General features: G+C 42.3%; 2 protein-coding genes across 28 annotated transcripts; both read left to right on the top strand.

The window, feature by feature from the left end:
* The first annotated feature begins 5,972 nt into the window (after positions 1-5,972).
* LOC116395220 (neuronal cell adhesion molecule-like) lies at positions 5,973-46,437 on the top strand. 24 transcript variants are annotated; one of them, XM_031868934.1, is made up of 32 exons: positions 5,973-7,006; positions 22,888-23,060; positions 24,318-24,329; positions 24,873-24,978; positions 25,726-25,919; positions 26,259-26,381; positions 26,695-26,865; positions 27,468-27,524; positions 28,672-28,783; positions 28,909-29,093; positions 29,285-29,419; positions 30,033-30,176; positions 30,286-30,397; positions 30,477-30,643; positions 30,850-30,997; positions 31,163-31,287; positions 31,608-31,634; positions 32,411-32,512; positions 33,266-33,463; positions 33,745-33,815; positions 34,041-34,266; positions 34,362-34,477; positions 34,561-34,765; positions 35,784-35,906; positions 36,291-36,467; positions 37,556-37,591; positions 38,052-38,111; positions 38,425-38,544; positions 39,732-39,893; positions 40,588-40,719; positions 41,473-41,551; positions 44,314-46,437. In XM_031868934.1, exons 2-32 carry the CDS (start codon positions 22,979-22,981, stop codon positions 44,558-44,560), a joined length of 3,954 nt encoding a protein of 1,317 aa, XP_031724794.1. In that variant the 5' UTR covers positions 5,973-7,006; positions 22,888-22,978; the 3' UTR covers positions 44,561-46,437. The 24 variants fall into 24 exon arrangements, with proteins under 24 accessions (XP_031724794.1, XP_031724784.1, XP_031724921.1 ...); XM_031868924.1 differs by having other exon boundaries at positions 36,288-36,467; XM_031869061.1 differs by lacking the exon at positions 44,314-46,437 and adding an exon at positions 41,638-43,245 and having other exon boundaries at positions 36,288-36,467.
* A 7,171-nt stretch (positions 46,438-53,608) lies between these two features.
* On the top strand, positions 53,609-112,830 carry cntn1a (contactin 1a). 4 transcript variants are annotated; one of them, XM_031856768.1, is made up of 24 exons: positions 53,609-53,809; positions 83,349-83,483; positions 85,358-85,396; positions 92,283-92,406; positions 93,224-93,402; positions 93,775-93,870; positions 94,954-95,160; positions 97,278-97,377; positions 97,895-98,076; positions 98,378-98,502; positions 99,003-99,120; positions 99,423-99,570; positions 100,478-100,605; positions 101,313-101,485; positions 102,180-102,303; positions 104,825-104,986; positions 105,306-105,455; positions 106,041-106,111; positions 107,132-107,366; positions 108,412-108,515; positions 108,751-108,934; positions 109,043-109,155; positions 109,268-109,424; positions 110,451-112,830. In XM_031856768.1, exons 2-24 carry the CDS (start codon positions 83,429-83,431, stop codon positions 110,525-110,527), a joined length of 3,051 nt encoding a protein of 1,016 aa, XP_031712628.1. In that variant the 5' UTR covers positions 53,609-53,809; positions 83,349-83,428; the 3' UTR covers positions 110,528-112,830. The 4 variants fall into 4 exon arrangements, with proteins under 4 accessions (XP_031712628.1, XP_031712608.1, XP_031712637.1 ...); XM_031856748.1 differs by having other exon boundaries at positions 53,610-53,809; positions 92,280-92,406; XM_031856759.1 differs by lacking the exon at positions 53,609-53,809 and adding an exon at positions 71,762-75,111 and having other exon boundaries at positions 92,280-92,406.
* Positions 112,831-115,961: the final 3,131 nt, after the last annotated feature.

Genomic DNA, 115,961 nt, shown 5'->3' with positions numbered 1-115,961 from the left:
AACACACACACACACACACACACACACACACACACACACACACACACATAAAGACAGGGTGCAGCTCTAGTTAGGAGGGCTTGGTCTAGACCGCAGCATGAACTTTGTTCTGTTAAAAGTTGCCATTGAAATATGCAGTTGCCATTGAAATATTGTTATTCTATTGGTGTTGTGACAAAGAGCAGGGAGGGCTCCGGTCCTATCTCAGTGTGAGTCTGAAGGAGCAATGGGCCGGCGGGGTTCGCCCAGTGTCTCTGCTCAACAGAGTCAGTGTGCAGAAATAATGCCCATTAGACTTGGTCAATCACGCCCCTCGCTCAATGAAATATGGCCCTTTCTCTCATTTCATCCCATAATGCATACACCTCACCGCTATCCATCATCTCTCCCAAAGATGTCTGCCACTATGAAGGCTTTTATTTATGATACATTTTTCAAAATGAATGCCTTCTCATGCGGTGATGCTGGATGCTGCAAAAGTTTAACGTGAAGAGTTATGTGCACATAGAAAACGACTGAAGCCGTTCATTAGCGAATTAAGGTGGAATTCCAGGGCAGAGGTTTCTGGTCTCTCGACCACCAATGAAGCCCTGACGCTCTGCAGGCTGATGGTTTCATCATGGTAAGTGGGAGGAAATTATATACTCGCAGTAGCATGCAACAATAACCATGTTGTGAAGCCGTTGAACTTGTCCCACTGCCGCTGACAGAATTCATATAATAAAATGGCTATTCCCAAACCTGCAAGGAACACCACACATAGTACTCGGAGCTTTTACTTAAAGGTGGGCAACTAAACGCAATGTGTGTAACCTTGAGCTCAAACAAATGTGTGAAATGTATTTTCTTCCTCACTAAACATTTGCAAAATGCAACACATCCATGTTTACTTGCTTGCTTCTTCTTCTTCTTTTTCTTCTTCTTCTTCCCTACCTTGACTGGTGCATTGGTGCATAATTTGGCGTCTATATCGTAGTAGGGCAATGGTGTTGTCTTTTCCTGGTTTCAAAGGCTGCATTACAATAAAGAGATGTACATTTTCAGTACTTAACATTACTGATGATTATTCATCAACATTCTCATTGTATGAAAATTGTGTTAAAGCACCAATATGCAATTGCAATATGGATGTAAAGGTATTTGGTCAAAAATAAGATATCCACCATATTGCCCAACCCTAGCTAGTAAAATGTATTGGTGACTTGTTCAACAGTAACATTTCCTCTTAATTGTTGCTGCTGACACTGCATCAACGTGTTAGCAGTATTTTACTGTTGTAGCTGGTGGAGGGTAATATATATATTTTTTAATATACTCTCAGGCCTAGTCCAGTGGTTCCCTAGCTAGGGGTTGGGCCCCTCCAAAGGGTCACAAGACAAATGTGAAGGATCTTGAGACGATTCATAAAAAAGACTAAGAATCACTGGTTTAATTTTTTAACAATTTGTTGTATTTAATAAGGTCATCATATGTTTTTCTATGTAAAATATTAATCTCAAAAGTAACAAGTCTGCCAAAAAAAATGTAGTGGAGTATAAAGTTATTTCCCTTCTGAAATGTTCTCCATAAAGTACAGTTCATAAGTAATTGTACTTAGTTCCTTTCCACCAATGCATCATTGTTCAGTTTGACGGACAATGTGCTTTGAGGCAGATAATGTTACATTTTCTGTGCTTTTGTAAAGAGAGGAGCATTATTTAGGGCCGGGCCCAGAGAATAGTGACTCTTTCAAAGGGATAGCTCCCACCATTGTTGCCCTCTGCAACCACAGCTAACGGATGTCAAAAGACCTTTTTCACATCTATTCTTTTACAGCAGGTCGCTATAATTCCGGTGAGGAGTCGGCAATAAATAAGCTTCCCCTCACGGAGTCAACTAGATTAGATTGCATGGGGGACATCTGTTGAGTGTAGGTGAGCACTTTCTCTGGCTTCTCACTGTCTGGGAAAGGAAGTCCTCGGGATGTGCCTTGAGGCTTTTTCATTTTATTCATGTCTCTTTGCTGGCTTTACTCCGCCCTCCATTGAACATCCAGAAAGCTGCATTGACTCGAGCACAATCAGTGCAGCTGACAGTTATTCTAGTGTACACTGGGTGCCATTTGATTTAACATGCAATTACAGTGTCAGTGTTGCTTTTATGTTCTGCCAAATTCATATTGCAGCAGGATGTTCTGCTCTGTCATCTCCACATCCTGCCGACGGTCGTGTCTGATACGAAACAAATAACTTGTAGAATATTTAATGAGTCTGTACAAATGTGTTTTAAAAAAGAAAAACCCACCCGGTAACTTTGTGGGTTCTGCTCGCTGTTCATGTGATACCAGGAAATGTTTAACCTCTATTGTAGAGAGACAAAAGGTTGTTTTAATCCCCCTGTGAGAGGGGAGGGAGGGTCAGGGGAGGGACGTGGGAGGAGGGGAGGAGGGTGTGTGGGTGTGTTGGAGGGGGTGGGGGGTGATTTTGTGAGGGAATCGGCTCGTCTCTCTTTACTGTCACTCGGTCCCAGCAGACACATCGAGGAATACGCAGCCTCTGGGATTATGTCAACTGAACTATGCTCTCACACAGCGGATGCTCACTCTGAGGGGACTTGTTCTTATTGACTCGTACAGAGATAAAGGTGATGTATTGTCTCTTTTGTTTAATGGGTGGTTTATGACCAATAGTCACCCGTTGTGTGGAAAGTGCAGCTTTTGTGATGCTCTGGACGGTCTGCAGGTGATCCAAGTCAAATGAAGATTTGTTGTTAAAGTTCAGAAGATGTTTGGCTTCTCTTGAACTAATGAAACTTCTTTGATTCTACTGCTGGAACCTTTAATCGATCTCATCAACAATTTAGATAATCAAGAAATCGTTTTTCATTTATTAAGGAAAAATATTAAATATTTAATGGTGTAAGCCTCTAAAATGTGAGGATTTGCTGCTCTTCTTTCTTTTAATATTGTAAATTAAAGATTTTGTTTTTTTTGACTTTTGACATTTGATGATGTTGGCTTTCGCGTTCGGAACTCGTGACGGCTGTTTTTCAATGTTTTTCACTGTTGATCATGGACTTAACAATATATTGATTAGTGCTGAAACAATTAGTTGATTAACAGAACATTTTGTCAGCAACTAATTTGATAATTGATTAATCAGTAGTGATTTTAGTCATTTTTTCAAACACTTTCAAACATTCCTATAAACTATTTCAGCAATTTAAGCTTCTGAATTGTGAAGATTTGCTGTTTTTATTTTTCTCATGTGATAGTACACTGAATATCTTTGGGTTGTAGACGGTTCGACAAAACAAAACATTCAGTTTGGGCCCAAGGAAAGTGTTGCAGACATTTTCCACTATTTTTTCAATTCACAAAACAATGAATCGATAAGGAATATGATCAGTTACAGCTCTAGATGATTCCCAAAATGTCTAATAAAACAGCAAATCCATTTGTTTTTGTCTGCTAACTGAAGCCTGCAGCGTGACAGTTGAGGATGTGAGGATATTTCTTACAGTGTGCTACATTTTCAGGGAGATGTCCTCTGACAATCAGCTGGGTTTTTTAACAGTTTCATAGATAGTTTGCACTTTTCCAGCACTCACAAAACAACACATCTTCATAGCGCTGTTTATTCTGCTGAATCTCATCTTGTCTTCAGTGTAATGGCATAAAAGCAGGTCCCACGCTTCTGTGAGCCGTGTCCCGTGATGTAAATTCATCATAGAGGAAGAGAGACGGTGTTCCGGCTGCAATTATTTCTCCCCTCTTTGACGCTAATGATGCTTCATCGGGAGAGCGGTATCTTCTGCAGCCATACTCTGCCTCTCATTAGGCAAGAGTCTAAAATTAAACGCACAGGCCGCTACGCTGGTGCTGCTGAGCCGCCTTCCATTTTCTGAGGAGACACACACACAGACACACACACACACACACACACATCAAAACAACACAGCCTGCAGGAGACTACCAGCAGACTCTCATTAGAGAAATGTGTGACACCTCACTACCTTTACCCATTGTCTCAACAGGAGGACATCTCACTTTACTGGACAGCGTGATGCGACTAATGGAAACGTAAACTATCTCTTCAGAAGGTTAAATGGAGGACAAAAAAAGTTTCCCAAGTCTGTAAAGCAGCATTGCAGTTAAGTGACTGCTGTGCTGAATGAAATGAACAGCATTCAATCAACTGTGGCTTAGCATAGTCACATTACTGAATACTAAATATCTTATATTTCAGAATTTAAATTCATATAGATGTATTTCGTAAAAGATACTCTAATAATTTCCCCAGGATGAATCATTTATGATGCAGCTCTACTATTTTGTAGCTAAGGAGAAGCCTTTATTGGCCACTTGGAGGCAGCACAACCAGCTGTAACCACAACACCGATGTACTATCACTTTTTAAAGTTGACATGGCTAATGTGTTAACGAATGGTTTCTTATTCACACCAGCTATGGAGCAACATTATCATTCATTTGGAGTCGTGTTTCTGGCCGATAATGAATGTTGGTTCTTTTGATATTCATTTGATATTATCTCTTCAGGCACTAAACGTTATGTTCTGTGTGACATGTGTTGGTGGGCAGGTAATGTACAGTGGAGTGTTTTTGAATGCTGTGAGCAGTGAGAGTGAACCAGTGGGCTATAAAACCAAAACAGGCAGTTGATGGACACTAAAAACCCTCAATAGAGCTCAGAGGAACTGTAGAGTCAGGTGATGCTTTTGGGTCCCACATTCATTTGATCAGGTGTTAACATAAAGATATTCATTAGTTTCTGTTACGTCTAATCGTTTCTCCTTGTAAAATGCTGGTACACCATCTATATTCAGCTGTCTGTTTCGTTTGTCGGCACCACACGAGAGCGCTCCCCAAGGCTTTGAGGCCGCCGCGTGTCTCCTGCTGTGTGGTGTTTTGTAGTCCCGCTCAACTGTCGGCATCCGATCTCAGGCGATTTTCAGTCTTGTTTCTCTCTTCTTATCACCATGGCAGCCGAGCTGGACTGAGCTCAGCTCACCTCTGTGGTGTCGGAGAGCTGAGGTGGCGTGGCGGGATGGCTGGCTCGATGTCATGGGGGGGGGGGCGCTTTTGATGGGATCAGCCCTCCTTCAGTTCATTCAAACAGGATGTGGAAAGGTCATTTTGCTGTTGTGTTTTATTCATAGGTCTCTCAGCTGTAATCAGATGTTTCACTGCCATCTATGCACAGCGAGGCAGACATGATCCTGTAAAAGAGCTGAACAACATGATAGCTGGACTGTAGCTCTGTGCACAGGTATGGTGTCAGCAACAATGTGATGCTGTGAATGAATAGTATGTATGTCAGTGGTTTATAAATCTGGGTCAGGAGCCTTTCAAATCCAGGGCTGTGGGAAGTCCAGATTTTCTGTTGTAATATTCTATAAGAAGTAATATTTTATAGAGTCGAGCTCTAAGGCTTTCTGAATCCTTGTATTGCACAAAAGTTTGAAGTGAATTATGTACGTTTTAGGAGAATAGCATTAAGAAACGCATCAAACGTTTCTAGACATGTTTCCAGTGTGCACATGCCGCAGAATCGATTCCTGGGTGGTGAGACAAAACGGGGATCTTCAGAGAAAACAACCGAAGAACCCACATCTGTTATTTGTGTGAAACAGAATTAATGTAAACCTGTATTTCGCAATAGTATCTGGGTAGCAGTGCAGAAAGCAGTGTTCGTTAACCGGGTGGAAACGGCAGCGTCTCTCAATGGGGCTTCCACACTCTTATGTGGCGCAGCAGACTGAAGTCGATAAGCCTTTGCTAGAAGTAAATTGGATCGGCTTCTTCAATCATTTCCCCATCGATTCCGATATGTGTGTCTGTGTTCACTGTGACAGTGTTTGAGAAGAGGAGAGGATCAGGCATGAAATAAAGGAGGGGAGGACATAATAACAAGGTAGGGGAGAGAGTAGATATAATGTAAGGAGATTATTAGAGAGGAGGAGGAGGAGGGGAGACAGGACAGGTTAAGAGAGGACATGGGAGCCTTTTTTGGGCCGTGACCTCATGTTACGAGATAATCGGAAAGGAGAAGACAAAGGAAAAGGACATAATGGATCAGAACAGACTGTTCTGATCCTACCAAATTCAGAGAAGAGCAAGGAGTTGTCATGTGAAACACACTTTTGTACTTTCTACTACTAAAATTAAGATCATCCATATATCATTTAACATCACTTTCTGCTTTGGGGGTTTTGATCTAAAGGCTGAAAAAACTCTGGGATGAAGGAATTTAAGGAAAGGAGATTATTTGCTTCTCACATCTGCATATTATCCGTCTCCACATGGGATCCTGAACGTAAAGTACCAATACTAAAAGAAGGGAGGAGATGAGTAACAAAGGCACGAGACAAGAGGAGAGACGAAGGGAGGAGATGTGTCCTCTTCCAGCTCTCGGCAACAGGCTTTTGTGTCTATCAGTTTGGATTAGACACATAGAAAATCCATGTTCACACTTTGGTTTGCACAGCTTGGATGTTTGCTGTCTTTTCACCATCAAAACTAGTCACAGTTGGAAGTGATTTAAGTACATTTCCAAAGAGTCAACACACTCAAGGATGATTACGCTTAAAAAAGAAGTCGCTCCTTTCACAAGACCAAGCGTTTGACGGGGAGGAGAGATTTCAAGTAGGAACACCCCGGTGTGTAATCTGTGACAGAGCAGGAGACTTCCAATATGATAAGGATTTTAGCAGATTGTAATAAAACCAAACATGGATGAGTAGGCCCATTGTGAAGTCAAATTGATCGACTGGTTGTTAGAGAATATGCGTACTGTTGCCGTGCCGTGCTTATTAAGAAAGATTGTATTTTCTTGTGTGGTTGGTTTAAAGCCCTGGGTTGAGAAATCTTGAGTTATGAGCACTCAATTTTTTTATTCTCTCCCATTTTTGTTTAACCAGATTGAAGAAAACCACAGAAGAAGAAGAAGACGAAGCAGCAGACGACTAGCCAGGGAGGAGGAGGAGAGAGGGGATTTGAGTTTCTGTGGTAAGTTGGAAACATTTCCGTCAGGCTTTGAATCCATTTTTTTCCCCTCAAGACATATCTTCACCAACATCATCATTTTCCAAAACTGTGTGAACTTCCTGCCTCGCGGAATCAAACGTTCTTGTTCTTGTCAAAGGCATTTCCCCTCTCGTAGGATGTGAACACACACAAATGTCAGTCTGTTTGCCATGCCTGGCAAGTGTCCCCAGTCCAAATATCTCCATCTATGCTGCTGCCAGAGTGTGAATGTATTAATACGAACGCTCTCTGTGGAGCTCCTCCGTCCCTGAACGACTTCCACCGCTACGTCTCTTTCTCTCTCGCTCTCTGTTGTGATGCCTGCTCTCTTGCTCTAGCTGTACAGCAAAGGTCACCGCTTGCTGGACTGTCAAAGTGTCTTTTTGTGTCGACCTCCATTTTGGCAGCCAGGTTTGGCAGGGAATATATTAAAAAAAAACGGATTTCAAGTGTCAAACTGTCTGTTTGTTGCATATGGTTGTCAAGGTAACACACCCTCTCATCCTCACCCACTGCTGTGACGGTGGGCGTCAATACGTAGAAAATCACAAAATAGCACTTAGAGCCTTTATTATAAGCCAAGTGGCTCTCTCTTATTGACACATAATGCGTCGTAATGGAGCACGCAGATGTGTAAAAGTTCCCTAATGGCAGTTGCACATTTAAGAGCTAAAGTAGCTCCCTTAAGCAGAAGGTCTCAGTGTGCATTAGAGCCCAGAGAATTGACCCACAGCTCACACAGGTTACTTTAAATGACCCTCAGTAACCTTTGGCTCATCCCCTCATTCGGTAGTACTCAAAGAGTATCTGTGATTCAGCGGGGAGTTGATCTGATGCTCTGTGAGCGGAGGTGACACGGTGTGATGTGTGTCCACCGCCCAGCGGAGTGTGACGGTAGGATCCCACCTCGGCCTCGCAGCACGCCGAGCCGGGAGGGGAGGCTGCACGCACAGCCCGGCGGAGAGCTAAGGGACTCTGACGGCTCGGAGCTCATCTACCTCTGCTGTCGGTGCTGCTACGCTTGTTTTATTTCTGCCGATAGGTATGGGCTCTCGCTCTCTCTCAGTTTATCCATTCATGTGCCTATTTTAATCTTTCGCTTTGCCTCTGTCAGTCTGTTTGTCTCTGAATCGCTCATTCTTTCCGTTCCTCTCTCGTCATCCCGCTGTGGCAGTCGAGGGCTTGTTGTTGTGAATGTGTGCTGCCGGCCAGAGAGGCTGAGTCCACATTTTTTTCAATGGCCGAGTCATAGAGGGCCACACTTAGGAGCGGCAGACCGAATTTGCGGTTTGAAACACAGTGAGGCGTGAAGCGACCATTGTGAGCAGCGGCATTCAGGTCCCAGGCCCTTCAATAGAAGGCCGCAGAGGTTTCTGTTTACCTCCATAGTGCTGTCTTTCACTGGTTTTTTCTCACGTGGCCGACAGGGAGTGTGGTATTATTGTTTGTGTGTTTTATTGCCAAGTGGGGGGAAGGTGGGGAAAAAGATTGGGGATCGGCCAATCAGAGCTTTGCCTTCATAGAAATAGCTATGATATTGTTAACTCTACATGCGTGTGACTTTTGATTGATTGCATAACCCGGTCTTTTCATATACAGTGCAGTCAGAATGCATTTGTGGATTGATGCATTTTCTCTTTGACTCTGCTCCAGCACATTGGATTAGAAATGAGAACGTGACTGCGAGGTTAGAGTGCTGACTCCAGCATTTGACATGAAGAGAAGGACGCTTGGCCCTTTTTAAAAGCCTCAATTTTAGTGCTGCAGGACGACAATCTTCAACACACAGAAATGGCAACCGAGGAGTTATACTCTTGATCGTCTATCTGACCTCAGGCCAGCTCATCGTGTGTTTCACTTGCTCAAGACCAGACTGAAGGCGAGCAAGAAGTGCAGATGGCTGCAGTACAGGCCTGGCAGAGCAACGGCAGGGGAGATGCCAATCCTCTGATGCCTATGGGTTGTAGAATCCAGTCATTTTCTGCAAAGGATTTGCAACCAAATATTAAATATGATGAGATACTTAAAAGAAAAGAAATCTAGTGTATTGCTTAGAGTTACCATGAACCGCAAAAACATTTGCTGCATCTCATTTCATTTCTTTGCCCCCAAAACACTTAAGAAATTCCCCCTTTAATTTGTCCAATTATAAACCTTAGAATTGGCACTTTAACCTCAGAGTTATTGTTTCTTTTGAAAAGCAATGCACCGCAGCAGTTCTGAGATCAGACGAGCTGCAGATGAGTAAAGGGATCCAAACACCCACAGAGGGCCCCTGGGCAGCTCCCAGTATGCGCAGTTTCAGATGAACGCGTCGAGATATGTCTTAGGTACCAGCCTGACAATTCTCTGACGGTTCTCTGTGTCAACACTCCTGTCGGCGCATGCTACGTGCAAAAGCTACTGTGTGAGAAACGGGTTGTGTGGATGTTTATTGTGTGGATGTCTGTGTGTGTATTTCAGTGTCTCGGCAGGCCGCATGAGAATCAGGGATACACAGCTTAAGTGTCAGAAAGAAGGACATGAATAAACAGATAGATGAATAGATGGATACAAAGACAGTGAGGGAGAGAAAACGGCTGGGTGATGTGAAAGAGGTTTGTGAGGCCCCTCCTCAGGGGCTTCTGCATTTTTCAGGCTTGTAGAGGAAGCCGGCTTCATGCACAACTGACTCACAAACTGTTCAGCAGACAGCCCGGAGAGTCTGAGGAGACACCGTTCTATATCCGGCTCTGCAGCTCCGTCTTTCTTTTTCTTTTCCCAACTCCTCTCACCTGCCAACCTTCCTCCAGGCCCTGTTCTACCTCCGCTGCCCTCTCTGTGCAGTTATCTGGTCCAGTCCTTTCTTGCACTGCTGAATTCATCTATACTTACTCCTCTATAGTCTATATTCTATATAGAAAAAAACGGCTCAATTTGAAGAATTTCAAGTCGACCGAGGGGTCACCAACAGACAATCCAACTCTTTGACTTTCAGTGGGCAGCCCTACTATATTCATTTGTCAAGTTAATGACAAGTTAATTAATCTAGTGTTAATTAATAATCCTGAAGCCAGCAGCTGATTAGCTTAGCTTAGCATAAGGACATAAGCAGCCAGCCTGGCTCTTTCCAAAGTTGTGGTTCATCAGTGAGTTATATGCTGGAACTATTTTTCGGACAGAGCCAGGCTAGCTGTTTCCCCCGGCTTCCAGTCTTTATGCTAAGCTAATCATCTCCTGGCTCTAGCTCCATATTTAGTGTACAGACATGAGAGTGGTATCAATCTTCTCATCTAACTCTCGGCAAAAAATAGGCAATAAGTATAGTTTCACATTTAATGACATATTTAACAGAGTGATCCAAGAAACTGGATTTCTCACTCGAGCTAAAGAAAAAAAGATGTTCAGACAGAATACTTGACTGGCCAGAGAGGATGGATTTTTTTTGAAGTGAGAAAGTAGAGCATGTAGTCTGCTCTCTTGTAGTGATTTTATTCTTTATATTGACAGAGTGATGGTTCCTAACCATCTTAAAGCAAGCAATCTTTTTTGGGGCACACAATAATTGCCCATACCAAATGTTCTATCTCAAAGTACAGGGTTGTAAAGAAACTCAGCATGATTGAAGATGTTTTTGTTCCATCTTTTTTTAACTTATTATGCCTCTGAATCCTTCACACAGTGGACGTATTCTGAGTATCGACGTGGCTTCAGGACGGAGAATATTGTCCTCGCACCATCATAAGCTGGTGGGGTCTCTCGGTTTGAGGGGCCTCTAAGAAACCAAATGATTTATGTGGCTGTTAGGCGCGGGTCCTGGTCCAAGGCCAAGTCTATCTGCTCATCAATATAAACAGCCTGCACCGGCGGGTGTTGTGGTGGAATACAAATGGATGAATTTAGATGTAACCCCTCGCTCACCTGCATCTCCACCAATTCTAATGAGAAATCTCTCTCTTTACCTACTGAGAGAGAGAGAGAGAGAGAGAGTAAAGGAATGAGATGAATATGAGAGCACATTACAATAATATAACAAGCTATATGCTGTAGTCTTTTATCTCTGGATTTTTACCACTTAGTCAATTACATCAAACCTCTATCTACCAATATCTAATTGCAATTATTTTGACATATATTGGTATTGTGATACATTTTGCAATCTTAATGATAATAATGATCATTTTTACATTCATACATCATTACTTTTTACATTTTACAATTTTACAGACATCAGTATTGTCATCTTCATTGAAACATTGTGGGATTTCTGGTTTGGCTTCCTTTTGTTAGAATGTAACACTGAATACTCTGCTCTTAAATGATTGTAGCAAAGTGTACGCCTGCATTTGAGTCCTACTGTTTAATGCTATATTTAGGTGACCATAAAATGCATCCATTCATTCGTCACGTGCAGACAGCGGAGGGCGAGGTGGTTCCAGCAGAGCCACTGTACCATTATCGGTTATGGCAGTAATTCATTCCTCTGTCATGTGTGACCCTGAGGGCACAAACGCACTGAAACACCCTCTGGTCTCCCTCCCTGGAGGCAAGTCACACACACCTTGTCCAGCGGTGCTGCTCAACCTCCCAGTGCCGACCTTTTTATATACACGCACCGAGCGATAGGCAGTCAGAAAAAACCTCCACTACCGCCTCCACCAGCCATTATCAAACCCTCAGCAGGTACTTCTCCTGCATTAGGGACCAGTCTCATCCCGTCGAACTCAGACACAGGACAGAGGCTGTTAGCGGAAGCCGGGCGGACTGTTGGTGTTAAATGGGAGCAATGTTTCCTCCGGAATCACCATTTGACAAATGAGGGCTGATGGAGCAGTTCTTGCCGGGGCCATTATTTCTGATGGGGCCAGACGATCTGTAAGGATGGAGCACTGTTTGTCTGAGCTGCGACACCCTCTGGGCCGAACACTAAACCCACTCAAAAACGCACTCAAACTCTGCACATGATGGATGTAAAAGGGAAAATCTCTCAAGCTATAACACCAGGAAACGTTTGAGTCTCTGGTGAGTTTTCACATCTCGTCTTCGCATTACTTAAAAGGGGAGTTTTGCAGCACATAAAGGGACTTCCTTTATGAGAAGGCTAAGTCCTTCGTTAGTATCATTACTACTCATTAGCCAAGATTTCAGTCATCCCGACCCATGAGACGGATAGAAACATGTTCACACTAAGCCTTGTTGAGGCGCCATCAGTCAGTCACCACCGGGGCTTTTCCGTAGTATTCTTTTATCTTCAAAATTCTCTCTTTAATTACACACAAAAAAAACTGTGCTTCAAATTAAAATGGGGTCATCCAATTACATGCTAGCAAAAAAAATACTTCCATTCACTGAAGGGAGATGTTATCTCTTCCCCTGTTATTTAACTTTTGGTAACATATCACACGTTTCTCAGCCTCAGAACTGGATTAGATCAAATTCCATCAAAAGTCTGGATGGGGGAAGTTTTAAAATTCAAATTCTCGTCAGTTCGAATATAGTGTGAGGAGTTTACTCAGGGCTGTCTTTGATGAATTGTTCACCTCCCCTGAGTTGTTTGTTGAGTTTAGCATATGAAAACCTGACTCGTGAAATAAGTGGCAATAGCTCAAGCCAGTGTAATCAAAGCTCATTCAGACTTGGCTGAAAGAGAGTGTTTGGATCAGTGCAGCTGGCACACACACTGTTCTCACATTAAGCAGCATTTCTGCATGTGTTATTTCGGTGTCTCCAGTGGATTATATTCTGCTTGATTCAGTTTTCATACACCAACAGGTTGGATGAATGCTGTGTGCTTAGTGTCACTGCTTCTGTCTGAATAGAGGGACTACAAAAGAAATGGAAGTCTGTCCAATATATTCAACCAAAAGTGTTACTTCAACTCGATTCATCAATTGATTATGATGATGCATCTAGATTCATTGTTTAAAGCAACAATTATAAAACATTACTGCTTCCACATGCATCAATTAGTCGATCTGAATACTAATCGCTTACAATTTGGCTAATCAGTTAATCATTTTGAGGTATTTATTCAGCTCTCAAATTGAAAGATTTCTTACTTTTACCTGCCAAGCTTTTTATCACAACCAGAACAAGACTACAATTAAATAATATTCATCAGAAATAAAACATTTTATAGAATTATGACTTTTTGTATACTAATACAAACTAAGCAATGATGAGCAAAGATGGGTGAACGGACATGTGAATTAATGTCACACTTTCCATGATGCCCATGTCTATGATGCATTATAAACATACTTATAATTCATGAATATTAGAATTTAAATTCTTGGAATACATGATAACTTTTCAATAATAATGCTTTGTAATCACTGTTATGATGCATTATAATGTGACTATAAGTGGCCATTGTTTGCTTCATAGAACGTTTTACCAAATGAATTACTCTTTCTGCATGCGTCTGCAAAATCACACTTTTTTTATCTCGATGAGTGAAACAGTGTCTCCGCTGACCCAAACTATCTCCTCTTTAGAAGTCTCTCTGCTTCACCTGTTGCTCTTATATGCAGTATCCTACCTTTCAGTAATGGTCTGTCTCATCTAATCAAAACAAGTAATGAAACAATGAACAAAGTAATCATTAGTTGCAGTTATGTTTCAAAGCTTTATACTATTATTGAGTAAAAAAACACAACTCACAGATCCTTTGATAAGTCTGTATGAGTAGCAGTGTTGTCAGAACATTTTGCAAGGGTTAACTCCTGATTGTGTCTTTCATTAAAAGAAATGCCGTGATTTGATTTTCTCACATTTTGAAAGGACTATTGTTTGTGTCCTCTATGTCTGGAATTGGATGGTGAGTCCTTTTTGAGAGCAGCGGAGGGGAAATGATTTGTATTCACCTGCCGTATCTGAAAGGAGCTGAGGAGGGGCTGAGCGAGGGGGCAACTACATAGTGCCTCCTTTGTGATAATGGATTGCTCTGACATTCACACACATTGTGGTGTGGTGCGTCTATCAGTCAATACTAACTAACTCGTGGGATGAATGGCAAATGTTAAACAGATGCCATTAAAGAACTGTCTCGCGGTGACACCGCAGGTGACGGGGTTATGTGTTTCTGTCCCGTCTGAATACGCTGCACTAACACATACAACATGTGTGTCTTGTCATCATCCAGTCCTGCAAATTAATCCTTTTTTCTTTCTTTTTTTTTTCCGTAACTGCACTCTCTTTTATTGGCCCGGCTGGGCAAATGGATTCTTCCGTCAGCTGCACAAAGGAGACAAAGTGGAACCGGGGACGGGCGGTAATGAGCAACTCCTCTTACAGTGTTGCATATGGACCGGCCTCGGTGTGGGGAAGCCTTTTGGAGACAATGGAGGGGTTTGAGAGGTCCCAAACCTTCTGAAGCCCCTCTTTGATTGAGTTTCCTGGCACTGGGCTTCAGTGTTGGGGCTGATTGTGGAATGGGAGCTGTAGGTTTAGGGAGGGGGTGAGGACCCTCCTCTGCGCTGACCTTTCACAGACACAGGTGGGGTGGAGTGGAAGGGGCTTGAGGAGGGGAGCGACAGGAGAGGCCTATTGTGGTGCTCTGTGAATGTAGAGGTGGCCCTCGATAACACTAGACCTCGCTGCCTCTGTCCACCTGCTGAGGATTTTCTCACCAATACTTCTTATACTACTTATATCACTGGCAAAGTACATGTTCTGGTAACAGATTGTCCCAGCACACTGTCAGTCTTCACGCTTTGTTATCTGATGGTTGTAAGTAGATTTTTCTAGTTCTACTGTGAAATTTCCTCTTTTGTTTTAGCCATGCAAGTGATTTATCTCTATTGCAATGTCGGTGTGTGGACATTGGTTGGTCGGTCCACCACTTTGATCCAGACCCAAATACTTCAACAACTATTTGATGGATTTCCAATGTCGTGTGTGCAGGCATTCATGGTCCCCAGAGGATGAATCCCACTGACTTTGGTGATCCCCTGACTTTTCCACTAGCGCCAACAAGTTAGCATTTTTGGCTCAGTGATTTATCTTGACAATTGATAAATGCTATGAAAGTTCGTACAGATATCCACGATGCCCAAAAACTTTGGCACTAAAAAGGCACACATATTATACGCATTATACCTGCTAAACATGAGCATGTTAGCGTTGTCACTGTGAGCATGTTAGCAAACTGATTTAGCTCTGAAAGGACAGCTTCATAGTGCTACTAGCAAGACTCTAGACCCATGTTTCAGCATCATTTAGAGGTCTATATCGTTTTAAAGACTGCATGAAAGGTTTTTCCTTCATCTCCTGTACTTGAAATGCCTCCGAGTCCTTTTCACACGGTGGAGGAATTCCAGCATGCTGTTCAGTCTGATTATAAGTACCGACATGGCCTCAGGGCAGAGAAGATTGTACTCAATAACACTAGACTTTGCTGACTCTGTCCACCTGCTACTTTCTCACTGGCAAATTGCATGTTCTGGTAACACGCAGTGGTAAAGGATCGTTCCAGCCCACTGTCAGTGTTCGTGCTTTGTTATCTGATGTTGTTGGCTGATGCTTTGCTAGACTGAATGGTACCATACAAAGCGTACACTGCTCTAAATGACTCGTCCCTGCCTGCCTGCCGGTACTGTATCAGCACAATCCAAACGCCACCAGAACAGTGTTTATTATACAGTAGCGTTTTTCCAGAAAGGCCTGGCTGCATTAACTGTTGACTCTGATCAATCACACATAGACACTGTTTCTTTGTGTTAGCCCGCAGGAGTTCATTTGCTGCAAAACATCACGGCTGCCAGATTTTGTGTGTCTGAGATGAACATTTCCTCCACCGCCTGTCTCGCACACTCTTTCTGTTGCGCTCCTAAGCTTTAAGTAAACTCCACATATTGGCCCCATCGTGAGAGACCCTTCACGTGTGGAGTAAGCCATCCGGTGCGGACACGGTGGCAAACTGAGATTCTAATCATCCCTCTTTTGTTGAGCTCAGAGGAGGTTGAGACGTTTTTTTTGAGCCAGAGCAGATGCCAAGCGTACAGTTTCTCTCCAAGGTTACTTATGAGATGACAAATGGGTCTGGACCTCTTTGTTCCTTTTTTTCTCCCCTATATGTCTGTGTTTGATGAGAGGGTTGACAACTTCTTGTCAGCATGGAGATCTGAGAACAGGAGGGGATCTCCATGGATACAGAGTGCACTTTTGGAGTGCACTTTTGAGTGTCTCTGCTGAAAGCTGTAGAGTGTCACTATATTTAGCTTTAAAATACTTTCCTGCATTTGCTGAACTGTTGAGTCGTATGGATTAAATTGTAAAACTATAACAACAATTTGTCTCTCATTCCACGTATGCATGGGTGTTTTGGTCTGCCGTTGCAAAGGATTTGCTTGTCTTGCAACAGAAGATTGATTTTACGTTGATTACTTTCTGAAAGCTGTTATTTTTCTGTATCTAAAGTGTGTTTTGTGACGTTGTATGCCGAGGATTCTGAGATCCCTTTTGGCTATTCAGGAAGCCAGGCGGCATGCATTCCACCCACTCTCCTGCGTTTGCTCATGATAATGAACCTCTGCTCAGCATATGAATGGCTTCACCCATAACGCACTCATGTGGCAGGCCTAGCGTACTCGAGCTCCATCTTGAATTGTCTGACCCCCTCTCTCTACACTGACCCAAAGACTCTGTGAACACACACACAAACAAGAAGGATGCAAATGGTTGTAAGCAAGAATGAATTCACATCCACAAAATACATGAGCAGGACTGCTTGGCAATATTGAAACTTTTAAGGAGTAATTACAGCATCGGGATCAGCTATCAAAGAAAGGTCAAGTTCAGATCCACAGTTGCTCATTCAGCCTTGTGCTTCTGATCTCGTTTTAATGAACGCTTTTTAAAAGTGACTCCACTCACTTGATACTCCAGTAATGAGCTATTGTAGAAGTCAGGTGTCAGACAAGCATATACAAATGCACCTTAGGGACTTAACGTTTGCAACCTTGCTGCCTTATTAGCTAATAATTTATAGCTTTTGCCACATTGTGATTGTGAGGCAGTGGAAAGACCTCCAATTTGCCACCAACAATTATCCTCAGGAGAAAGAGAGGGCCTCGTACGCCCATTTAGTCACCAGAAGGCTCTCAGAGGGAGTGCTGGTATAATGTGAGGACGTGACTCACCGACTATATGTCATATTTAGCTGGTCTGCAGTGATAAGATGAAAGCAAAAACGCCCTTTGGTACCATTCAGGTTGAACAGGCAGGGATTTCCTCCTTCACACAGCCGTCCCGTCTAGCGGCGCTGCTTCCATCTGCATGCTAAAGAGGAGCTCCCTCTCAGAAGTGCCGGCGCCGGCAGTGATTAGCATTTGGGCAGAGAGGACAGAGAGCAAATCCCAGAGTGTTTTTGGCGTGTACATGCAGGAAGCTCAGTGAATGCCAATGTGCGGTGCTCTGTGAAAGGAGGAGGACCAAACAAATTGCCGGAAATGTTGCATTAGTAGCAGATGTCCGTTAGCATTAGGTGGTGTGGTGGATTGATAGCTGGGGGAGAAGTATTTAAAACACGGCAACATATCTTTACAGGACTGCTCCAGTGATTTAATATTTGCCGTTCCATCAAGTTTATTGAGAATGATCCAAATGTATGCAGCAAAAGCCAAAAAGAATTCTGACTTTTACTTCCTGGTATGGCTCCAGCTTAAAAAATGTCCTATAATGCGGCCTGATTTTTTTTTTTTAAATAAACTCTCCCTGCCTGTTGAATGCCTGCATTTTTAACTCCACATCTGTTTGCCTGTTTGCACCACGTGCTTTCTGTTAAAACCGTGTAGCCTTCAAACCCAAACCAAGGTTTAAGTTTATGATCTTTAATGTGTAAAATGTAACGCATCATGTGTGAAGGTTTTTATTAGGAAATGTACAAATAATGTGGATCAGATGTCCATGTATCAAAACCAGTTTTAGCTTGCAGTATTCATCCATCAAGAGAGAAAGGAGAAGGGCGCATATTCACCGTGTAGCAGATCTTCTCTTCATTGTCTGGCATTGTACGGTGTAGATGAAAGGGCCACGGCGTGTCCTTGAGCTGCCGGGTCTCCCTGAACAACAGGACCCCAATTCATATGTTAACCACACCAATTATTTGCATACGGTCCCCCAATTATAAAAGCTAATGAGAAGATTATGGGAAACACGCGCTGAAGCCGGCCCGCGGAATTTAGCATTGTGAATCCTGTAGCTGCAGATACAAGGCCTGCGAGAGGTATTAGTCAAAGCCACTGAACATTCATGGCTGTAATTCATATCAGTGCTTATGCCTAATGTCAACTACATTAGCTTTGAATCCGCAGTAGAGCAATTAAAGACAGTAAAACATGTAATACTCCTTTCAGCTTTTCTTTAAAAATGACATATCCCAATCTAATATGATTGTGACTTTCCAAACATAACCAAATGAAGGACTTTCTCACATCATCTTCTACATCAAGGCCTTTCAAGCGACCTCCAACTCCCCCATAGATGTTTAATGGCGCGCAGCCCTGGGCGTGAATACCATGCAGCGACATCCTGAGCTGCAGCGGGAGCGCCCGGCAGCCTCGGAAAAATAAACTCTTCCAACCGTATCCGTTTTCTCATCACCACCTTCCTGAATGCGAGCCATTCTCATCATTATACCCCCGCATTCAGCCGTCTGTAGGGCATCCCCGCTGCTCCATTAAGGCCATACCGAGGCTCACAAACCCCCCATTTTCATGAGCCATCAATACCACTGATTATAGGAGTTAATTAGGGTGCTTGGCACGAGAGAAGGGCTTTTTCTTTCATCATGGATGTTAAAACTGTACACAGTACTGATTCAACGGAAGTGATTCTGTCAGCGTTACAGTGTTTCATTACTGTTGTTTGGCACAGACAATGGCAGTATCCTCACTAGTGGTTAGCATAAAGCATATGGAGTAGTATTATCTGTTGCTGTAAGAGAAATTCAATTGGGCTTCTTCCCCTGCTGGCTGCTATTCATTTACACGTGGTGTGCTTCAGTTCTCAGAGCTCGTGCCCCTGTCAGCTCCATCTGTGTGCGCAGGCATGTCCTGACCCTCACGTTCTGCAGCCAGCGTGCATGCATAGGTTGCTTATGTGTGTATGTGTGCGTGTGCGTTGCTGCAATGTGCTACGCCTCTGAAATGTGCACAAAACCAATTCGTTTTGGGAGGGTGAAGTAGCTGGCCATGGAAAAAATGACAATGGATTAATTGAAGAGGCTGGAAGAATGAGTGACCAGACAGCTCAATGCAGCTTTTACACAAGCACAAGAGTGTTTTCTCCACGGACAAAATGAACGGAGAGAAAACCGAGTCCTGATTGAAGGGGGTCTTGTGTAGTTACAGACAGTAATTAACATTGGAGAATTTCATTGTGCCGATTTCTATCGAAGAAACACAATATGGGTTATGTAGTGGCATCTAAAGGTCCTTAAAGCTGGTTTTGTATTCATTAGTTCATTTAATACAAATCTAATTTACCTCACATCACAGCTTACCATTTTGTAAACCATGCTGTTTGTGTTTCAGGTTGTTTTTCCAAGCAATCCAGGCAGCCATTGACTTGCAACACCAGACGGCAGACAGACCCGGTTAGCAACTAGCTGGTGAACATAGTGGCGCATTTAGCAGCTCAGGAGCCAGATCATTCTCTCAGTAGTTAGTGGAGACCAAACACAGAGCTTAGAGAAGGCTGAATAGTGCACATTCATCAGGTGGCCACAAAACGACTTCAAATGCATAATGATGTTGCTCTGAATCTGCTTTGCGTGTAAATAAGCAACTGTTTGCTAACTTGTTTGTCATATACACTTAAAAGGTGATTTACCCAAATGGCTAAAACATAAGTTAAAGAAGTTAGGAGTTTAAACTTGTCAATACACTGTTTTGGTCCTTTTTAGTACTCTTCAAGTACTCTTGGAGTTGTCACCATGAGGTAGTGCCTTTAGTAACTATTGTTTTTTTTATACAGTAGCTCTGTTTATCAGCCTCTTGCCCTCATCTATTTTGAAAAATTGCTTAAATTCCTCGCTGAAAGTGCACCAACCTGCCACGTTTCTTTTCGAAGAGACCATTTCCTGTTCGATTTCATCAGCAGTCTGACCGCTTTTGGCACAGCACTCCAAACACTACCATGTTTTTATCCCGGCCTCAGCAGTCTGTGCCGAAGTGAGCCTTATTGACTTTGGCTTTTCCAGTTCCGTCAGCACAAGATGCATAGGAAGTTCAACAATTGTGATGGATATTTTCTGATTGCGTGTCCACTCGAAGAATTGTATATTCATATGAGAAGTGGGCTGTGAACTGTAGTTTCCTCTTCGAGGTGCAGGGCTTAAGCTCAGAATACACTCATTATGCAAGCTTCTGCCTCATGTCACATCGGTAAAGTGAAAGTTTTAGAATTAAGAACTTGAATACTCCACTGCTTGATTTAAATAGGGTGAAGTCTGGCTGTTTTAATTCATCTGTATGCTCTCTGTTCAGGCAGGATGTCAGTCGTTTCTGGTGGTTAGTTTCACGTCTTAAGAGCCCCACTTGAGTTTCCACTGTCGTCCTGCTGTGAGAGGGATGTAAGGGGTTGGTCCCATATCACTGCAGCTCACAGGGATAATTATAGCACACTTACACACAAATGAACACAGGCACACACATAGTATGCACACAGAGACACACACATGCTGACCGGCTTGAGCTGAGCTGCTACACCTCATTAAATTGGGAAATGAATCCTGGATGAAGCCCTGGCTCCTTTCCAGATAACAATCACTAGGCATTCGAGGATTCACCATAAGATGTATAATTAACACATTTATACTCTTGCTGTCGCATGCTGCCCCTCCACTTTTTTTTTTTACTTCACCTGTGACTGTGCACTGCCAAGTTCAGGCTTTTTTTTTTTAAATGTCTTGTTTACAAATGATAGAGATCTTAAACACCTTCTTACATCAACAAAATGTATTTGGCAAATTATAACAATGCAATTCTTAACTAATCGTCATGGGTGGAGTTTACATAAATGGCATCTGATTGTAAATTCCGAACACATTGCAAATTGAAAATAAACATTGATGACAAAGGTGTGTTGCAGGTTTTCTGCTCAGTGCTGTTGCAAACACCTCTCCTTCCCTGCAGCCTATTAGCTTGATGAGATTCCCCCCTCGCTTCCTCCCTGGATCTGTTAATGTCAAACAGCAGTGGGATTGGCTACCCCAGGCGTATAATACATGCCTTCCCTGGAGAGGTGTAGTGGAACCCGGGGGCAGCCGACGTTAACCTTGGTCTCTTCCCATGCCACCAGACGCCGGTGCCGAATCATGACTGTAGGGCAGCACTAACAAATACATCAGATCCCCAAGGAGAACCAGGCCAAGGTCTGACTGCCTAGCCTCTGGTCCCAGACACAGCTCCCACCACCTCATCTGCAGCCCTGACCCGCCCCAAACCCAAAGGCAGGAGAGCAGCACACCGGCAGCTCCACTCTTAATGGGCTCGATTTGATTCTTTCCTACAGTAACCGGCATTAGTATCCTAAATTTGATAATGTGCTTTTGTGATAACGCTGCAAATTACTCTGCCTGAGCTCCAAATTGAGCTGTGACATTTGAATATTGTGCCAGCGGATGCCTGGGGTAAGACAGACAGGAGAGCAAGATAAAAACAGATCAGACTAGTTTTTAAAAGATAGAAAAACGACTCCTCATGAGTTCCGTTTCACCTTTTTTTACTGATCATTTGCAAGCTGCTCACAGGAAAACAATGACTTATACTGCTCAGTTCTTTGTGACAGTGCTGAATTATGCAGACGAATATGAATTAAATTGAGCAAAGTCATTATGACCGAGGAGTTATGATTATTCTCTGAAGCATGGGGGCACGCTGGCTTTCATGACCCTGGCAGTGATTATCTCAACGTTAGCGTTTTGCTTTCATCCCAGCTTTGTCTCACATAAATAATTGCTGCTGGTTGGATGGAGGTGTGATTTGGCAACACTGAGCTGCCTGGCAACAAGAGAAAGATTTCAAACCTGTTCAATACTGTACAAACATGTTTGTTTCCAGTCTATTCACAGTCCATCCAGACTGATGTTGTGATGGAGGCATAATTAAGTTATGTTGTGTAGCAAAGGAAAAGAAAATGCTCACTCCATTAACAGTTAATCAATAGCCAATTAGCCTTTCACCATTTGGAAAACCTGTAAACAAGTCGCCTTGCTTGAACCTGAACACTCTGTTGAACTTGTAACATCTGTCCTCATTGGAGGGTGTCCGCTTAGATGTCAGAGATTGAAGATCCGCCCAATCACACACGATGTTTCCCACGTCGACAGTCTCTGTGAAAGGGTGATGGTTCGCTGCCTGAAATCTGACCTCATTGCGGATCAGTTTGCTGCAGGCTCAATCCGTCACTCAGTCAATCAAACTGATAAAGCTGAGAGTGAAATGGAAAGTAAAGTCCCCTTGTTTTGTCAAACGGCATGTCATCCGCCGGCTGATGTGATCGATGTGGCAGAGAGGCCTAATGGCACCGCTGGCCACGGCGGGGATTAGCCGAGCAAAGTGAGACCATGTGAGCCGCGTCGGTCTGCATTGGAGTACACCAGATCAAAAAGATAGCTTCCAGCAAACTGCACTGCATTGCAACTAACATTGATCTGTGGCCAGAGCTGTATGTGTCTATCTCTCTCATTCTCATTCTCTCTCTCTCTCTTTCTCTCACCATGAGCACAAAACGGAACAAACTCAGTATTATGATGGATATAAGCAGTAACTGGATGTGCTATTCAACCCAGTGATGTTCCTGCCTCTACCCTCTTATCTCTGACGCTCTCTCTCTCTTTCTGTCTTTCTTTCTTTCCTTCTTTCTTTCTCTCCCTGTAGTTGTTGATGAGCACGTGTCCTCAGACAGTGTGACTGAGCAGAAAGGCGGGGCGTCGCTGTATTTGGGGGCAGACCTTCGTGTCACACACCGATGATGGAGAGGAGGATGGACGCAGCACTGCTGGTGCTGTTCCTGGTACACCTCGCCACAACGCTGGAGGTCCCACTAGACCGTAAGGCAACACATCACACACCACAGAATGCATTTATATCCACGAGAGTGTCAACGGACTAATGTCTGCGCAAAAGTACAATTTAATGGTCGCTTCTTCTCAAATGTGAGGATTTGCTGCTTTTCTTTATCAAATGTGAGGAAAATCTGAATGTGTTTTGGATTTAGACTGTTATTTGGACAAAACAAGCAATTTTGATATATACTGTAACTGCGGGCTACTTTCTCAATCTTCTGACCGGCTAGCTGTTTCCCCCTGTTTCCAGTCATTGTTCTAAGCTAAGCTAACTAGCTGTTTTCAGTATAATATTTACCATACAAACAGGAGGGTGGCTGTAAGCTTCTCATGTAACTCTTGGCAATGAAGTGAATACGACTTTTCCCCAAAATGTTTCACTATTCCTTAGTTGGAAGACAAAATAATCAGATTGATTGATTTGGAAAATAATTGTCACCGTCAATCCGTATTTTATCAAATTGAGAATTTGGTTGGTGAAAATTCCCTGATGGTTCATCTTGTGTTACACTGTTTGATATCATCACACCGAGGAATGTATTTAACGGTTATAAAATAATAATCTCAAAAACTAGTGAAAAATGCCCAATGTGAAATTATAATAAAAAACCAAAATCTAACCTAAAAAGCTGAATACAAAGACATTCAGTCTGCTATCGTATATACGACAAAAAAAGCATCAAATCCTCAAATTTGAAAAGCAGGAACTGGTGCCTGTTTGGCATTCTTGCTTGAATATTGAATGAAATAAATATGTTATTATCTAAACAGCTGCAGATTAATGTTCTGAGGATTGATTAATTGAATGCAGCTGTTTCAGCTCTAATCACATTTACTCTACCCATCTATCGATATATGGTCTACATATCTACCTATTTCTCAGGTCCAATTCCTGTTTTAATGTTTATATTTTTGGTGGAAATTTTGTCTTGGTTTTGTAAAGCAATTATTGTTCCTCCTTAAGACTGATGTGGAATAGCGACAAGTATTCCAGCCTGACTTCCTGCACCACAGTTTGATGTCACGGTGGCACTCTACTGTTGTAGGTCTGCTACATATCGTTTGGTTGGAGCTGTTGACCACTGGAGGCTGGTCGTTTCACAACTGGGAGCTGGCCTTGTTTAAACTATGTTTGAAGCTGAAATAATGCAGGGAGATCTTTTTCCTCCACTAATGTCCGGTTCTCTTTACTGTCACAATGTTTCTTTCTTGTTTGCTGATTCTTGGGGGAAAACACTAAAGTTCTGGAAGGATGTAAGTCTCAAACTGGTGTGCATTCACTGCAGAGGTTGTGCTAGTGTTTTTGTTGTGCATTAAAGGCTATGTTTGATCTTTTTTATTTAAATTTTATTTTTGTATTATATTTTGAGTGTGTTTTGGAGTGGACTTAAACATATTGCATGCATTGATCTCTTTGTTTCTCTGTTTGCTGTGTGTTTCTGCAGTGGTAGAGCGTTTTTTTCCGAAGAGCATTATTGCAAAGAGCATGAGTATCATTTGTGTCGTCATCGTCCATTAGTTATTTCCCCAGCACTGACGGGAACACATTAAGCATCGGATCATTACAATAAAGGGAAAGGTACCTGAGTGTGCCGCATGGCCCTTTTTCTGCTGTTGCCAATGTTACGAGAGCTTTTCGTGTCTTGTCTGCAAACAGCCGTCTGGTTTGATTCAGTGTGGTGAGTCTGCATGTGATTGGTAATGGCTGCTTTGTGTGGTCAATACAGCTACAGAAAAAGGCTTAGTTATGCAGTAAAGGTCATGATTAAATATCACACTCTTTCTGATCGCCTTCAGTGCCGCAGCCACCGACCATAACTCATCAGTCCCCCAAGGATTACATCATCGACCCACGAGAGAACATTGTAATCCACTGCGAGGCGAAGGGCAAGCCACACCCCAGGTAGAAATCTGTGAAGTCTCCAGAATTTCAGTCTAAATGTGAGGAGTAAAGTTCTGGTTTATTCAAGCTACGATAAATAAAGAATGAATTTTATCCATGCACCGGCTACCCCTGCCAATTGATGATTGTAGCTAATGCTTTTGAATCTTTCGCTCCAAGTTATGGCATCCTCTTTGCTTCATCTATCTCAGTGTGAACGCCTCATACATTTGCTGGCACCAACACTGCATGCAAACGCACTGTACTTCAATACTTGTCAAGGACCCTCATTTACAGAATCTATTCATTAGACCTGAACCTTCACTTTACTTGAACATAACCTTAACCCTGAAAAGTCTTATGTAACTCTCAACCCAGCAAGTGCAAAAGAGATTGAATCTTTTGAAAGGCTGCTTTAAAGCCCCATGAAAACTTGAATTGAAATCATAAGAATTTCTCTTTAAGCATTAAATCAATGCTAGAATTTATAGTCAAAAAGCTAAACGGCTTTATCAGGACTTGAGAATTGATTGGCTTTGATTTAAATGTTGCAAACCTCTGATTGGTGCACAGAAATACAGTATGTGACATCATTTTAAAGCTATTTCTCCATCCTAACCAGTAAACATGTGTCTAACCTTTTCTCAGTATCATTTAAAACATTTATTACTATACAGTGTTGTGCCTGTACACTTCACCAGACTATCACAACACAGTTTCTCACCTGTGGACACTATTATAACACTGGTCTGTTTTTTTCCCCCTCAGTTTCTCCTGGACCAGAAATGGGACCCACTTTGACATCGACGAAGACCCCAACGTGACCATGAAGCCCCACACTGGGACCCTGGTGGTGGACATCAGCAGAGCGAAGGCCGAGCATTACGAGTGCGTGTACCAGTGCACAGCACGGAACAAACACGGAACTGCTGTTTCCAACAACATAGTCGTACAACAGTCCAGTAAGTGTGGTGCAGCCTATCATTTCATTTTTCTTTCTCCTCCATTATATTAATGTCATGCATATGTCACATCTTTCTCTCATCATTCCATTTTCTTTTCTTTTTCTAACAATTAAGTTGCCTTTTCCATCTTAAGAGCACTCCTGGAAGGTAAAGGTTGCATGTAGGATGTAAGATAGAGCGAATATCCCTTTTTTATTTCCCCTTCTGCGTATTGTTATTCAGTTAGGCATCATCCCTCTCGTTCTACCTCGTCACATCTGTCGTCATGTCAGCGACAATGTCAAATTACAAGACTCCTCATCCACTGATGTGTGTATCCTTCTCCCACCGATGCAGGGTCCCCCTTGTGGTCGAAGGAGACAATCAAGCCATTCGTCATTCAGGAGGGCGTGTCCTTGGTGCTGCCGTGTCGACCCCCTGCTGGCCTGCCTCCTCCCATCATATTCTGGATGGACGATAGTGAGCGCTTGAGTCGTGGAAAATAACGTTTTAGTTGCAAACATGAGCACATTATAGCACACTGTTGCTGACTTGGTTTTTCCCATGAGCCCAGGTCGGTCTGCAAGTCTTAGATATGTGTCCTTGATGTGTCTGCTCTCAAAGAACCCCCATCAGTGTTATTTTCTATAGATTTATGCCTCTTTTCAAAAACAGTTACTTGGGATAATCCACAGAACACGCTGCTATTTCTTTAGTAGAACGATGTTCCGATGAAAACTTGTATTGTGAATTGCTGTATGCTTCAAATTATTAAATTTGCGGTACATTTCAGACTTCCAGAGGCTGCCGCAGAGCAGGAGGGTGTCCCAGTCCCTAAACGGAGACCTTTACTTCTCCAGTGTACTCCGAGAGGATTCCAGGAACGACTACATCTGCTACGCCCGCTTCCCGTACACACAAACCATCCAGCAGAAGCAACCCATCACCGTCACGGTCCTCAATCGTAAGTCTGACTGTGTGTAATGTGTAGTGTGTAGTGTGTGTGTGTGTGTGTGTGTGTGTGTGTGTGTGTGAGTGTGAGTGAGAGAGACCAAGTTAAAGGAAGTCAAATGTGGGTGTAATTAGTGAGCATCACTGAGACTCCGAGAGTGTACGTTTGTGTGTAACGTGCCCGCGTGAGAGGCAGTTAATTCACAGTAGTATGTGCTAGCGTGACTGCGTAGGAGGGAGACAGCCTTCCCTATCTCTGATCCCATCCTCAGAGACGCCAGCGGTCGTCATCCCACTGAAAAGACATATTGTCAGAGCTCTCATGGCTCCCAGCGCTATCTGCCAGGCAGGCATGCATTTTATTACTTCTGTGAGATGTTCTGTATATGCACTCTCCACCAACAACAAAGACCGCTCTCATTCAGGGAAACATTTTGCAGTTGACATTTCTTCATCCCACAAGATTTTTATGATTATCATTTATCATCTCCCAACTTTTGAGTCATTTTACAGATTTCTTTTAATCCTGAACACTCATGTTGATTTGTTATTTTTTCTCCATGTGCCTGATGATTTCAACTTGTTGCGTGTTTGATTCTTTTTGTTGTGTTACAGTGGATGCAATCAATGACACAATGGCAGCTTTTTACAATGACACTGATTTATTTAGTGGTGAGTTTTGGCACCCTCTAGTGTTTACCCCCCCTTCAACGTAGAGCTCCAAACTCTAGTTTTTACCCACTAACACTAACCCTTCTCCCGGACAACCCAAAGCTTTTCACACTCTCACTGATTTATTTGGTAGTGAGATCTGGCACCCCCTAGTGTTTACCCCCAAACATATAGCTCTAAACTAAAGCTGTTGCCCACTAACCCCTAAATCCAAGAAGGTAATTCTCCATCCCTCTGTCACTCCTGCTCTATCCAATCAAAACCCTTTTGATAACTATTCACTTCCTCCTGTGAATTGCTTAAACCAGCACTGCATGATGATTCTAATGTCAACTGAGCTGATTGTGTAACTTGGACATGTAACACCATCTGTGCAGACTTGATGAATCTGATTAATGATAAATAGTGAATTAGCACTTAATACAACTCCTGTAAATATAGATTTGTTAAAATGCTCCTCTTTCTTTGCCTTTCCTGTCAAACAGCCGGCTGCAATCTTTATTTTCAAAATCACTCTTTACCGGCTGCCCTGCCTAATGTTAAAGCGCAGCTAGTTGTTAATCTCTCTCTGTCACCAATCGTTTTCACATCACTTCTTTTCTAATTGCTCCAAATATCTTCTGCTTTGTCTCTTTGTGTAAACTTTAACACACCTTTTCTAACCCGAAACATGCAAGCAGCTCCTCATCGAATTGCTCACGTGCCAGGGTGTTAATAGATCATCATCACCATCATCATAAACATTAAGTCTGACTTTTGTATTATTGGTGTAGCAGATTACTTCTTAACACATTCAGTAGCAGAAAGCAGCTCTTATTGTCTCTAATTCTCAATTCCGTATCAGATTCATTTGAGTCTTTATTTTAACCCCAGAGGGGGATTCATTGGCTATAAACACCCACAGACAACACAACATGACAATAAAATTTACATCAAACCATAAAATATGAGAATATGGTGTGTAATGAAGTGGCTCAGTGCCCGTGCATTGCAGACCCATTGTAGGAGAGAGGTTACATTACACCGCAGAGAAGAAAGGATTGTGAATGTGAAGGGTCTGTTTAAGGCCTGGATCTTCCCTCTGCTATGGACAAATGCAGAAGAGCTGCTAATGGTTCTCTTTGTGCATATGTATGTGTAACTATAGAAGACCCAGCAGATGAGAGGAAGCCAACCTTCCTCATCCCATCTGGCCCCTCCAGCTCCAAGATGGTGTTGAGAGGACAGGTGCTGGAGATGGAGTGTATTGCCGAAGGACTGTAAGTGAAAGAATCCGCCATTACTTCAGCCCTGAAAGCCTCAAGTGCCCACCTGCTCAAGTGCCATCCTCACTTTTTTTTTTTCTCTTTGTCTCTTCCCTCTCTCTCTTTCTATTTGAATCCAGGCCCACCCCTGACATATCTTGGACCAAAGTGAGCGGCGACCTCCCGGCCAAGCGCACATCTTTCCTGCACTACCAGAAGACCCTCCAGATTGTGGACGCGTCTGAGTCAGACGCAGGAGATTACCGCTGCACCTCCAGGAACCCGCTGGGCTCGGTGCACCACACCATCCACGTCACGGTCAAAGGTGTGTCTGTGATGAAGTGCGCGGTGTCTCATCAGGCCATTCGTTCACCATGTGTGGCGACACAGACAATCCCTCTTTCTGTCTCTTCATTCTCCCTCCATCTCATAATGGATTTATGCACAGATGCCAACAGGGCAGCATGTTCAGTGATTAATTCTCCAGCCTTCTGCTGCGCTCTGTTCTATTTTCAGCTGCTCCATATTGGATCAGCGGCGCCCCCAGGAACCTTGTCCTAGCTCCGGGAGAGAGCAGTGTGCTGACCTGCAGGGCCAGTGGCACGCCCAAGCCCTCCGTCTCCTGGTCTATGAACGGCGTCCCCATAGAGAGTGAGTGCAACCTGTTCCCTAGTCTGAAACTCACTCTTTATGGCCTCATTCATTTTAGAGCAGCTGTGAATTTTTATATTTGAGACATGATTTTGGTTCTGATTTGTAAATATCTCGGTATTGTGTAGCATTTTCTTCCATATGTTGTTGATGTTTTATATTTACGTTACCCGAGTTTGAGTAACAGGAAGTTATTGAACCAGCAGAGAGACTTCAGGAAGTCACTACACCTAGCCAAGACATATATAAACCATAACTTGTTGATTATAGGGTTTGCTTTTTTGTACCGGTTCAACAAGTGAGATATTACTTTTTAATTTGGGAGCTTTAGAGGTTCTGTAGGCAGTTTTTGTTACTTTTGGACAGAACCATGCTAGCTTTCCGCCGTGTTTTTAGTCTTTATGCTAAGCTGAGCTAACCAGCTGCTGGCTGTAGCTTCTCCTTTAATTTGACAATAAGGCATTTTTTCCAAAGTGCAGCAATAACATAACTTTAAAAAAATAAAGGTAAATGATGATGTAAATGAGGAAATATCTTCTCAATAAGATTAATCGGGAATTAAAGAGCCAGAGTTACATCTGTTACATCTGTAACCTCTGTTATCCACAAACAGATTCCCCGAAGGATCTCAGCAGAAAGGTGGAGGACGACACCATCATCTTCACTGATGTGCAGACTGGATCCAGCGCCGTCTACCAGTGTAATGTCTCCAATGACTTCGGTTACCTGCTGTCCAACGCATTCGTCAATGTGCTCTGTAAGTTCATTTCACAAGATCCATTTGTATTAGAAGGCTGTTCCCCATTTACATTGATTTCCGTAGTGTAATAAATAACTTTGCAATAATTGCTGCTGCCTCACTGCAGCGGAGCCGCCCAGAGTGCTGACACAAGCCAACAAAGTTTACCAGATCATCAAAAATCACCAGGCCTTGATAGACTGCGCTTCCTTCGGGTCACCCATCCCTAAAATTACATGGTGAGTTAATGACCTTTTAACTGAGGAGAGCGTTTTGTGTTGCTTCACAAAGCTCACAGTGGCTGCCTCTCTGTCTCAGGTTCAAAGACAGTCGGTCCAGTACCCTCGATGGAGACCCTTACATCCTGCATGACAATGGGACTTTGGAGATCCACGTCGCTCAAGCTCACAATAGTGGCAAATACACATGTGTGGCCAGAAACATCCTCGGTATCTACGAGAACCACATCTATCTGGAGGTCAAAGGTGAGAGCGTTTCTTCACTTAAGATCCAAATATGATCATCACAACTAGCTCATAACTCACACGATGCTATTGCAGTGGGATATTTATGATTAAGCATGTACAATTTGGGTATTTAAAGTTCATATATGTCAAACATTTCTGGTTACGGTGTCCAACTATTAGAAGATCCACAAGAAAAGTCAAATGAATAAAACCTCTCCCATCAGAGCCCACCCGAATCCTGAAGCAGCCGGAGTACAAAGTGGTCCAGATGGGCAGGTCTGTGGTGTTTGAGTGTAAGGTGAAACACGACCCCTCGCTCATCCCCACCATGACCTGGCTCAAAGACGACGGAGAGCTGCCCGATGACGAGAGGTCAGAGCTGCCTGCACAACTCTCACTTCTTAGACCTGTGTTTGCTGTTCGTCTACATTAGTTATGAATTAATTAGTTATTAAATGAATCCTACCTTTTTAAAAAACAAGATTTGATTCAATCAGATGGATCGCTAAACTGTCTGTTTAAATGCTTTTTTCACAGATTAATCGTAGACTCTGACAGCCTCACCATCATTGATGTGACAGAGAGCGATGCGGGGGTGTACACCTGCATCATGAACACCACTCTGGACCATGACTCAGCCAGCGCTGAGCTCACTGTTGTCGGTATGTTCAGCTTTGCCGGAGCTCAATTTCACTGAGTCGGAAAACAAACTCACAAATTATTAAAGTGTAAACTTCTCTCCACCTCAGCTCTTCCCAGAGAAGTGAATCTGTCCAATAACTGACAAGACAGATTGCCTTTCAGCCCGTCAAGGTTAATTGCCTGAGAGTTTACTGAGGGTCAGGACGGCTTTAGTCAGCTATCGTGTCAGCAGCGTGAATATTTGATTGTTGTCTTCTCAGCGAGCCAGATAATCTTTTGTTTTCTTATGGCTGACTGACCACTAAACTCCCTATTTCACTCCTGTCCTCCTACCTGGCAGAGGCCACGACACCAGCTGTTGTCTACGGTAAACCCGCGGCACACAAGAGCACCCAGATGTGCTCAGCTGACATGGGCTGGTGTTGTTTGTTGGATGTTATTGTTAAGTGAAGCATGTTTTAAGAAGATTTATTTTGGACAATCACAGTGCATTTTTTGTATTTTTTGTATTTTATTTTGATTTATTTTTATCGTCATTTTTGTATTTTTATTTATTTCTAAATGAATTGTATGTTTTTTCCATTTTCACAAAAATGCATAAAGTTTGAATGCATCAAACACTAAACATTTCGGCAAAAGGGAGGAAATTTCCACTCATACCCAAGATCATTTGTAAAGCAGACATCTCCCCAAAGCACCGGTTGGATTCTTTTCAAATGCTCCATTTCCTCATGATTCATTTATTCCAAGCATGCGTTTCACTCTATCATTACAATTCCAAAACATGAGCATCAATTTCACCTCTCTGGTGAGCCCGAGACTCTATTTCATGCAGAGTGATTATGGAAGATGCTCAGTTGAGCGTCAGTCGGTTCATTTGCATGGTGCGGCGTCTGCATGTGCATCACGGCGCACATAACACGGTCTAATGTAACATGTAAAGAAACACAGGAGTAACTGAAAGGTATGCTTGGTTAAACCAACATACACAGAATTTGTTATGATACCAGTATCAGAGAAACACATTCATGTAACCAGATACCCTCTTTTATTTTTGCTTCATCTTCTCGTGGCATGAACCCTCCATATTCTGTAACTGTAACTGTGTGTTGATGTTTCTGCCTGTGCTGTTTCTCCCCTCAGAGCGACCCGACCCCCCAACTGACCTGGAGCTGACAGACCACAAAAAGAGGAGTGTTCAGCTCACTTGGATCCCTGGGGATGAACATAACAGTCCTATTCAGAGTATGTCTTATGTGTGTTTGTATCAGGGTGTATTTATCGGCGTCTGTTTGGGATTTTTATGCGAAGGCGTAACTTTTTTAAAGGGACAATTCACTTATTTCACATATGAATAGAGATATTTTCATTATCTTCTAAAGGAAAGCCTGTATTAAAAACGTGTCGATTGAGAGAAGTTGGCATTTAGGATGCAAGGAGGGTCTAATTCAACATGCTTTTAAGTTGCATTATGGGAATTGTAGTATCGGGCATTTTTGGAGCTTGATCCATACAGGGACTAAAAGATATCTTGGCCTCTGCTGCATCAATTTTGACTTTAAAAAGATAATTGTCTCTGATGAGTCTCCCAACATTATTAAGATGCAAAACTAAATCACTGAATTCACCTTTTGATTAATTACATTTTTGACATTTACCATATGTGAACAAAATCACAATGATTTATGAAAATCCATAATTACAATCAACCGATAAGATAGTCAGTGAAAAAAGGGAAAAATCAACCAAATGTGTCTTTTGGAAAACACAACCGACCCTACAGGACTGAAAGGGGTTCGTAACGGAGTGCAGGTTCTTCAGTGACAGCTGAGGTCAGCTTGAAATAATTGGTTACAATGGTGAAGTTTTAACAGCATGCTTTGAGTTACAGCATCCAAAAATTACTTGAGGGCATTTATTTCAGTTATGCAAATATACCGTCAAGCAGGGTATCAAGTGCCCAGTCATGTACAATACTTTTTAAAAAATTTTCCACAGAATTTCTGATCCAGTATGAAGACTCCCTGCACCACCGAGGGCACTGGCATAATCTTACCGAGGTCCCCGGCACCAGGACGACAGCTCACCTCAAACTGTCACCATACATCCACTACACCTTCAGAGTTTTGGCCCTCAACGCTGTGGACTTCAGCCGCCCCAGCTTCCCGTCCAGAATGGTTAAGACAGAATCTGCAGGTACAGACTCCTCCGCCTTTTGCTTGGGGTGTGTTTCTGAGGCCTTGTGTGTTTTCACTCTGTAAATTCATTGTGTCACGCTTAAATATTAGATAAATAATCTACCAATCTTCTAAATACTACTAAATACTGGATACTAAATAATATTCTAAACGATCTTTCTCTAAAATCACAACTGTTTTGTGAGTAAACGGGTAACAAAAGCATATTCGTCAGATTTTGAGCTGAGCCTCAGATTTTCCTTTAAATACCTTTTCATATTGTCTTTATTGTTATTTTAGCTCCAGACGAGAACCCAACAGGTGTACAGGGATTTGGAACAGAACATGATAATCTTGTAATCTCATGGAAGGTAATAAAGTTGTATGAAGCCATCTGTTTTAATCCTGAAGCATTTACTGTTGTCCAGGGAGTACCATGAGAAAAGTGTCCTTGTACTGTGAAGCATGATTTTGTTATTGCCTGCTCTTATGAGATTCCTATCATCTGCCAAAAAACATATACATTATGGCGTACAGTCATTGTTTCTCCTGAAAAAAATTAAGTAATGAAAAATCAGCAACTTTCTCCTGTGCAGCCGCTGTCAGGCCTCCAGTCTAACGGTCCAGGGCTTCACTATAAAGTAATGTGGAGGCAGAAGGTGGTGGACAGCGATTGGACCACAGTGACTGTGGCTAACAACTCCAAGTTTGTTGTGTCTGGAACGCCCACATTTGTTCCTTATGAGCTGAAAGTTCAGGCAGTGAACGACCACGGAGCTGGACCTGAGCCTGCTATTGCCCACGGCTACTCAGGAGAGGACTGTGAGTTGGATCGACTTCAAAATTAATTATGTGCAAGAGTCTGGAGGGGATACATTGGGCTGTGTAACCTAAAACATTTACTCGGTATTGTACAGTGCCAGTAGCAGCTCCAGAGAATGTGCAGGCGGTGTTGCTAAACAGCACTCTGGCAGAGGTGCACTGGGATCCTGTTCCCTCTAAATTAATACGAGGACATCTCAAAGGATACAAGGTACAGTGTAACATGTACACCAATCCCGCCTTCCATAACACACACACACACCTCTTATTGTATACTAACTGTGTAACTCGTAGGTGTACTACTGGAGAGAGCACAGCCTCCACAAACACAACCCCCATCTAATGGAGAACCAGATCCTGACCTTCAGTGGGAACCACACCCACAGAATGCTGCCTGGCCTGCACCCCTTCAGTCGCTACTCATTCAATGTCAGGGTTTATAACGGCAAGGGAGAGGGTCCCCCCAGCCCCACCCTGCGGTTTGATACACCTGAAGGAGGTAAGACAAGGAATACTCTGTTTCTTTGTTTCTTTGTATTTTATCACAACTGAGACCTACTGTCCTATGGTGCACCTATTTAACTATATATATACGTATATATATACATACTGTATATATAATACCAAATATCACTTAATCTATGTTAAATCCAATCATACGTCCTTCCTGTAAAACGAAATATGACGTGTGCTTACATAAGAGAGTACCAAACAATTTCAACAGATTAATTGACATCACCCATCAATCAATTTGCAGCTTTTAGCAACGATGGAGGCGTGTGTGTGTGTGTGTGTCTGGTCTCTGTTGCTCTCTATAGTGCTGCATTTTAAGCCAGCCTACGCTTTAGCGGTCCAATCAAATGCAAGGGATTTGATTTAAATCTCTTTTGTAACTACCGATCAAATGTTCCGTTTCACTGGAGAATGTGTCACCGTGCAGAAGCTGAGGACACTCGAACTTCTGTTTCACTGGGTTTTTAATACAACAACGTCAAATAATACAAATTTGAGTATTATGTTTATTAAATCTTAATGTAATTGTCATAATTTCTGTCTGAAATTATTCACTAGGTAATTGATTTTTCAAACATTAAATGCACATCTTCTGCTTCTCCCTCATTGAAAAACAATCCAGAATCCATTAATAAGCTAATATTTTCTAGTTTAACAAATTGCCTTCTACTTCACTGAAAACTCCAATCTCAGTGCATTACCGCTGGAAGTTTCGAGCATCAAACGTGTGCAAGTTGCATATTGAACCACGATTGGCTTTCAAACTAGTTGGGATGTCACAAAGTCATGCTTCATCTTCTACACGTTTAAGACTGTGAGTTGAGCACAGAGAAACTTTCCTCCTTTAGCAGATGAACGTAAAATGTTAAACATCCAAACAAATTAAAAAACATTTTTAAGTGAAAGGGGGACTTTAAAATTCCTTTAAAATATAATTTTGAGCCCTGTTTAGCTTTACATGGATGAATTTGTGTAAGTTTTCATGATAAATGTGTTTTCTGTAGTGCCGGGTGCTCCTACTTCCCTGGTAGTCACCAATCCCAACCTGGACTCTCTGACCCTTGAATGGAGTCCTCCTCATGACCGTAATGGACGCATCACTGGCTACACCCTCAAATATCAGCCAGGTGAGGCTTTTTTTCTATCGGACTTCTATATCTTTGCCTAGTTCCTTCATGTAGTTTGTATGTCTTCCTTTGTCATGTCTTGTAGTGTCATCCTGTTCAGAGATTATAAGAAAAATTTAGAGTAGTACTAAGAGCATTTCAAGCAAGTTATTTTGCCTAAATTACAACACAAATTAACAAATCAACTTTTGTCACTCCCGTCTTCTATTCCTGAACCCTACACCTCTGTACCCCAAACATTTTCATTTCCACCTTTCTCATCACTGACACTGCGACCCCATCTCCGACCTCCCCCATCTCATACCTCTATTCAACTTATCTCACTGCTTCCCAACCTCCATCCCCGTCCCAATTATTCTTCTCACCCATCCTCCATCCCAGTAGTCAATAACTCCAATGAGCTGGGCCCAGTGGAGGAGCTGGCCCTGCCCGCCAATGAGACCTCAGTCACTTTGCTCAACCTCAAGTACAGCACGCGCTACAAGTTTTATTTGAATGCGAAAACAGTCAGGGGAGCAGGCCTGGCCATTTCTCAGGAAGCTGTCACCATCGTGGATGAAGGTAAGTCAGCAAATGCAGACTGTTGAAAGTAAATGACCTTAATTGTATTCATGTTTCTTCAACTGGAAAGCTGACTGACATGAATTATTATATCTATAACTCAGGTGAGATAATCCAAACATGCTATTGATTTACAGATCATATTTACAAAGTATGAAGTCCATGCCAAAAGAAAATGCATTACAGAACTCGTCAGTACACCATATTTCATGAGTGAGGAAACCAGAATCCAACCTCAAACATTTGAAGAATGAAGCATGGTGTTCTGGATAGGAGTCGTGTGACATGTTTAAAGTTTGGATGGAGTCCCATTGAAGCTCACACTGGTTGCACCTCGCTGTGTGTGTCTTCTCAAATTAAAGAAATTGTTGGTTTGCATTGAAAAACATTCCTCCAGACAGTGAAATGCTCTTTATTGTGAATCAGGGCGTTTTGTTTTTGTGTGTTTTCTGTAAAGTCAATTTGATTAGTTGACACTTGACGGCATCAACAGCACATTTTATTGTGATTTTTTTAAATACGAGAATTGTAAACATTCCTTCGCCTCAAATCTAAAAATGCGCTGGTTTTATAAGTAAATACAGTATGTTGTAGTTTAGACTGCTGGGCTGACAAAACAAGCAATTTGAAGGTGCCAACTGCAGAATTATGATCTGCATTTTCTTACTATTTTCTGACATTTTACAGACTGAACAATTAATTAACTGACAATTTTGTCAGTTTTGCTCAAGACATTAATTGTTGAGTCAGAACATTGTCGTGTGTTTTGTGAATGTCACACCCTTGTCATTCTGCCATGTATGATGCGCACTCTTCCAGAGCATCGTCTTTTATTTTTAGCATTTTACATTCAGTAGCATGACATACACAAGCTCTTCATCCACGTCGAGTGGAACATGAGTGTGATCCAGTTGCATTGTTACATGAGGTGACCCATGCCGCTGTAAACTTCGTCTGTTATATTTCTCTGCATGAGCAACATGAATGTTGTTACTGTTTCATGCAGTGACACAGATGGCGGGGGGGGGGGGGTTCCTCCCATAGTGACCCGTGTCCTGTTCTTTCTCTGTCCTGTTTCTCTCTACAAGCTCTAATATCACAGCATGACGTAGATGTGGGCGCAGGTACCGCTCGTATCTAGACTCGTGCATGTTTTTACAGTTACAGCCATAGCTTCAAATCCCCCCGCAAGCATGCACTCATTGAGCAATTTCCCCTCGTCTCTATCAATTTCTGCAGCGCACCACAATGCTCCACCTGAGCTCAAAGCTGAGTAAAGTTCAAAGCCACATCGATAAAGATGCTATTTGACGCGTGCCTTTTTTAACGCCATGTGATAAAACTACATGAGTCTCTGCTGTTTTTTTTTCTTTTTTCTTTTACTTGTGCCTTTGGCGACTTTGGTCCTCTTACTCACTTCTTCCACGCTGGCTTCTAGTGATGCTTCCCCGCTGCATGACAAGCGTTTGCTTGGCATGCCAATGAACTGTGTGCATTGTGTATGATGACTTCAGTGTCTGTGGTGTCTCTGTGTGTGTCTCGTGTGTGTGGTGCGGTCTTCACCCCTCTCCATGTTGTTTACAGGAAACACGCAAACCCCTCATCCCATTGCACGGTCTCCTCCACGCCGTCCGCCCCACGAGGGTACAGATACTGCTGTGATCTTAGTACACTACTGTACATGTCCGATTTGTTACATGATCAGCTTTGTGTATTCCTTTGTTTGCTGGCATAGTGTCCCCATTTTAAATTGCTATCGTGTCAGGCTATGAGGTAAGATAAGATAATCCTTTGTTAGTCCCACAGGGGGGGGCATTTGCTGGTTCTAGATTTGGTGATGCTAAGAGCTTTTATTGGGACTTAATTTATTAAATCAAAGCAAATAATTGCCAGTTATTGGACTGTCTTTTGACCAACAGACCGAGCTTGATGGTTGTCTCTTCTTTTGTGTGCTCAGCGCGGCCTGTGAATCCTTTCGGGAACGTTAGCTCCTTGTCTGGAGAGGACGGGACCCTGATCAGTTGGGAGTACTGGGGCCCCGAGCAAAACTTTTATGTAGAATACATAGTGAAAAACAGTAAGCAAAGCAACACACCTTTATTTCAGTTCCACACATAGGTGGCAAGAGACTCCTACTTCATTATTGGCATGTGCAGGTGAATAGAAATATTGGCAGTCACGTTGACGCTGGCTCCTGCCAACGTGGACCCAGATGTGATAAACAAGGCTGTCTGTGATTGGATTTCTAATTAACCAGGCCTGTTATTGATTGGGGTTGCATGCAGCTCCCGTTAACAATCTCGTTGGAACTTATGCAGACAAACATCATAAAAGGCAGAACAAGCATTCTTGTTGTGCCAACCAATTTTGACTGAAGCGCTCTCCATTGTTTTTATCCACCTGCAGTGAGGACGAAAAACTGTGTTGTTTGTAGTATGGCTCTCTCACACCTACTGTTTCAATGGATTCAATTAGGGAATATCATAATCATAGATTCCCAGTAATTTAGAAAAATGTTGTCATCAAAAACAATATCTTGTGCTCATCAGTCGTGTCATATTTAGCTCATCACCACATGTATAGTTCATTGTGGCCCCGAGAGTTCGACACACTGCAACTTAAGAAACGCGTGCAAATGGACTCAAGAAAAGCTAAACGAAGAAAAGATCTCCACCAATTTGACAACACGTGCACAGCAACAGACTCACATCTCCAGCCGCGAGCCATGCGGCTGCCATGGCTAAAAATGCTGCAAAGTGAGATAAAAACATACAGAAAGCACAACCTAATACAGTAAACGATCACAAACCACTGCAAATCCAGCAGATTGTGACACAAGTGAGTAACAAAACAAGTTTCCAGTTGTGTTTAGCACTTTTTGTCATCCCCTAGAAACGTCTGCTTTGTAACTCATTTTAGTTGCATCCTGTGCAACTTGCAGCATTTCTGTATATGGTCATGTTTCCTCTTTGTTGCAGCATGCTGCACGTGTTAGTGAAGTTGGGAAATGTGTTTTCTTAAATTACAGTGTGTTTTTACTTTCAGGGCAATAATTAATTCATAGACTTAATTGGTTTTAGAACTCCATAATCCCATGAATATTAACAGTTTAAATCTAATATAGACAGAATTATTTGCAGCGTAATCCTATGTAAGTAGATGTTTGTTCAAGTAATTAGATCCCGTGATCCCGTGATGTCATGATCCCATTTGAAGTGTTTGCTCCCTCAAACGTACCTCTCTTCGTGAACGTCCCTCCTGCAGGTGAAGGTGAAGAGGAGTGGAAGAAAGAGCTTGTGAACGGCACTCAGAATGTTATGCTGAAGGGCTTAAAGGGGGGCCTTTCCTATAGGGTGCGTTTGGTGGCCAAAGGTCACCACGACCAGCCGCTCCACCTGTCTGAGGAGCTTTTGGTCTCGGTCCCAGGTGAGGCAGTTCCTCGGCGGTCGCCTCCACCATGGTCTGGCCCGGCCTGGCCTTGCTCTGTGTTCCGTGTGTGAACCGTGTGGTAGTTGGTGCCGTTGTGTAGTCATAATCCAGTCAAGCATGGGTTTAACAGATGTGTTGTGGTGGCTCTGTATGCCAGGCATGTACTGTAGCGATAGAGAGACAGTGTGTAGCAGCGTGCATGATTGTGTGGTTTCATTTCAGTTGAATTAAAGTCAGTCCTGTAGATTTGGTAATCCTCATATAGAAGTTTGATATCTGTTTAGTGATATATATCCCACCTAATATCACCAACAGTAATCCTCCGTACGTACAGTGTGTGTGTGTTATCTGTGTGTATCTGTGACTGTCTGTGTGTGTGCACCTGTCAGAGACGGATTGATTTCCTACGCTGTGTACTAATGTGGTTTCGATAATGTGTCTAAGTCACCATTAGCTTAATCTAGGAGATTTCTAACTTCTCCAACATGAAAGTCGTCCTTTTCTGTGACAATAAGCAATCATGATCCACACTCATGAACGGATTTCTCTAACAAATAGATACCAAGTGAATGGCTTGTTACACATTTGTTTTAGCACATGACTGTGGATGAATATTTCTATTTTACCGTCCCAATGGGAAAAGATCATCCAGTCATAAATGTTATGTCTCTTCCTCTCCTCCTCTGGCCAGCTGTGGCGAGCCGACAGGTAGACATCGCCACTCAGGGATGGTTCATTGGCCTCATGTGTGCCATCGCTCTGCTCATCCTGATCCTCCTCATTATCTGCTTCATCCAGAGGAATAAGGGAGGAAAGTACCCTGGTGAGCAGTCGCACAAACACCACCACTTACACACTCGTATATAAACCCACACTATAATGCTTTGTTCGCGACCATTCCATTATGTTTAATACGATTTTATGATTAGATTTTATGTTTTCTGGCATATTGGTGTGTTTTTATAGCTATCTGTGGCAGTGTGTGGCTGCCACAATGACAAGAAGATATTTGCCCAGTTGTTTTTATGAAGATACATTTTCTCAGATCATAATTAATTAAAGATCCACAAACATCTTGCTGCAATTTTATTTTACACTGTAACATATTTAATGGTATTTTGACATTTCATTCTCATTATGTAATTTCTTGCTACGACACAAAATCAATATACGTTTTCACTAAAACAACATGCTGACTTGTCTCATTAAATCAGGAAACCTTTCTCATTGAAACATGTGGAAGTCTCTTGAACATGCCAATGTATTAACGTTCATTTTTTTAGAAGATACGTTTTTGAATAACAGAAGGAACGTTTTCTGACAAAGTCATACGTTATTATTACGACAAATGTTTCTTGTTTTAACTGGTTCATTTGATATGTAGTAATGACAAGAAACATATCTTGTTCTACCGAGAAAAGGGTCTGGTTATAACGAAAACGGAGCTAATATTTTGCAATACTCTCTGCCGTAGCTTTTTGCCACATTGCGTCTGAATAATGAGGAATCATCAACATTGTTTCTTACTTTACCTTGTAAGCCGGTTTGTCTAAATTGCTTCCTCTTCTCTCACCAGTCAAAGAGAAGGAGGACGCACACACAGACCCAGAGTTCCAGCCAATGAAAGACGATGACTGTACTTTTGGGGAATACAGGTGAGAGAAAAGTGCTCCGGCCTCTGGAGCCCCCAGAGCCCCATTGTTACCCATCAACCCCTGCCCCGTCCCTGCTTTCTATCCAGATCTGCTCTCTCTGGCCGGGCTGAAGCTCTGCACTCCCTCCCTCCCTCCTCTCAACCTTTACAGCTGACCAATAACTGACCCAGGATCAACATTAAGAGAAATACAAAACAAAAAGAAGAAGTGAACCTCTTCTGAACCTCTACCACCGTGAAGCACAAGATTTTTTTTTTTTTCTTTTCTGGGTTCTGGGAGGTCCTGGGTGCCACTTGTGTCGGACTCTATTGATATGACATTGTGGTGTCATTTGAGAAGCAGGATTCTTCAGGTTCAAGGGATTTGGGGTTTAGGTGTTTTAAATCTTTAAAGAAAACTGTCAGGAAAACAAAAATATAAGCTAGAATCATTTGCAACACATCGTAAACTGACCCAAAGCATCAATTCCCATTCCAACTAATAAGCTATTCATTAACATCCTGTGTACAGTATATATAGTATTAACACTTTGCCTAGTGTATTGCTACTTACATACACAACCCTGATAGGATTGAAAATCACTGAAATCATCATTCCTTCTAACTTACAGCGGTTATCCAGATGTGCTTGTTAGCATCCTCAGTCTAGGCTGCTTCTCCAATCGCACGCAGAATAAAGAACAACAAAGCACTTTACTTCTGTATACATAGCATTATTGAATTGTTTTTTATAAGTCAATTTATAAAATGGTCTTGCTTTTATATTTTGTATTAATTTTTGTATTATGTAAACATAAATCTGTTATATGGATTTTATGCTGTGATGAATACATATCGATATATATATATATAATATGTGACATGCATGGTGTGAAGATCTGATATATGAAAATTAGCTCTAGGCAATAATGTGTTGAATGGAATCATGTTCATATATAGATAAACGGTACAAAGATGAATATGGATCTTATATGGAATTATCAGCATGTTTGAGGGAAGCAATCCTCACTGAGTGTACACGAGCTGGTTAATGCTGTTTATATGAAGCCAGTAGCCATTCTTTAATAGTGATGCATCCTTAAAGGATGAGGCTGTGATATTCTACATTTTTATTATTGTCAACAAATTCTTTTAATAGACCAAAATCAGTCTGTCTCACAAGACTTTTTTATTTTTATGGTCACATATATAAGTTATAAGATGCATTTTAAAAGCCAAACTATTTCCTAAAACTGCTGGGAACTTTAGTTTTTTAAAGTTTAAGAAATAAACAGAGAATTTATTGGGGACTGTTTTCAGCCGCAGAATTAAAAATATACAGATGCTCATTGTAATGACGCAATATGTCGCTCAGTGTGGATCACTGGCGTTGTGTTTTGTTTTTGGACAATAATGCAGCACTATGGCCCAGAAGTAGAATCTATGTGAGACTTATAGAATGAGTTCATTGATGGTTTTGGTCTTCTCACAGGATTTGTTGACATCACCACACTTATCCTTTAAAACTCATGCAGAGAGACCCATTTACACGGCTGGGGAATCTCTCAAATGGACATCAACTCGAAGGACAAAGTAGACAATAAATCACAAGGCAAAGTGTACAAATATTATAGTGCCTTTGTGAGAGTATACTTTCTATCCATGCTGTTTCATTAAGCTCAGCTGGAAGTATGACAATAAAGGCAGAACTTCACTCAACTGAGCTGTTTTTGTTTGACTGCAGGAGAGCGTACTGTAAGTTCAGACTATACGTGTACACGGCGTATGTGCCTGTTAAAGTGCATTGTGAGGAGTGACTGTTGTGTTGTGTGGGATCTCAGCTGGATCTCCTCATCTGATGGCAGGGGTGTAGGTCTCAGGAAAGGTAAGGGTGACGATGGTGTGTCGGTAGGTTGAGGGTCAACATGTAAATCTAGCACGTGAGGAGGGTCAGTGGACAGCACTGTGGAGAAAAGCGCTCGCTGTGTAAGCATCCCAGGCTCTTTCACGGCTGTCATCAAGTTTAATATTTGGTCATAAAGCCTTCATCATGTCTTGTAAGTCATTCATTGCTTACCTGGTGCAAGTTCTCTCCCTGAAAAATGCTTTTGCCGACAGATTAATCTCTATTCTAAATTTAAAAACATTTCAGCATTATGATGGCTTTTGTGATCTTATCTCATTGATGTTCAACTCATGTATGTGGAATGTATCTGATATCCAAAGAAATCTTTCTTTGCAGATTTTTCGTGCATTGTGCCAACTTGTGATTATTATCATGCTTGCTTTGGGGGATGTTTGGCTGAAAACCTTGCTTTTCCAAGTTTTATTCACATCATTGCCTTGGATTTTCTGTTATTCATCACAACCTCTGCCTCGGGGGGAGGGGGGGAAATGCTTTTGTCAAACAATACATTTACCACTTCATATTTGGTTTCAGGGGGAATTTGAACAGGGTATGGCTGCTTGAGCTTTATTCCCCTGTTGCCTGATGGAAACCAACTAATCATCCATTGCTACTGTTTTTTTAGACATGGAGGAAGCTAAATCCAAACTTGCTTCTCATGCAGTGGTTCACTGTTGCATATTCATGAGTTTACACTTTTAAAAAGTGAAGAGCTAAAGAAACGAACCAATACGTTGGTTTTACCATAACCAAAAAGTACAGTAGGTTTTGGTAAAATTAGCTGTTCAGTGCTCCATCTAAAAAAAAGTCACTAATCTCCTTGTTGCATCTGTCACATCATCTCACCTGTAACACCTGCATGTTATTTTCTCCTTCAGTGACAATGAGGACCATAAACCATTAAAAGGGAGCCGCACGCCGTCTAATGGGACAGTTAAGAGAGACAACAGTGACGACAGTTTAGTTGACTACGGGGAAGGAGGAGACGGACAGTTCAACGAGGATGGCTCGTTTATCGGCCAGTATAGTGGAAAGAGTGCCATCAGGGAGACTGCTGAGGGCCACGAGAGCTCGGAGGCCCCCTCCCCGATTAATGCCATGAACTCCTTGAACTCATTTGTGTAAGCCAATCAGTCGTCACAGACCGGTATGAGGGGCTGCACGGACTCCTCAATCCCCACATCTCTCTTTAGAGGGCTGTCCCAACACTGCATGGCTTTATGATCACATCTCCATCCCCAGTGTCGTACATGAAATGCACATAACTCGTCTAAGACATTTATGTTTTCACTTGGAAGTCTTTATGGAGAGGCTTTGGAGACCTGTGGCTCATTATACCTTACGCAGCATTCAGGAATGAAGTAGCTCAACCACACATTTGATTTGAACAGTGCACGCATGAAACACCTGATATGACCCAAATCCATATTTGAATTTACACTTTGATAGTAACAAGTGAAGCATTCTCACCGGAAACCTCTTATGGATTATGCAGTGCTCGTCTCAACTATATTGGATTTTGTTATTGGTTATTATATCATCTACTATGTTCAAATAGTAATCAGTGTCTAAAGACTATTACTCCATGTTTTGTTTTTTCAACACAGAAGCTTGGACTGGAATCTGTATTTAATTATGTAATTCATTCATGCAATTCCATCACTGCACAAGGCAGATGTACAGTGTGTGTGTATGTATATCTAAATATATGTATATATATATACATAAAGTGAACTATCTGTAAACTGAATATTGGGAACAGTGCACAAAGCATGCTTGAGATCTCTGCATTGATACATCCTCATCTGTCTGTTGAATGATCCAACTGCCCCTATGAAGGAAGAAGCTGAAATGCTGCATGGCGTGTCATGTGACCTTCTGCCCCGCATGTAACCTCTTATTGAGCTTGATCTGAAGGCCAATGGGAAATGCTGAGGGTGCGACGGCTTGCGTCAATCCCTGCAATGCTTTCAGCAGGTATAGTGCCTTTTCTTCAAAGCATCAATTCCATTCTGGAGTCTCTTCCCGGAGTTCAGTGACTGGAACAGAGACAGTAGTAGGACTGCGGAAGTCACATCCAAGAAAGGATCAGATAAGCTTGAGAAGAGGAGTCTGTGGAAGGACGAATAATTCATATACTCTTATCTTTTTTTGTAAAGACGTCCCAATGCCTTGAGACACAGGACTGGCTTTGATTCCTCCAAGAAGCTAAGCACAACCTAAATTGGATCAGACTAAAACATCATTAAAACCACATCTGGTGCATTTTTCAAAGTCTGCAGTCATTATGTACAGAACCTGATTGTATTTCTGCAGTGTATGAATGTACGGACATCTGTGTGTGAATACTACACATTATTCAATTCCTTTTAGGCAAAGATCGTTCACTTGAACTAACTACACTTGAGGGCCTTTGGACGGAATCAAGATTTCTTTTCTCTTAACTTGCATCAAGTTTTTTGTTTTTTTTAATGACGTGTAGAATATCTGTTGAATTTGTAAATACCTTAATTGATTGTACAGGGACAAGCAGCCTAATAGGCAATATTGTGCATGATATGGTTTAACTTGTTGATAGGACTGTATTAAATATAGAGTACTTGTAGAAAATATATATTCTTTTTTTTTTGCTGTGCACAGTGTAAATTGTATTGTAACTAACTGGACAGAAAATTGCATATAAATCTGGATTTTGATCGTTTTCTGATTTGCTTGTCAGCGAGTTATACGACTTTGGTATTGTACAACATGTAGTATTTAGCAACAATATTAATTGATGCACAAAACTCTATTATTCTGATTTGTATTGGTTCTACGCAGTCCCAGTTTACTGCCAAACCGATGCTCTTTTCTGACAGTATTGCAAATGGTTTTGTATTTAAGAAACAGATTTTTACTAACAGATACTTTCTTTGTCTCTATTTAAGTTTCTCCTTTTAGTGCAAGTATGAAATTCAAGCTACTGGAAATATAATGAATGAATAAATAATTATCTGCTTTAATTTCAGTTTTCAGACTGTTTACTCAATGTCATTGCCCTCTCTCGAAGTGATGAGTGATGTTCTGAATCACGGAGATTTCAATGAGTCATGAACATAAGCAGAAAAACACATTTTTGCTGTTACTTTTTATAAAATAATGGAGAGTTTTACTTCTTTGTGCCTCAAACATTTATTGAACTGAAACAATTAGAGAAGTTTCGAGGGGAAACTTGGCTTCAGTGGATCTGCTAAAATATCTAAAAGGTGACAAGGAGCCCCAACTAGACACTGCCTTTTTTAATTGGGAATCACTGATTTATGGTGCGTTGTATTTTAGTTTAATATATACATTTTACATAGAATATATTGCGTACCAAGTAATTACACCTGTCAAATGAATAGAGGGCAGGGAGACCTCTTAATTGCAGTGGAATAAAAATATATAGAAGCATAAAATGGAACTTTTCCAGTATTGTGCCTCACAATTGTGCGTTCAGTACTTAAGTAAATCACTCTAAATACCTTTCCACCACTGTCAGTGTGGTTGTGATTGAACTCCTTCCTTTCCTCACCCACCTCATCAACAAATCCCTCGTTTCAGGATGCTTTCCCACAGCTTTCAAGACTGCCAGAGTCATCCCCCTTCTGAAAAAAACATCACTTGACCCCTCTGATGTCAAGAACTTCAGACCGGTTTCTCTTCTACCCTTTCTTTCCAAAACACTTGAACGCGCTGTCTTTACTCAACTGTCTTCCTATCTCCACCAAAACAACCTCTTGGACCCCCACCAGTCTGGGTTCAAAGTCGGTCACTCGACTGAGACAGCCCTCCTTGCGGCGACGGAGTCGCTTCACGCAGCGAGAGGTCAGGTCGATCCTACCAGGTGACGTGGAGGGGGGCCGTGTCGGAACCACGCATGCTAACTACACAAGGCTCAGTCCTGGGCCCCCTTCTCTTCTCGCTCTACACAACATCTCTGGGTTCTGTTATTCGCTCGCATGACTTCTCTTACCATTGTTATGCCGATGACACCCAGCTGGTCTTGTCATTTCCCCCCCGGGGACACTCAAGTGGAGGCACGCATCGTTGCATGCTTGGCTGACATCTCGAAGTGGATGATGACACACCACCTCAAGCTCAACCTGGACAAAACCGAGCTACTGTTCCTCCCGGAGAAGGGTTGCCCACACAGAGACCTGTCCATCACCATTGACGATACCGTGGTGACGCCAACTCGGACTGCGAGGAACCTGGGTGTGACCCTGGACGACCAATTGTCGTTCTCAGCAAACATTGCATCGGTTACACACTCCTGCAGATTCATGCTCTACAACATCAGGAGGATTCGCTCCTTCCTCACTGATGAGACGGCGCAGGTGCTCATCCAGGCTCTTGTCATCTCCCGCCTGGACTACTGCAACTCACTACTTGCCGGAGCCCCGGCGTCGGCCATCAGACCTCTGGAGCTTGTCCAGAAAGCTGCAGCTCGCCTGGTGTTCAATCGCCCCAAGTTCTCCCACACAACTTGCCTTCTCCGTTCTCTACAATGGCTACCTGTAAGAGCTCGCATCCAGTTTAAGACTCTGGTGCTAGCCTACAGGGCAGTGAAAGGAACAGCTCCTTCCTATCTCCAGGCCATGGTCAAGCCCTACACCCCCGCCCGACCACTCCGCTCTGCTGCCTCGGGGCGCTTGGTTGCCCCGTCGCTCAGAGGTCCCTGCGGTCGATCGACCGGGTTGCGGCTGTTTTCTGTCCTGGCCCCACAGTGGTGGAATGAACTCCCCACTGACGTCAGGACAGCAGAGTCGCTGCCCATCTTTCGGCGCAGGCTGAAAACTCACCTCTTCAAAAAGGCCTACCCTGAGCCTTCCACTTAGCATTTACTTAGCATCTATTGTATTCATACTAGCTTATTGCACTTATTGTTTTCTTATTAGTTTGTGGCACTTATTGCATTTGTTTGTTTCTGCACTGTACGTTGGCTCTGGTTTATGCTTAGATGCTTGTTTGAGGAAAGGAGATGCACTAATGACTTCTGGTGACTAGTAGTTCTCTCGAAAACCGATGTTGAATACACTTATTCTAAGTCGCTTTGGATAAAAGCGTCTGCTAAATGACTGTAATGTAATGTAATGTTGTGTCAGTGTGTTGGCATTGGACCAATACCATCTCCTGCTTCACGTGCCTGGAATATATTTAGAGCGAGATGGATTTCAGCCCTCCAGAACTGCATTGCAGGAGTAGTAAGACCAACATACAAATGCACACACAACCATGTACACCGCACACTTAAACCTACATCCTCAAATACGCACCCCACAGTAACACTCCGCTGTGCAGTGAGCAGGGGCTGAGGGCTAGGATGCCAACACACCTGCCTCAGTCTCCTTAATGTGAAGCAGCTATAGAGAGGCCTTATGGAACACGACAGTTGGGCTCCAATCTTTTTGGCTACCACTTGTGGCACTTCCACTTCCATTACAGTCATATTGTCAGGGTAATAGCGAGAGACCAGCTCGCCATCTGGTGCATTATAACACAGCAATGGTGTCAGGAAGCGGGAAAGTCTTGGTATAGTGTCTTGGAAATAGTTTCTCTCCCTCTGGCAAGGACTTTTTTAGCCTTCTGTTCCTTCAGGTACTCTAATTCATTTTCCCAGGTAAAGCTGTTTGGGGATATTTTCGCAGCATTGTTTGCAGATAATAACAGCAGTGACAGAAAATGAATTGCTGCAACGCATATTAATGAACTCGGCTTGATGATGTTTTTTCTTTTTTTTTTTCCAAAATGAAAGCCAAAGATAGTTTTGTGAAGGATGAGTGCATCAGTGTGAGCGACAGCTGGTCGGAAGAATGTCCATAATATCTCACCCGAAATGACTCTCTCTCTCTCAGCAGCAATGAGCTCAAAGACCTGATGACCTTCAGCTACCAGGTGACGATTCATCAATCTGTAATTGTTTGACAGATCTTTCCTCTTGACTTTACTGCCCCCTAGTGATGTGAGGCAATCACACCGACGACTGAAACAAGCAACAGGCTTTTTAATAAACAGTGAATATAGGAAATGTCATGCAAGGCACATGATTTAAACTGTCAATACAATTGTTTGAAAACATTTTTTCTGGTAATCAATTTCCGGGGAACAACAGTGAAAGAAATCTTAATTGTATTCAAATCACAATATACTGAATTACCTCATACATTTAAGCCGACAGCCTATGAATTTGTTTGGCCCTCTCTTGACGTCCCTACTCCTCAATTACAAAGGCTTCCGGTAAGAGGCTTAGCTATTTACTTTCATGGCAACAGAATCACATTATTTGTCAGTCGATTGGTGATGATTGAGACCAAACAAGCAGCTGCCCCATTACCCCCTCTGCACTCCACCCACCCCTCCTTCCTGCCGCTCCACACCACCCCTCCCTCCGTCCTCTCATTCCTCATCCAATCCTCGGTGGATTCATTCAGGGTCGGCCGTGCGTCTGCCGTACCGTCCATTACCCATTCCTCCTCTGTGTCCAGCTCCTTGATTTACTGCTGGGCGGAAAGCCTGGTTTGACTTGATCTATAGCTGGTTTTATGTCTACCTCCAGTCTGCTTTCAATGGGGGAGTAAGATCATTACATGGTCTCTCAGTGATGTTCTGTTTCCAAACAACTTGCGAGCTTTAAAACGCATAATTTACATCTCAGACGCTCAAGTGAAGGACATGATCTTTCAGCTTCTACAAGCTTCCCAACAAGACACCATGTAGAATAAAGGACATCAAAGGCAGGTATTAGAAAAAAACATTTAGTTTCTGATATTTCTTAAGTGTGCGCTGAGCTTCGGGTCGTCTGTTTCTTAGATGTGAGTGGCAGAGCCTTTGTGCCTTTATGGAGATTTGCCCTATCCTGAATGCTCTGAGAGCTGGGGAGGATAATTGTTTATGATTGCTCTGTGACATTTCCATATGGCTGACAAATGGTTTGCCAACACACACACACACACACACACACACACACACACACACACACACACACTCACTCATGCACACACATCTGTCAAGACCAAGCTGCTTGGAGGCCGAATGGTAAGTTTGGTTTGCCTGAAATTGAAAACCCCAATTGTTGGAGGAAAATCACCCCTTCCAAGTGTGAGGGTATCTTTTCTTCCCCAGTGTTTCTATCAACTCAAGGAGGATGTTTTCCCTGGGGGGGAGGGGAGTGAGCTGATTTGGTGGCAGATATCATTGCCGTCCTGTTGGATGGATGCTACATGAAGTGAGAGTGCTTTGTTCTATTGATCTGATACTCTAAATCACCCCCCCCATACTTTTTTTTATCATGACAGCACCAGGATTATAGCTCATTCCCTGCCCTGATTCCTATCCCCCATGCACCCCCCTCCATGTCCCATGTGTATTTGGACCGAGTGGGTGGGGGTTACCTTTGCATGAGCCCCCTGTGGAGATCATCGGGGCTAAATCATATTTACCCTCACACCTCCCTCCTCTTCCTCCTCCTCTGCCAGGCAGATAGATGACAGCCACCCATTCTTTCCTCCAGACAGCAGGGTGTTTGCTGTTCCTGTTATCCACCCCAGAGACCGGCATTGTAACAATGTTGTTCACCAGCAGGATCTGTCTCTATTTGCATTGCCATGTTGTAAGAGGAACAAAAGTGTTTGTCTGAGGCTTGAATACACCTAGATCTTGGTTAACCCGCACACAAAATAACATCCTTTTGGGCCCAGTATTATGCTACTCTATTTGGATTTCATGAATTTCCTCGGTGTTACTGAATCCCTCTGGCTTGGCTATTTTCTGTGGAGCGACATGTTTTTCTAATACATCCCCCTCGGCTCAAGATAATGCCTTTTTTTCTTGTGGATTAACAGCAGTTCCCATCTCAAAGGAAACAATACGTTTTTTTGCCGAAATTCTGAATAATAACAACAGCCTTAGGGAACAAACAGCAACATTCAAAAAGAGATGGAGCCATAACCATCACATAAAGTCAGTTTGTGGTCACATTAAGAAGATATTCTTTATGTTCCCCCAAATTCATCCAAGAGGGCTAAGACCCTCAATTAATTCTACCCTGCTCTTTCTCAAAGATTCCTGCATTATTTATGGGCCGCCACCACAGCAGATTATTATTTGCTGTGTGGTGTTTACATCCAAGATTTAAATCTAATCCCAAGGGATTGAGACGGTCTCATGTTTGGACCGACACGCGGGCAAGGCTTTGCAATTAGCAGAGGTGCCCTTTCGATATCTGCCAGATGAAAAACATGGCAACGGTTAACATGCAGGCTGCCGTGTCACTCGTTTCTCATCTACCCCTGGTTGTGTCTAGTCATGCAAATGCATTTAACTGCTCATGTTGTGAGATTTCTTTCTCTGAAACTTGAACTGCTGCTACAAACAATGGAATGGAATTAACCAAGTGGTAAATACACTTGGAAAGGTTTTTAGAAGCATTTTGACACAAACCTCAGCGTCAATTTTTTGGACTCCTTTTTTTAAAGAGGTTAAACAAAACATTGTGTGATCTTTGACATCGCTTAAACTTATTTTTTTTTTGCGAGAATCAAAGACAAGAATTATAACTTAAGTGTAGCAGAGGTTGATGGGCAAAAACAGTTCATTATTACAAGAAGTGAAAGGAAGTAAGATGGCAAACAGGTCTAAAAACCACTATGGACAAAAGTGAATGCTTGGTGGGGGCTGACTGCTGATGGGAAGCAGGTGTGTAGGCAGGAGATCGTTCAGGTGATAAAACACACTGAGGACCACTTGTGGCCAGGTGAGGAATGACAGGCAGTGACTGGAGAGGATAGCAAAGCCTGACAACTGGAAGAAATAAGAAATGGAGTCAGAAGCAGATCAAGTAGATGAAACATCACAGTTTTGTGACATAACAGATGGTGCATCCGCCATTCATTCAACGGATAGCATGATTAAAATATCAATATATGTGCGCACAGGTTTTTTTTCTTTCAATTTAGGAATATAATTATTTATTTGTAGGCACAATTAACATAACTGCAATTCTGTTCATTTGGAAACGAAACAAAACCAACTCTGCCATGTTTTGGTGAAGCTTTTTTCCCCCTTTTATGACTGCACATTTAATGTACGATTGAGTTCCAGCAGCTCTTATCATCAACTGCCATTAGGAGCCGTTTCCAGCAACAAAGCTCTGATAAAGTCCCTTAATGCGCCCTGCCCAAACGGGAGACAAAGTTAAAGTTAGCAAATGGAAAGTGAACCCAGTAAAGCCTCTATCAAAAGACGTAGATATGTTCTCAGCAGTCGGAGGAGACTAAAAGAGCTGAAAAGGAGACGGATATCCTTCCGATGGCCTGAAAGACGACTTCAAATGACTGTTACCTGCTGGTGTCTATATTTCAAGGTGGGCAGCTGTTCGCTAACATTTACTGAAGATGTGTAACGTTAATATGTTTTATTGTTTATTGTTCTGAAGTTAACATGCTGGGCGACTGTGGCTAAGGGGATAGCAGGGCCGCCTTTCAATCAGAGTCGGTGGTTCAATCCCCGGCTCCGGCTCTGCTAGTTGCATGTCGATGTGTCCTTGAGCAAGACACTTAACCCCAAAATTGCTCCCGTAGTTGTGCCTACGGTGTAGAAATGTAGAAATAGACTCTGCTAGTAAGTCGCTTTGGATAAAAGTGTCTGCTAAATGAATGTAATGTAACATTACCCCAAGGGTTATGGCAAACTCTCGAGGCAGCCTTTAGTTAAATTAGTAACAAGCATATGCCGAAACATCACATTAATAACAATAACTAAGATATTGTAGATGGCATGTATGTTTCCCCATTAATTACATGTCAGTTAACTATGAATCCACTGGGGCCGTTCAATGAAAAGACCCCTCAAACCATCAGTCCATTGACAAGACCATTAATCAACTCTTTTAAATATTTTCACTGTGGGGATATTGGGAGTTACTGCTAATCAAATCTGATATTATGTTACACGACGAGCACTTAAACGTTCCACTATAAGAGGAATGCATTTCATTTATCACACACTGAGGTAAACTTGTGTCATTAAATGTATAAAGATATTAAAGGTTTTATATAACGCACTTCTTTCAATGTCCCTCAGGTCGTCCTCGTGCTGGGGAACCCCTTTGAAGGAGCTCAGGAGGAACCGGACACCACTGTGGGAGCCACCAGCTCCGTGGTGCTGCGTGGAAAACAAGCAAGTCTAGCGCCCCCCTAAGTTGACAGTCATAACCCTTCATCCAATCCACGGGGACAGGACCGCCAGTTTATTCCCCCTCTCTTGAGCGCCCAGCGATGCGGTGCTGAGAAGGTGCGAGCGTCGTGAAGGACACACGGACGGACGGACCTGGCGCGTTTAAACCCGCTACGGAAGGTAAGGACACGAGCACCGGGCAAGATATCAAGTGAAAACGGATTGTTTTACAGTACGATCAGGAAACCGGGCGCTGCGTTTTGACAGCTGGGAAATCAGTGTTGTTTACAACAGACTGAGTGTAGGATGCGCGGATGGGATGGAGCTTAAATGCAGCCCCTCCGCAATGCAGAATCCTACGACATGGGTACGAGGAAACTGTATTTTGTTGTTTTTGTGTGTGTCGTATTGACAGATGCAGAGACATCCTGCGTGTGTGCAATATCTGACATATCGTGGCATGGTGGGGAGTGATGCTGTAACATGATCTGCTGCATATCTTGCCATGCACTTTCTTCCCCCCACCCAAAAAAATGAGTCGATGCACAGAGCAGATGTAAGGACGTGTTTCAACACACAGCAAATGTGCTTTAAAGCAATTAATCAGAGTATTATTATTCTGCAGAGCACGCCAGAGGCCATAGCCTATAACAGCGCCGCACATACCGATGATTCAAACTACCGCCTGCCTTTAACAGCCACAAGATTTCGAAGCACCCGACGGCTGTAAACACTTTCATCTGGGGTGGAACTAAAACGCGTGTTCTGGTGTTTAGTGCGCGATCGATTGAGGCGTGTGATTCGGCTCTGTCATCTTTACTGTAGTGCTCAGTAATGGCCCATCGCAGGGTTATTCTTTCAGGATGTCAGGTGCTGGAGAAGGTGTCATGGGCGCGTCCTGACTCACCAGACTAAAGGGCTTCAGTGGAGAGAAACCGTCCATGCTACATGTTGCTAAAGTAATGTTGAGGGACCTCAGGAGATTACTAAGGGGGTCTTCATTAGTAGTTATTCTTTTTGTTATGACAGTTTGTTTATTGATGACAAAAATGATGATGGTAGCCTCATATAAATCATGCAACAAAAATCATGCACTTGTGAACAAAAATCCCAGATGTGAGTTTTGAAATATTACATTGGTTTTCTGCATCTAAGTGTGTGTGTGGGGGGGGGGGGGGGAGGTCATTGATCAGACTGTGATCTCAGTTAATAGCTGCACTGACGCCGGTCACCGTGAATAAGCTACATTGTCAAGTCTCTGCAACTCAAGCTTGTTGCATAATGGGTTGATTTGGATGCAAGCGCAGTTATGGTTTTCATGATGCCGTTGACTAATAGACTTGATTTGGCACAGCTCCCTGCAGCAGATAGCAGAGTATGATTTAAGCAGCCACAGCTTTCCACTGTGGTCCAATGAGCTTTCAAAGCCTGTGATTAATGATGTAATCAATACCAAAACAAACTAAAAGGGAATTATGATAGAGTTGTTTTGCTTTTGTGATGGGCATATGTGGCTGAACCACATGGTCTCTTGGTTTATTGGTTCTAGATTAACATGTTAATGTTGGTTTATGGACTAGTTGATTATTACAGTATATTAAAATTGCTCTTGGGCTTGTGTCCCCACACCTGTGAGCTGTACACAAAAACATGTATATTTCCAGATGATCAATTGATAAATGTCTGCCCCCCCCCATGCTCCTGGGCACTGTACACCTACGTGTTTTTGAGTAAAATTTTCATTTCAACCTTATTTGCCGGTCGGTGCCATGTGTGAAATTCTTCACTGTGTATTTGTCCTGATTGAATCAGAGCCATAAATGTGGCACACAATGTCAGAGGGATTCCGTGGCTGCCTGTCAGGTGGAGCACTTTGTGAATCTTCTAAGCTTGACTGCTGCTAATGCATCCTGTGCTGTCCTGTGTACACCCGGACAGTCCCCCTCACCCATGCTAGGTGAATGAATTTACTCTGCTCAGAAGTAGGCTAACCTGCTCCATGCAAAGGCATCATCTTACATATTTGATCTCCCTTGCTGTGTAGTGAAACATGTCTGAATATAGCGTTTTGAATTTTGCAATGAGCCGTTCCCTGCCAGCATATTGTCTGTAAGGCTGCTGCGGCTTGAGTGGTCTGCATGACGGGGAACTTTCTTTACGTAACACAGTACCCTGCAGGATGTTGCTGTTCTGTGATGCATTTCGAGGCTACAGCCTCAGCCTCCATTAGTGTCACAGTCAAATGACTCGACATAGCCGTACACTTACTTCTCCTTTGGTTTGAAGCTTCAGTCACACATCTGTCATAGCCCAGGTTAACCTCACCTCAGGCAGAAAATAGAGCTGCCTTCAACCTCCCCATCTCCACTGAAGTCAGAATGTAACTTATGAACATGAGTACGAACGTGAGACAAATTGCTTTTATTCATCTGGTGTATAAATGTTGACTGCAAATTTGTCAAATGCATGAACAGTTAAAAAAAAATAAATAAAAAAAAATATATATATATACACAAAGACAATGATTTTCCAATTCAATTAATGTCTTTATACAAGCAGCATTGTTTTGGCGATCAAAGCAGAACCTTGGATGTAAGCCATGTAAGATCAAGTCATTTTAAAGTCGTTTCACGAGATTAGATTTGTTTCCAGATGTCCCTCTGAGCCCTGGGCGACACATTTGTGGGCAAAGACTCAAAGCATTAGCTAAAAAGAGGGAAAGATCTTGCGTGCGATTTTGAGCAGACTTTAAACTGATTGGCATCGTTGGCATTTGCCAGCAACAGAGCTGGTTTGTTTGTCGCTGTTTGTGCTGTCACCCTGAATACAGCGTCAGTCACGCTGGAGGGAATTCGTCCTGTGGACTTGTTTCATTGGTAAATTGAATGCACTGAATGAATGAGGATACAGCAACACGAGGCAGCCTATGAACATGAACGTCTGTGTGCAGAAACACACACACAAACACAAGCCCTCATTGCGGCGACTGTCTTCACTGCATGTACAAGTGCTTCTTCTCTCTGTCCTGCTGACAAAAGTGCTCTCGTCTTGACGCTTCCTTTAGATTGCTCAGCAATTTACGCAGTGGCGATCAACAGCGAGATCCACTAATGGTACGGCGGTGAGGCAGAGACGTGACGTCTTCTATGTTTGCCTGGAGACAGACCTCTCCTCTGTTCATGCCTGAGGAGGAGAAAGGCCCTCAGTCCCCCATCTGCCATCTCTGGCTGTCTGGATACAGTTTGCACCAGAACGACCATAGATTCTCCCACTGCGGACAGCTCCCTGCTCTCTGCATCCATGTGGCAAAGCTTTCAGATATCTCATAGTTTTGTTGTCATTGTTTTGTAAAATGGTGGTACTTGTTGGCTTTGTGTAGCCAATAGGTAGAAAACAGAGCCATAGAGATACAAGCTGAAGTGAAAAATTGGGTTGTTTTGGTAATTCATTTCCAGCAAAAATGCCAAACACTTGCTTCTAGCTTCTCAGATGTAAGAAATTGCTGCTTTTCTTGTCTGATGTGAGAGCCAGCTGGATCTTTGAAGCACCTTATACATTGTGTTAAATACATAGGACTTTTCTCTCAAATCAGTCACTTTGTTTCACTGGATAAGGTCTTGTTGCCGGGGCTCATGTTCTATTTCTGGGGCCATTATTGCCTACTTGAATCTAATGATCTTAAATAGCTGCTCCCAGCACTTCTGGAGGCTAGTTACCTTTAAAGGCAGACCCCCAAATGAATAATTATTCAGCCACGCTGGATTAAAGTTGTTTTAGTGTGTGCGCGCATAAATGCATGTGTATGGCTCATCTAGGTCTTCTGCAGTCCATGATTTGTATCTGCCATGTCTAAGATTAGGATAAAATACTGCCTGTATAAATGGCCTTTTGTTGCTTTACACAAAAGCAGCACAATGCTGAAGATAAAAATAGATATATTTGATTTCAACTGCTGGCTTTTTGTCTATTTATAGCATTAAAGCTCCTGGAGTAAGACGTTATTTATTTACTGACAAGGTTTTTGATGAAATGGCTTAAAGATGTAAACTTAAGTGTCTTTTCTCCTGGAACATTTAATCTGTTCCCCCGCTCTTTATCAGTGTGATTTTGTTTGTTGATAAAGTGCTGAGCTTCCTCTGTGGCTCCTATACACTTTGTCTATCTGCTATAGTGATGTCTCATTCAAAATCAGATTACCCCATTTCCATTAAGATATTGTGGGCCGGACAAGCAGGTATAGTGTTCAGAAATTACCTGGTATCGCCCCCTGTCACTCATGGGGGAAATAAGATGACATTGATCAATGTCATCAGAATCTTATCTAGAAGTGGGTACAAGCTCCATGTGCAGAGATTTGTTTGTGGTCTGTTCGGGAAGCTGAAGGCTTCAACTGCTCAAAATCACATTTAAATGATATTGAGGAACAAAGCATAAAGGTTTATTTATTAAAGAGGTCACTGATGAACTGGGCAAAGGATTCATTTTCTGAATGATTAATTAATTAAAGTCTGTCTGATGATTTTAAGTCTTGAGTTGAAGTGAAGACATCATTTAACTAGGTTATATTTGACAAGTTTCCGCCGCTCTCCTCTGATTTGTCGCTCAGTTTCTCTATTTTTAGACTTTACAATCACAGTAAATCTTTTGGGATTTATGGACTCAATTAGAAGAAGATTACAAATGTGTGCCCTTCGCCTCCTAATTTCTATACAGCATGATCAGCTTTTTGAGATTTTTCAGATAATATTTGACTTCCTACATGACAATAACAGCACAAACGACAGTTTGTTTTCTTATTAGCAGAGCAAGCCTTATCTGGCTTCATTGGCATGCATTCAATTTCCGCAGTAATATCAAGAGCTGTTTGCTCATCAAATACTTAATTGCATTTTGTCAACTCGAACTAAAGAAGTTTGTATTTAATGAAGATAAGAAGCGAAAGTGACAGCACTGGAAGGTTAACAAGTTCAGAGGACAGTTTTCCCTAATTAAGTAGTCAATGTGAAGCATCCTAATATGAATGGGTCTTAATTAAACTCTTCCTCAAAGTGTCAGATTACCTCTTGTGTATTTGTGAAACATTTCACTGAGCAGAAAGATAGCGTTATGCACAGTGGACTTCTGAGCCATCTGTTTTTGCACCTTCTTAAATGCAGTGAGATCCATTGTTTACAGGGCTGCTGAGAAGCTGTGCAGTCAGACAACACTATATGCTATTTTGGTCCAGTAGGAGTATCTTCAATTTCATGCAATTTGAAAATCAGTGGCGTGTGTCTGATTTATTCCCTGGGATTTCAGCCAGAGTGTTGTATTTGCAGTGGTTAACATGTACATTCCTCATCTGTTTAGATATTTTTGTTCCTTTCATGGCTCTACACATTGTTTTTTTGTCTTGATCAGGCCAGATCATAAGACTGCAAAAATAAGGGCTAGCTCTTGTATAGAGTAGAAGAGACGCTTTGGATGATTAAAGGTTGGAACAGAAATAATCACCTTTAATGCTGGCAAAACCTTACAGCTATATTCCATCTAACAGCAATTTATTCCATAATCTTCACATGAAAGCAAGAATTTAGCATCATTATAAAGTTTAGTTTACCTTTGTATCCATCGTCATTCATAGTCTCAGTAATGGCCTGCATTGTTTTGGTTTTAATCCTATTTAATCTGTGTTTATTATGGGATTGTGAAAGTTTAACCATAGTTTCAACCGCTAGCATTGTTATCTTATAGTGCCGGGGATAAAAAAAACAAGCCCAATGGTGCAGGGAACTGTCCAATTAGGTACCAAAACGTCTTTCTCATTGGGGCCAAGCCACTCTTGGGGCCTTTGAGCAAGGCCTGTTGCTATGGCGCTGCATGGGAGCATGTGTGGAAGACACGACTTCATCTACATGCTAGTTCAGCATGCAAGGCTCACAAGCATAACCAACACTTTCCTCATCGTATACTGTCACCTTTCAGGTATACTGAATGTTGTTTCTCATGCTATCCCAGTGCACGCCACCTTATAGTGATGATGCATGCTGTTTACAGCTCAGCCCCGTCACTGCGATGCTAAACTGAAATCATGAACTCTCCATCAGTTGTGTGTTGAATGTAATGAAAGACCGAAGGGGTCAAAGAGGATTCTTGCACTAATCAGAAACGTCCTTGGTGAGAAGCGTACTAGCTCTTTAGCTGGCTGACCTTTAGCCTTCTCCGGGAGGGACCTGCATGTGTGAGCAGTGTATGGATGGAAGGCTAATCGCAGAGAGAGCCCAAAGGCGAAGGCCTCCTGGCACGTGGAGCGAATACTGAGCTCTTGGGAAGCCTCATTATACATTTAGGGGCGTCCTGTTTTCCCTCTCTCTGGACAGCTGGACAGCTAAATTGTTTGTGGATCAATAGTTTAGCTTCCTACTGGCTCCACAGAGTGAGCAAAGTGCATTTAAACCCAAGAAATCCCATTACCTTTGGCAGAGATGGGAAGCATAGCACTCGGGGCCTCCGCAAGTGCTATTGCTATGCCCATTATTCATTCTCGCTGTTTGTTTACCTGCACTGCTTCTGCCGAGACCACCCGTCGTCATTTTATGACCATGTTATCAAATTGTCTTTGATTTCCAGTTTCTTTGCTATACAGTTTCATCCATCAATATCCCATGGTAATCCCATTTGGTGTTATTTTTCTAAGGATAATGCTATATGCACTGCACTTTTAAATCATGCATTGAATGCTGTCATTTCCAGGACACCGAGAGTACCTCACTAAGATCGATTGAAAGTTCCAAGTTGGCGGTGTGCAAGCTGATTGTATATTAATGCTGCTGACCGGAGCCTGGCTGCAGCCTGTCTGTATTGATTTGACACTTATTTAAAATGCCTGTTGTTTGTCAGTCCAGCTCTTTGGTTATGTAAAAGGAAGAGAGAGAAAGGGGATTGAGAGAGAGAAAGAAGGGGGGGTTTGGGGGGTATAATGAGAAACGGAGAAGAACAAAACATTTGGAGCTCTCCCTTCATTCCTTAGATCAGTGTAACCAGAAATAAAAGCTGTGGCTGGTACAAGCTCTGGGCTGCGGGCCGCCGCTGTCCTCTCCTTGCTCTGTTGCTGTGCTGCTGGCGCGCTTGTGTTTCACTGGTCAGCCTCCGAGCTTCCTGGGCCCGAGGCTGCATCTCGACATGAAGAGCCCATTGATGTGGCCAACATTAGCATTCGTTGTAGGCGAGCACGACAAACAGGTTGGTTTTTCCGTTTCTCGCTGACAAACCTGCGCTCTCTGGATCCTCTCAAAGGGTCTCAAATCAACCCTCTTGTTGCATAGCTAATGAGCGTGGATAAAAGAGGTCAAAGAATGCTAATGCAGGCCTCTTTTAGTCCAAGCTGTGTCCCATTTGTATAAATCACAGCCCTGCCAACTGACACGTCAGGGCATCGCTGTCACATCTGGCTCACAAACTCACAAGGTGATGTAACCACCTGCGTCATGTTTTCTGTAAGTGCTGGTGGGACAATACACTAGCGCTAATAGCTTCTGACAAACTAGCCTAAAACGTCCCTGAACAAAAAGTTGTTGCTTTCAGTTGGCATATCATTATTCAGATCTGAACCCAGCATTCTGAGGGAATCTGGCTGACTTATGCATGAGATTTGTGCACTAATTATGCCGCAGATTCTTTTCCTTGGCTCGGTTTGTTGCTGCAGGAGCTTTTGTTGCAATCTGCTAATTCACGCTGCTGAAATTATCCTCCGCAATTTTGCTCAGCAACATCTAATTGCCCCCAGAGAAGAAGCGGCTAATATCACCCCATGGAAAAGAACACATTCATCTTTTTTTAATTATCATGAGTCAAACTACTGCTTGAGCAAGTCATCCTGATGCCAACAGAGAGAGAGAGGTCAAGGGCGAGAAGGAAAGAAAGAGAGAGAAGGGGAAGCCAGCTTCCTAATTATAGATCTTTTTCTACCATTGTACATTCCAGCCTGACTGTAAAAGAATTTATATGAACAGTAAACAGGCATCTCCCTTTTTATTCTCATTACTGGCAGTTTAGACTGAGGGAGGTGCCAACAATCACAACATCAACTCACCGCCCGACTGAAACTATCTCTCACATTATTCCATGGAGAAAAATAAGCCATGCATGAATATTAATATGGCATTTGTTCAGAGTTCAGTTGGGCATGGAGGAGGATTGCCTCCATACTGTATATGTGTGGGCCATGTGGTGAAATGTGTCAGTAGTATAGTGGCCAGTGTCACTGGTTGGATTATTCATGAGGAAGGTGTAATGACAGTGAGTGGAGGAAAGGGCATCCAGAGGTGAGTCTGACTGGGAGAAAGGGCACTGAATCCTTTTTTCACACAGACATACACACACACACACACACACACACACACACACACACACGCCTTTGCAGTGCTCTGACTCTTATCTGCAACACACAGCTTCACTCATGCTGCACACACAGGGCCATAGTGTGTGGAGGACAGACGGAGCGAAGGGCACAGCGTCGAAGCCAGGCAAGCACACATAGACTCCATATGCACACTCACAAACACACACACACACAAATGCATGGAAAGAGGAGGTGTTGGACTTTTCTTAATTCCCCTGCAACAGAGGACAACAAAGCAAAGCACTGCTCTTCTCTATGACTGAAGAGGGGTAGGAACTACTCTGTGTTCAGAGAGACTTCTGGAGACTTATTGTTATTCACACTGACCCATGACCAACCAGATTATAATTTAACTCCAGCACAATGAAAAGAGAAAATGAATGCCTCAAATAACTGAGCATGAAGCTAAAGAACTTAATTTTCCACAAAAGGTTTTCAAACAAAACACAAAACTGAGAATATTATCATGGATACAAAATTAGAATTAAGTAAGTTAATACACTTTTTTATTATAGGAATAGTTTGACATTCTAAGGAGGGGATTATAATGTCTGTCTGTTAAATATGAAGCTGGAGCCAGGCAGACAGGTAGGTTAAGTTAGCTTAGCATAAAGACTAGAGGCAGGGGAGCGTGGTTGTGTCCAAATGTATAAGAAACAACCTAAACCACTAACACTCACAAATAAACATGTTATATTACATACAAAAAACAAAGTCTATAATTCACAATAAGTAGTTTTAGGGCGAGTGCAGTGACTTCTTGGAGTCTTGTTGTCGCCATTAGGTTGCCAGGTGACCAGCAGAGACACCAGATTACCTTTGGACAAAGCCAGGCTCGCTGTTGCCCCCTGCTTCCTGTCTTTAACTGTCTCTTGGCATTAATCTTCTTCAAAACTGAAGAATTGAAAAATGTTCTTTTTTTTGTCATTTTTCCATGAAATATGAGATTTGCTGAATACAATAATATAGGTTAAATTAGGGAGCGAGACTCATAAACATAATACTTAAAAAAACACCGCTCAGTGTTGTAGTTTTACTTATTTACTGGTAGGAATAATCCCAACACAATGTAGGTGAAAAGGCCCCGTGAGAACTCTTTGGGCAGTCAAGCGAAAGCGTCCGTTTGAAGATATTTATATTATATTGATATTTATATTATATTATTTATAATAATATAACATAATATGTATAACGTTTGATATATGAAAAGTCTCTTAACCTAGTTTAGCACTCTGGCTGCTACTGTAGAGAACACAAGCTTGATTGGAAATGCTGAAAGCTGCGTGGGCTGTTATCTGAGCTGTGTCTTCTACAGCAGTTGGACTGTGTTGCAAGCAGCTTCATAACAGTGGCGATGGTTTCCTTATGTGAAGTGATAATCTTGTGATCTGAATGCCAGAAAGCTCCTAGACATCGGCACCTCCGTACGCTAACACAGCCACGTAATGTGAGGATGTAGCAATTTTGTGTTCGAAAATGTTGGTGTTTGAAGAGACGGCGCATTAGCCTTGTCATAGTTGCAGAATGATCTACACAATTGGTTGATCATTTGTCTGGCAACATGACCTAAGCACTGTTTTTCAGTACCTCTGTTCTCTGTTGTTTACGTGGGCACCTGTTCGGCCTTATGAGCCATGATCACATGGCGTGACTTGGCCAAAAGGCACCAGATGACTCAGGTCTTTGCTCAAGCTGTGCTCATTGTCAGTCGACACACACACACACACACACACACACTGCTTTTTCAACAGGCCGTCTGACTGTGGCCATGTGCTCTGCGCTAAACACAGCTGACTGGGTTTGTTGACATGGACACTGTGTCCCGAACATGAAGGTATATGATGGTGGCGGGGTCTGGTCCTAATGAAGTGTTTATCCCCGTTGCAAATACTCCTGCTTGCACAAATGAACAGAATCTTTTAATTCATACAAAGGAAACAACCAACACAGAAACAGTAAATTGGATAATGTGTTGACATGCTGTAATATTTCAGCAACTATTTGCTTGGCCAGCTGTCACACTGAGGTTTCTAGCTCATGCTGACTATTTTAAATAGTATAATGCAGCTTTTCAAGGAGGGAGTTACTTGAGTGCCAAATAACAGGGGAATATAATTTTACACATAAATGCACCCATTGAAAGAGACTGTGGAGCTCGCCGTGGCACAAGAAGTGGAGAAAGACGTCCTGATGGGTAGGCATGAATATGCATGGCACTGCTTAGAAGCACTGGCACACACTAATACAGTATGGCAGTCAACGGTCTCACAGAGCAGGCTTTGTCTGAGCCTCTTGTTTGAACTGTTCAGCCCTGAAGTGCCTCTGCAGAAGTATCAGAAAGAGAAATCTCTCATCTTGTTCAAGAAAATCTTTAAATGTTAGAACGAGGAGCCTTATTTTGTGTTAATTATGTCTCCTCCCTCACTAGTTAATCACTTATTTATCAGTAAGATCGTAGGGTGTTTACATTCCACTACCCAACTTGGAATTATGACTTTTCATTTGTGATTTATTCCGATTGAGTTGGTTTAAAGAACTGCTAAGTGATAAGTTACCACAGTAAACAACTCAGCATGTGTGGTGCACGAGGGATCGTTTAAAAGGGCTCGTTAATGTGTCCTAACAAAGCTCTTCTTGTGGTCCATGCGCCGCTCCTTCTCATTTCCTGGAATGATCTGTCATCCACCCACATCTGCCTTGGAGAGAAATTGGGAAATAGGAAGTATCAGAAGTAAACAAATATCTGTCGAGCTCGCTTGACCCCAAAATTGCTCCTGCTGGCTGTGCCAGCGTTGTATGAATGGGCAGGTGCATGGTAGTCCCTACCATCCGTGTATTAATGGGTGAATGATGACATCTACAGTCCATTTACTTAACAATGGGAGTGAAGCTGCATCCACAGGTTCCTCTACAGTTGTAGAGGAAAAAAACAAGCAAAACACATCTGGCTGTTTGGCAGATCCATTTCAGACACATTGTTCTTGTACAAACATACAGCCACACACTGCAGATTGGGAAGGAAACATAGATATCCAATATACTTATAATATAATCTGAGCAAAAACAAAATATGGGGACTTGCCGTATACAGCAAAGTCAGGGTTTAATGCAATTACTGTGAACAAACCATAAAAACTGTGCGAGATTGCCTCATGGCACGAAAGGACATTTCATTCCGGCGTGAGAGTCTGTGCAGACTCCACTGCAAACAAAGAGCTTTTCAATATGGTGAAGTAACTCAAAGGCCTATTGTGAAATATTGTCCAGGGTAGAGGACTTGATGTTGAAGTCTGACTCCCTCTAAGCATGGGGAGCCAAGAGGTCCGACATCCACAGTTCATCAGGGCTCAACAATAGAGGTTGTTAGAACATACACTGTCCTACCGTAAACACTCACTTGGGCACCAAATCCACAGCGGAAAAGTACCCAACACATGTATTATTCAGTCCTAGCACAGTGCTCGGCTGCTTTAGGAAATTATTTTTGCAGTTTTTTAAAGTTAAAGTATATATTCTTGACCAGTTCTGAAATATCTTTTTCCTCAGTGGCAATGAATGGGCTGAGAGCCCCAGACAGGGTTGGGTAGTCAGAAAGTAAACATAGATGGGTTCGGTCTATACATGGGCTTTGTTGACAATAGGAACAATACAGAATAGCACACGTCTTTGTTAGAAACAGTGGGAAACACAACCACTAACTGCAGCACTGGAATCAAAGGAGGTTCCTTCTGTAAGTATCCTAATCCTAGTGTGCCATGATACCGAGGTATTCAGCACCGTATTAACAAATCAATTCAGTGCGATTGATCCAGCCTCTCTGACTCAGATTTACCTGAGCTTTACTGACGAACATTGATTCATCTCCTTCATCTTCTCAGGCATCGCTCTGTGTATTCTAGCACACAAGTGAATTGATTCATGAATGTAACTGATTGGCTGACGTCTCGCCCGCATCCACAAAGACTTCGCTGTATCTTCTTGCAGTGAACAGCATCTTGTTTGGCCCGTGACCCTCACTGACTTTCATTGTGTCTCAGTGGTCATTATATTCTCATGTGCTTGGAAGGTATACATTTTCTTCCTGCCATTTTACAATCAGTTTTGCTGGAGGTGAAAAGGTCCACTCAAGTGTTGAGGCGACGAAACACTGGACTCTTCAGCTGACTTGCACTTACACATACACAATTGTTGGCTCTCACACACCCACCCACACACTCGCTTACTCTTGAGTTGCTGGATTTCTCTGACAAAGCTGATGAGAAAATGCGGAAATGAGGCAGTGAGTGGAGGATTGTTTGGTTCGACTGTGTGTCAAACCTCTGCGGAGGAAGGTAAAGATTACAGCCAGTCCACACATAACAGTCCCCGCTTCAAGAAATCTTCTCACCTGTAGTTTGTTCACACAGTCTTCTGGGCAGACGTGGATAATGAAGACAAAATAACTCAGAGGTGAGATGTTGATGGTGAAGAGGAAAAGGAGGGAGTGGGCAGTTAGCTGCCATGGACACTGTGTCTTTATGATTAGGCTTAATGCTTTGATATACAGCAATAATTCACAGACAGCTTGATTTTCAGGGTTCAGTTCCATACTCTATTGTTAGAGGGAAAGAGATTGTGTTCTATTGATATTGAGAATGTTTGCATTTGGGTGCTTTGCAGAGAGAGAGAGAGAGTGTCGCATCTCCAGGACAGCGGGAGACACAAACGTGGGACCTGGGCTCTGTGCTGTGACCTTGTTTGCTAATTAAGTGTCAGACCTATTTTTCCACTCCAGAGGAAAAAAAGCTCATGTCTTCGGGCTTAGTTTGCCAGAAGGGGATGGGAACACTTATTCCACTACTGTTGGCTGGCTCCCCGGGTTTCTTATTACTTTGTGTGCAGGCGTGTGTATGTGAATAAAAGTTAAGGGTATCATGATTAGAGATACTACTCTATGGGCTGCCCTTTCTCATGAATACTGTATAAAGCTGTGAACATAGACGTAACAACGCGATTTAATCCGGCAAAAATGTCACTCTTACTGTCACAAGTGTTGGTTCCAGTGATCTGTTCCACAAGGGCCCAGTTTGGCTCCTTTACATTTAATATCTTTGTGCTTTGGTCTCTTCGTGAGCAGAAAACAAGCAATATGGATATTTCAACTTGAATTGTGATCGGCATTTATTTCTTACTTTCGACATTGATATTTTGGCATTTCTCTGCAAATACTGGCCCATGCTATTATGTTTTATCCATAAATGGTTTCTCAGCTGAATTACAGAAAATGTGCTTCAGCGTGTAATATATATCGCTGTTGTGATATAAAGAGTGCGGTGGGAGATTGCAGCCATAGCTGACCCCAATGTATGCAGTCTTAACTACTAGAGAGATGTTGAATAAAAAGAGATCATGTTTTTTCTTTCCATTGACATCCATCTACCATTCCCTTTACATCAAATTCCAGGCTTGAAAAATTTGTTGTCTTGACATATTTTCTCTTGTCTCTTTGCATCTAGCCGCCCACTACATACATTGTATGTGTTTTGTTCAGCGGGCATGAAAATTGCCCTATTTAATGACGCCCTACCATGTTCCTGAAGATGCAACGCTTCTTGAAGCACAGAGAAGAACTCACTGACCCTTCTCTTCCAAAGGCTCCTATAACTTCACAGAAGGTGCTGCTTTAAGTGAACAACAGATTTCTGGTGTGTCCCCGTTTGTACTGGACATTGTTATATTCCGATGCTGCAGGGCATAAGTGATTGTCTGTCCAGTCCTTAAAAGAGCAGCATTGTGTGTGTGTGAGACATGTCAGTCACTTAACTGCCAATGTTGACCTATATATGAAGACCTGGGTCAAAGGAGGGGCCGGCTAGCCACAGCACAGGGCAGATATCTAGTCTAATGAGCCTCAAAGCAGCACCCAGTGACGCGACACAGATCGCCGAGAAGAGACTGGATTTCTGCGGCTTCGGTGAATTCCTCTAGCTGAAACTAATTATCGTTATTTTCTGGGTTTATTGTTGTGCAATGCAGATCACTGCCATCTGGATAAGAACGACACGTATGAAAACCTTCACACACATTTGCTAGAGACTCCATATCCTCTCTGAGTCCCTCTCTTGCTTATTCTTGCTCCTACTCTCATTTTTTTTTACTCACTTAGATACACCTCCGTATACACCTCCGGATTGGATAATTCCCAATTTTTAACCGAATAATCCATATTGTTATTTGGATTTGTGTGCATCTTATGATGGACAGGACAGACAGTGTAGGACAGGAGAAGATCGATGTGAGGGAAGGATGCAGAAAATTCAGTGTGACTATAAGCCTTATTATCTATGCCTTGATGACTTCTCCGGTGCAGGAATCAATACAGTCTGACTGGCTCCAAGGGCACAAGGCCCACTACAGGAAGCGGATATCTCCAAACCTTCCATTATGGATGAGAGGAGGGTTGTATGGAAAATAAAAAAAGAGGAGAAAGCATGGAAGACAAGGCCAGAACAGATGGATAAGAGGGTGGAAATACAGGAAAGAGAGGGAATGAGAAGAGGGGGGAAGTGAAGATGGGAGGAAGAGTTGATCCACAAGAAAAGTGAATGAGTGAAGGAGGAAGAGGGGATGAAGGTGAAGATTGCAGCAGGGCAGGGAGCCTGGCAGCTGTTTTTGTTGTTGCAGCTCAGCTGCCTCGCTGTGGCTGGTTTCCTCGAGTGTGGTCTAGTGTTTCCAGCTGAGGGAACAGAGAAGAAATGTAATTGTCTTATTCCCTCACTCTCACAGTTTGTTCTCAGCTCTGCAACTTTTTTTTATTTGTCTTGTTGTTCTTCTTCTTCTTCTCCTTTTCCAGCAGCATCCCTCACATGGTACATACTGTAATCTTACTTCTCCTTCCATGCTGTCATTTTTCATGACTGCCATGCTTTCTGGCCATACCCTGTTATCACTCACCCTCTCTATGTAAAACACACACATATGCAACCCCATCCCCCCTCTATCTCTCTCTCATCACTCTCATGCTCTCTCTGCTCCCCGTCCACTGTGATGTGGGATCACCACTGGGAAGCCATATGATTTGACAGCTCAATGTTTACGTGAGTGTGCGTTTGTTTGTGAGTGTGTGTGTGTTTGTGTGTGTGTGTGATGGAGAGGGCTCCTGTGCCCCTGAGTGCCTGTGATAGAAGGGGGCAGGATGCCATGACAGCGGTTGCTAACCAGCACTAGCAGACCAGTGGTTTTATCCCGAGGCATACTGTAGCGGAGAGATATACAGCTGGCACCACTGCTGCCAACTCAACGCTCACAGGGCTGCAGCTACAGGGGTGTTGGGGTGCGTCTGCGTGCACCTCGGGGCTGTGTGCACCGAAACAGAGGTGGGTGGCAGAGTGGGTCACTGTTTGGTCTGTGTGTGTGTGTGTGTGTGTGTGTGTCTGCTGGCTCTGTGATTTTCAGAATGAAACATCCTACGTCAACACTGCAGTGCTGCACACCGAAAGGATTAACCTATTGAAGCGGTATGTGTGTGAGTGGTCACTGAACATGTGTCTGTCAGTTTGCAGGTTGTTATAAGGAATGGCATGGTGGGTATCACAGTATGTGTGTCTCTGTTGTGTGTCTGTAAGCGCATCATGTAAGTGACAATAGTCTTGTCTTGTTGACATTTTCTCTACTTGAGGCATTACTAGCACATGTTTGAGCCACCAAGGTAGCAGATCATCAAATATTAATTGTTTATTTTCATTCTTTTTGGTGCATTATACTGTATCAGGTGTCACATGGACAGTGTTTGATTTATTCATATCAAGCCTTAACTCTGAGGTATTTTGTCCTCTATGCCCAGCGTAGCTTCTTAGGGCAAAACAGAGTCTAGCTTTATCGTCATGTATGCTGTGATAATGTAATGTGCCCTATATGTGCATTGTTTATCCATGTATGTTGCGTTTGTAGGCCAGAAGTATTGAACAGTGTTGGAAATGTTGCTTGTGGTGAGTGTTTTTCCCACTTAGAAGCTGTTAACACCATATAACGAGTCTCAATGACCTTTTTGTAACGCCTTTCTATGCATCATTTTATGTCATTGTGCTTGTGCCATCAACAGAATGACATGTTTCCTCTCTTTCTCTAAGAATTCAGGCACTCTCGCTTTGCTTTCCGAATATGTTGTGAGAGCCAACCCTCCATGTGCAATGGTAACGGAGAGATCATTTTCAACCAAATGAGCAAAATTAATATTGAATAAATTACTTTGGAAAAAAGTAAAGTAAATGAAAACCCAAGGTGAAATAACCTTGGCTTGAATTTGGCACAACTTGAAAGGCCATGGAAACAGCTTTTTACTAATAGTGATGGGGTTCCACATGAATACTGTAATGTCTGCCAAAGTCTGAACAGTTCTGGTTATTTTACAGACTTCTGCTTTGAAGTGGGTGGGGCTCAGTTTGAAAAGACATGATGTGACTTACTACTGTGCACCGAAAAGGATTTAGCAACATTTGAATCAAAATATGATGAACGATTTGGGGATGATTGCGTATGTCACCAGGTCACTGTCAATCAAATTGATCAAAACACAAAACACACACACAGTCTTGAGGAAAAAGGTCACTATTAGCACATTGCATAACCAGCTGAGTCATTTTGAAACTCATATTTTTAGGGGCTTGAAAGAAGTTGTTTTTATTTTCTCTCCCCTATCAAGTAATCAAAGTAATCCAATTGTGCTCCACTCCCTACCTCATTCCCCAGCTGACATACAATAAAAGCACTTGCTATAAGAGCTGAACGCCTTTCAAGGTAGCTTCATTCAGCCAAACCTCTCAGCACTACTCATATTAACGTGCACACAAAAGCTCTTTTGGGCAGGTTGGGCCCAAATGGGGCTCTTCTCCGAAGTCACAAGTTGGCCAGCTTTTGCTGCTCCTATTGTGTTTGACCGACTCACTGAGCAGCAATAAAAGGCTTAGACAAAGAAATGATCGGATCTGTGCAATCAGGGGTAATTTACTTTGGCTTAAACTCAAGCCATGGAGAGACTGTAGTCGTGTCTCTGCTTTTATCAATCAACCATAAACAGCAGCAGTAAATCCCTATTAACATTATGCAAGTTGATCAATTCATGTGTGGCGTCAATACGTTCTGATTCACTGACCTGCGTTTTACCAGCAGGTTGCAGTTCACTACTTTGACAGCTGGTGACACACACACACACACACACACACACACACATAGCTACTTATTCAGACACTCTTATCTACATGAACCAGCTCACAGTGTAAGAAACCCAAGAGGGTGTTTTGTGGAATAAAAACGGTTCAAATTGGTAAACAACTGTATGTTAGAGGTCAGGAATAATGGATGTACTGTTAAAAGCTGAAGAAGAAGATTGTAGACCCCCAAATCTCTGTAGAGTACAGAAAACAAGAACCATGAACAATGTCATTGAATCTGTATTTCTGTTCTTCCTTTTATGCATCCAGTCTTCTCGTTATACTGCTGACATGCAACTCCAAATCAAATGTCATCATAGGGAGGAGACAACCAGGGCGAAAAGACAAACCACAAATGAGGCTCGCATGCCTTCCATCAGTGTTAAATAGTTTAATCTAGTCCATGTTCACACCAGATGAAACCGTATTTGCAGTGGAGCAAAAGGAGCAAAATGTGTCACAGCTCCCTCAGCTACTGATCTTGGTTTTAGATATTCTAGATAATTGGTGAATGGTGTATGGTTTTTAATTACATTGCTTATGATCTGAGATTACAGCCAGTTTAATGTATTGAACAGAAAGCCAAGTTGCAAATGGAAAACTCGTCATGCACACTAAGTGCGAGTTTGGAATTTCATTGTTTATGCTTTCCGTGCACTTTTAGACAATGTGCTGTGTTTCTTTAATCGTTTATTCATTTGTTTTCTGCAGCTGTGCTGTAGAGCATAAAGTGGAAGTGGGTATGTGGCATTATTGTGATTCATATATTTTATTGGCAAAGTGAGAAATATTGGCAGAAATAGTGTTTTTGATGAGATTGTATGCAGGTATAAAATGGAGTGTATTCCTTGAATAACTGTATTCAGTCTCCTTTGTGTTAGCTTCTATCCTGTATACCTTTGTCCCGAGTAAAACTGGTCACAATACAGAAGAGAATGTGTATGTATAATGAATATGAAATGCTGCACATCCCACTTAAAAAAAACATCTAATTCATCCTTCCCCAATCTAACATGCAGTTGACTTCCAATAAGCTCTCGGTTGCAGACTTTACAATATTAAAGCAATTCCTGCTCATCTTGTTCCCCAAATGACATACACCAAAGAACTATATCCAACTAAAACCAACAGCAACATCTATCTCTAAATGCTAATGGGATTTTTGCCTTTTGTGGTCGGAGTGGTATTGTGTAGCAGCACACACAATATTTACCCACTCTGAATGTATACCGCGACTCCGTAACATAGACAGAAGGGAGGAGAGGAGCCTCTGTTATTCCCGTCAGCGGTGGGATTGTGCTGACTCAGACGTCTTGGGTAAATCGCATCCAAGAAAAAAAGCCGGAGCAGTGAGGCCAGCCAGACACAGGCCGGATGCTCTGCCGCTGCGCTCTGCCCTGCTCCACATGCTGTATGCTCCTGACAGATTTGCATCAGTTTTGATTACCCAGGGAGCTCATGGTTCATGAAAAGTAACGGAGTGTTTGCTAAAAAGAAGAAATTCTACTTCTTGCTTCTTTGCACAATTATCCTGGCTTTTGAGTGTCCTGTCTGACTGTTCTTAATGGAAGCCATGAGGTTGGCTTTGGTCTCAATCATCATCTGCAGCTCTCCTCTTGACCTGATCCATTAGCTCTGATGACTTGAAGGTTAAGTGCAGACATTTGTGGATTTCAGATTTCATTTGGAACATTTTAGTACAAAATGCACTGCCTTTTGTCTGCTTTCAGCACTGAAACACACTGCTCTCACCACTTGCCCTCCATAATCCCTTTTATTTTCTGTAATCACTTATGTAAGTTGAATGACCCACAAAGTTAATGTTACTTACAGCCTTATGTTACGAGTGGATCTTCTTTTACTGTATTTGATATTCTCCAGTCCTGTCTGGGTCATTCCCAATCCCTCCATGACATAATTTAAGGTTTTATGAGTGAATCATATCAATTAAGAAGCTTTTTCTTCCTTTAGAGCTTCAGCTGGACATAAATTACACAGTAAGATAGATGGTAATAGGGTATCGGGACCTCTGCATGATTAAGCACCGTGGAATCCAATAATTTAAATCAATTCATTGCTCTCTGTTTTGTTGTCCTAGCATAAAGCCTGCAATTTATCATGTTGTCAAATCCGGCTGGGCTAAAAATGCTGCTGCATGTGTTAATACCAACATAACGCTCATTGAAACTCAGACGGATTTGTTGTGTGGGCCATACAAGGCTCCAAATCTCCTAAATCTACTCTAGTGCCCCCTGTACCAAATCCCTGCACCACTTGCTCTGCATTTTCCAAGTTAATGCAACCCAAAGGCACAATGTGAGAGTTTGTTTAATGGTGGCTGCCTCCTGTTCCACAGAACAGAGCACACACCACTAAAACCTCACGTCACCACACAGGCTCAGTATAAAACTCACAACAACTAGGAGCAGCTGAATAATAGATCATCATTAGGCTGTTAGCCCATGAGTAGCTCCACTGGAGAGGTGTGGGGTTCAGTGTCTTGCTTAATGGTTCTTGACTACTTATTTTAGCTCTTCTACCTTATTCTACTTTTCTCTGTTGTTTTATGTCTTAAGTCGGGTGACTTCCGTTTGCCTTTGGTTAAAACTGGAGCTTTGAGATATTCAATATGCTCATTCGTTAATAAAAGCAGAAGAAAGCAAAAGTAGAATTCTATTCAAGGAGAGGAGATGAATGAACTTCAAAGAAACGCTCAATTATTGTTGGCTTTCTTTAGTAAGATGAATAGAAAAGAAGAAGGGAAATTGAAAAGACTGAAGAAAATTAACTTCAGTCGACTTCGGACTGACTTTCAAGTTACTAATCCATATCGCAGCAACAGCCGTATCGACACTTTTTTGCAAAGCATGCATTTCCTTGTCTTTTTCAGCTCCTCACAAATGGGCATCTTTTCCAGAAGAAAAATAGTTCTCTCTGCAACGGAAGATGACTTTATGACAGTGCTGATGACACGTCTGGCCCGCTGTCAAGCTTATGATGAGAGTGATGGTGGGTGGGGTGCGGGTGGAAAAGGGGTGTTACTTTTGAAATTGTGTGTGTTTGTGTTGAAGAAAATCATCATATGACTTAAGATTTGGACACATTTGGATTCACAAGTAAACAGTTTATATAACGTGTTATGTGAAACACATTCTGTTTCACAGAAACATTCTTCGGAAGTGATTAGGGCGCGCCAGACAAATTGTACCAAAACATTTCCCGTACATGAATCATGTGTTCTGCCAAAAGGTTACCTTGACCCAAACGAAGTCATGAGAACATGACATAATGAAGAGACCAGATGTGCTTTGTTTTTGGTTCAACGGACTGGTTTGATTGGTGGAAAGTGACTTACGGGGGGTGAAGTTTGACTATAAAAGTGATCTGTGAAAAGTAATACTTTGGATTTGTTCGGATTTGCTAAACTCGTTGTATGTTGGGCGTGAGCTTATTAAAACACTTCCCGCTGGTTGCAACTTCAATTCGCCGTCTCTTCTCGTCATTTTGCCACAACAGTGTGTGTGTGTGTGTGTTTTTTTGCTGGTGTGTCTGAGTGGGGTGGGAGGGCTTAAAAGATTAAACCCAAGGCTGGCCACGGTGATGAGAGAAGGCCCCTCTGTGGAGCGCTCTCACTGTAGGGAGGCTCCTTCACTGGTGTCCCATTTGCATGGCTCCCTGTCCTGCTCGGGGAATTAGCCTTTTCTTTTTTTTTTTTTACCATCGTCCATCCCTCCTCTCTGCACCTTGGAGAGAGCGCTTCCATCCAGCAGCGCTGCTCGTTTCTGAGTGCAGACAATGGAGCGGCGTATTTAGGACACTTGGCAGGGTTGGCACGTTGGAGGGGATGGGGACACAGGCTGCTAAGTAGCTCATCTTGTCACATAGCCACTGGCGTGATAGCCCTCCACAGCAAGGTAAGCACTGTGCAGAGCAGCACCACACACTCTCCTTGCCCTGATTGTTTTACCGGGCTTCTCTTATAGTTTTGTGCGGTGATTGTTTTCCACTAATTGGTGAGCTCCTCCTCTTCTTGACCATGCAATTAAACTTTCAGTTTGTCAAGTTAATCTGGAGCCTAATGTTGGATTCACACCCTCTAATCCAATGAGGAGATGAAAGGGATATGTCGTGGGGAAGGCCCAACTTAGATTAATCTCTCTATTGTTTGCATTCATTGCGGCCCAATGCGGAATAAATGCACTGCATTCACACTTTCCCTCCGAGACCTTTCCTTTGTGCAATCTGAAGGTATTGATTGTTTTCTCAGTTTACTTCAGGATGCACTAATTGCAATATATGCACTCTTCTTCCTTGTGCCTTTGCCCTCAAGTGTGAGATTCACTCTGTCACTTATTAATAACGGTTATTTACAGCAGAGTGTGCAGCCATGAGTGAAAGCATGCCACTGCTCTCCTATAGAAGCCCGTATCTTTATTGGACAGATGTGGCGTTAAGTAATTAAGTTAAGTACTCCTTCTTTATGTGAGTGCACGTCTCCTCTGACCTTTGCCTATATGGCACAATTTATCATACATGATGTGACATACTTTCCATACTTGGAAGCACATCTAGTATTTCATATCTTTCTCTTGAGTTTTATTCTGACATAAACTGCATCACACTCTTTGGTGGCTGTTGCACTGAAAGGTCAACGCATTTCTGTGTTACGATAAATTACCTCAACATTAAAACAGCTGCAAACCAATGTTATGTTGGTAGCATTTAAAGTATTATAAAGGCCTGTTTGGAATGGGATTATCTTTTAATCCTCTTTTAATATACTACATTTGGAATCATCTTTGTCTAGTCCGTAGATTGTCACACTGTCAAGAAATGTTTGCTTCGATCCTGAAAGAGTAAGGAAGTAGCTAATATTATGATTTGTCATGCAGATCTGCTCTGTTCATTTGAGGCAGAGAGAATGATCATCTTGTTTTATGATATATGGCCGCCATAGATTCAATATTTGGACCAGTTGATCTCTGCTTCCTTGGAGTTTGATGCTCTTTGATTTTTTGGGGGGGTTGGGGCAAGTCCTGAGGTTTAAGATTTAGAGATCAGGTATGGAAATGAATTACAGATTTTCTTCTTTTGAACTGAATCCAATTTACTTGTTTAATCATTTTTGTGTGCATAAATACATTTATACATCTGTACACGGCATACCATTTGTATTAGTAAATCAACAGTTTCTTTACCTCTATATTTTATTAAAATTAATTGTTGTCTTCCAACAGTAAAATGAACATGGTCGAGTCCAATGTTGACGTTTAAAATGCTTGCCCCGCTCATAGAAAACTTTGCTGCATATCAAATCAAGTGCTTCCTTAACAGCCAGCCACCACGGGGAGATTTAAATGTTTCCCTTCTGGGGAGTTGTCAGTCTGCTGTGTGTGCGCACAGCATAGAGCGGCAGCCTGGGAAAAACTTCCCTGAATGTTGCAGCCTCCAGAGTAGAAAAGTAATATAGTGCATATTCCTCCGTTTGCCCGTTTGCTGACTCAGTTCTCGCTGAATTTCAGTTGAAGAAGAACTTTATTTTAGCACTACGGACCATCTCATCGTCATGCAAAGATGTATATATTAGCAAGGCTGTAGAACAGTGAAAATGTGAAAGTGCAAAGTGTGTCTCTAAAAACAAGAAATAATCGTGATAAACAATCGTGATCTCAATATTGACAAAAAATAATTCTGTTGCTCATTTCGTGCAGCTCTCTTTTTACGTGTCCTTTTTTAAAAATGTGTTCCATTCTGTGAAACATTTGACTTACCAAGTGAACACCTAATTGGATGGGATGGAATACAGCTAATAAGCGGCTACAGAAATGGAAAAACCACAAGGTTTAAATCATCACTTTACTCACTCCAGATAGCAAAATTATTCCATCACCATTATTCCATCATTCCCTGCTCTCGGTTTGTCCCTCGCAATTCAGACACGGCATGAAATGATAGCTTCCTCAAACTCACACTGTGAAAAGCAAAAGTTGTATTCATTTTTTTTATGATTCAAGTCACGTGTTTGCTATTGCCCCTCTGCATTAGTTCGCAGACATTACCTGAATTGAGGTTAATGTAATTCATACAGAAGTCCAGCTCCGGATCTCATGGACTGATTGACTGGTGTCATTGGTATTCAGGTCAGCTGTGGTTGCTGAGCTTGTGTGGCCTTGGGGGGGGCTGTTGACTGCAGGGATTAGCATGACTTTGTCTATTGGGTGGGAGACAGAGAGAGAACGAGGGAGGGAGAGAGGGAAGGAGGTGAGATAGACTGACACGGTGAACTAGCCATGACTGGACGGTCTGCAGCTGGATTACATCATGAATAATACTGTACTTCATACGGAGACATGCTGCCTGTTCTCTGGGTTCAGGAGGTGTTGAGGTGTTTTTGCACGGGATGGACAAAAAAAAGCATGAGATAGCACACAACACACATAATAACAGCCTGAAGACGAATACAGACTAAATTCACACCTCACTAACACAGTGTGATAGAAAAAAATGGTTGACACTAAATATTTGTTGCAGGGGTCTTCCATTACATGGCTATGTAGGTTTAGGTGTTCATGAGATTCACAATTAATCCATGCTAAATCAAACTCTACCTTTTTTTTTTTTTCTTTTTTTTTTAAATCAATGAATAATACTAAATTATTAACAGTTTCTCATTTAAGAGAACAAGATGAACTGGATTTCCGCTAGTAAAAGATGTCTCTGCTATTTACTGCCCTAAAGTGCTCAAAGGAAAAGATGAAAAGTGAATTCTGGCTGCAGAAGATATGAAGTAGTTACGAACTGAAACATCATTTTTTTCTATTAAATGCTGAGTCAGTTCCTGCTTAGCAACAGTGGACCTGTGCAGCACAAAGCACAGAAAGCCTATTTTTTTCTGCAGGTGTTGTTATGTGTGTCTTGGGGTTACTGCTTTATCCTCTGTGTAATAGGCTTGGATAGCCTCTGTATCCTTTATTTGATTGAATCATTCTGTTGGTCTTCTGGGAGATACAAACCTGTTTGTCTGGAGCACAGTCCAGTCTTGTTTTGCACACAGATGCAGTATAGAAGGAGTGCATCGCTCTGAGCTGAGGTTGAAGTGACACGCTGGCTGTCTGTGGCACATTTCTGAATCAAAATCAATGATTTTGTCATGAATAATTTACAAGTAAGCAAAAGTGTATCACTGCTGTTTTGTGGTAAAATATCACCGATTCAGCATGATTCAGCATGAAAATTGAAGGGTCACAGCTTGTGTTTCGTTCTGGGACTTTTGCTCAAACACAGTATGTAGTCATATCAGGTGTCTGATCTCATCAGATGTGATATGATTTGTGCGGTCTTCTATTTCCATTTGAAAGAAAAGCATGTCAAAGTACATTTCTAAAGTTAGCATTTTGAACCTATAGCTTTTACCACCAAGCAGAATATGTAACATAGAAATATGTAGAGAAAGTAGAGTATAGTTAGTGACACTACAAATAGAAGTTGTTGTTCTTGTGGCTGGTTAACTGGTTTCGAATGAGCTTAATATCTGAATTCTTGATGGTAAAATGAAATTATGAAACTTCCCTGGTGCTTCAGTGGACCCTCAGTAGAAGTTGTTGTATCGGGCAGCTGTGGGGCATGTTTGTGTACAATATCAGGAATGTGAATCAGAAAAACAGCAACTGTTCTCAGCAGGCTCAGGATAAATAAAGCTTAAAAAACTAAATTGAACAGTAATGAGTCACTGCTGCCTCTTGAAGATGAGTTCGGACCCAATGTCTCCCTCTTTCATCTTAATTTAATCTGGATGTACTGCCTGTCTCGCTTGTTTTTCCCTGTAGCGCTTGGTGATGACATTGAATCTTATCTGCTGTATGTGTGAGTTTAGAGTTTTCAGTAGTCATCAGAGACCTTATTCACATTAGATTCCACATTTCTTTCCTCAGTCCAAGCAGTAATATGCTGCCCAGAGGCGGGGTGATATGACCGAAAAAAAACACACACACAAAAGGCTGAAGGCGCTGCTTATTGACTCCATTGAGGCGACACCCCAAACCACACACTGCAGTGAGGAGCTTCTCTTGTTCCCCGCTGAGTAGACGGCTGAATAGAATCAATGCAGAGTTCACCAATGGTTAGCGTCACAAACACCTCTGTGCACAAATTTGTCCAAAACTGATGCATTCAAGGTAACTCTGTTAAGTTAGTCTATCTAACACAACGCTGTCAATAAATAAGTTACATTGTATTAGAATGTAACTTATTTACATGCTAATAGAATGTAAATAAGTTACTTTGTATTAGAATGTAACTTATTTACATTCTAATAGAATGTAAAGAAGCTACAGTGTATAGAATGATTCTATTGAAGTTATTCCTTTTTTAAATGTTTTAGACGAGTCACTAATCACTTTAAAATAGTGATTATAGCTGATTTAACTTACAGACATGAGATTGATCTTCTCATGTCACTCTCTTTATACAATGATATAAATTCATCCCCATTTTATTGATATCTTACGAAAAGTTACTCCTCACTTTTCGTGCATTTGTCCTGCAAAAGTCCAGCAACATGAGTCTGTTTTCGCTTGTTACATGCATACTGTCTTTTCAAAACCATCTTCCATCTTCACAAACAACTAAGGTTTTTAACGTTAGAATACAGCTGGGAAGGTAAGCATGCCGTACTTAGCTGCTAGTCAATATTAACTGCTCGTCCAACTGGATTCACTTTCATTTTAGATGTTAAACTCTGATGCTGAATGTTTTGTCCCTAAATCCGGATGAATATTGAAAATTATTTTCAAAGACTCAAAAGGGCACATCTTATTAAGGAGGTGCAAAGACCGTCTGGACCAGGTATTAGCAAAGCAGAAAACTCTAAAGGCGAGTGTATAGCCTTCGGGGATGTATTACTTGACTGCGGTTTTGCACTCGATGGCTCACGTCACCACAGTCTTGTAAAGGGAGAAGTGAGCAGAGGGGTATTCAGTTGGTTGCAATTGGCAACCACACCACTAGATGCCACCAAATCCCCCAGCTACGACAACTAATAGGTTCTATTTATGTGGGAAACTAACCACAAATTGACAAATTGACTTGATTGAATAACAATGGAAAGTAAATGATAAACAATACAATATTTCCCAGTCCCACTGCGAACTCCAACTCTCAAAAGAAGAAACACATTATTGAATTATTTTCCTGATTAATCGATAAAATGTCTTGAAACCGTGGAGAAATCGTTTACAATGATATAAAACAGAAGAGCAGCAAAGCGGCTCTTTGTGCCTTGGCTGCTAAAGATGTTTGCATCCTTGTGGAATTCAGACAAGCCTTGGATGCCTCAGTAGTTGACGCTGTGTCTTCAGCAGCGCTCATCTTCTCATCTTCTCATCTCCAACTGATTAAGACCAATCCAGCGTTAACCCCATCTTGGCTTCCCCTTTGCAGGATTACTGCAAATCTGTGGTTAATGACTGATGGTGATGATGATTGTGTTTGTGTGTGTAAGGAATGACGGTGGTGGTGATGGTGGTAGGTGGGTGGGGTCGTTGGAGCAACGTCTTGCTTTTGAAGTCTAGCACTCTGACCTCTCCCTCATTCTCTCCCCCAGCCTATCCTTTCCTCCTCTCCTCCCCCACATCACTGGATCTGCCAAAAGCTGATAGAGGAAGACATGTTCATAAAGTTACCCACTTGATTATGCAGCACACATCGAACCGAGCGGAGAAAAAGGGAGGGGTTTCACTTATGCTACGGTGCCCTTAGGGGACTATGGGGTCAAGATAAAAGCATAAATGACGGTATTGGCCATTGGAGTGCAGCAGTAAGAATCTGCCCCCAGCAGCCTCTACTCAGTGAAATATGATTTCTGATTTCAGGGCAATGAGGCTGAGAATTCTAAGGGGAGTATAAGGAGAGGGAAAGAGATTGAAATTCAGCGAGCAAGGCAAAGCTGGGAAGGGGGGGGGAAGCATTACAAGAAAAAACACCAAAATCAAACCACAAGCAGTAATAGCTCTGGCAACATCCAGGGTGTGATTTATGGGGGAGAAGAAATGGCCTTGTTTGAGCGCTGTCACGTCGAGGCCTTGTGATTTACTGTGATGACTGGAGCGCTCTCATCATGTGCATTCAGGCTGCTAAGGTAGGGAAGGTGAGGTAGGAGGCCCCGTTAATACTGATTATAAGAGCATGCTGCCTTTCTAAGTGGTACCGCGTGATGTTTTTTTACAGTATATCAATTTAGTGACAGTTCTTAATGGATGGACGGGCTTGGTTCTTTCACTATGTACTGTGGCGCTATAATGAGGCTCCTTGTCGTCTCCCCTAATCGCCTAAGTGCATCTATTAAGATCATTTATGTTTTATGAGTTACAGACATCATGCTTTCAGTATCAATATAGTGGTGGAGAACGGGAGTGAGTTTTAATTAACTTATTTTTTCTTCTTTGTCTGAGTTTAAGAGATGAATGTCTGTAGCAGCTGAGCGGAGAACCGTATAGGTCTTTGTTCCACAACAGCAGTGTTGTTCCAGATTAAAACGTGTGTTTGCATAGTTTCATTGCCGGTCACAAAAGGCCCCCCCGCAGCACACTAAACTGCTCCTTTTGAAAAGCGTTGCTAGGATACAGGCCGGCGTGAAGATGAATTCCCCTCTGTGTTGCTTTCCTGCAGCTGTACAGCTCGGACATTGTGTCCAACTTATCGTGCATGTGGTGTAGTTGTACAGCGCCTCTGCCCATTTGTCTCGATTCATTTTTTGCGTCCGCGTCGGTGTGTATGCGTTGGGATGTTTAGCCGTTACAGTGCAGTTATGTTTGTGTCGTGCAAAACCGGAATATTACACCAACTCTCTTCTATCTTAATCAATTTTCTGTAATAAGACTCCATTTGTCTGGTGAGCGCTGAGATCTCAATCCTGCTGTCACACCTCTGAGTCTCCGCCAGCTGACACCTCAGGCTGTGCACAAAGAATCAATAGTGTCTGCCTCAATGTTCAACTACACTCTCATCAACACACACCAGTCCAGCACGACCTGGGAATGAACGGACAAATATTGAACTGATTCTCAGAACTGTAAGGCCAGTACATGAATAGATGAGGGTGTTGGATTCGGTGTAGAGACGTTTAAAGCAGGACTGATTGACACTGACAAAAAAAATGATGGCGCAAATGAGATGTTTCTTTCTTCATTGTTTCCCTGTCGGCTCTTAAAATGTCAAAAGATTTGATAATGATGCTACGAATTAAACATTTTAAATTTAAAGTCCTTGGTCCACATCGTGTTCACTCATATTTACTGCAAGCTTATGTTTTTATTCAACAGCTATATCTTCAGTGTGAGCATCTTAGCCTCTGTTATGGTGAAGGGGGGGAGGGGGGGGGTTGTGCTATGTTTAATAAAAACAGATCATTATAAACACATAAAACTGATTTAGAATATTAATTTTACAGATGCAATCCGTTCATTTCAAATCAAATTTCCTCACCCATCATGTAGAGATTATAATTCTTCCTCCCGTCTCTGTCGGCGCCCCTGAGTCAGACAGCTGTTGCTCTTCATATTGTGTTATTGGGCGTGAGGCTGAGAGCTGGTGCTACCCTGGTGGTTCTTGTGTGGTGTTATCATCTTGGGGGCAGTGAGTAAGCAGCGAGGTGCCTGCTCAGCTAAACCAGTGCTCAGTTGTTGTTTTTTTTGGCAACGGTCGAAATGTCAATCATCAGGCGTCAACCTATCACGGAGCATGTGCCTTGAGGGCTGACAGGCAGCAGAGACACGGTAAAGATGCTGCGACACTGTTGGCCTTTGAGCCACGTGAAGGCAGGGATTGGCTGCTGACGTTCTGATACATTTTCAGAAAAACGGACATTAATTAGCAGCATTTCTGATAATAGATCAATAGATTAAGGCATTGAAGACGTTACCCTGAGCTCTGTGAACTTTCAAACTTTTTTGGGACATTTTATAGACAATAGAAAATGTATCAGTTTATTACTAAATTCATTTACCGATTAATCACTTATGAAAGTAATAGTTGCAGCACTACACACACACACACACATACAGAAGCTGAAACAGAAGCCACTCCAGCCATTCGTCACTGACGTTTTCTGTGTTTTGACGATTTATGTGTCTTTCTATTTTCTTTTGTCTCCTAGGAAAACCAGGCAGTCCTGCTAATGTTCCATCAGCTGAGCTTCTAGCTGTAACCCCACCTGGTGGTCCTGACTTCAACATCATGCTGCACCTCACCCTGCTCCTCCATCTCCTGGCCCTTTCTCTCTCCCCTGCAGGTCAGTAGCACATTCAGATGAAAGGGAAGCACTCCATTTATTGGCAAAATGTGTATTTTGAGATACACAGTATCACTGCTGTTAGATGAAAGCAACACGTCTCTAAAACTCATACCTTACCATCAGCCCTTTTAATGTCAAAATCATGTTACTTTATATAGCTATTGAATTATTGAATGACCCCATGAGTCATTCAGTTTCCCAGCTCAGAGTTACAGTTGACATAAAACCTTGTAAATCACAAAAAAGGAATTACTTGGCTTCAGTGATACATTAAATGTTTTAATTAGTTCAACAGTAATCGCAGTGTGCTCTCAGAGAATGTTCTTTTTAATCCATGTTGGTGAGACGCACTCGGAAATTTACAAACTGTCAATACAATGTGTCTGATATACTCATATCATACGTAAATTTGGATTTGTGGCTCCAGCTACAAAGCATGAAAATGACACCGGTGGCAGGTAGCTGATAGAAGCGCAGGATGAACGGGGCACAAAAGAGAAAAGGTTTTAACAAGCTACTCAGATAACGATGCTGAAGGTGATAACAGGGGAGGAAATAGAAATCCGATTTCATTGACTACAGTAAAGATGCGTGTTAATGTCAAGTGTTAAAGCAAACTAACTCAATAAATCAGATCTATACTTAAGATATGATACACAGGCTAAGGCTAACTCAACAAAAAAAGCTCATATTTGTAGAAGAAGCTACAGCTTACGTATACTGATACTGATACTGATACTGATACTGATAGGCCAGGCTGGACAGTGTGACTTGAAGGGCCTGGAGTTTGCAGGTTTTCATTTATTTCCGTGATGCTGCTGTGCAGTCAGCTGTGTTGGAAACAAAGCAAAGTGGTCAGAGAACAGCAAGCCTGAAAATGACCTGTCTAAAATAATACAACCACCTCTGTGTTCCCGTGCCTTGGGCTGTTTCACTCGTTTCAGATTTGATTTCACATGAGGGGGGAGCTGGGAATAGGAATACTCCCGGTTTCCCTCCACGTCTTATTCAAACAGACTTTGGGGAGATGTATCTGTCTCTTTTCTTCCTACTTGGTGAGGCAATTGTAGCTGAGTTCGCCAAAGGTTTTGGCAGCGGTGCAGCTAAGGCTTAGAATATCCTGTTGAAAATGCGCTGACACTCATCTACAGAAAAAGAAATGGGCGGAAAAAACGCTCAAAAACGCCACATTCATGGTTGCACGGCACACATACACTCAGTATATAGAGTTCACTGTATGGCTGCTCCATCTAAACAGACAGCAGCCAACATACAGACTCTGATGGTAATCCTGGAACATTGGCTTGACACATTTGTTTAGCCCCAACAAGAATAAAGTTTGATGATTAATATGACATTAATGCTCTGACAGCAGAACAAACGTCAAGCACACACATACCCTACAACTAAAGTATAGAATGGGAGTGTGTATTCTCTGTGGATCAGCTGGCTCATGGCAAAGCTTACACTACAACACGCAGTGTAAAGATGCACCAGAATGATTGTTTAATCACCAGGTTGGTAAAATGTTTTTTTCCCTTCTGTAAATGTAGATGACCATTGGAATACAGCATTACCGAGTAATTAAAGCTGTAATCGCTGAAGGCAAACCGCAAAAGTCTTGAGTTTTCTATTTTATTGTGAAGAGCAGGATGTAGTGGATAGATAGTGGAGATAGCCCTCAGCCCGAGGCAGTGTTTCACTGCAAAGCAGGGTCTCCAGCTACTCGTCACATTCTCAGCAGCAAAAAGGAATTCTGTGACCTGCACCTCTCTAAAGAAACTCTGATTCAAATGTGGATATCAGCAGTGATGTATTTAAAGCATCATAGTTCAATATGTTGACATGATTTCCTTTGTTAACTCTTGCAGATGCATCAATGCATGAGGAGGTCCCCGGCTTCTATGGCGGTAAGACTGATTATGATACCAAACAATAATGGTTACTATGGAGTTCTTAATAATGGTGAAAATAGATGCTTCTATTTACACACATACACACACACACACACACACACACACACACACATTTAGAAGACATTTCTCTCTGCTGAATGTTTGTACAGCGAGCTTGCCAGCACCATCAGTCTAGCCAAGAAACTCCGCCACTCACTGTCTTTGATGTTAGTGAGTCTAATGAAAATGCTACTTCAAGTTTTCACACTAAATTCGTGCACTTAAAAAAAAATGTACTTATGTGTCCAAAGTTTTATGATTGGTGACAAGGTTTCAAGATCAAGGGAGACGTACACGCTGCACCTGTTTACTGGTAGGTTGGTGAGGCTGTGGTGTTGGAGTTTTAAAGAGAATCTGATTCAATTCAATTGTATTTCTATAGCAACAGATCATTCATAGTTAAGGGTGCACCACAAGATCTGTTAGAGCTGAGAAAGGCCTGTGACTGGTGATAGCTTTTTGCATTACACTGTCAAAACAACTCTTGCACAAGAGCTTTTGCTGGTATGAAGTTTTGAATTCAATTGTATATTTTATAAAGAAAACTCTCAGCACTGACCGTTATCTTTGTTGTTTTTTTTTCATGGACGATTTTCACAAAAAGACAAATACGACCTCACCATCCAGAAAAGGGTCTGCTTTGGTTTTGCACAATGTTCTGTGTAAATCTAGTAGAAAGCCAAACCACACGGCATGTCTTTTCATGTGAAATACAACCCTCTGAAAAAAATCAACAATGCCGTTTCATGAAAAATAAGAGAGACAGTACGTCAAACACGCTATTCAGCTTTTGTACTGTTGTTTTACTCATTTACTGAAATACAATGAAAGCCGAAGAAAAGAAGTATGTCAGATCCAAACAGGCTTCCGATTGCTGCTCTACCCATCTTCTGCCCACTGCAGCCCCTGAGGTGGTAAAACTGCAATCATATCTGCCTGTCTGGATGCGTTAAGGGACGACGGGCAGTGACAGACCCTTTGTCATGGTCCACAATAGGACAGGACTAATGAAAATCTATCTGGAGGTCATGTTTCTTTCAGCTGTAGCTATTTCTGGGATTCTCCTACTTGCAGATGCACATCAATCCTAATGGAGATGGTTAAAGTCCGAGACATGAGACTGTTCTGCGCAAATGAATCTAGGATCATTAGAACTAGAGACTGTATTAGAGCTGCCATGCCTCATTGTGTAAGGGGGGTGTGGGGGTGTTATATCGGTGACGATTACTGGTATGATATTGGTATGATGGATGGCAGTGTGAAATCTGTGTGTATACATATATTTCATTGTATTTTTACTGTTATTTTTAAGATTGTTTATCCCTTTTTTTATTCAACCCATCCATCGTTGTGAGGTTTTACAGTGGGATATGTGCCAGACTGTTTCTTGGTGGGGCACATTCGCTGAGAGGTTTCCAGGCAACCAGCAGAAACTCCAGGAAGTCACTGCCCAGCCAAGAAATAGTCCATAAATAGTCTACATCAATCTTTTCATCGAACACCCTGCAAGAGAGTGAATACATGCATTTCCCAAAATGTTGGCAAAGGGAATCCAAGCGCAAGTGTTATTTTCAAAGGTGCAACTTTTTAAATATAAAACATCCAACAGAAAGCTGTAGCTCTCTCTCTCCATGTCCAAAAATACTGTAGGTCTCTATCGATATATAAATTGAGGGTTTCTTCAATATAGAGCAGCTTGTCGTTTACTGTACTGTCAGTGTTCACTTCAGTCTCTGCATTAAATCTCTTCCATGTTTGTTTCTCTCTGGGAGAAGAAGAAAGTGGAGGCAGACTGCCAGCGAGGGGTAAATTGGAAAAAAGGAAGGCTTGCTGATTCGTTGCTTGGGAACACGTTGGGATGCTGCATGCAGGTTGAAATGTTGAGGGATTCAGTACGGAGACTAATCATTTTTTTGGTGGCATTTCTTTTTCCCCCTATCCATTCACTCGCTGTTCTGCTCTACGAAGCATCGACCGTATATAACTTTTACAGTCTGTGTGCCTGTATGGAGTGTCACCTCCTGGACATGTTGACATTATCTCCAGAAATAACGCAGCATGAAGCAGCTAGCACTCTGCTGAACGCTTTTGATGCGACGCACATCAGTCCGATGCAATAGACCACAGTTTTTGTCACTCAGCACTAATAAATGTGAGAAATGCTGCTTGGCTTTAAAATGTTGAAAGCTTTGTCAAACTTGGACACAGATGAAAGCGTAGCCATAGGAGGAGGCAGTCGATCCCACTCTCCTCCAAGGTCAGATCATTGCGTAGGTGGCCCTCCAGCTGGGAGAAGATGAAGAATCCCTTTTTTGTTCTTGCAAGTGAACTGCTTATCATTCAGTCCGCAGCAATGTTAATGCGGATTATTCTGCTGTTAGAGCGACCATCACCCCCTGCAGACTTGAGAGATGGCTGTAAAAAGTTTGTAGTTTTCACCGCATTAAATAGTTTGAACTACAACAACAGACTTCTTGAATCACTTCTCAGCTATCCAGCCATATAGTCAGTTTTCATATGGAAGACTACACCACTTCCATCTAAATTGGTTGGCATTACCTTGTTGAGCTTTGTGCCTGCCCTGCAGTTTATTTAAAGTTTCCAATACCTCCGTGAAATGATAGCTGCAACCGTCAGTCTATCAGCAAAAAGTAATTTGCAATGATTTTCTCATTGTAGAATAACTATTTTTAGTTATTTTTTAGCAAAGGGCTGGTTGCAGATTTTGAAATGTGAAGATTTAAGAGCACATCTCTGGTAAACACAAGTTTTAAAGTGGTGCTTTTGTGAGATTCTCTGTAGAGAAACTCAGGTTGAGACAGCCCTACACCGTGAGCTGCAGCTCTGTAGAAAGTATAAGTGAATAAATATGCTGAACAGCTGAGGAGTGGATGAAGTTATTTTAATAACGCTTGGTGATGGATTCTTTAAAACCTTGTCATCGATTTATTATAGCAGACTCTGTTTAAGATTAATGTGTTATGGCTTGTAAAACATCTGGATTCAAGTTCACCCTCTCACATGTCCTGTTTGAATACCTCTGCTCTCTTTCAGAGAATAATTAGTTTTGACAGCACTTGTGATTGCACAGCTGGCACCACGCTGACGGGCACTGACACTCTCATGTCCGCACCTCTGCAATATAGTTTTGCTGGCAGTGAAACAGAAAAATGATTCATTCAACATATGAAATTTAAAGAGTAGATTTCTACCCAAGGGACAATTTTGTTGGCCACCGTGCTTCATTATGTGGCTCAAGGGCTTGTGGGTAATTAGTGCTACACTGTACATTTGGTGCCTCCAGGAAACAATGTGTTATCTGTCCCACTTGGATACTCTAGGCCATGCAAACAAACCGTGCAGCAGATGTAGCCGAAACACACAGCTGTGAGTAAAGTTAAATTCATTAGAGGATTGAGTTCCTCTGGGGTTTTGATTAATTATGTGACAATTTAAATGTGAAACAAAAAAAATTTATTTTGCTAAATGGGAAGTACAACCCCTTGAAACAGCTGGAAATTTTGACAGAAGACATTAAACAAGAAAATAATTTAACAAAGAAGACAGATGATTGCTGTTGTTTTATGTTCTTGTGTCTTATACCGTTTCAAGTCGACAAGTCTTTGTCATGCACATCAAATTATACCTGAAACCTCAATGAATAATTGATGTCTCATTAGAAACGGATGCTAGGGAAGATAGCAGGCTCCTAAAATAACAGCCTTTTCGGTACCTCAAATTCAAATGAGAGTCTAAACTTACCTGTTCTTCAGTTGAATAGGAGTCTGTGTTTTATAATGAAATCTGTCCAGAGGAAGATCACTTACACTAAGCCCTGGAGACACAGTCTCCGAGTAGTGTGTGTATCTGTCTTCCCCTTTTTGTACAGATGTGGTCTTCCCTGAGAGTTTGTTCTGTCTTTGATTGTGTATGTGTGTGTGTGTGCGTAAACAATTACTTGCTTGTTAAACCGGGCAACTCAGGGAATCCACAGTCAAGTCATTTTTAAAAGAAAAACAAACAAATGTTTTATGCAGAGAAAACAAGAACCTGAGAAACAGAGAGATTAAAATAGCGATGTAGCTTCGGAGAGCTGGAAAGAGATTCTCTGTGTTTTGGATAAAACATATCAGGCATGTTGAGGATGAGGCTGGAAACAGCTTATGAGAGAATACACTAGTCAACTGAAGGTGGGAGGGTTTGAGAGAAACAAGACTCAGAGTTTACATGTGTCGGGGCTCTCTGAGGCTGCACAGTGGTGCTTTGAGCTCAAAATGGCAATGCTGGATTTTAGCAGGTATATAATGTTGACAATTTCACCATCTTTCGTTTTACGTTAGCATGCTATCATCTTCTAATTAGCTCTAAACGTAAAGTAGGGTTGAGGTTTTAGGTTTGAGTTTTTCCATAAACCAGGGTTGGTCAAAATAAAAATGTGACCTTATGATGGTGCTAGTTGGAATATTCACCCATGTTAAAACAGTTCATCCTGAGGGGGACATGGATGTCTCTACTGATTATTGTGACAATCCATTCAACGGTCATTAGGGTTTATTCTTTGAGCATCGTGACTATCTGTACCACATATTGATAAAAAGCTATCCAGGAGTTGAGGCTTTTCACTCAAAAACAAAAACGGCAACATCACGATGGCACCAGACTCTAGGATCACCAGTCAAGTCCGTAGGATCCATTCTATACTGGACCATGAATGTCTATGTAGAATTTCCTGGCGACCCGTCCAATAACTGTTTGAATATTTCAGTCTTGCGACTGACGTTGCGCTCCCTGGAGCCATGTAGCTACCATGGCTAACTAGAAAGTTGAGAGACCTTTAGAATGGAAGTAGATGTAGAAGGAAGTCCAAGAAAGGTAAAGAAAGAGGAGCAGAGCGTGACAGTAGGATATAGGTTAGAGAGATGGAGCGAGGACACAGCAAAGCCAGAGAGAGTTACAGACAGATAGACGGAGAAGGTAAAGCGAGGCAGAAAGAATGTAAGAGGCCTGTGTGTGTGTCTCCAGGCAGTGGGCCTTATGTGGTCTGCTTCAACACTCCCCTTCACCATCTGTCACAACCCACATTGCAGGGAAAGGATAGGAGCGGCACCAGTGCTCATCTCTCCCATTTTCACTCCAACTGCTAGTTCAGCACTGCCTGCAGAGACTTTGTGGCTCCCATCCTCCACCCCATCCCACATTTATATTTCATATTTACATGCAAAGCATTTAGCAGACACGCATGCAGAGCAATCTGAGTGCAACGGTAGAATAGGGTCACTACTGTAGTACATTCCCTTTACTCTACTCATCCCTCTTTCTTTCAGTTCGTCGTCACTCTTTTCTTCTTTCTCTCTTGTTTCCAGAACATATTTTCCAACTTAATTTGCCTTCCATCAGCCCCAGAATGCCCCATTAAGAGTATGTTTGATTCTCTCTCAGCCAGCAATAATTCAGAGTCCTTGGGATTTGCATCAATGTCAAGCGTTCACACACCAACGGCTGCTGGAGTGTGTGAGTGGGAGGGGATCCTGTCTCCTAACATCTTAATTGCTGCCTCCTGGTTGGCCGTCCTGGTTACAAGCCGGTCTTCATACTGGTTAGGATTATAAGATTTTTAATTCCTTTTGCTCCCCTACAGCAGATACATATTCATCTGGTTCACTGATGTTTAACTACATAGTATCGGAGATTACTGTACCTCAATGTCAAGCACTCACACACGTTTGACTGCTGGAATGTATATGACTATTGCTTTATTTCCTCGTTATTTTGCACAAATACATCCCGTTTTTTGTGGGAATAAATAGTTAAAACGCTCTTTTGTTCAGGTTTCTAAAGGATGCTCGCCGCCAGTCAATATGACATTTTCAGAGGTAGTGAATCCTAAAGCGCCAATGCAGGGCTGGTGAGAGGGATCGAATGGAAGCAGGATATCACCGTCTGAAAGGGCGAACTTCTCCCCATTGAGGTGTCAGCTGTGCTCTCTTAGAACTCGGAGGCGCTGGGGGAATAACACATGTGTGCGTGCACACATTCACACGCGCCGCGCATTTGTATTCCTGCAGTCACCTACATACACTCTTGATCTGAGAGAATAATCAGCGTTTGGGAACATTTCGCCTCATTGCTTATTCATAGCCTGGCATTGTGTTTATGAGTTATTCATGCCTCTGCCCGTGATGTCTGTCTGTTCTAATGAGTAATTGGGGCTAATTGTACGTGTGTGTTGGTGGAGTAAAAGGCATTTTCATCAAGGAGCTTCTTCTCCCTGGATTTGCCTGTGCAACCGCTTCACAGCGGCACTGAGGTTGACACATGCGGTATGAAAGGGTTTTGGATTATGCTAAGTCAAGATAGCATTTCCAGTTCCAGGATTTGTATTAGCGTGCAACAATATCATATGCACTGGCAACAGATGAATGTTTCGCTGTGGTCTGGCACCCGAGTGAGCACAGCTCTGTCAAAATTAGTGTGATGTTGTGATTTGGGATAAAGCAGGGGCTTATTACTCTGCATCATTTAAAGAGGCAGTTTGAGAGAAATCAAGGACAAGATTAGTTTCAGCTCCAACCAAGATTTCTCTGAAACTCGCTGCTGAGCAAAAGAGTGTGAAAAAAACACAAACCAGACTGAAATATCTTACAGGGCCGATCTCACAGTCTAGTCAATATGTTTTTTTTTTTTGTGTGTCTTACATCTGAACCCTGCTGTCTCGTTTTTGATGGAGCTGCCCCAGAAGTGCCAGACAGACGCTGAGCTCTAACACCTCGATGTTTCCTGTTTGTAGGTCTGACCCAGCTTGTTATTTAACCCTGTGTCGTTTGTTTGTTGTCGGCAGAAGAAGCCACAGGTTACGGGCCAGTGTTTGAGGAGCAGCCGGTGGATACTATCTACCCCGAGGAGTCGCCCGAGGCAAAAATCACCATGAGCTGCCGGGCCCGGGCCAATCCACCTGCCAAATACAAGTAACATATGTTCCCTCTAAACCCGGTCTCATTACTACCCGCTGTGCGCATCCCGTGTGCCTCCCATCGCTCGTCATCTCTCAAGCTGACTTCTGACTGTTTTAGGATCTGCCTGTAAATGGCAAGGTCACACAGATGTTGATCCTAACCCACGATGCACCTCAAAGGTTAATTATGTGTGTGTGTGTGTGTGTGTGTGTGACCATCCGGCAGGCCATGATTGTGTGATACATATTCCCAAAATTATTGTGTTGTTGTTCAACAACCGGCACAACTTAGATTGTTGTTGTTTGAATGCCAAAATATGACACGCCAGAAAAAAATGAATAACAAACAGGATGTTGTTGCTGCAGCAGCTGCACTAACAGCACTGCCACCGTGTCGCAACCTCATTTTGCAACTCTAAATTTAAAGAGCTTCGCATGATCCTTTTCAATTTAGATGTAAATGTATGTAAATCATGTTGCTTGGCATCCTCCAAATTGGTTTCACTGTCAGAGAGCCCAGAATTAGATGTCAGAGGGGGAAGGAATTAGCTTTGACCACAGCTGGTATAAAGTGTTTAAGAGGGTTCATTTACAGTACAGTCTGTTATGCCTTTCAAAACATGCAATTTGTCATTGATATAGAACAGCCTGGTTAATTCTTACAGTATGTGCAGACGTTGATTGCAAGAAAGAGCAACTGTAATGCAGACTGTTCAGCTTTTGACCTGCTTTGAGGGGCCAAATGTAGTTATATACTCCCATATCATACTTTACAGCTCACTGCTTTCACAATGCACTACTCTATTGACCCTAATTTGTTTTTCTTGCAGGTGGAAGCTGGAAAACATAGAAATTGACTTGAATACACAAGGCAACCACTACAGTTTAGTTGGAGGCAACTTGGTCATTAGCAACCCCAATAAAACCCAACATGTAGGACAGTACCTCTGTTTGGCTACCAACATCTACGGCACAGTCATCAGCCGAGAGGCCTCAGTCCAGTTCGGATGTAAGTAACCCAGATGTGAATCCCGTTTGGGCTGCGATGATGTACAGTACAGTACCATACAGACCTAAGAGAGAACTGCCCTGGAGCTGTACTGAAATTGCAAGGGCAGCTGGGACAAATCATAAGTGGTGTGGAAAGTGCAATTAGTGAATGGTCTAACTTTATGATGCCAGCATGACTAATGTACTTTTTTTATGTGTATACTACAGCTCAATTCAAAATCAGTCGTTGAACTTTATGCATCCTTTAGTGTTGGTTTTTGTATAAATTAGCTACAAGAGATGCTGAAATGTGAATGTATGGCAGCAGATTCTGAGTAGCTCTTGAGTCAGAAACTCTCTTACAATTGATTCTTGTCTCTGCCTCTCTCAGACCTCGACCTTTTCTCGTCGGAGGAGAGGGAGTCGGTGTACGTCAAAGAGGGACAGGGGGCAGTGCTGCTCTGCGCTCCCCCGCCACATTATCCAGGTACAGCATGTGACAGCTGAGTGTGCTTCAGCTGAAGTGTTCCTACAGGGCCGTGTGTAACCTCCATCGTCACGTAGCCGGTAACATCTGATTGATTGAAGTGGGTGGATGGACGTTGGCGCAGTAGTTTGCACTGTTCCCTGTTGTGAGTTCTGGTCCTCTCTGTGTGTCATGTTCTGTGCTTGATTGAGTGGGTTTACTGCTTGCTGCTGTTGTCCATAGCCATGCAAGTCAGGGGGACTGAAGAGTGCACATTTCCCATATATTTAAATGAAAGTGTGAGTGTCATTAGACATTACTGTGAGCTTTTTTTTAATGCACGGGGGATTTCATGACACTGATGAACCGATTATATGACATGAACCAAAGTATATATTTTGTCCCCTGTTGGCTTGGGATTGAATTGCCCTTCTTAATGTCCTCTAAGGTATAAAAACAACGACATCACTGACTTTGTCACTGTCTTAATATGAGTTTTAAGCTTTTTTTTTCTTCTCAGTTTGCAGTCATCCCCTTGCTGGTTTCAGTTCTACTCCCTTGTGGAAGTAAAATGGAAAGAATTCAACATGTTTTCATCAGTCTCATATCTAGCTCAAGCTAAAATGTCATTACAAGGGTTGTTGTTTATTTTCCCTCCTTCTGCTTGTCTGCATGTGGCCTCATTATATAAAGCGTTTTAATAGCATTGCCGTTAATTTAGCCATAGCCATCAACCCAAAAAGCTGTACACATATTTTCCATATTCATGCTTATGCAAATCTGTCAAACACAGCAGTCTGAAAGCATTGTTAACTCTCTCTCCACAGCATCAGAATTACCTCAAAAAGCCAATGTGCTCACAGTATTCCTCTATTATGCCTCTCAGCTAAAAGAATTATAAGATTTCATCTGAAAGGTCAATAGAAGCTTGAATAATAAATCCCCCTCAGCACCAAAGAATTGTGCTATTTTTATTTGCGTGTTTTCACATTATTCAAAGTGAGCCAGTTCCACATCCAATCCCCCTCTTCTTTCCAAAGCTTTGGCTGTGTGTCCAGGGCCTTGATTGACGGGTGCCGTTTTGTCGTTTCTCTATCTGTGCAGATGAGCTGTCATTCCGATGGATCCTCAATGAATTCCCCATCTTCATCCCACCGGACAAAAGGCATTTTGTCTCCCAGATAACGGGTAACCTCTATATCTCCACGGTGGACTCCTCCGACAGCGGCAATTACTCCTGCATTGCGTCCAGCACATCCATTTCCAAGAGCGTTTTCTCCAACTACATCCCCCTCGTACCTCTGGCTGAACGTTAGTACCTCACTTTCTGCTTCCCATTTTCGTTCCAGTTGCTTATTTCTGACCTTTCTTTAAATTATGATTACTTTGAAGCTGTTTGCGATTCCAGGTTTCTTCAGTTTTACAGCCAGTGATCTTAAAAAAAAAACACATAAAAGTCAAAATCTGGGTTGGTTTAATTGTCCTGTACCAGATTGATCACATTATTTTACACTAATTACATGCAATGCCACTCACTTCAGTACATATGTTTTTTGATGTATAAAATGCACTTAAGCTGAATACAATCTTGCATTACAACAGAGAGATTGAATGTGTGTGTCTCTATAATAGCCAGACGTGTTTAAGAAGTGTTCGATAAAGAAATAGCATCCAGACTGTGCTCTTCTACCAGCCAAATGAGGTGTGAGTATAAAGACGAGTTTCAAAAATAAGCTCAAAGATAGGAAGTGACTGCCTGGCTGCAGCAAAGTAGCACATTGATTTTTTCTTTCTCTGGCGTCCCTGCTGAAGCACCGTGTTTCATCACAACAGTGCTTGTTTTAAATGCGATAAGGTCATGCCACTGTTGTTGACTCTTTAAATTAGATTTATGGGAACAAATTAACTCAGAGGTAAACTGACATGCACAAACTTGCTCTCAGACAGAGCCAGCATTTTAGACAAGAATTTTAAATGAACTGGAACATGAACAGCACCGTAGATGGAGACCGCAAACTAGCGTACACAGGAGTAGTTATTAATGCTCTGTGTGTATGTAAAAGGTTCAAACACAAAACTAGATGACAATTTCAGCATTTACCTAGGTGGCCTTCCCAGAATCCATCAGTTTGATTTAGACTTTCATGATCATGTAACTTGTAGCCTGCTTCACCTGTGGCAGGTGTGTTTTGAAAAGTACTATCGTTACCTAACACAGAATAAAATGTTTTGTCCCACCAAAGAGGTCAGGATCAGAGCGGAGCCGGCCAGTTGTTTGGGCTCTCTCATGCATATGTGCATTATTATGAGATGCCTTCTGGGTATGTTGTGTCCTGTTTTTAACTCTAACTAGTTTGTGTTTTGGAGGGACAACATACCTTTGCATTTTGTCAGGGCTTTTTTAAATGCCTTGCATATGTGTAGAGAGGACACGAAGGGCCTCATGCAGCAACATTCTCTGAAATTGCTCTTATGCTTTATATTCATTTTCTGTTAAGAGAAAAAAAATCAACTCCAGATGCACCAAACATTCTTAACCATCTAAATATGCTCCTACCTTGTCCATGTATGCAGCATGTAAACACCATAATCTGGTTTCAGAAAGCAGGATAAGCCCTTACCTACCTGGATGCTACCTGAAGTACCCTGATTGAAACCTGGATACTTCAGCATGTTAACACCTTATCCGAGGATCCAATCAGTCTGTGCAGTGTGGGCATGTGTTTCATTAAATGTAGTTATGTTAGTAGTTTGTCCTTAATACAAAAAAGGATGATCTAGAAATAAAAGTGATAATATGATGACAAAAATTCAAACCATCAGACCAGTAAGTGCTCTGGTACTGTATATTAGCTTCACTGTGTCTTCATTCCCACCTGCTGAGGTAAATCTGTGACAGACAGGCTGAGGTGTTGAGAAATCAGAGGCACAGCTAGATCCACACACAAAATCTTGATCCTGACAATCCCGGTTACGGGTTTACGGGTTTCCTTCTAAAATTACAAACTCCTCTGACTTAGGCTGCAAGAGACAAACCCCAGTTGAAATGAGCCGCTACAACTTCCTGTAAAAGAACAGGAATACAGGGAGGCAAATAAACTGGTCTCTCATGTTCCATGTAAACGTCATAACCCAAATACTGTAGAAACAGCCATTGTGTTGCTAACCTAAAAAGCCTTGTTATGTAATGCTTTTTGTGTGTGTGCTTCAGTGGGACATCTGAGTAAAGAACATTTACAAAGAAGTATCTTTTGTTTCATTTGACCCACTGAAATAATGAAAGAAGAGGCTTTTAAGCAAAACCTTGAATCAAGCAACGGTTAAAATCATCACAAAATCATTTGGGACCTCTATTTGTTTCATGCTTAGCATCTAGAAATGTTTTTATCTCCAGAGTCATGATTCTGGCTTCTTCTTATTCCTTTTAGGTCTCACCAGGAAATACCCTGCTGACCTCAAAGTCAAGTTCCCAGATACCACTGCTCTGGTGGGGCAGAATATCACCTTGGAATGCTTCGCTCTGGGGAAGTAAGTGTGAGAAATCGTTGCTAACCTCTGTTTGACATTTGCACTGAAAGGTTTCATGAAAATCTGGAATCAGCCAGTGAGTCTTATCTTCTAAGTTCCAAGTGTTGTGAAATGGATCTCAAAGGAGAATTTAAATGAATATAGATACAGTTTCAGAGGTTTTTTATGCTCGCTCAGTAATGAAATGAGGAAAGGTTTCTCTTTGTTATTATTGTGGCATTAAATAAGTTAGTTGAAATGATGCAGCATATCAATACATATATATTGATTATCAAAAACAACAATGTTAAATATAGGGATGATGTATCAATCTCTCAGTGGTTCACCCTTAATGCCCAGTAAAATGTTGTTTACTGTAGCTTAGATTGCCTTAGATTGACTCTGAGCTAAATCATTCATAAAGCATGTTTCAGAAAGATGAGGACTTGAGTGCAGCGATGCATTACAAGTTGAAGCCTGCCTGCCTGCCTTGTGTATTATTTTTCTCTCTCTCTCTCTCTCTCTCTGCCCTTCCCAGTCCTGTCCCCGAGATCCGCTGGATGAAGTTAGACGGACAGCTTCCACCCAATCACGAGGTGCGGATGGCGGGGGCTCATCTGCACCTGTACAATGTGCAGTTTGAAGACGCGGGCATCTATCAGTGCGAGGTGATGAACTTTAAAGGGAATGACTACCACGCTGCTCGTGTGTCTGTAGAAGGTAAGAAGTGTTTCATGTCAGCCTTCTTCTTATAAAGTGTATAACAGGGAATACACTCGTTCATCATATGTAAGGCTTATTCTTTATCAGCTGTATTTGTTATCTTCTGGACACTGCTGCGTGGGGTAAATTTACCAGCCCTTAGTTCTTTCCAATGCCTCGTATAATTTCTCAGGTTTTTCTTTCTTTAGCTCTAACACCTACTGTTATGCCTCAAGTATCATATCACATATTATTCAGCAGCTTTTTTAGTTTGCTTAGATTAGATTTACACTGTAACTCTGATTTCGCTCATTTGCAGCTTTTCCTGAGTGGGTGGAGCACATCAGCAGCACAGAGAAGGACCTCGGCAGGGATTACACTATGTCCTGCATAGCCAGCGGCAAACCTGAGCCACGCATCCGCTGGCTGAAAAACGGACAACCGGTAAAATTGAAACTAATAATATACGTCTTGTCTCATGAACCTTAATTTAGCTCTAGCTGTAATATTAGCAGAGCCCGTCTTAGCATCACTGTGAGGTGCACAGTGTGCATCCCAGGGTTGTTACAGTAGCACAGCAGTGACAGGAAGCTGGCACTGTGGGTACACATCATGTCAGGAGGAAGTACCTGTTGGTATTGAGTGTGTGCCAGCATGGGTTGTGTAACCCTCCATAGAAACACCTGTCATCAGGCCTAAAAAATACCCAAGAGAGTAACAATTAGAGGCAGCCGAGTGGGGGAGGTTGTTTGATATATGCGGCTAGATAAATCATTATGTATTAATGAAATCCTCTCCCAGTCAAATAAACTAATTGTCTTCTGTATCTCTGTGGATGTCAACAATGGTTTCAATCATTTGCTTCCTAATATAATTGAAACTGTATGAATGTGGTTAAATGTAGATGCGATGATATTTTAATTTCACACTGTTATTTTCCACAGTCTTACAGGAAAGAGATGAGGTTCAGCAGCTTGACGTTTGATGATTCAGGAATGTACCAGTGCATTGCAGAGAATCACCATGGAGTCATATATGCCAATGCTGAACTGCGTGTGTACGGTGAGTCACACTTTGGCTGCAGTCACATTAGAGATTTAAAGGTCAAGTTTCAAGCTGGCTAATTGGAGCTCATTAGGATTTATGGAGTGCAACGTCAGATTTTATACAGAAAAACAACTATTTCACAGCAGAATAAAACATAACTTGAGAATGTTGTCTAAAAATGTACTTTGGTCATCCAAAGTACCATAGTAGATCAGCACACTACACATTTTTATTAATATAAAATGGACCATGCATTTCTACAGTCAATGCATATTCTGCTATGTTTGTGATGAATAATCCAAACTGTCCCTCCTCAGCCTGTGCGCCCACGTTTGAACACAACCCTGTGAAGAGAGTCCTGGCAGCTAAAAACGGCCGGGTGGTGATCGAATGTCGACCCAAAGCGGCTCCAAAGCCCACCTTCTCCTGGAGCAAAGACACCGAGCTGCTCCACAACTCCACCAGGTGAGCAGTCTCCTAACAAGATGGCACACTTCCTTTTTGTCTTCTGATCTGTAAATGTTGTATGGATATGTATTCATTTAGAGAGGCTGGTTTATCATGAATTTTCCTTTCTACTGTAGTTTTTAATGCAAATATTCATCCACCTTTCTCTGGCTGGGAGACACATTTGGGTTAACACGAGGACGAGCAACTGAGAATGTGATGTCTCCTGAGAGGGGCTTGACACACACAGTTTAGTGTTTTTTGGGATCTAAATAAGCTCTAGAGCTCTTAAATTTACTTTGCGCCAGAAAATCTTTAGTGTTGTTGTTTGTCAGTGATTGCTGTGCACTGCTCTGCTCTGCTGTCTGTCAGTAGTTGACATTAAACTCATTCTCAAGCTCATCAACGTGGACAGACTGCATGTGTAAACCCCTGTCATGTCCTCCTCACTGACAAATCAAGCCTAATCTAAGAGCTCTAAGCCACCCAACCCTTCCCCCCCAACCTACACACCCCCATGCACCACAGTGGTGACTCGCATAGAGGAGGAGCAGTGGCCAAATTACTATGCAGCATATGCTTAGTAACAATCTCTATGGCGGCTGTCGTGGTGTGGAGTAGTGACGGGCATCTGGCACGATGCTATTTGTCATGCATGAATATGAAATATGCCGATGAAAATTAATCAAACATTGCCGCCTTGGTTTTAGCGCAATTCAAGTTGACGTACTTGTCTTTCTTGTAAAAACATATATCCCATTAGGGAGCCAGGCGAAGATTCAGAGTACTTTCATCATTTATCATTATCCACATATCTATGGAATAACATACGCCAGACTTTTGACCTTCATATCGCGCTGAATATTTCATATCGCATAGCTCTTTCTTGTCAGTGTGGAAGAAATTAATTCCGATTTCTCTTTAGGTCGTTCATCTGGGAGGATGGGAGCCTGGAGATCCTCAACTTGACGCGAGCAGATGAAGGCCGGTACACCTGCTTCGCCGAGAACGACCGGGGCAAGGCTAACAGTACGGGCTCTCTGGTGGTTACAGGCAAGTTCTAGCTAATGAACAATGCTTAATTGATAACTCTCTTCATACCTCTTTTTTTGTAATCCAGGACAGCTTGTGTTGCTTTGACCGATGTCAGCCTTCGCTGCCAATCATTTCCGTCACTCCCACTACTAAAGTCCCGACCTCCAAATTTCTGCTGTTGAATTATTATCCCTCTGAGCAGAGTGACAGTATGTGGGCTACTGGTGGATATTCAGTCATCCTCCAAGGACAGAAGGCGAGACGGGATTGCTTTAGAGCCGATGTGATGAGACACACTGTTCAATGAGGAATGAGGAGAGGACTTGAGTTATGAACCCGTTGAGATAGTTTGATTGAATAGCGAATAATAACATTGATATGAGTTTTTTTTCTTGTGATTTCTTTACTTTAAACATGCAATCTCAGCTGTCAAACTGTTTGTTACTGTTGCTCTCATGTGGTTCTGGATGTAAAGCTCTTTTCTGCCCTCTTCTGGACATTTGAGCACATTGAAGAATTCTAGCTATTTCATGTTAACACCATATACTTCACCATTGAGCTGTCCACCATGTGACTGCTCAAGATCCCCTTTTTCATTCAAGTCATTTATCTGTTATTTTCATCCATATCATCACATTTGTAATAACCTAAATGACGTTTCAGCGGCTGGACTGATCTCTTTCTCATCGTCACTGATTCCCTCGTCCTCCCGTGTTTCTCCCCAGACTCCACAAAGATCACCTTGGCACCGTCCAATGCTGACGTTAAAGTGGGTGAGAACACCAGGATGCAGTGCGCCGCGTCACATGACCGCTCCCTGGACATCACCTTCATCTGGTCCGTGGATGGCCGGGTCATTGACCCACACAAGGACAGTCTCCATTATGAACGCACCCCGGTGAGACAACATGTTGGTTCATGAAGTATTTTAAAGGGAAATGAAACATGAATAATCAAAGTTTAGCTTGATAGCCCTAACTTTGCCCCCTCTCGCAAATCTCTGCTCTAGTCTGGAGTTCATCCAGTCAAATCATATTTCAGTTCGGGTTGATGTCTAGTAGTTTTATTGGAATACCTGAAATGGAAAAGTACAGCCTGCTTTAAATAAATAGGACTCTAAAAGCCATTTCACATTCCTTCCTGAGAGGAATAGTACATTGTATATCAATTTAATAGCAATTTCCGCTAATATCCATTATTGTTGACATGACCTACTCTCTCTCTTCGTGCAGCTCTAACCATCACTTAGCGGTTAGCATTTCTTATTTGCCCCTCTGCCCACTAGGCAAACACTGTTATGATTGTGATTGATGATACCACATTTTTGTACACAAGGAGGATTTTCCCCTCGTAAAAAATGTGGTCCAGTTCTACTTAATACTGTTTGTGTGGTATTAGCAAAGCAAGTTTGAGTCTCAATCTGCGACTTCTATGCAGTCATGACTTTTTTTAGGAAGGTTTTTTTAGAGTGCAAACACTGTGTGGAGGTTGAGATTTCTTCATAGGAGCAGAGGTGACGCCCTTGAGCTGAAGCCTACGTCCAGTTCATGTTGAAGTTGGATAACTCAGTCTTTCTGTGTTGTTTATTGCAGAATGGAAGCTCAAACGGCGAGCTACTGATTAAGAACCTCCAGCTGAAGCATGCTGGACGCTACACCTGCACTGCACAGACCCCCATCGACAATGTTACCGCCTCTGCCCACCTGGTCGTCAGGGGTGAGTCATGAGCGGCACAATCACACATGCAGTCATGTATAAAAAATGTCTCGAAGGCTCTTAAGACATCCAACATGAACACACTATTCTCTGTCAAATGTCCGACAGTTTTAGTTATTTTACATGACAGATTTCTGTATTTTGTGTTTTGTTTGTGCTCTTCTTCACTGTGGTTTGTTTGGGTACTGTCTTCAAATCTGATTGAGCTACGCCCACACGGTCCCAATGAAGTTGTTGGTGTTAAACTGCTTAAAATAATAAGTATTAAGAGGTTTTTTCAAACTTAATGGTTGACAGTTGTGAATATTTAATGTTGTAGAGAAATACTTAAGATTTAAAGCTTAGTTTTCAGGGGCATTAGTTCCATAGAGCTTATTAAACTGAACACAAGACAAAAGAATTTCACAGTTCCTCAGACACATATTTCTAAACTACTCATTCAAATTTTTCCCCAACTCCTTGTTGTCAAACCCTACGTGTAACAAAAGAGAGGGAAGAGACGGAGGGAGATAACACAAGTACTGTATCCAACATGGGTTTCAAGAGAAATGAATCTTTCCAGAGTCACCAGACCGTAGACGATCTGTCGACCCCGAGACTCCGGGGCAAAGGACAGCAAAAGAGAGAGCGCGATTTATCAAAAAACCTCTCTGTGTCCAGCCAGGCAAAGTATATAAATGTAGTTAATTTGATAAGCTGTTGCTGTGGTTGATTAATTAGAAACAGTTGAAAGATTTAGTTTAACTGAATGGGGCAAGCAATGCTTCTGTGTTATTATGAAGTGTTTTGAATAGAGTGTCAGCCTCCACTTGTCTTCATTAGAACTGAATAAAGTAGCGCTTTTTATAGGGTAGCCTGAGAGCTGTTGACAGTACAGCAACGAGTATGTTTGTGGTTGTTCGTTGTGTAATGTCATGTAATAAGTATTTGATGACTAAAGTGTGTAGGACATCATAGATTTCTATCTTTCACCACAATATTTTGATACGGAGAGCTGCTGATTTCAGCACTTGTTCTTCCAGCCACATACAGATATCAACACGCACAAAATGAACACCGCCGCTCTTCCGCAGTGCGCCGCCTGTCACTTACTGTAATTCACCTCCTGGATGATTCATCAGCTTGTTTTCAGCCCTAACTTCCCGATGAGTGGGAGCTTGCCTTACAGCCTGACCTCGGCTCTTGAAACGGGGCCCAGTGTTGGTGGACAAAGGGTCTCTTCAGATAGGAACCCAAGAGCTCTAGCAGTGATCTGGTTGCCAGTGATCCCTGTTGTGCGCTGGGTGTGCTGCCACCGCTGCTGCTTTCTGAGCAGGTGTTGACAGATGGCCAGGAGAAAGCACAGCGGCTGACTGTAACGTTTCCCAGAGTGGAACCAAAACACAGGCCCTGGGCCGCTCCTAATGGAGTGCCAAATGCCAGCAGTCCGGGTTGCAGCGAGGTAGAGATGAAGGACGGCCATTTATCACGGCAGACGAGGAAGCAGCTCTGCTTCGGGAGATTGTCCGAGCTAAAAACACAGCTCTGCACCTGTAGCTTGTTATTAGTGGGGATTTGAGATATAGGGAGAAGAGCTGTTTTCATATGACGGGCGTGTGTGTTATTGTAGCGTAATGTAATCCAGGCTTGCCTGGAACAGCGTTGAAATGTGGCTGTGTTTATGTAATTGTCTGTGAATTGGGAAAACTATTCGTAAGCTGTATTCAATTTGGTTCTTGGCAGTGAAGGATGTCAGTTAGTTTAAAGCGCTGAAGCTAATCAGTTTAAACACATTGTGCCCAGCATCCATATGACACAGTGTTGTGCAGACACGGGAAATCTGTACAATATTTCATCCCTGACACTGAATTGTACAAAGCCTAAATATTTTCACTACTTTACTTTCTCTCCTGACTTGTAGAGGAGAGGGGAAGCTTAGGGGCCTGTCCAGCTATGTCTAATCGCCTCACTTGTCTCGGCTCATATTCATGACTTGGAAAAAGTAAATCCTGGCTGATTTCTGAGGCTGTGGGTTGGGAGGCTAACTTTAACACAGTCTGGGTTTTCAATTAGGCCATTTTTATGTTCCAGAGGAAGAATCGAGGGGAGCAGGAGGACCAAGAGAAACGCTGGATTCAGGAGCTTTTGCTTCAGCCTTAGTTCATGTATGTTAATGGGTTCTAATGCTGTAATCCACATCTGTCTTTGCTGGCGTCTTTTAAAGAAGAGACTAAAAAGAGAAAATGTAAGAGCTTTGATGTGCTGTGTTTCATATGCATCAGACGGAGGAGATTGGTGTTGAAGTATTACGTTGTTTCGCGGCTCATGACTTTTGCTAAGAATTTCCTCAGAAACGCTACACACACTTTCTGTCTGTCCACAATTTGAGGGACAAGTCAAAGTGGCTACTTGTGGGGATTTTAACTTGAGAAGGCCGAGGGGACAGTGTCACTGTTCTCAACACTACTGTGCAGCCCCACTTTTATTCATCATCCATCGAACAACACTTTTAACTTGTCTCCTATTCTCGTCTTTACCCCAGGTCCCCCCGGTGCTCCAGGTGGGGTGCGAGTGGTGAACAAAACTGACAAGAGTGTAACGTTGCAGTGGAGCCGTGGAGCAGACAACCACAACCCCATCTCCAAATATACCATCCAGTACAGGGACTCCTTCTCAAAGGATGTCTGGAAGAATGCCACTACATGTGAGAACTTCAGCACACTAGTTGGTCAAATAAACACTGCTAGCGTAATGCTGAGCTGGCTCCAGTGTTATAATAATTTGGGTCATGCCACAGTAATATTGTAGGCCTACATAGTGGTTAATGCCTCTTAAAGATGGCTAAAATAGAATTTTGTCATGCGTCGAGGATTTGAAATATAGGAATGTATTCTGAAAATGGAACTTCATTATTGTTTTAAAGATATTTTTGTGAAATAGAGGGAAAGCACAACCTACACTACAGCGCTGTATAACCCTGCACTTTTGGCTTTGTAAAATGAAATCTGTGTTTTTCGCTCCAGCTCCCGCAGATGTAGAGGGGAATACAGAGATGGCCACAGTGGTGGATTTGTTCCCCTGGATAGAATATGAGTTCAGAGTGATAGCTTCCAGCACTCTGGGGACAGGAGAGCCAAGCAGCCCGTCACCGAAAGACAAAACCCTGGAAGCATGTAAGATCATGTCCTGACTTTGGATCTAACATTTGGTACATATAACTTAGGAAGACTCAGAGTAACCTAAGATGCCATGGAAATGTGGTCCTACAGTCTAGCTTTCCATCCTGATATTTATTCTACATCATTCAATTATGGCGCTGTTTACTTATGTTAAGTATCGCTGTAGAAATGAGTCAGCAGAAATCCCATCAATCTGAACTTCCTACAGTAGAAGCATGCTGCCAAACTCACCACACAAACCTCTACAAATGAGCACTTTGCTGAAACTGTATACTGAAATTCAATTATAAAATGGAAATCACAGGCCTACGGTGACCTCTCTTAAAAAAAGAACCTTCATTTGAGAGTGAGCTACTAGACTCGAGGCAAAACAAGAAGACCTTTGCCTCCTTTAGTGGCAAGGCTCCCGCATTGACATAATGGTGTTGCATTTGGCACAGGTCAAGACATCGATATTATATTTGCAGAGGAAGGATGTTTCAGTACTGCTGCCAGGGATAGGTTACAGCCTGTGTGGGTTTGGCGATGTTTGTGTGGATTCTTAGCATGTGGGCTCAGAGTTCTGCTGTCTCATTGTAGTTCCTGTGGTGGCGCCCTCGGACGTCGGTGGCGGTGGAGGAACAAGCAGAGAACTGACCGTCACGTGGACGGTAGGTCTGGACCTTCCACAGGGCTCATGTTAAAGCTCACAGAAAGGAGACATGCCGCCCTTATCTCACCACGAGCTAATTCTAAATCAGAATGTATTCAATTTCTAGTGACAATAATAACCTTTAGAGCACTGTTGCTTCACAGAGGAAAGAAATAACATGCCAGAACAATGAAAAATAAACAGACATTTCAACAATGAGGGGAAAACGCACATCTATTCCAGTGAGGTGCTGACTCACAGGCAGACATAAAAAAAGAAAGAGAATGGATCGTCACACGCTCATCACTCCAGTTGCATTTATTTCAACTTTGATCAATGTTTTGGTAATATGGGCCAAAATTTTGACGATACAAAATAAAAGTGGTCCATGAATTTAAAGTGAGCCATTGATAAGTTTCCAGTCACTTTGGAACACAAGAACGTAGTACATCAACAGATGAGCAGAGGACCTGAAGCATTGAATAGTCTCATACTTCACACCAAACAAAAACAATCACTATTAACAAAAATCAATGCCTGAACTGAATCATTATCTTCTATTTTCCCCGCTGCAGCCGTTGATGAATTAGCTCTCATAGGTAAATTGCCTTTAGCTTGACTGAAGCATTGGCTTCTCAGTTCTCCAGCAGCTGGAGGATGAGACGTTGCGTGTAGAGATAGGTTCGCGGTGCCTAAGTGCAGGCATGTCTTACTGGAAATATGATGATGAGAATAAAGCCAGCCAAGAGTGTGCCAACAAAGGAAATGAGACGTGAGGACAGATCAAGAGGGACGAGCCAGCAAAGTGTCACAACTCTAAACTCTTGCGTATCACTCACAGAATGCAGTCATTTTACCCAACACTATAAGTGGAATTGTCCTTTTTTGAGTCTTGCTGTTAATCCTAGTATACAGCACAAGCATAAGTGATATTGATTGACGGATTACGTTTAATTAACCTTAGGGATACGCAGGCTTGAGAGGTGTTTTAGATAAAACATTTGCCACATTAAAGTAATGTTGATGTTTCTGTCATCAGCCTGTCCAGCCACAGTACTACTACGGGCCTGATTTTGGCTACATTGTGGCCTTCAAACCACAAGATGGATCCCAGTGGATGAGGGTGACAGTATCTGACCCCGAGGCCAAGCGCTACGTCTACAAAGACTCCTCCATCCCTCAAATGACAGAGTATCAAGTCAAAGTCAAAGCGTTCAACAGCAAAGGAGAGGGACCCTTCAGCCTAACAGCCTCCATTTATTCTGCACAAGACGGTAAGCACTGAAGAGATCTGCAGCTCTCAACGCTGAAGCATAAAAAAAGGGAAAATGTGGCAAACTGATCTCAAAACGATGTCACAGATCAACCTGCTTCTGTTTTCTCGGTAACACAGAGAATGAGGAGTTCTTCAATATGCCAACACTCTGCTATTTCAATCTGTCAGTGTCAGCTACTTATCACAAGCAGGGTTTTCAATGGAGTAGGACTCATTTAATAGGAGTTCTCATGTATAGCTGTGAGGAATTTTAATACCCCTTGAAAGTGAACCTATCTTCCCCTCTCTCCGTCTTCCCTCGCGGGGGGATTACCATGATCTATGTAGCATGAACCAGAAAGCTGATAATTCGCCCAAGGATGCAAAGCATTTAGCCTAGTTATTAACTTCCACTGACAGACAGTTCAGATAACCACAGGGGACCCAGACGTGATGGGTTACAGAGATGCCCCCGTTGCCGTTTGTTTGAGTGTCTCTGACTTTATAGCTCAGCCTGCAGAAGCACTTTGCCTCCAGGGTTGTGACCATTCCTATTCGTCTGCACGCTGGTTGCGCGGTATTGTTTTTGTGCATTTGTTGCTTTGTGCAACACAATGACTGTGACGTGATGGGCTGCTGGTTAGAGGGCCAGCGTGACAATTTAACATTCAAGGACAGATTCTTGGCAGGGGCAGCCTATACTCAAAGTGTAAAACCGCCCAATAAGTCTCGGAAAAGTGTCAGAGTGCCCAGTGAAGGAATGTGGGCCAAGAGAGATTTGTGTCACCTCCCTTGTACCGTATAGTGATTAATTCACATTACTAAAATGATGCCTGAGCAGCGCTGAGAGAAAAATGGGATCATTAAGGCCAATAGACACAGCAAAATGAACACTAGATAGTTTATGGTCATGGCTCCATTAGCGCAAAATATGCTCATACATATAAAATATGGTACGTTGGATTTTTGCGTGGTCAATATGAAGATTAGCTCTGATGGACTCTAGGAAAATGGGTTTTCTTACTGCAACCTGTTTACCGAACTGTACTCTGTGTCTTCATCAGCTCCATCTGAAGCTCCTGTAAGGGTTGACGGCAAAGCTCTCTCTGCCACGGACGCCGTCGTGTGGTGGCTGCCTCTCTCCCAGAGCAATATAGATGGATACCAGGTCAGTGGGAAATGTTTTATATATGAAGTGTATAATAGGCAATTCTTCTAAAGATAATTGTCATTTTTTTCTCTCAAATTCTCATTTATTTTTCATCTTATTTACTTTGCTTTTTATGACATTTTCCCCTTCCTCCTGCTTTAAATCAGTTCTTGAAAGTGCTGTAAAAGCAAGGTGTGCACACCAAGCTGGTGTTGGATCCTAGGCATCTCACCTCTGTCCATCTGTGTCCCAGGTGAAGTACTGGAGGAATGACAGTGAAGGTGAGGCCCAGAGGGTGGTGGTACCCGGCAGTGAGAACCACACCAGGCTGGAAGGTATGAAGCCAGACACCCACTACCTTCTTGAGGTCCGGGGCTACAACTCTGCAGGATACGGGCCGGCCAGCGATCACCTCCAGATCCACACCAAGAGACCCCGTATGTTGTGCTTTAAAGCGGTTTAATCCAGGGATATGCATGGGTAACGGCAACACGAGTCATTTTAATATACTTGTTATTCATTACCCCTTTTCTTTCTTTTAACAGCTCCAAGTCGAGCTCCCAAAATAATTGGTAAAAAGTTGAAGGGCCAGTATGTAAATATTGCCTGGGAACTGGTGAAACCACTTGCTAACGAGGCATCAATAGAAGGTTATAAAGTGAGTACAGTTCTACATTTACTGTTACACTTATTCATAACCTCTCTCAATTGAAGCAGTAGCTGCTGGGCACCTTACGTATCTTATAGATGATGTGTGTGTGTATTCCTAGGTGCTGTACAGGGAGCAGGGCCACTCCCAAGGCGATCTGTACACAACCACCAGGCGGAACATAGACCTTCCCCTGTACGTAAATAAGATCTATGTGGCGGAGGTCCGGGCGCAATCAGAGGGGGGAGACGGGGCTGTGGCACAAATCAGCATCACAGGTAACATGAGAATCCACCATTTACTTGTCCCCTTCATTAACAATTCTGAATAGTGTAATGTAGTATTTTGAAAAACATTCATGATACTTGTTTTGGGTATGAATGCGTAGAAAGTCTGCAAAATTAACCAAAAAGCAACCTCTGGAGGGTTATGGTACAATTTAGGTGCCTGAGTTTTATTCAGTGTTTACATTTTTTTCTTTTTAGTAAAGATGTATCCTCTTACTACACTAATTGTGTTTTCTGTTCGATGAACACTGAATGATTTCAGTGTTCATCGAATTTAGTGAGTGAGAGAAAAATACTACTGTGTTCTGTTTTCACCCAGGTTTAGTTCCATCAGGGGATCGAAAAATAAAGAAAGCCTTCAGTCATCTGTCCTCATTTTAAATCCATAGTGCTGAGGTGACACACTGTGATGGTTCATTCCTGGCCTGCCATTTGCTAGTGAGATTATGCCAGGTTGAAAGTTGGCGGTGGGTTATCATTTGTCACAGCTTTTGGGGTTCCCATGGGCCAAAGCAGAGCTGACACTTCAGATTTCATACCTTATATTGGAGGGCTAAGATGGGAAACCTTACGATCCGTGACTAAAGCCTTGATAGCCCCCTGACTCGATCCCCTCACTGGCTGATGGACTGACAGGTAGGCTGACTGGATGGAGGAGGCCTTAAGCCTCTGTAATTGATCTTGATGAGTCGAGGAAACCCCTCCCGTGGTTTTCCTTATCCCTTATCGCTCAGTCCAGACCCATCTGACAGCTTGATTTCACAGACCCGGGAATTTAAGCCGTGGGGAATTTCAAATGCAGGGCATTGACAAATGGAGGGGCATTTAGGGTGATCTCCACACAGATGGGGTATAATATCACACTTCACACACCAAACATGGTCTTTAGTTTGATGGATGAGAGCTGGACACTCGAGAGACAAAATGTGTTTTTCCTCAAAGCAACAGCAAATTTGTCCGTCAGTTCAGGTGTTCTTTAAGCAAAAACTGACATACCTCTGTCTCTGTGTCTCCCAGGTGGAGGTGTCATGTCCGCCCCGTCTCTCAGCGTACTCTCCCTGCTCCTGTTGGCTCCCCTCTGCCTGAACCTCTGAATGTAGCGCCATCTTTGTCTTCACTTCCCGTGAAGGAGACTCTTTATAGGTTGACGCCTACGACGACTTTGGGACTCTTTCCACAATCTTTTGGTTCCACCCCTGTAACCCGGGACGTCATATTCCAGCTCTTCCCCTCTGGAATATGTTTGTGAAAATAGACACAGAAATGGAAAAATTGGAAATGGACAAAGACATCCCTTATTTATCCACAAAAGGCCTCTTTGGAGGAGTGTCAAAGGAGTTCTGTCAACTTTTTAAATATGCCTTATATAAATAACTGAACTTATCTTTCACAATAACTTGTTTTAAAATGAATCATTACTGAAAGTGTGAACATTACACTAGCTTGTCCGTTAAGTCTACCTACATCATGAAGCCGACCTTTCTTACATATATGAAGTTGCTGTTTGTTCAGAAATGTGGGCTTCATTTGATCTGTGATATTTAAGGAGAAGCTATCCTACAGTGCATTCCATAGTAAAAATGTAAACAGGTCGCTGTGAAGGATAAGTGTACGAGTTTATAAAAATATCTTTATGTCTTTCTTTACTTGCAGTTCAGTGGCATCGTCTTCTATTTTCTTTTTAAAATGAAGCACACCCTTTGTTACAGAGATACAGTCAAAGCAAATCTTATCCTTTCATACTTGCTTTTTAACAACAAACATCAGAGAGGAAAGAGCAATTTATGTCATGCTGAAATAATATATACAATAATAAATGGTATTGTTTTTGCTATCTAATAAACTATGGATGTTATTTGAAGAGAAATAGATTGGGTTGACCTGCAATCTATGCTTATTTACAAATCATAACACGAGCTCTACTGATAGAATACCACTTTCATAGTGTGTGCATGTCAACATTGTTACATGGAAGGGAAGTCTGAAATGGATCATAAGTGTTTAGGAGTTTAGGCACATGGCTCCATATTTGCAAAGTTGAATGTAAAGCAAACCATAAAAGCAGGAAGTAAAACTGAACAACATATCAGACGTGCAGTTTCAAATGTTTCGACCTGCAGCAAACATCGTGTGACAGAGGTTATTTGTTAGTGCTTGTCACCTCTGGTAATATTATACACATGTATATACGTGTGCAGTGATCAATGCTTTGCCACAACATCTGAGTCATTGCTGAACTAAACCTAAACTAAAAAAAAACAACTTTTGTTTTGACTGTATCATTAGGACCTCCGTGGTACCAGCTGGTGCTTTGTAAAGAATGTTGGCATTTTATTTTGTGTAAACATTTTCACCTCATCTCACTCCTTAATGGCTTTGTGTGAGAGTCACTATGAACGGTTACGGTGAACGGTATAGCGACGCTCGTGCCCTTCAATAAGCGTGCAATGAATGATTCATCTATGGCTACTTTATATTTTCTAATGAGACTACTTGCCTAGCTCCTATAACAGTAAGCTAATTTCATTTTGAATTATCTGGCATAAACAGATGAGAAGTAAAGCCATCCGTGTCAGGGGCAAGAGCCCATCGAAACGTTTTTTCCACTGCATTTTCTTTGTCTTTTTATTAACATGTGATCAGAGATATATAAACATTATCAACTGTTGTCGTTTTTTTGTTTATGATTATCATATCTGTATGTCATGATCCACCTCTAGTTGGACAGTTTCAAAAGTTTATTTCCCTCGAATGGAAGAGAAGAAACGCTGCGTTTTTGAATTCCTCCAAGTCATTTCTTGTGTGACTGATGCTGGCCATGCTTCGACATTGTGACTATATCATCATCCACCACAAAGTGCTTTTCCCAGTTTTCCTTCATGCGACAAAAATCATAGAAAAGAGTTGCCAAATGCATGAATGCCTTGAACTTTTGACGTTTTGGAAGAAGCAGCGGCTCTACATTCTATCATGCATGACACTGGAGACGAAGCGGTACGTTACTTTTGCAACAAATCAACATCATCGCAACTTGTCAACCTCTCAGCTTCATATGAAATTCATTCCATTCCTGAGTGACATCCCTTTACGTCAGAGACAGTGTAGCCTAGTGTGTGCATTAGCTGCTAAGTTACGTTAAGCCAGTCATTTCATATGAAGTCTTGGGGAGAGGATTCTAGAGAGAGCATTAAACTGACAAAAGGAATCTCACTCATTCAAGGTCAGAAATGGTGCTGCAGTCCAGAGCATGGTGAGGATCTGATAGCGTCACTGGTGGCAGTGGCGACATGTTTGGTTGTTTGCTGGACGCTCAGTGCTTCGCTGGACTTGTGAGGGATGAAACTGGAACCTCTCATTGGCTGGACAAGATACAATAAAAGTGTAGTTAACTATTAAAGTGCTCTGGTGTTTATTTTTTTTTTTGCTGTAACTTTTCTGACATGAGTGCTCAACACTGAGTTTACTGTGAGTGTGAGAGCAGCTAAACACTGACAGTGTCTGTCTGAGGTTTACAGTCCATGGTGGAAGAAGTAGCAAAACAACAATGTAGAAATATTCCATTACATTGACAAGATTAAAGTTAAAGTGTATAATTATCAGGAAAATGTGATTCAGTATCATAATTAGAAGTACTGGTTAAACTTAAATGGCTCCTCTCTCTATTTAAAGTCTTAATTGATATGATACAACTTGTCATCTCTTTATAAAGAATGCATTAATAGAAATCTGTACCCGGTACTTTAATGTTGGAGCTGGTTGTGGTACCAACATTGTTTACATACAAGGAATACCTAACTACTATAAGAAACAACCATATAGTAACAATTGTAACGTATCTCTTCTCAAAACAATAGTTGTGTAATAAATGTCATATGAAGAAAAAAAACATTACTTTTATTTTAGGAGTTACAGGAAATTTCCATACTGTGTAAAGCGAAAATATACAGAGCTGCAGTTGAGCACTTTTGGGCCTTTAATACATTTGTATTTTTAAAAAGCACAAATCAAAGGTACAGAAAGCAAGAGAAAGATAGAAAACAATGATAGGAAGTCATTGGGAACAAGTTGATTGACAAGGTGATGAGAAATTGGAATGAAAGAGTAAAACACCTGTGAGATCCACAACAGTTCATAAGGAAACACTCCACCATAATCAAAAGGTTGTCGTCACTGTTCAGGATAAAGATGTCTCAAATATGACTTTGACTCTCAATCTGAAATTTTAATTTGAACACAGTATGTTACACCAACCATAAATGCCATTTTTATTGTTATAATGAACAAGAATATACAGATGAGGAGCTTAAACAGATGCATGATGCTTATGATAGACCTCTGAAGAACAATATTAGTCGTGGAAACACAATCTCACCACTATTTAGTTGAGCAGCTTTCGTTCATATCACATGATCTTCAACAGCAGATGGAGTTGAGGTCCAAAGTGAATTCTTGAGCAGTTGAGAAAAGAAGATCTCACCACCGGGCCCATTGAGTAGCCCGTCTTCAGCTTTGCATCACGTCACATGATCTTTATCATATTGATTTGCACTGAATAAAGTTTGTGGGTTTGTGAAGGACGGATGACTGAAAATGTCATGAGAAAGTCCCAGTTAAAGGTTTTAGCTCGCAGCGAGTCAGCCTGAATGAATTATGAATTGAGTCTGAAATAGTGATGTTACTTCTACATCGAAAGTCCGTCCATGAAAGCCAAAGCAATGCAGACACCCCGGGAGAATATTTCCAGACGAGTTTCAATTTAAACACACACACACACCGAAAAGCAAATGTGTCAAAGGTTGTAAGAAGTGTTATCAAATCCAGACAGATTCTCCACTGGGGTAGGACAACTGGTGGTCTCAGGTGCTTTTCCCTCTGCTCTTAGATGTGCCCACACTCCTGAGGTGGATTTAAATTTAAAAAAAATCTGCAAAAAGGAAGCTTTGTTGGAAAAAAAAACAACCCCCACCAGTCATTAGTGCTTTGGGATTAAAGTATTGTATGACTGTAACTTTAGACTGGACGTGTGACACATTCAGTGCTTCAGCTCTCGCGTAACAAAAACACGAGACTAGAGCTCCATTTATAATCTATGAGTATGTCTTCTGTTATCAACTCAAGCATTTGCAACAAGTGTTGAATTTATGAGTCGATTTTTCCTTTTTATTCGAACCATATCTGTATCCAGGAGACGGCTATTATTTACCGGTACCAAACATGTCAGAGAAAGCCTTTCAATCTGTCCTCCATTACAGATAAGGCCAACTCTGTCAATGTCTGGCTTTTCAGGCAGAAACAGCTGTTGGAGTTTTGTCTCCTATCAGGTGTACAGCAGATGAAAAGTAGATTGCTATCACTTCTCTTCATGGATTAGGTCAGGCCAAATCAATCCCATTTCTGATTGTTTTTGAGCTTTAGGCCATCTCTCCGTTTCAATCAGGGCTCTTAATGGTAATTCACTGAAGTCAGCTCACAAAGAAAACAAACGACAGAGATAACTTCTCAGTGTCGGTGGCTTATCGGTCCCAGCATACGGCCTGTGTGATAGATCTGATCCCAGGTGGCTGAGTAACAATTTACCCCAAAAACACCCTCGCAATCACTGTTTGTTTCAGTCTGACTGCTCCTCCAGATCCCATCCTCCACACTTTAAACTGTTCTGGAAATATGGCTACTTGCTGACAGCCGACTTAAAAATAATTTAATTTAATATCAAATCATGAAGTATTACAAGAGCTACTATTTCATCTGCAGTGATTGACATGAGGTAAAACATGCTCCTCTGACCTCCTTGTGCGTGTCTTTTGGCAGACAGGTGTGCAGTCCCAGGACAGATTGTGCTATTGTCTTTGTAAGTCTACACCTGTTCTTTGACAGCTCAGACAACACAAAACATACTTTAAAGTGGTGCACAGCAGAGTAGAACCAGACTGCTGCTCTGGGAGAGCTGACACGTGACGCACTCTCTGAGAGGCCTGCAGTATGTCATGCTGTGTCAGGCAGCGAGGCCGGCCCAGACTCATATGCAGGAAGGCTTTATTAGTGAAGGTCTCCGTGCAGATATTGTGTTTCAAGCCGAGGGTTTAACCGCCGAAGGACCATCATCCCCCTGAGACAAGTTCCCCTGACATGTCATCACTGCAGAACCTGTAACAGAGGCAGACTGAATTCATTTAACGGGGTTAAGATGAGGCACAATAAAACCCCACTGATAATGCCAATCATGATGGGCACTGTTACATTTGAGGGATCTGTTGCTAAGTAACCCCTTTGAGAGTATATAAGGGAATAAGCGACCTCTGCTGGAGAGGTTTTAGAACACACATCAAGTGCACAGCGCCAATCTCTGCGCACAAAGATTGATGTCTTTAATAAATTGCACGAAAAACACCACTAGAGCGTAAAGATGCCTTTACACCTGACGTCAAACTAAAGTCAAACACATGATATCAGTTTATGTGAACAGCAGGAAAAACACACTGACCAGAGAGAGAGAGAGAGAGAGAGAGAGAGAGAGAGAGAGAGAGAGAG

The sequence above is a fragment of the Anarrhichthys ocellatus genome, unplaced genomic scaffold (genome assembly GCF_004355925.1).
Source record: "Anarrhichthys ocellatus isolate YVR2014 unplaced genomic scaffold, GSC_Weel_1.0 scaffold2, whole genome shotgun sequence".
Taxonomy (NCBI): domain Eukaryota; kingdom Metazoa; phylum Chordata; class Actinopteri; order Perciformes; family Anarhichadidae; genus Anarrhichthys; species Anarrhichthys ocellatus.
This window is presented reverse-complemented; position numbering and strand designations above follow the sequence as displayed.

What these genes read in the sequence shown, in the direction of transcription:
- LOC116395220 (XM_031868924.1), top strand. Translation starts at nt 22,979, where the DNA reads ATGATGGAGAGGAGGATGGACGCAGCACTGCTGGTGCTGTTCCTGGTA. An exon ending in GAGTGTATTGCCGAAGGACT is followed by an intron (nt 28,784 to 28,908) that starts GTAAGTGAAAGA and finishes ATTTGAATCCAG; the next exon opens with GCCCACCCCTGACATATCTT. An exon ending in GGTTAAGACAGAATCTGCAG is followed by an intron (nt 33,464 to 33,744) that starts GTACAGACTCCT and finishes TTGTTATTTTAG; the next exon opens with CTCCAGACGAGAACCCAACA.
- cntn1a (XM_031856748.1), top strand. Translation starts at nt 83,429, where the DNA reads ATGCTGCACCTCACCCTGCTCCTCCATCTCCTGGCCCTTTCTCTCTCC. An exon ending in TCCCCCGCCACATTATCCAG is followed by an intron (nt 93,871 to 94,953) that starts GTACAGCATGTG and finishes CTATCTGTGCAG; the next exon opens with ATGAGCTGTCATTCCGATGG. An exon ending in TGCTGAACTGCGTGTGTACG is followed by an intron (nt 99,121 to 99,422) that starts GTGAGTCACACT and finishes GTCCCTCCTCAG; the next exon opens with CCTGTGCGCCCACGTTTGAA.